This window comes from Aythya marila, assembly GCF_965140915.1.
Source record: "Aythya marila genome assembly, chromosome: 2".
Classification (NCBI taxonomy): domain Eukaryota; kingdom Metazoa; phylum Chordata; class Aves; order Anseriformes; family Anatidae; genus Aythya; species Aythya marila.
In genome coordinates, this window is record NC_139043.1 from 37,141,523 (window position 1) to 37,285,701 (window position 144,179).

Here is a 144,179-nt window from a genome sequence, read left to right on the forward strand (position 1 = left end):
CTCGCTGACCCACAGATGGAATTAGGGAGTGTAAGTGCCACGGACATCTGGTGCTATTAAAAATGTTCTGTGATTGTCCATGTGATAGAACTTCTCAAAACTAAGACAACAAAGACAACAATCCTTTGGACAGTACTGTACGGTATTCACTTACAATCTTTTTATAGGCTTATCCGCTCACCCAGTTATTACATGATTAACAGAAAGCTCACTACAAACGTTTTTTTCTTTAAATAAAGAAGCTCAACTACCAGAACAACACTAGTATTATTTCAAACCAACTGATTCTAATGAACGCTCTTGCTCTCTGAAACTAGAATATAAATAGAGTAAGTTATTCAGATTATTGCAGTATTTGTTGCTTTCAAATAGGCAGAATCTCGAGGCAAGACAGGAAGGACAATTCCTCTCAAAACAGAACCATGGCGTCAAAGAATCCATAAACGTTATCTCCTGCTCTGTTTTAGACATCTGACATACAGGTAAGAGCTTTGGGATCTTTAGCACCCATTATTCAGATGTTAACTGGAACAACTTAGAAGTTGTTCATTTTTAAATGATTACCTTTTTTTTTTTTTTTTTTTAAACCATTTTTAATTCTGTGGGTTGGTTGACAATTTAAGTCAGAATTTTAAGGTAGAAACTGTATGACCAGAAAAAAAAGAAGATCCAACTTTTAAAACATGCATATTTTTAAGCTCTGATTTTTCCAAATATATTTATATGATTGTTTTGGAGAGATTTGGTGCTGGAGAAGCAATAAGTAGTAGCAAGAAACATGAAGTAGGAGACAAGACTTTATACAATATTATAAGATAAAATATTTTTTGATTACATGCCTGGAAGAAAAATCAATAAATAAATTTGACTGGATTCTTCTTTGTAACAGCATCAAGCATTTACATGACCACAGTACACTCTAAAAGTAACAGCACAGCCTGGTGGGTTCTGTGCTAACTTGGCATTTTCTCCTGCAGAACATTTATCCTGAGAACTGAAAAGTCTATAAAGTTTCAAAGAAGTTAGAGAACACAAAAAGCTGATCCAAGCTTGTTGTTTTCATTCCTAAGTCCATTCATTTTTTTTTTTTTTTCCAGCATAAAAAGGGTTTCCTTTATTCTAATACTTTGCTTCAGTGGACCAGCGAAGCCTCCCTGCCCTTCTCTTGGTGAAAATCCAAGAGGTTGTTTGGATGAAGGTTGTAACAGTAATGATGCCTTATTAATCTGTAGAAGAACAACAACAAAAAAAGCAGGACTTATTTTGAAGGACACGGGATCCAGCATCATTTCCTGGAAGTAAACAGGCCTCTCCATTCAGGTATGAACACAAACAGAAAAACAGCCATTCTGACTACAGACAGCACTATTTGTTTTTCAGCAACAAGGCACCTTCTGTTTGTTGACTTCTCATTAATGAAGTAGCCTGAAACAAGGGAAACATGTTCTTTAAACAAACTTTGTTCCATTTCTGGAATAAGACCGTATTCTAGCAATAGTCCCAATTATCACTTACAAGGCACAGTTACTCAGTTACTGTCCTACCTATACCAGCAGCATGGAACAACCAAAGGCAAACTGAAATCCACAGGTTCACCGGATGAATTCTAATGAGATACATGCAGCTCTGAATCCCTACATGGAGTTAGTGGTTTGTAACACAAGTCTTTAACCCTAGAAAGTTCACAGAACTTCTTTTTAACCTAAAAATAAGGTAATTTAATGTGGCGGAAAAAGTTTTTTTCCTCAAGATGTGAGGAGCAATGAATTACAGGAGGCTCAATTTCTGATTGACATACAGGTGTTTAGCAGCATTATTTTCTCCATTTGTCTGTATTCCATATTTGAACCTAACTTTCAAGTCAACACCTTCCAAGTTTTTCCCCCTCAGTCATCCAGGCACACAGCAGACACGAATAGTTCTGTTTCTGTTCCCTTGCTAATATTTCAAGTAAGGTAGGAGCGTCCTTTCTATAAACTGTCCTATGGCAGCAGACAGCACACGCTGAGACAACGGGTCATCTTGAAGTCAAATAGAAGTCAAGCCCGGATAACAAAAGCCTATTAACATCATCACACAGTTTGTTTGGAACAACCAAAATTGGACAGCTTCATTAACAGAAATATTCGATAGTTACCTTTCAAATAACATGGATGCAACTTGGCATTCTGATTTTCCACAAGAATATGAGGAGAAATGGATCCATGCTGTTTCCACCTTGGTATTTAAATAGATGCAGTGAATCTCAAGGCAGGCTAACACGGATCTTCTGAGTATCTTGGCTGAGGCGTGTACATCACTCCCACGTAGCCCTGCACTTTGAGAGGTTCAGAGGGAAGAAAAGAGAAATCACGATCTCCCTGAAGTCATCTAATTCTGTTCAAAGACAAACATACTGGGTATATAAACAATGAACGCAGGCACAAACGGTGAAAAGTAATACATAAAAGGAAGCCTAGTGGAAAAAATTAATTTAACATTTACGATTACTTTAAATTCAAATGGCTCACCTTCACTTCAGAATTACAAAGCCTTTGTAAAGTAGATTGTACAAACTCTAACAGTTTAACAAAAGAGACTCTGCCATTAATGCTTAATAGATACAAATAAATTATTCATTAGTAGAACTCACATTTGGGTTTTATTATACTCCGCAAAATATACAGGAATCTTGAAGTACTGAAAGAGTGCAGGTAAATACAGTATTCAAGCAGTCACTATTTCTATGTACATGCTCATTAATTCTTCAAAAAAACCCACAAAATTATCAAATAGATCAAAATATTGTCCCATGTTTCCACACTATGTTCAGAAAACCAGCTGATAATTTACAATATCATAAAGATTTCCAGTTTCACAATACAAAAAGGATAAAAAGGAAATTGGAATCAGTTTGTAGTAATTTATTTGTACTTTACCAGGACATGCAAGTGTTTCTTGCATGTACATAAGCAATTTCACTTGAAAAGTAACAGTTATAGTTAAAGCAGAGCCCAATAAAGTAAATATTCATATTTAACAGATGAAACTTTAGCTTACTTATGTCAGTTCTTCATTTTTCAGGCAATTAAAAAAACACAGTAGTCTGTTATAAATTAAAAGAAAAAAAAAATCTTCGGGCAAGTCTGAACTACATTACAGGGACCTGTTTCCGCCGTTCACTTTCTAAATGGAGCACAACAAAGATACACAGCTCTTCCCACAGACCAGACATTGTACTTTTTGCTAATAGGGAAATATACTTTTAAATTCACCTTCCCCTCCCCCTCCCTCGTAACTCCAGGACTTTAAAAACAAAAAAGTGATAGGGACATACAGCTTGAATCTTACGTACAATTTTATGATATAAGGAAGTGGACAAATTGTTGAAAAGAACTCTCAGTCACAACAGGGTTGTCAAGACATTTCATTTCAATTTTTTATGCAGTTTCATAGTTTCCAAGTTGCTCACGTATTTTAAATTAAAAAAATCTCAATCCAAAACCCAAAAGTTAAAAAATCTAAAACTGTGCAACAATTACTGCTTCCCTCCCACATCTCCCACCCCTTCCCTTGTTTATTACACTGTACATTTTTCACCCTGACTTCACCTTGTTAGCTGGTTTAATTTTAGTATTATAAAAGTACGACAAGTTCATTTTCATTTCATCTAAAAGAAAAAGAAAACAAAACTTAAAAATACATCTCCTTTCTTTCATGGTACATTTAATAGTGTCGGAAGGCTTTTAGATGATAAAAAAAATAAATCAATACTTAAAACCAAATCTAAGCTTCTTTCCCAGAAGTGATTAAGGTTAAAACAACTTCTCAAAGAACCCATTCCAGTTTTCACAAAAAAGGTATTTAATTAAAAAAAATCTTTAAGTTATTTGGTCCTTTGGCAATTTGCAGCACAAACAATGCCTACTGTACCAAACTCATTTATTGCCTTCAAAATGGTTTTAGTTTTATTGACAATATTTAAATCTAGCATCCTTTGTGTTGTACAATAATGTCGATCATTTACATCAAGTAGGGTGCCTAGTCTGCAGAAATTACTCCTGGCACCAAAAACTGAATGGTAGAATAGTTAAATAAAACAGTTTTGACATTCTTTATTTTATTTTTTTTTTGCCATGGATTCCAAGTACTTATTCAAGAATTTATGCTTCTTCTGCAAAATATGCTCTTAAAAATCCTCCTAGAGTCTCACAGATTTTTTTTATATGCAACCACAATAAAAAACATCTTCTCAAAGGTCTGTCTTCTTTTTGTATTCAAATTCTGACAGCTTTTTTTTTTTTTTTTTTTTTTCAAAAGCCCAAGTCTGCTGACTTTCCAGCTTTAGGGTTCACTCTTCAGACCTACAAAATAAAGCGTTCAATAGGTCTCAGAATCAGAGTCATTGAGTTCGTCTTCTTCTGTATAGGGGTAGCCATCCTCCCTGCCAATATTGTTGAAAGTACAATAAGAGCTATGGTCACTCCTCATGACTGGCAAGGAATCGAAGGTGACAGTTTTTGAGGTGTTGGTGTAATGATTTATGGTATTGAATGTAAATGAAGGCAATGTGCTGCTTGATGAAACAGGCATCATCGTGGACAGGATGAGAGCTAGGCAATCAGCAACGTCCTTATTGGGTGCACAGGCCAAAGCTGGTGTGTAACCTGGAAGCCAAGGAAAAATACAACCATCAGTTAAAACAAAAAGACAATTTTTCCAAGATCATGTCATCTTTCAGCTCCGAAAATATTTTACATTGCTTAACTCTGCACTGTTTAAAATAAAACAAAATTAAACGCATTATCAGCTTGTATTTTTAAAAAATATTTTAGTTACAAAAACATCCCAGAGGTTAGTGGGCTGTTTTATTTTTAAAGATTGCTTCTTGCTAAGATCTTGAATATTCTTGTACCTTTAGGGAAAAAAAAAAATCACTATCATACAGCGTTCTAGCACAACATAAAATGGAGCTTGTGTGCTGAACGTGGCCTCAAGACCAGTGCTTTCCCTGCCCAAGTGCAGAGCTGCTCCTTCCCCTGGGATTTCAAAGTTTCCATGAAGGCGCCTACAGGAAAATCACATTTTTATTAATGTGGTTAGTGCAAAGAAAGTTCTTGAGATAAACTGAATGAAGTCTTACACTTGGGAAAGAGAAGAAAGTCATCTGAGACATGAGTCATCTGGTAGGCATTTACAAGAAAAACTTCTTCCAGAAAACAGGAGAAGACCTCAAATACAAACTGGCATATGAGCAAAGGAAAACTTGGATCACAGAATGGTTTGGGTTGGAAGGGCCCTTAAAGATCATCTGGTTCCAACCCCCCGCCATGGCAGGGACACCTCCCACCAGCCCAGGCTGCCCAAAGCCCCATCCAGCCTGGCCTTGGACACCTCCAGGGATGGGGCATCCACGGCTTCTCTAGGCAACCTGCGCCAGTGCCTCATCACCCTCACAGCGATGAATTTCCTCCTTATATTTAATCTAAACCTCCCCTCTTTTAGTTTAAAGCCATTACCCCTTGTCCTGTCACTACCCTCCCTGACAAAGAGTCCCTCCCCAGCTTTTCTGTAGGCCCCCTTTAGGTGTTGGAAGGCCGGTAGAAGGTCTCCCCAGAGCTGGTTCTTTTCTTTCTTGAAAAGAACTAGTCACATTTTTCTCTTCTCTTTTCTACTTTTTTACTTTTAAAGCACTGATAGGCCAATGAGCATGGCAATGAAGAATCCAGAAAATGGCATAAACCTCTTATAAGTCCTAATAAGACTAATGCACACTAATAAGACACAAAGAGTGCCAGAAAATCTAGCTAGCCTGTTAAGTTAAATAGTGAAAAACAAAAACAAAAAATCAAAACCTTGAAAAGTTGACTAAATGACCAAAAATAAAACTTTGGCTGGTAACAAATGAAAGAAAAAGGTAGTAATTTCTTTCAAGAGAGGTAAACTTGCATAAATAATGTAAAATTCAATATACTTTCTTCAGATGCAGTTGATGGCAAACTTTCGTCAAGACAATCTTGGAACCATGGGAAAAGAACTGAAATACTTCAGTGAGAACTGGTACAGAAATACGAATGAACCCTCAGCATGACTATGTCTGGGAAGCATAACGCACAGATAATTTGTTGTTTCAGTTCCAAGTAATCCTTTGAGAACTAGGAAGATGACATTTTTTCCAAAGACATTCGTTCTTAAACCTCTCACAAGCGTTCTCACCGCATTAAGAGATGCTCTGTAACAGAAGTGCTATGATTTAAAATATAGAGCTATTACAATGTGGAGAATTGGAGTAAAGCTAGTTTCCTTTTTAAAAGCTCTTTTTTTTTAGTCAAGTAATTTTCTGTAGCTCAGATACAGCAGCAGAGGGCTATTAAGTAGTTTCACACAAATAGATAGATACGCTAGTAAAGATGGATAAATTTTGCTTGTAAACTGAAAAGAACAAAAAACAACAGGAACAAGCAAGCAATAACAAAAAACACACCACACCTCAGTGCAGCCTTTATAGAAAGGGTCAGTCTCAAAGATTGCCCACTCCATACCAAGCTAAGATCCTGCTAGCTACATATTCTATACATCAAGACACACTGCCATGGAAAATAACTGAAACTTACCTCCAATTTTATCTAGTTCTACCTGAAACGTTAAGCTTGTGTGGCAGATCTTTTATCTGACCTATGTTAGAGAACATCAATACTGATGCACAACATCCCAGTGCCTATTTCTTTGCCTATTTCTTCAGTTAGTTTTGCTAAGCAGATAGCTTTCACCCTCCTGCCCTCAAAAAGGAAGGAATCATACTCTTTCCATCCTTTCTAATAATAACAATAATTAAAAAGCAACCTAAGTTTGTCCATATTTATGCATTATTAGTATCAAATAAATAATGTAGCCATATTTTTTCTTTTTGCTTTAGAAACACTTTAACTCCAGCAGTAGATGTGAAAATCCAAGACAAGCAGACCTAACACACAGCCTGGCTACCACCATCTTTTCCATTTAATATGAAAGGTATACTATAAAAATCAAGAAAACTTTTGCAACGGGTTTAGCAAACTGCTGATACACTAATACTTCTAAGAATTAAGAAATATGTACAATGACAGGTAAAATAGGTAAACTGATAAATCCCATAAATATTTCGCTTGTTCTCTCCCAGCTCAAAGTATTAATCACTCTGTCTACACTGAACTTTAAGCTGGCACATTCACCTGAGAGATGGAGAATTCATTAGCAATATACTCAAGGCCTCTTAAGATTTTATAAACAAAGGAATTGCTACTAGAAAGAAATGCTAGGAACCACAGAGGGGAACTAGGGTAGGTAGCACTCAGAGTAGTTTTAAGATTTAAAATATTAGCAGAATTAAAAGAAGTTTAACACGTTACAGTTGGATCCCCAAGCTGCCAGAGAAATGGGACTTCTGTGGCAAACAACTTATTTCTCTGTTATGTCAAAGGTCTGCTCTATCATTGAACTGACTGGCTACACATGAAAAGTCCACCAAAAAAAATAAATGTCTCCAATTAGCACACTTGTGATGAGAAGCAAAAACCAAAAACAGTGTTTTCCCATCTTTTCGCTTTAGGGCATTTAATTTAGCAGTTTCCCCTGTATACCCTATTTTAGGGGAGGAATGGTCTTCAAATCACTATAAGCAGTATAACTTGAGAAACACTGTAAAACGAAAATCACAGTAAACCTCAAGAAAGGAAAATCTTTTCAAAATGGAAATCTAATCAGAACTGTTAATCAGACACATCCTTTCTGGGAGGAAAACAAACATGCAAAAAAAAATCAGCTACTGCTTTCATTTTAAAGGCATATTGGAGCGTAGCATAAGAACAGGAGAATAATCTCTTAATAGCACAGTTTTGGAGGACCACAGATGTGAAAATATGCAAATAAGAAGTCAATAGATCCCCTTTTCTTTTGTCCTTATAAGCTACAGAATTTATTCTCTTTGATAAAGCAGTTACTTTTTCTTACTCCTATGTAACAAAAAACTTTAATGAGCCAGTAACTTGAGACCCAGTTACTGGGACCTGTAATTCATACTTGCTTTTAAAAACTAACACCAATACTAACACCTGACAAAATGGATGGCAATTCAATCCAGCTTAACAGCTGAAAGCTTTATTTCACTTTGAGTATTATGTTTTTCTGCTTCCAGTACACCGGAGCCAGTGTATTTATAGCATATACATTATCTGACCATAAATTTAAACCAAACCTTTCTATACCATGACCTGTATTGTTCTGAAAGCTTTCATTCTCCTTACACTTCTGCTGCTTTGCTGAAATGATCCATCACCAACACAACATTTTTTGTATGGAGGAACCTACTGCAAGTATTATATGACATTTCCAAGTGGTTGTTGCTTTTCAGTGAGCTGAGTTTAAAACCATGGTTCCTTATGGGGAAACAAAGTTAAATTTATTCTTACCATTTTCATCTACAGCAAGTACACTTGCTCCCTTTCCTAAAAGTTCTTGAACTACAACCGTTAGTCCATTTCGAGCAGCAACATGCAGAGGCCTGAGGAGGGAAGCAAACTCGTATATAAAACTTAGAACAAGATAATAAATAACAAAGGTAGGTTGCATCTAGTTAAATGATTATTGAAGTATTTTTATGTTATTTACACATTGTCCAAATACAGCATATACAATAATCGGGATCAGAAAAAAAGACTGCAAATCTCTTTTCTCACTGCAAATAAACTATAAAAAAATAATTGTGCACTTCTCTTTTTATGGAAACACACTGTGGGGAAGTAGCTGCTAGAAATGACGTGCCTATTTATGCACTTTATCACATTAAAAAGTTAGAAAAAAAATACACTTTGCTATTAATAAATCCCCCACTATTTTAACAGTGAGTGTCTCATCTGAGAGTTACTGTATGTCACTGGCAATAATCATTCAAATACAAACAGCAGCATGGTAGTCACATTTTATTGCATACAAATTCTTTTAAGGGATGCAGAGGCACTTAATCAATCTGCCTTTTAGAAACCGCTGTGTTCCATTGTGACTAGAGATGAAAAATTTATAATGCACAAAGCGAGAAGAAAAACAAATTACTTTTCAAAACCTCAGACTATTAACTATAACTCTGTTTTGTGGTGACTCGATCTATCGAGGAAAGCATAGCTTTACCTCAACTATTCTAATTACACCTTCCCCAAATGCAACAGTTTTTCAGAACTGATTCCCCCTGGCTTAAATAGATCCTGCCATCACTCAGCAGGAAACAGAATAATCAGCTTATTTCCACTCTGCTTTATATTGCTCTTCATTCGTTTTGAGGTTCTTAAAATTGTTTGAATTAACTGAAATCTATTTTGATTCAAAAACAAGTGCCTCACTTAGAGAATAGAAATGCAGAAGACACAAATAGGAGAAGCTGTATCTATGGTGCTTATGTTAAAGTATTAAAATTCAAGAACTACTGCACGCCACTGATACAATGAAAAATGTAAAAAATCATTTTCACATAGAGCCAGCAATTGCAATGCTCATCTTGCCACAAAGTAGGAAGGACACTGTTTATAATGAAAGCTGTTTAGACCATAGCCAGTTTAGGTACTGAAAAACATTTGCTAAACCAGTAACATTTTAAACAACTATTAAAATCTTGAAATTTACATAAACATTATATGGAGGTGTGAATATGTACCTATTTTTCCCCACAACATCTGTTGATCGGACTATATGAGCCAAGGCACGTGGGTGGAATTAGATGAGCCTGTGGTAGTATACTTTCCCACTTCTATTCCCATCTCAATTTAGCTTTTCCTTCTCTCTAGATATTCCTGTTCAAGCCAGGAATGGGGCAATCAATCCCCTTCCTGCTTTCTGCATATTTCTTGCTGCCTGAGGTGCACCACAGTGAGCAGCAAGAGCACAAGAAGGAAAGTCTTATTATCTTAACTCCTTAGGTTCAAGCTGATCTCTGAATAGTTGGTGAAACTGTAGGAGTTTGAACATGACAGATTGCAGAAGGGATGCAAGGCCAGAAAAATACTCTAGTTACTAAAAAGTTTCAGAAGTTTTCTTTCCCAAATGGCCTATATGATTGTATTATGAAAGCAGTCTAACAATTCATGTGCATAACTCAGCTACATATCAGGTGTCAGATATTAACTATAATACAGATCCAGTCTTAAAAAAGGAAAAAAATGCAGACGAGTCATTTTAATAGCCTGTCCTGAAATACATTACACAGTATTATGTATACATTTTTAAGCTTTCTCTATAATTGGACTAAATGGGCTTAATTCTACTTGATCGTAAGTCTTCAGAAAGCATTTCTGTAGATTTCTGTAGTATAGATAATACTATATAAATAGTATTATTTATATATATATATTCTAAATAGAAAATAAAGTCTTCCATCTCAGTAAAACATCTGTTACTAACAGAAAGCATGCGGAAGAATAAAAGCATACTTCAGCTAGTTTTTTTTGTTTGTTTGTTTTAAAATAACTAGCTTTGAAGAGCAAATCTTAATATGACTCTAGTAAGTTTAACTCAAGGGAATTTTAATTAAAATTTAGATAATTTGTAAAACAGCAATATTGGAATACAGGTAATGTCACTGGATTGCAGTAAATCCACACAGGATTCCCTGAATCACAGTAACTTAAGATTTACTCACTGTTGTTTTTACTCAGCTAAAATTTGAACTTTAAGTTTGAATGAGACACCTTTTCAATTTGAGTTGGCTCAACTCTTTGTATTAAGCAATTCAACCAAAATTAAACCAATTTGGGGAAAAAAAAAATTCCACTTTATGAGCAAGTTACTGGTTTTAACAGAAACACACCGAAAAGTAATCTGAAAAAACACTCACTGCTGATACATACGTTTGCAAGGCTGCGTTGGTGGCATTGATGAGGTTTCTATCTGTAATCTTCTCCAGTATTAACAAGGCACTAGTTTCATGACCCTTAATACAGAACAAACATTTGTCATATAACAAATACTCTTCAAAAATAGCTTTGAATGCCTTTTCAAAGTTATTATTTGCAAACACTTGATAACACAAAGCTCAGCGTTGATGAAGTGAGACTATGCACGCACCTTGCTGCAAGCCAAATGGAGTGCTGTGTTCTTAGAACTGTCTTGCAAAGTCAGATCAGCCTTAGCACTGCTAACCAGCACCTCTGGGGGAAATAAAGATTTGTATCAACTAAAAGCACATTCTGCAAAGTTTTAAGAACTTATACTTGTGCAAAATGAAAGTGTTATTTTGACAAAATATAACCACAATAACATAACTATTAGGCAACTTTATCTGCAGTAAGACTAACAAATGTAGCAGAAATGCATACAAATTTCCCTTTACCAACTGTATTTGTCTGCCCATTTTCTGCAGCCATCATTAAAGGTGTTTTCCCCGAAGCATCTACAGCATTTACTTGAGCGTTGTGACTGAGCAGAAGCTGTAGACACTCAACATGATCTGTAAAAGCTGCTGCATGAAGAGGAGTCCTGCAATAAATCAAAAGACAACCGGGTTATGTTCAGCTTGGCTTTCTAATTCATACAAAGAGCCATACTGACTGTGATTGTGCAGGTACAAAAATGGGGCAGTTGATCATTTAGTATCAGTATTGCTAGAGTTGTGACTGGTGCCTTTAGATAATAAACACCTTCGAGTTTCACACATGTCACTTTATTATCTATGTAGTTTAAAATAATAAGTTTATACTACAGATATTATTTGATTCAGAAAAAGAAATACACATTAAATACTACCCCCAAAGGAATGCAATTTTAAGCATTCCTGAACTTGTCTACACAACAAAAAGCCTATTTAAGTTTACTGAATCAGAACAGGATTTAAAAATATAATAATTCTAAAATTTCTAGCACAGAATAAAAAAATCTTCAAAGAATAAAAACAGGGGAAGAACTAATTAATCTAAGAGCAATTAAAAACAAAACAATGATAGAATTTAGCAGTCGATGCAACCATTATGTACATTTTTTCATTACACAGATGCATACTTACCTTCCTTTTGAATCTGTTGAATTTACAATACCAGCACCTAGTGTATCAATTAACATTTCTGCAGCACCTTCATTGTCATTTATCCTATAAAGAATTAAACAGACTGTTATTTACAGAATGATAAATCTTTTGTTAAATACTGTGATGAAATCTATAAAGAATAATTTTGCTCTTCCTTACACAGCACAATGCAACGGACTGAAAGAATTTCCCTCCATTTTCTGGAAAACTTCCTGTTCCAGGAGGAGCTCTACACAACTGTCATGACCTAAAGAAAATGTAAAGTTAGGTATTATAAAAAAGGGAAAATATCTATTTATTTATATTTATTTATTTATCTAAATTAGATTGAGCAATGTTTAATTTGAAAGCTTTAGACACAAAGGCTATATATTTGAGAGGCCTATGTTTAGAAACTAGAGCATTTTTAGAATCCAGAAAATCAAAGTGATTATTTAACACCATGAACTCTGTGAAATTTAAAGGGATCTCACGCTGTCTGAAGAACATGCAGAACATTCAATTTAGTTCTTTACATCTTCATCTATCAAACTCTTCTGTACATTCACCACTAAGTGTAAATGAAAGTGTCTCTACCATATGAGGTAGAGGCACTCTACCATTTTTTCCACTGTTTTGGTAAATCTGAAGAAAAACTAAGTCAACAGTCACAGCAACAGCTTAAAAATAACATGTTCAACCTATCATAGTATTATTCTCAAAATTCTACATAGGTAGATAAAAATTATAAACATTTGTTTGACCTTCGCTGCATATATGCAGTGAAGATTAGTTCACCAATCAGCATCATCTGAAGATTTGCATTTTCACAAGTTCTGTAAATTTTCATTCTGTAAATCGAGAATATTTCAATTCTGTTTTATTCAGACACTGTGGTCACTCTTGAAAATGGATCAAGCCATAAGACTTATATGTACACTTCATAATTCTATAATTGATGAATAACTTTCTTTCCAGGAAGATAAGAATAAAAGAACATCAGAACAGGTTACTTTGCAATATATATATATATATATATATACAAAACAAAACCAAAAAGCACCTGAGTACTTCTTCTCACCATTTTGATTACAATTTAACTTTGCTTAGTTAAGTTAAAAAGATGCTTTCTGTATTAGGATTTCAGACCTATTTGTATATACAACTTCCTTCTGTCACTTGTCTTCATTAATTACAGTTAATATGACTAACTGCATGACTAACTGCAGAATACAATAAAATATATACAAATGTATTAGCCAACATTAGCCAACATTAAAGTTGTCCTTAAATGACCAGTGCCTCCATGAATAAGTTAGCCAAGTTAGTAGATTGCAAATCTTTATTAATGAAATGATTTCCCAGTCCTGTCATAGGTACACCACTGTACCCAACAGCATTGTTTTGTTCCGTAACTTTTCCCTCAATCTGTTGGCTTCTTTTATTAATTTTGTGAGAATTCTGACATTTAACTTCATATTCCATATAAGATTTGAAGTGAAAACACTGTCAACACTTAATTCATTGAAGAGGAAGTTATAATTATGTGGCGATTATGCTGTTCTGGAACTAATATAAAAACAAAAATGACAAGTCAGTTCCCCCCGAGATGCTTCTAAAGCGAAGAAGATTGCTTTCATGTTTACCATTATAACAGGCCCAGTGCAGCGATGTGTAGCCGTGATTGTCTGCTATTGCAGGTACTGCATCCACAGATGTAGCTGACTGCAAGAGAGCTCCTAGAACACCTATATGTCCACATGCAGCTGACAAGTGTATAGGGGTCCGCCCCCTGCAGTCTCGTAATAAGGACTTAGCACCATGTTGAAGCAATGCTTCCACACATTCCTCGTGCCCAGTAACTGCCTGAGAGAGAGAGAGAGAGAGAGATGAAATAGCATATTTGCAAATATTCACATAGAGAGAGAGCTAAGCTGCATAACTACAGCAAACAACTACAGGTAATGTCTTAGATTTTTCAAGTAATAACAAAATAAGCGCAATTATTTTTATTTCTTGAAACAGCCATTCTGTTGGAAAAATGGCAATGTGTTATTATATTCACGACAGGATGATTTCTTGGAATAATACTGATTAAACTACAAATCTTCAGGGCTCATTCAGTTATCTTATATGGCACAAATTTAAAAAAAAAAACAAATCTGTTTAGCCTATAGCATACATCATAATTTTCTGATTTTCTTCCTCCCATTAATACAACCCACACCCCATGACAAAACTGTACTTTGATACCAGTCAACAATTTATAGCAGGATCAAGGGACTCAGGAAGCCCAACAGAATTTTTAGGGTATGTGGCAAAAAGCAACAGCTAGCCTTGAAAGCAACTAAAAAAGCAACTGAAAGCTAAGATTGGCATGATGAAAACAATGAGAAATTCATTAACGCTACAGACTAAATCTGTATTTGAAATTACTACGTATAATACTAGAAAGGACAGAAAAGGAATATTCTCTTACCCCTCTGTGCAATGCAGTCCTTCCCCACTTGTCTTTGGCATCTACATTTGCTCCTTTGTTAAGGAGTGAATAAACGCAGTCGGTGTGCCCATTGAGAACTGACAACATCAGAGGAGTCCTACACAGAGAGTGAAATGAAGTGAAATCTACATGGAAATTTAACAGGACTCAGCTGAAATATAACAACTTCTATCCTTCTAAAGAACACTTGTAAAATTTAGACCATCAGTAAGCTTCTCTAGCACTATACCTTCACTCCAAGAATGCCACTAGATTCAAGAAAATAAATTAATTTCCACTAATTCAGAATTCCTGCTTAAGTTACTAGGATAAGACTGAACAGGCTATTTTTCACTGCCAAAACTGTGTATAGCAAAATATGCACTCTCATTTGTCCTAGTTCACATATCATCTCCTTCAAAAGTAACACGTGAAAAATCACTGATGTAAAATACTATTTAGTTTACTGCATGTTATAAAATGCAGTAACTTCTGAAGAATAGAATGTATCTTTTAAACTTACTGTCCATTTCCGTCTTGAATGTCCACTGCATTCTGTGGCTCTGCATTTCCTATCAATAGTCGTAAACATTCTGAGTGACCATTTGTAGCTGTAAAATATCATTAAAGTAAGTTTAACATTAATTGCCTTTGAGTACGCAGCTCAAATAGAATTGTAACTTCTAAAGTTCTAAATACTAAAGCCCAGTAACTTCAGAACACAGTGTACAGCGTTATCATTGTTTTAACATAAATCAAAAGCAAAAATATGAACACTCAAAAATGATTTTAGAAATCATATTATTATTTCTAGATTATACAATATTACAGAGAATCGATTTCAACTGTCAATTCCTAGCAGGTATTTGTTTTTCACTTACCAATGAAGTTGCACACATTTAGCCATATGTATATGCTTACATGTATGCAATGTCCACAAGAAGGAATAATCAAATATAATCATTAGCACAACTTCTACCTGTGCCTTAAAACAAGCAAACACATACCTAGCCAATCATATGTGGGTTTTGTTAGCACGCATAGACATGTGCATAGTTATGAAATGTTAACTGAAATCACATTTAGAAAGAAGGGGAAGGAAACAGTGTGCAGAAGGATTAACCAAGTAGTTTAAAAAGAAAGAAAAAAAAGAAAGAAAAAGAAAGAAAGAAAGAAAGAAAGAAAGAAAGAAAGAAAGAAAGAAAGAAAGAAAGAAAGAAAGAAAGAAAGAAAGAAAGAAAGAAAGAAAGAAAGAAAGAAAGAAAGAAGGAAAGAAAGAAAGAAGGAAAGAAAGAAAGAAGGAAAGAAAGAAAGAAGGAAAGAAAGAAAGAAGGAAAGAAAGAAAACAAATGAGAAACCACATTTAAATGCAACTCATGAAAGACAAATGAATGCTTGTTGGAAGAGAAAGTATCTCTGGCACACAGCTGCTCTATTCAGTCCACGTAAGAACAGTGACAATTCGTGACTCTCCAGTTGACAGAAATGGTAACAGAAGTTAGGAGGAGCTAAGTAAAATAGCTTGTGCTCAAAGCTGAACAAATGAAGCAGTTAGAATAATGATGCTTTGCACATAATGCTCTTTTTACTGAGACATTTCTGTAACATCATAACTAAATGTCAATTTAAATAAGCCTATTTTCAAAGACAGGAAAAAATGAGAATAAGGCATGAATGCCAGACTTTGAGAAAGTAAATTTAAAGATGGTTTCTAGGAAAGGCAGTGAGAAAATACTGCAAAGGATTGCTGTTATTTGAAAACATGCAGCAAGGTGTGATTTAAAAACATGGAAAAGACAAAGCACAGTTTTCATGTCTCTTTGCAAACTGATAGAATTTTCCAAGACTCCAGTCATTTTTAGAAGCATTTTACTGCCAAGACAGGCAACACAGCTCACGTATCTAAATTTGGGCTGCGTGAAAGATGAGGAGTGAAACAAGAACACATCTTTGACACCTGTCAGTACAACTAGCCTTGCTAGTTGAATGGAAAAGGACAACGCCATGGGTTGGAACTAGATTTTTAAAGGTCCCTTCCAATCTAAACCATTGTCTGTACCTGTTTAGAGAGTGGAATGGAACAGCACTCCTCAAGTTGGAATGATTTATGGGGTGAATATGGGGTGAATCTATACCTTAAATTAACCATATAGGTCTGAGTCTGTACCTTAACTGTAACTTAAAAAAAGTCATTATCCATTCCTAAACACTATTTCTTAGAATATTAAAAATAAAGACTTCTAAATATGAAGATGATCCATTTCAGAAGCCCAAATTTTAGAGTTTATCAGTTAGCACATACCTGCAGCATGTATTGGGGTTCTCTTTACAACATAATCTTTCACTAAGATTGATGCTCCTTGATTAATGAGCACATCTACACATTCCACGTGTCCCTTGAAGGCAGCAAGATCCAATGGTGTCCTTCCATTGTTATTCCTCACATCAAGGTCCAGCAGCGACTGTACCAGCACCTCCAGAGCTTGATGGTGGCCATGGTAGGCCTAAGAGAATAAAAAAAATCTTCAGGTTTCCTGTCCTTCACATTTTCCCCACTTCTTACCAGGATTATATAAATGAAACTGTGAAGACAATATTTTTGTTTTAACATGTAGAAGAGCTCCTGATACAGCACGTAAGTAGTTACAAAATAGTAACAACTACTTTCAAAAATAATTTCAGCAGGAAGGTGGTGTTCTTTCATTTCATGCTTTCAATCAGCAACAAAGTACTTTCAGAAAATTGTCCCCGTCTCCTATTTGTACAGCCACCAGTATTTTGAATACTGCAGGTTTCATTGTTTATGCTAGTTACATTATTGCATGTGACAAGCACATGCAAATATAACTAATTCCTGTTATTTTTTTAAACAAAATACTAAAACAGAAAAAGTCTAAAATTTTGAAGATAAAAAATGCAATACAAATAGCTACAGTAACCATAGCTGGTAAAAGCAGAAGGTAATTAGCAAATGAAACATCAAGAGATCAGAATAGACATATAAGAATCAAAACCAAACCAAAACATAGACAATACTCTGCTGGTATGTGTCAAGACAGAGCATCAAAGATAGTAACAAAAATAAATATCTGCAGCTATGGTTTTATAGTTTCCATAATAAACTTTGAGTTTCTACTCAGGGATATGTAACCTCTGTCCCCAGACAAAACTCATTTCCAGCAATAGACTCTTTAACTCCATTCATTTAGCAGTATTAGATTACTTTTCCCTTTGTCATATATATAGCAATATATGTACTGCATGAGACTTGGGCTATTTTCAGAAAGTACGCTGAGAAAGGACGTATTTTCCATTGCTGGGAGTCCAGTGAAAAGATCAAAGCCACATATTGAGCTGATTACTCTGTTTTTCAATACACATTTCTATAGACAGTTTCACCAGTTTGCCTCTTCTTCTACTATTTTTGCAAGTTTCCTCAAAGTACTATAGACAAACATCTTTCATAATAAACGATGGTAAAAAATAATAATAATAATAATAAATCATTACTTATAGAAGTTTTCTAAAAGTTTCTTTAATATAAGTTATAACATAAATCTTAATTATGAGATTCCAAATGAAGGCTGTTCCATGTAGCAAGTTTCAAGTGAAATGCGAAAATCAACCTGTATAGCTCATTTAGGAATATCACATATTTATTTTTCAGGTTTAATTTATTATTACTGGGTTATTTAAGAACAAAATAAACAATAAACAAATAAACAAAAACCAGAACAAATCAAAATTATCCTGTCTGCAATTAGATGAGCTAACATCACTGAAGAATGAAATACTTACAGCTAAATGCAGTGGGCTTATAGGTGCTCTGTTGTCTGAATCATTCAGCATGTCAGTACCTGATGTTTCCATTAGCTTAAAAGAGAAAGCCTGAGTGAGTGAAAAAATCCCTCCCCCTTTAAAAACGTTCATCAGTAATTGCTATTATTTCCAGCATACACATATTGAAAAATAAAAAAGACCATTAGAAAGAAAAATATAGGACTACAGCTTCTTTAGGAATTCTATATATCAGTTTTGATCTTTTAAAGAGTTTGATTTGCAACTACTGCAATTGAATCTAAATTGCGATTGAAATTAAGTAATACATCTAGGCATTGAAGAAATGGTTGAATAAGTCTAAAAATAAGCACCAGTATTTTTAAAACGACATGCTCCCTTTTTCTGTATTGTATTTTAACAGTGAGAAATCATACACACTTACAACATCTAGAGGCGTTTCACTCGCAATCTGCAATTAAAAACATTCAGAAGTCATATTTTAATACACTTGGATAGGAAAGTATAATTTGTATTAAAATATTAAGTTGTACAACACAGAAAATATAAAATCATTTCGCATCAAATAACATATATGTTATGTTCTTTGATCCCATACAAAAGCAAAGGGATCCATCAAAAACTACCCTGAGGCCTTATTATTATCTACAATTCTATTGTATGGCCATTAATTACTGTAAGAACTCAGCATTACGTGAACTGTAAGACACCCTTACTTTACAGCTTTTCCCTACATTTTAATTTGCTCCTTCAGATGACATTTGTGAAATTTCTTAATATTCCTCAGTGGGATTCCTGTGGTTATTCTACTTCAGCCATCAAGAACACAATTAGCAGTGTATCCTAAATTAAAAACACAGCAAAACTAATATCCCATATCCTCAACCAGTGTTATCTCTTCATCTCGGAATTTATTATCTTTTTTAATTGGTATCTACAATCTCAGCTCCTCACCTTGCCTCTATTTCAAGAGTAACAAGAGCTTAAATATTTACTATCACAGGGGACAAAAAATACTATCAACCTAAGCTAAGAGGTGAAGAATGAAGAAGGAGAAATGCCCTGGCCTCTGCATCATGCTCTGTAAGAACAGCTGTTACAGCTTTCATCTGTAATGTTTTCTTACCAATTCAAGACATAAGCGATGACCATAAGCAGCAGAATAGTGAACTGCATTGTATCCTTGCTTGTCTCGGATCCCTGGATTGGCATCATTTCTTAGCAAGTATTCCAGGCACCTATTTAAATTGAAATATGCAACCATATATCTAAATGTTGAATTTCAAGTTTACAGTAAGTGATAAATCATTCCAATTAAACTGGAAAATAGAATGCAGCCAACAAGAACACTGATTTAATATACAATATTGACTAACAAACTCCTTAGTACACCAAGTGTTAAGGTCAATCACAACGCTTCCAAAATCTGGAAGAATCCTTCTCTGTGTGAATGCTGAATCCTCTAAATCCGCTGACTTGGCTAAAACTAATATTCCATGGCTATCTTCCTCCTAGCTAATAAGATTGTAGAGACCTTTGTTAATATAAATGATTATTATGTCTGTATTTTCCACGATATATCAGTATGCTTTTCTGTACTTAACACAGAAGGAAGAGAAAAAACAGACGAGTTCCTCAGGATACACAGTCCAATAGAATCACAGACTCTATTCCACTACCAGACACTAATTTATTGATTTATATATATATATACTTATATATAGTAAACACACTTAGTTGTTGACATACTCATATCCTAATCATTTCGTACTCTTGTTACATGATGCTGTAAGGCAGAACATGATCACCAGTTTCAGCTACAGACACTCAAGCCAGAAGGATGAAAAACAGGGTATTAATGTCAGCTCCCTCTCTTAAAGAACGATTACTATTTTTCTGGTTTTTAAGAGAGACTCCACAAGTGCACACTAAATGATTCCAACCAACAACCCTACTCATTCATAGTTTTATGTTGTCTACACTTTAACCAACGTTTTGCAGAGCTTAAAAACAATGAGAATGAGAACTCTGAAGCAACAAAATGAGGAAGGAAGTTGGCTTAAACTAAACTACTGTACACATCCAATCTCAGCTTCAAGAGCTTCAGGATAAGATAGAGACCAGTGAGAAAAAAAAAAAACAGTCCTAGAGTCTCATCACGTTATTTGGGAACTTGCTCATGAGAGGACAATAAGGGCTTCCAAACATCCATGTGGTGAGGTGTGCAACTAAGCAAGATCATCATTCTACAAAGCCTCTGGAAATTCAGAATTAACAAAGCAGGAAAGAAAGACGGATTACAGACTTCTTATTGACAGATGAAGATGATTCTCATGCTAAATCTGTCAAACATGTAGGATTGTAAAAGTCTCCCCATGTCCTACCTTAATCAGGACCTTCAGGATCTGGGAAGAGGCGCATACATCTTAATTATGTAACAGAACCAAGAACGAGCCAAATTCATGACCCTGCCTAATGTGAGAACAGACTGTCTGGTTCTTCACAAGAAGCAGCTGAACTTCAGATCACTGGACTTGATCTCCCACTTAGCGTCCAGCAAAGCTGAATTGATTAAAGCCACCTGCTGGTATACTGAAAGATTGGATGATTTGCTTCCAGCAGAGAAAGAGAGAATATATGATGTGCCATTTATCAACGTTGTACACTGTGATTGGAGTTTCTGTTGAGACCTGGGCACAGTATTTCTGAAGAGAAGACCAGAAAGCTCCACACGTATTCTATACAGCTCTGAGCTCCAGAATACTGGTAAGAAATGTCTGGCCCTTTCACCCTGAGATATCCATGATTTCCACAAGTGATCTCTGCCTGTGAGGGATTACCTGTTACCACACAGCAAATAGAAGAATGAAATGGGTAGATCATCTTGCCACTGAAAGGACCACCTAACCATTCAGAAGAGGACCACCAAGCAGCACAGGTACCACGTGTCCAGAGTGGAGTGAGATTTAAGTGTTTGAAGTAGTCTACCGTGAAGCTATTTACTGCTCCGTGACTAAAACAGAAGAAAAACATCACTGCGGTGGTAATTGTATATTTAAATGCTACAATCTCTCTTACAACTTGGAACACATCTTGCAATAGAATGGCTTCCAGAGACTGAATGAGAACTGAACAAAATCTCTGAAGTGAAAGTCTGAAGAGACCCAACCTCTGTACAGTTCCTTCATCAGCCAGATGTCCAGACAGGGAGGGTGACATTCCAGTCTTTCTAAAATGGTTTGTTAAAACATTTGGGTTAGGACTGTTGGTGCTGTGGTGAAATCTGGTCAGGAGAACCTTGCCTTGATAACAGTTGAGGAACACTCTTAAGTTAAGCTACATTGTACTCAACACATACGTTGTATGACAGATGGAAAGATGGATTCCGTAGATCAAGAAGCATGAAGACATGCCCTTGGAATGCAGAGATGTTTATAGCAAGTCACTATGATGAATCTGAACATGCTGGTGAAACCATTTGGTTTTCTGAAGTGTACAACAGGTCATCATCCTCTCTCCTTTTTTGGCGTTATGAAATACTTCTGCATCAGTTCAGTAAAAGAGATGTGAAGCTGAAAAAAATCTTGGCAGATCCAGCTTGGAATCTTTCTTCATTAGCACAGCTTATCTACAGGTTTCACAGATTACCGTTACCTGTAGTTCCAAATGGGTCAGTTAGATAGACTGACACTATGAGATTTCTATTTCCCATTTATCTCAAAGGAAATTGAGAGAAAGACAAAAAAAAAACACAAAACAAAACAAAAAACAACACACACACACAAAAAACCCCCAACATTTGTATGATAAAGCTAGGCTGTGCTGTTGTGAAAAACTTGCAGAAGAATACATCAGTTTTAGATTTGAGAGGCAGAAATCCTAATATGACCTCTGATCTATTCTTAAAAGAGGAAACTTGATCATTCAAACCTTGGAGAAACACAGGCAGAAATTCTACCAGAGGAGTCATCTCCTGAGGGATGACAGCATGACCCTGAAATATCAGAAATCTTTCTAAAGGAGCTTTCAAGGAAGGGCCTGGAGTCAACAGACGGAACAGTGCAAGTGCAAGATCAACATCAGAATGAGACCCAGTAGTGGCTGTGATGACATGGAAATTCATTTCAATGTAAGATTACTGTAATGGGTCCAAAGCCCAATAACTTCACAAGCAACAACAGCAGTTTGTTGAAGTGCAGACATGACATTTGCTTTTTCATTCTATTTGCTGACGGTCTTCTACTGTCACCTTGGAAAAGTAGAGGAGTATTCTCACTACACTAGACAGTGACCACCATTTCTTCCAAAAGAAATGCTGTCTGTGAATCTAAAAAGTCCTCACTGAAGACACGTGGCTGGAAAATCACCCTTCTTGTGTGAAAGCTGAGATCTTCACTGGAGATCAAGTCAAAGGCTGAAAGCAAAAATCCAGGTGGGTGAAAATGGAAGGGGTAAAAAGCTGAAAAAAGAAAAGCTATCAACAAAGAAAGTATCTAATTACATAGTACTCTGCCTCTCTACAAAGTTGAGAAGAGGAGGAGCAAAGCCAAGGTGTGCTCTCATTTAGTTAATGACAGTGTTTTGTTTTTTTAATTTAAATCCAAACTTGATTATTTTTTTGAAAATCCAAAGGCCAAGTCAATGTGGTCCATCACATCAGAATTACCGTCCGTACATTTTATTTGGCCAATCTAACTTTGTTCATTTTAATAAGTGATTTTATATTAACATTCATGGCTCAAAAATACATAGAACATAGACTTTACCTATCTAGATTTCAATATTTGTGTACTTTCTACATTTGTGTGTTCACAGGAATCTTAATCCACTGAATACTCTGCAGAAAGCAGTCTTCTGAAACTTCTCCAGCAGCATTCTTTACAACGCAAAACAAATGTTTTTTTTTTTTTTTTTTTTAACTCTTTCTTCTCATCCAGCAAGGAGATGAATTTTGTATTATCTGAATACTTAACTGTCCTCAAAAGGCCTCTAAAAAAGGAGATCTGGCAAAATTTCTGACAGCCCAAATAAGTTAAATTTATTTCCCATTTATTTAGCTGTGTACTCTCTATTAAATAATTATAATATAGAAAGATGACATTTCTTCTCCCCTAACACACTGCTTAGTTTATTTTAGTCTGTGATCATCTTTCCCTCTCCAATATTGTCAAAATAAGGCGTACTAGCATATTTTCCAGATCTGAAATATTTGTTAAAGGATACCAAAGAAATATTTGCAAACGGGCACAAACAGGAAAACAATTTTCAGCAAAAAACATCATTGTCCCTAAAATCAGCCTTTAAAGATATCTGAACAAAGACTACAAAAACGTACATAAATATCCTAGGAATTTCTATATAGATCATTTCCTGATATTTTTTCCCAGGCTTTATACTCCAACTTAGCAATCATTTTTAGCTTCTTTCCTGTTTTGAATATGAGCTGAGTAGTCCTGGTTTTCCAGCTGTTTCTAATCATCTTGCTGCATCAACATAAAAAGCTTCTCCTCGGGCCATTCTGCTTTGCAGCCTGTCTTGCAGAGAGCCAGCTGTTCATCAGAACAGTAATATTGTGAGGCTGCTAGAGACAATTCTTTGAGTTATCTTCTAAAGATCTGCTATATTGCCATCATCATTCATGCTTGTCCCTTTTATAAGGCAGATGGCAAAATGATGCCATCTGAAACACCATTATAGTTTGGAAGTTTTCGCAGCAAATGTGAAGCTAAAATTAATCCTAGCTCAAATTTTAAGAGGGTAGTTAAAGTACTGTTTCAACAAATTCCAGTAGGAATTGATCATATTTGTAAAAAATATCAATTTTGTTTATAAATTTGTGTCTACATTTATTTTAAACATTATTTAAATGGAAATATTCTTTATTTATCCTTCAGAACTCCATCTGCAAGTTACATACCACCTCATTCCAATGGCTACCCCATCTTTTTAAGAGTGCTGTATTAAAATACGATGATATGGCACTAAAAAGTACTCTTCTCCAGTGAAGGTGTCACTGTACCCATCTGAAATGTGATGCTGCACACCAGCCTGTTCTGATCCCTGTGAGTGTGTTCACATGCAGGAGGTACCTTCCTAAAGCCTGCTTGACACATACCATGACTGCAGTTTATCTGACCTCATCAATTTTGTACTACCTCCATAAGCTTTGAATGTGTGCACTGAAACAATTAAAAACTCTGCTAAACACAACCATTAGTTACAAAAGTAACACACACAAAAGGCATTTATGGATTTTTGAAGATTTCTGGATGCATTTGATAAATAAAAGCATAATTACTTCACAAAAGTCTACACCAAGGAGAGAGTTGTAATGCCAAAAATGAATAGTTTAATTAAATCCTGATGGATTTAATTAAATAAGTCTAGTTCATCTCTATCCAGGCCTACCGCAACGCACACACTACTTTTACAGCATGTTTCTGACTGACTACACTGATTTTAGGGCAACATTAAGAACCCTCCTCAAAACACACCATTCTTTGTCAAAATTTGATCTTAAAGTATCATTACCCTAATGCTTATGACCATCAGATAATTGCATGATAACCTCGCAGATGATGTTTATTCAACCACTACACAGCAGGTGGGATTAAAAACTCTGTTCACAAGTAGGGCACCTGCATTACAGGACATAACCAAAAAATTACTATACATTTTACTGTTTACAATGTACTTCATTTTTTCCTCAGAAATATTTTACACACAATGAAGAAGCCACTGCCAATTTTAATCTTTAAAAATATAAAACATGCATTCGGCAAAACCAAAGGCAAAACGTACACAAAATTCACAGCCCAAACATTTCTAAGGATACCATCTGTAGTACAAAGCATTGCACTTACTTTCCATCTGTGTCTGATGCAGCTGCATAGTGCAGAGGTGTACAACCCCTCTCATCAAGGTCATTCACACTAGCTCCAGATCCCACAAGGGCAAACAGGCACTGGTAATTACAATTGGCAGCAGCATAATGGAGTGGAGTTCTTTAGTACACATTTAAATAAAAAGTACAATGGTAAATAACAACAAAATAATACTAGAGAGACAGAAAATGCAAAATAAAATGAAACTTAAATACTCCTTTCCCTTTTTAGCAAGTATTTGTGGTGAAGAACACGTAAATATTATAAATTATTTCCTAGGGCCATTTAATAATGCAGAACACTATCTAGGTGATGTATCTATCAGCCAATACATATACATAACTCTGTCTTAAGAGAAGCTTTACATGAATTTTCTCGTGTAAACATATAGAGGAAAATAGTTTACATTAGACATTGGTTTTAGGTATATCGGTAATTTCAAGGAACATGAAAAAATATGGGCAAATCCAAGAAGTGCACAGCAACTAAACAAGGTCAAAATACAACAGCGAATAGATGTGTTCTGCAAAAAAGATCAGAATTTTCTCTAATACAGACATACAGTATTTTTTAAACTACAATAACATACCAGAGGTATTGTTAAAGAAAACTTTAAAAAATATACATAACTTCAATTCTCAAAATAAAGAAGTTTACACAAAATTTCAAAAGCACCACAATAGTGCAGAATTCAATTTTCTATGTTTAAAGATGGACAGCTACCATATATGACTCAGTTTTGAGGAGACAGACACTCTGAAGTGTTCTACCTCTCCCTTAAAATTATTTTTTTTTCTAAATTTTTAACTATTTTAATCTTTTTTCTCTCCCAAAATAATTGTTTTGCATAACACAAGTTAATACTAACTATTAACAAAACCTTCAATGAGAAAAGTTGCAACAGACAGTTCATCCTTTCTCAGGAAAGGATGGAAGAATTTAAAGCATAACACAACTTTACAGCCATAACGTTCCCCTCATGCCCTACTCCTGCCATTCAACAGGAGTGAATTATATTTTCCAGGATGTGATGTGAGATTTTGCACAAGTACTGATGGTGCCATCTGCACTTAAATAATACTATACTAAAAATAGAAATTAATGTCATTCCAAAAGAGTTCTGAGCACAAACAAGGAAAGGAACAGAAATTGATGGATATAATGAAAGGGAAAATGTGAAGCAGTTACGATAAAATGTATTTTTTCCACTAAAAAAAAGAATACAAACAAGCAAAAACCCACACAACTCAGAAACAGCAAGAAATTTATAGATTTGACTAATTTGTTATTTGGAAAACATCACTAATATCCTTGGATGTGAGAAACAAACTCATTAGAGCCGTGCTGTAAGCAGAAAAGGCTCATAAAAATTGCAGTTGAGTAAGTAAAACAGCCTTTAAAAACAAGGCTAAGCGAATACTTAAAAACAAAACAAAACAAAACAAAACAAACAAAAAAAAAATCTATCAAAAAAACCAAAACCAAAAACAAACAAACAAACAAAAATAAAAAAAAAGACAATAAAGAGGATACAACCATAACTTTTGGTAAGACGTGCTGAAGCATAGTTTATAGTGGACTTCATTTCTTAAAAACACAGAAACTGGAATGCACGGACTCGCCCATATAATGATATGCTACTTTTGTAATACTTTAACAACTCTTCAGAATATATAAATCTAGAATCTCTTACCTCCCAAATCTGTCCTTTTTGTTGAAGTCTGCACCAGTATTTAGCAGAAGATTTAGGCACTCCAAATTCCTGTTAAATTAATGCAATATTGCTTGTCATTGCAGATTATGGGTCCTTAATATCGGCCTTTACAAATGTCAGAACTGCTAAAAATACAACTTGTATGGTATTTTTCTTACAACTGAACTATATTAACATTTATTTTATATGACTTCTTATATGTAATATACATTTCACAACTGCAGAACCAAACCAGGAAAGAACACTAATTATTTCAAGTCCACATATAGAAACTGTACTGATATCAAATGGCATGCATACAGTGCATGAAAGTTAACCTAAATTAACAGAAGTCTCAATTCCTTAAAAAAAAAAAAAATACACCTGCACAGCACATCATTTTTGCTACCAGGATTGCAGCACAAAAGCAAATTTTTAATGTATATATTTTAAGGCCAAATATAAGTTGCAATGTAAATATTTTAAGTGCAATTAATTTTGAATACAATATGATCGTCATAACATATGTACAATGCTGCTTGCTTAAACAAAATCTTAATAACTTTTCTAAGTTGGAAATGAATGAGGGAATGAGTCACAAATCATGTGTTTTTATATGAAAAGATAGCACTTTAACCTTAATCATTTGTAACAAGAATGTACCTATCAAATATCTCTTGACTTAGAATGATTACTTAGCAGTATTACTTAAACAACATTGAAACAGAAAAATGAAAATATCATTATCATGGAGTTCTTGTGTCCCACAAAGTGTATCATGAGATTTATTACCCAATTCTTCCAGGCAATTTTGAGTAGCTGCTATAGATAACCTACAATACAATAACAATAATCAATATAGATCACAACTCAAGTGATGAACAAGTTGTTCTGACCACTTCATCCACCTAAACTCTGGAATTTAATTATGGTTTATAATTTAGCTTGATTGAGCTTTTGTTTATGGATATGGTAAACATTTATTTACCAAAGTTGCTGATCTCTACCTCAGTGATACAGCAGGGCACGACATCTTTGAAACTATATCATCACCCATGGGAAATTAAAACAAAATCCAGTTCATCCCCAAGCATAAACCTAAGGTAAAGCTGATGATACCTGGACACTGTACTCCAGTAATTACTTATAGAGCTGAATGTTTAATTTATTTATTTTTATTGCTTGTAGATAGAATCCATCTTGAAATTATTTTCATGTTTACATAATTCCAAGGGGAAAGCATAGGAGAAACACAGAGAGGAAAAAATAATAATAATAAAAAAAGAACATGAACAATCAGCAATTGAAAAAAAAAAAGGACACCAAAAATAAAAGCATGAATGCTTTTTACATACCCTCCAGCTGCAGCTGCGTGAAGACAAGTTCTGCCAAAGTCATCTGGTGTGTCTATGTCAAAACCTACCAATCAAATATTTGTAAAACCCATTATGCACTAGAAGCTTTCACAAAACTGTTCTCATCTACCCTTAAGAGAAATGCTTGCAAAGCAAACTTAATGGCTATTTGCATAGAGCGCTGAAGCACATAAACATAATTCAATTGAAACAAATCCTTGCTATTTGTAGTATTTTGAAAAATATGTTCATTTTTAACTGAAAAGGCTAAAGAAAAACACAATTAGCAGAGCTGAGGCAAGAAGCTATATTCTTTCTTATCTTACTTACCTCCTAATATTTCTGTATAATTTAGTACTGGACATAAAATCCATGAAGATAATAGGAAAATTTAAGAATAAGATAGAACTTCAAAGTGTTCTACAGAGAATCTTTAAAAATTATTTTTTACATAAAGAGATGTCAGCATTACTAAATCCAGAAGTTACTTCAATTTCATCCTTCATTTTAGCTCTCTAGTCCCAGGGGAAGAACTACACTAAGCTGGAGTGAAGGCTGTAAGCAGCAATTAGAGGAGCCCTGTAGAGAACCTTGTCGCTTTCTCCCCCAAAATATTTGGGCTATGAAAATTTGAGATCACAAATATTTACAGCCAAGTATTTGAGAGTATGCAGCTCCATAGTTAAAGTTACTGTATGAGCCTTAACTTTGCTCTGACATTCCTGCTAGAAAGACTGTCCTTTGCATTATATATGTCCTATTGCATTATTAAATAAGTAACTAAAAACTAATTAATAGTCTGATTAGTTAACCTTACCTTTGTTGGTAAGATAGGTATCTGAATAAAAAGCTGTATTTGTAGAAGGAAAGGTAAAATCTATTCAAATAAACTGGGCATCTCAGCTAAATTATAATATGTTCAGGACAATCCCTTCTCCCCTCTTCCAAAGGAGGATTCTAGCATTTGACAGCAATTAGCACACACTCATCATGCTTCTGCCCACAAACTCTTTGCTCCCTAATTCATTCTAAGCCTGTTGTGCTGTAAATGGTAAATTATAAAGGCAGTACCTGAATTAGAAGTCACAGAGTAGCATGATAAGCTTTTTAAAAACAAGGGCACAAATCATCTCCTCTGGGTAATTTTAGCTACAGAAAACACGCAAAACTGACTGCTATTACAACTTACCCCATAAAACTTGGCACAAGACCCATGCAGACAAAAGTAATAATAAATTAGAGCAACTATAACTTCTTTCATCTTAATGAGAAGTTGTACTGAATTTATGCTCCTTGAGAATTGTTTCAAGTAAATAAAACTTCCTTGACACAATTCCATGCCCTCACCTTCAATTTATTTTGAAGCAAGAAAGCATTTGACCAATTCTTCAGGTTTGGTAAGTAAGCAAGCAGAGGAAAGGAAAGAATGGTGTATAAGAAAACTAACAATGCAATAAAAGAGACACATGGCTTTAAAATTTCACCGTTTCTAAATATGAGAGAGAAAACACCGGTAATATCATAACACTGTCAGGTTGTCACGCACTGGAACAGGCACCCCAGGGAAGTAGGCACTGCACCAAGTCTGTTGGAGTTTAAGAAGTGTTTGGACTGTGCGCTTAGTCACATGGTCTTAATTTTTGGGTAGGCCTGCATGGTGCCAGGAGTTGGACTCGATGATCCTTATGGGTCCCTTCCAACTCGGGAGATTCTATGATTCTAACTAATTCATTGAACACAGATGACATCCACAGGTGGTGTCACAGGAGCTAAAACTTTAGTTTAAAAGTGTGAGACACCATATAAACAACCACAGCACTAAGATCCACTAGCACAAAAGGCTTACTTGAAGAGTTTGAAAAAACTTGTTATACCTTAAGGCATAAGTAAAATTTTGGAGGTTAAAAAGAAACTTCTCAAAAGAGGATTATGCTGTGTTTATCCTGCAGTGCTCTCCCTAAATTTCTTAAGATCATTCTTAAAATAAATACAGGAATAAACAAATTATTTTTACTATCATCATTATGGCACTTCCCACTTTTCAAATTTATGTATGAAAGCTTCCTCTGTGATTTGATTTCAACTCTTGAAATAAAGTGGTGAAACAGCCTGCAGGCTGAAACATAGGCAAAGTAGTAGAATTAAAATTATCTAAGATACCCTAACTGCAATTCTACACCTAATCATATATCATAACACGAAAATTACTATTTAAATCAGTTTTCAAAGCTGCATTTTTTTTTGTTTAAGAGAAGTACAATATTTTCTTAAGAGTCTTTTTATCTTTTTATGTAGCAGAACGTCTTCACCAGAACTCCAATGTCAGTACTTCTCCATGGGAAAGCTTTTTCCTCCTTTTTTCTTTTAAAAAGAATTGTTCAACAGCCATGAACAGTGAACAGCACATAGGATGTGTTGTTCAAGCGTACTGCTCTTCAAGGCTGTATGTCCACAAAGCATAGTTTTTACATGTGCTGTTACCTTTGCCTTCCATTTGAGTAAACACATGGTAAGTAAGTTAAGATAGCTTACTGACTTGAATCAAAAAGTAGTCCTCAATACCTTTGCACATCCCTAGGATGCTTGTCTAGCACCACTAACTACTTAAATGTTTGTCAGTACTGCAACAAAGCACTTTTTCCTCCCTCCCAAGGTCAAAAATTAATATTAATGACTTTAAAAGTCAGAGGTTCTTACTTCACATAAACAAGACCCTTCCTCACAAAACCAAAAAGGGTACACAGTCCACACACACCAATCCCCACACCAAGAGCGTGTACTAAAATGTTAGCAGTATCCAGTCTTTTCAGTTTGACTTTTATAAATGGTCAAGCAACTGATACTTTGCTCCAGGCTAGATTTTCATCTAAGTTTGCTCAGTTCATGTAAAAGTCACAGAAATCACTTGCAAGTCTTCTTCATGGATTTCTTTGCCATACTGAATCTTCAGTAAGGGAAATGAAGGATGCTGAAGTCATTAGAGCTTTTGTCCTTGAAGGCCTATTATGGCCTGGGCCAGCATTCTACCTCTTTGGGCAACTTGAAACATTTTAGAAGTTATAGAGACATTCTTTCAATTTGGATGATTTTTTGGGGGTAAAGAAATTACTTCTGTACAAGTTTGCATTCACTTTTTCTACGTACTGTCCATTAAAAGCAAAAAAAAAAACAAACCACCAGTGTCCCCAGCACTCTAAACAATCCTATCTATTACTAAGTTAAGATTTAATTAAAAGCTATTCTGTGGGATAAGAAATGAAGTACAAAGCAGCCATAAGATTTTAAAGAGTATCCTACCTGATGAGAGGAGCTTTCTGCAGCAGTCTGAAAATCCACTTAATGCTGCCAAATGGAGAGGAAACATCCCATGTATACCCCGCCTAAGATACACCATAATCAGGTATCACAGTTTCATTACAATTGAAATAAAACAAACACAACTGTGCCAAAGTGATCATGCATGGTTTGTTCACCAAACAATCTAATTATAACACTGAGCCAACACAAAACCTCACATATTAGACAATTTCTTACAATCTAGGCAGGATGCATTAATTCAGTGCAATAGTTAAAATTTTCAGAGTTTTTATTTCATATACATTGCTTTACAGAGAAAAACTGATTCTCTTTCTTTTTGTATCAATTGTGATGTACTGTGTAGCTACTTAAAAGCACAGTACAGGATAGTTCACAAAGTATTCCCTATTTCAAGTTAAATACAATATAAAAAAATCATACTACTCTTGTTAGTCTAATAAATATATTTCTACATTCTCTCAGCTTGCATTCATGTCAGTAAATGTTACCTACTTTGCAGTGTCAGCACCACTCGTAATCAGAGTGTTGATTAATAGCTCATGGCCATATCTAGCTGCTATGTGCAAAGGAGTATTTCCATTCTTATCTTCACAGTCTATTTCAGCTCCTGCAATAAAAAAGTAATTATTACCTAAGAATACAGAGGCATACAGATACTTCTGTTACAAAAAAACAGTACTGATGTATTTAACAGTACTGATAATTTAAGCAACATTAATTATTGTCCATGAGCGACTGTTCTGGATTTCAATTTTGTAATGCTTTCAGTGCTATTTAGTATTAACAATGAGCAAAACGTATTTTCTTATCTACCAATACAGGACAAACCTTCTGAAACTCTTTCAAACTTTATAGGCAGAGATACCAGACTCCACCATTAACTGAACTACTGCTGGACACTGGATATAAACAAAACCCAACAAACCTTCAATACATTGCTATCAATAGAAAAGAGGAAAATACTTGTAATATAGGAAAGCTGATGACAAAACTACTCCTACCCATTTTTTATTTTTTTTTTTTTACCGTTTTGAATGATGGTTTGAGATCTTGAAAATCTACCATGGATTGCTGTCATGTGCAAAGGTGTTTTCCCATCCTTACTCTGAAAAAGAAAAAAACAAGAACAGTGTTTACTTATAACCAGAGTAATCCATCAGAACTGACAAAGGAAAAGGACGTACTTCTCTCCCCTCTACTCTCTCCTTTAAATTCTTTCTGGTAAGCTTTTCAAAAGAGCTGCTCTTAATCACTCTTCCAGCTCTGGGTGACAACTCAAGGAAGCCTGTTCACTCACAATTATGCCTTTAGGATAATCACTCTCAAGAGGCTGATGACAGCACACAATGTCAGCAACAAGCCTATGCCCCTCACTCAAGTCTAAAATAACAAAACGCTTCTTTAAATGAAATTTGTTTTTTGAAAAGAAAACAACTTTGTTTTTCATTATTATGCATGTATTTACAATGGATGTTTACACATTGTATTAGAAGACAACACACTAAAAGCTCGCATGTTCCACTAATATTCCTGTAAAGCGATACTTGAAAGTAATTTATCATAAACCACCAGTAATCCTAGGGTAGAGCTATTCGAACATAATAGGCATTATACATTTGAAATGCATACCAAGCCTGCACTTAGTCATTCACCCTGTAAATACACCCTTCAAGTAGGCCAACGATAATGCATAAGAGACTTGCAATTTTTAAACAGCACAATCTAAACACACTTACAGAAACAGGTTTTTTCTGTGATCATTACTTTAGGATGACTTTTTTTTTCCTATACTTTATCATACATAATGGAAAGCTTTACTGCAGAAAAGAGTTCTTACTTTTGTCTGCAAGTGAAAGAGAGGAGGGGCAACATATGATATGAACGTATGTATTGAAATATCACTGATCACTGCTGTGCAAAAGTGTCTTCCTATCTTTACTCTTCCTTTGAAACCAAATGACAAAGCTTCTAAGGATGTGTTACTTAAAATCTGCTATGGATCCTTTCAGATGGACTTGAACATGGATTTTTTAGTAATATCACTGCAAAAAGCAGCACCTAGAACAATTCAATTATGGGAAACATCAAATTCTCAGACCTAGACTGAAAGAAAAATAAAACACTTTATGACAACAGCCACGGCGTCTCCAGATGTCTCAGCTACTTGACAGCAAATAACCCAAAAGGCACATCCACATATAAACAGTAACAGCAAAGAAACATGGAATAATTAATTGAAATCCACTAGAGGAACTGGACGATCATTTTTATTTCAAGAACTTCTGTCACTGAAGGCCTTAAAAAAAAGGCCAAATAAAAACAACATAAACAACAACTTCCCTAAGCAATCACTAACCTCTGATTTATTTATTTTTGCAAAGATAATTTTCTTTTAATGTCTACCTACCTCTATCCAAACATAAATGTAAGAAAAATGACTGTATAAAATAAGCTTAGTTTGAATGAGTGACTAAAAGCTTCTTTGGTAACTAACATTCCAAAACTGAAAGAAGAAAACTTTGAGAACATAAGGAAATAAATTAGTCAAGTCAACAAGAGACAGAACAATTTTAGGTGGTGCTAATACTGTAATTTTTACAGAAGGTGTTAAAACTGTTTCTCAAAGGAAGGCTAGTAAGAAGATGGAACAGAAAAAAAAAAACAAACAGCTCCAAGTCTCACTAACAAAGTACCTCACAGGGACATTAAATGTAATCTAATGTGACAGTATCAGAAACTAAGTAGTGTGGTGATCAAGCAAGTTGTCAAAAGACAACATAAGAACAGCAAAATAAGCAACAAAATAATTTTCCAGTTCAAATGAAAAAACACCGTATAATCAATAATGTATTTTTAGATTCACTCTGCTCCAATTTACTTTAAAATGTAACTCAGATTTGTAAGATGATGGATTTCATTATCCACAGTGTCTCTCTCCAGTCCAATAGTCTCAGACTTCTTTGCAACTCAGAAACAGTACAATATGCAATTGCCTATCAACATACAAACATAGAAAAGGTATAAAATTAAATTAAGGTGATGATTTCCGTGTTGAATATGAACTTCTAGGTATAAGATGGTATTTAGAATTCCCTTCTTGGACATTGCCACTGGGGAAGGATATACAGAATCAGAACAAGGAATCAAATTTCTTAGTTAATGAGATAGTAAGGCTCATTGCATTGGGTAAAATCTTTCTAACCATTTCCTTATATGCCAGGAGGTTGGGCTTCATAAGCAAGGAGGTTCTCTTCAAAACTTTTGCTTCAGTCTCCTTTTTTTCCTGCCCTCAAGGTCTTACATCTAAATATTAAGTTAAATATAGCTGCCTGATCTTACAAGATTGGATAGCACATGACTAAATAACTATGGGCTAATGATTACTTTTAATTCTATTCACTGAAACTCAGTTATGTGTGGGTAACAGGAAAGAAGTCGCTCTATCACTAGAGAAAACATGCACAAAATACTTAAGATCATAAAAAAATGCTAAGAGCAGTAATTTCTATTAGACTGAAACAGTGAACACACAGCACAAGGTATTCTGTGAAGTGAATACTCAGATATTAACTATACTTAGGCTACTGAGCTTTACTGAGGTCTCCAAATGAAATGTCCCTCTAGCAACAATTCCTACATTCTAGTATCAGAAATGGAAATAAAATACTTCTATTTAGGACACTGAATTTTCAAGCAGCCAGAAGTCCATAAAATAATGAATACCAGCCCATTTCTATGTGTTCTTCCTTGCATGGAAATCCCAAACAGTGAGGAAAGAGCGCTGCAACAATGAGCGGTCCCTAACAGGATTCACTCTTCTACAGGAGCATACGGGTACTGACAAAGCACAATAACAATTATGAAATGCCCTCCCTCTACAGAAGTGATAAAAAGCAATTATATGAACTACTGTATGAAATACTTTGAACATCATCCACAGTATCTGGAAACTGAACAAGTTTGCTTTCAATAAATACTTAGTAAAATCCTCTAAGAGCATCCCATTTTAAAACTGTACAAATGATTATTAGCCACAGAACAAATTCTGATTTAGTTTTCCTCTACTATTTTTTTAGGGATTATTCTTTTGATTAACTCCAAGATTGATCTTCACAGGCCTTTCCAGGGAAGCAGATGTTGACTTGGGAATTATTTTCTTTTGCCTCAGTACTTGCACTTCTCAGCTTTGCAATTCGTAAGTATTCATATACAAAGCAAGGCTGTTCCACCTTCAGGCCTAGATTCACAGACCAAAATCAGTCACATAGATAGAAATCCACAGAAATGTTATTAACAGAATTACAGTGGAGACACATGGTGGTGCACAAACATGGGACAAATTATATTTTTCAGCTATAACCACTTGAAACCTCCACACAACCCTACTTGTTTTATTTTGCACTTCGTAGTTTTGTTACTTAGTAAATCAACATGTTGTAAATACAGCCACATATATCTAAAGCTGGCGAGGGATTGGACACTTCTTCCAAGCACCGAGTATTAAGATGAAGGCAAATGGCCTCAAGTTGCATGAGGGGAGGTTTAGGTTGGATGTTAGGAGAAATTTCTTCTCAGAAAGAGTTGTGCAGCATTGGAATAGGCTGCCCAAGGAAGTGGTTGAGTCACCATCCCTGGAGGTCTTCAAGAAACCTGTAAATTTAGAACTTAGTGGTGGGTTAGTGGTAGACTTCAGTACTAGGTTTAAGGTTGGACTAGATGATCTTAAAGGTCTTTTCCAACCTGAATGATTCCATGATAGCAACTAACCCTTTCCAGTATAAAGGCCTTTTCTTCTGAAACACAAAACTTCAGAAGCCAAACCTATACCAGGCTCTTAGGAGACTTCAGCTGAAGTTCTCACCTCTCTGATACGCTTCAGGCCACAGTTTCCAGCCATCAGGTTTAAAAAAAAACATACATTCTCTTGTATCAGAGTATGCTTTTAAAAGAAAGCCTGGGTTCACCCATGTGAAAACTTCTGATCATCCATTTATTATTAATTAGAGGAACTATCAAATCTATGCTTTGGATCCAATAACTTGAAACTGAGTGGGAAGGAAGGCAACAATACATCTCTCTGATGCCAATACATCTTTTGTTACTTCCAAACAACAATTCACCCACACTGCAAGCTTCAAAGAATTAGGAGCGTTGCCAGTCAATTCGAAGATACTAGCTGTTCTTTGCACAGTTCCTGAGGTTATTTAGCGTTACAACTGACTGAATGTAGGCAATACCTACAGCGTATACCATAACAAAGATTCATATTTAAAGTTCAAGCATAAAGATTACTATAATCTTTAGCAGTGTTTAATTATCCTAACAGAATGTTGGAGATTTTTCATTTTCATTCCTAACCTATCATTAAGGTGTATTTGAAAATGAATAGCCAAAAAAAAAAAAAAAAACAAAACTTTGCTTACAGCACATTTTTCTGAAACGAACTCCTCCCAACTTTTTTCTTCTACATCAGATGTACAAAGCCATGAGCCCTTGCAAACCAGTGTATAGGGAAACAGTAATTCTTTACTTAGCAATATTGATCCTTCTTTTGTTTTCTTCCTGGTTGTGCATACAACATATGTACATAATCATTATTATATTTAACATTTTGGGATACTTTTCATGACAGAACACACATTATTAAGAAATGTGGTTTCAAGGATGGAGGACAGAAGACAGCTCTGTAACGCTAAACCCTCAGTCATATCCAGTCTGGGACATCAGTAGAGCAGAAAGCTGGCAACAAGAATAAATGAACTATAACCTGCAGATTTTATGACAAATTGGCTGTAAACCCTATAGCATAACTCTTTACATCTTCAAGGCACTTTAGTAACGCATTTTTCCACAACCAATTTTAAGCACATCTTCATTAAAGGAGCTCCACATTTAAATATATGTAAAAGCGAACTGTAACATACACCTAGGATTTTTGCAAATCAAATAAACTATTTAAATTACTCCCAAATTTTCAGTGGGCTATGTATTTTTAGTAATAGACACATAATTGTTTTTTAGAACTAGCTGAAAATTAGTGTGAAGTTCTAACATGAAAGTTAACCACACACAAAAAAAAGATTTTAAACAATTTTAAAACTGTTCCACTATTCACCTCTGACTCAAGTAGTACTGAAATTGATATAACTATTAACACACACAAAAAAAAGAAACAAGAGTATCGATACTTCTCTTCCTACCACAGGTGAGCAGTGGTACAGGCAATTAGATACACTGTACTTTTGGACTCTTCCTTCCACATACTTATTTCCCACTTCCCCCAGCCTGATACTGAATACTTCTGAACACAATTAAGCTTTTATTACTAAAGCCAAAATTAGATTCACACGAAAGAAAGGAGATCTCATCTTTCTCAAGGGTTTATTTTACCCTTCATACAACTGCTCCAGCCATTGGCCTGTTCAGACACGTTTCTCTGAAAAATCTTTGATTTCTTTTATGCTTTTTGTTTATAAGAAAATTATGCTCTTCTGCATTACGATTTGCTCTTACTCATATAGACAGACTCAGGAAAACAAGATTACAGGGATTTCTGACATTTAAACATAGTCAAGATTGACCAGATACTATTGTCATCTTTTCCTTCTGGGCTTCTTACTACATCCCATAGATTTAAGATTTAGACCAACTTCTTCGAAGCAATCTTATTTTTTCTATAATACTTTTCACAGAAGGACTCCAACAATTAGTAAGAACTTCTACACATTGCCCCAACAGCTTTGAGAAGTCACCTTTGATAAAGCTATACTGCATCTATAAGAGCAAATGGATGACTTTGGATTCACCTACCTTCATATTTACATCTGCTCCGTTGCAGACCAAAAGTTCTAGACACAATGCTCCATGTGTCGACGCAGCAGCAAAGTGCAAAGGTGTAAAACCTTTCTCATTCATTTGATTCACATTAGCACCGCAGTCTATGAGTTCATTCACTACAACATCTTGTCCGTTGTAGCAAGCCACATGGAGTGGAGTATTTCCATAGGCATTTGGTTCATTCATCTGTCAACAACAAGAACAAAAAAACAGTTAATAAGCAAAAACCTGTCTGACTGCAGTGTTTAATTACCACAAAGAAAATTTGGTGTCATGAGACAACTTCATTCTGTTTTTGAATTCTTCAAAGCCAGAAATTAAGAGCAAGGTCTGGACGTACTGCTTCGTCTGAGAAGGGGAAGGGTATAACTGTTTCTCAACAGAGCCAACCTCCTCCAATTGTGTCTATGCCAGTTTCCTGTATGCAGTATGCAACTGGATACACACAAAGCACGTCAGCAGTGACAATTTGTACAGACATTACAGACTAGCAGCTTAAGCACCTAAGGAATCTCTATCATTTCTCAACAGCACGTGCAGGTTTCTGTTAAAAACAGGTGTCAAAAGGACGGAGAATCTCCCCAAAATAAGTTTTAGGCATTTAAATCTAGAACTCCTAGATGCAGACACACACACACGCACGCAGGCTAACTTCTTAATGATATTCAGGACCTGAGGATAACAGGAACTTTGGTTATGAACTACTTCTAAAATGCAAACACACATGCTTCGCTAATGAACTATAATATAAATGCTACTGTTGAAGTATCCAAGACAGAAAACATCCGATCTGATCTCTAAACCAAACAAGACTGAAGTATGTACTTTTTGTAAGTCGGGGAAGGGAAGGGGGAGAAATCAAATTTGTTGTGCACGATGGGATACTGAATCCTGATCTACTTCTCAAGATAAAACTTGGGCAGCATTCTGCAATCTTGCAAAGGTAAAATATGATGCAAAATGTACCTTTCTTACATGGTTTCACAGTTTTCTGTTAACGTACTTCCTATATGCAGGTACTGTACTGCCTCTTAATTTATTTTGCATTTCTACATTAATATGGCCTTCCTTAATCTAGTATTAAAGTTTCTGACAATCCGTAACATTTCTCAAAGTATATGTGGTGTAAAAAATTCAGTAACATCTATATTTTACAAAGAACTGAGGCAAAAGAGTTCAATTTCCTGCAGTTCAAAAGGGATATGTGTGGCAAGGCTGGGAACGGAATTCCTATTTCCTGAGTTCCAGTCTAAGAGTCAGAAATACCAAATGAACAAAAATAGTATTAAACACAAATTTATTTTCAAACAACTCTGCAAAAACTGCAAAGCTCTAAAGCTGCCTGGAGAAATGAAATTTTGTAACAAAAAAAGCACAACTATAAAAAAAACAAAGCACGTGAAGATTGTCAAAAATACTTTCACTATTTTCACCATTTCATAAACACACACACAGTGGACTACAATACTAATAAGAGCATTTCAAACAGCAACGAAAGTATCACTTTTATTCTTCCTTACATCAACTCCAAGGTCTAGAAGGTATTTGACTACACTGATCATCCCACTAGATGCTGCAGCATGTAAGGGTGTATATGATTTCTTGTCTTTGCACGTTACTTCAGCTCCATGGGCCACAAGCAATTTCACAACTTCAATATGTCCTAAAAGAATAAAGACAACACACACAAAAAAAAGCTGTATTTTATATTCCTCAGAACAGATTTACAAATGGAATAATTGTACAATTATTGTAATACGAACTAAACTTTATTCATTTGGACCTAATCTGGAAAGTAAGGAGTTGTTCTCTAATTTTTTCATGAACTATAAAAGCCACATACATTATTTATCTCCAGAGGAGGGTATTTCAACATAACCCCCCCCGGTAATCACACTTTTGCAAGGCACAGTCGAGCTCTTTCCTTGACCACGTCTCCTGGCTCCAGTTTCAGTTTTCTTGCCACTGTGCCGCTGTGCTCCAAGAGAGAAGCTATGAAAAGGAGGTAGCCAAAAATCTGTCCTTCTCACTCAGTTAATTGAATTGCCAAACAAATCTATCATTGAAAACACAAAAACGTATGCCACGTAGACAATCATGACAAAGTCTGCAGAATAGAAGAGAGGACACTCAATGCAAATAGTCTGATAGATTTAGTGCTTTACCTGAACCATAAAGAAGTAGGATTTTTTGTTTTACCTTTCAAGTGAAACCCTTATCTCAGCTTTAAAAAAAAATGTGGGGGAGAGGGGAAGGAGAGGAACACTGAATACTTATGGTTATCCAGTCAGACATTTAAGTACCATGCATCAAATCCAGCCCTCAGTTTAAGTGCTTCATAAACAAAGGGGGGCTGCTTTTTCAACTATTAAACTAATGTGCACAAGTTTGGAAAGGAAATATCTACCCGAAGGAATACCAAGATGTTTTAATAAACTTTCAGTCACCACAGTACTGCATGGCCCCAAAATACACAAAGACCCTCACCTAGCTCTATAGATCAGAAGCACACTGAGCTAACCAGGGCAATGGGAGGTGCTGCAGCATTTCATTCTATGATTTCTGCATTACTTCAGTAGAAAAGACCGAGAAAGAGAAAGTTAAACATGATACTCATCGTATTACCCAAACATAGTGGAGACAAGAATGGAAACAAGCCCTGCATGACAGACAGCAGTACACAAGATATTGAAAGTGGTGAAAGAAAGAGAAATACTGAACAGAGCAGTGGCACAGAGCTTTAAAGTGAAGGGAAAAAAAAAAAAAAACAAAACAAAACAAAAATCCCTGACCTGCATTTAAACGCAAACAGCGATCAGTGGAAGACACACAGGAGAGCGAGACACTTCAAGTAGGAAGCGCTCAGGAGCCATTCCCACACGCTGAGAAGGCAGCGCTAACACTCACGATCCCAAGTCCATTTTGGTTGCAGCATTACAGCTGGACAGCAAAGGAGCCGTGTGAAAAGCAGGAAGGAAGGGAAACAATGGATGTAACCCTACACAGTTATTTATAGGAGAATGACGAAGAGCCTAATTTCTTTTTTACTCTACGGTCTATTTTATCCAGTGGAAAAGCTTTAAGGCTTTCTTCTAACAACTGGAGCAATGTAAAATGGCTGGAAATCGTGAGGGAGAGATATCAGGATTTCTTTTGCTTGTTTGAACTCCTCTAGGAGTTCTTTTTTCCTACTCTATTGTGTGCAAGTATTTCTAGGATGACAGACATCAGATAAATGACATTTTTCCCACTCTGTTTGTTAAGAGAATTTCCTGCTAATAGCCTATGAAATAGCACTCATTAAAAATGGAATAAATGTAGCTCATCTGAAAAATAGAGGATTTTTTTTTCCATCCTGGTGAGCACAAGCCAGAAAATGTCTATCTGATGTTTGTCAAATCCCTGCCATCTCATGCATTTACTTGCATTCAACAAAAATTTTGCAAACAGTCACCTTAAAGTGATTGAACAGCCTGTCAAAGAAATTTCTCTAAATAATTATGAAATACTAATACAAAATATTCCAAAGAATTTTGGATCAATAATGAAGGCTGTTCTCCAACTTCTCTGTTTAACTGGTATCAGTACTTGAAGTACAATTCCACGGGCTTTCAAAAAATAACTTCAGAGTATTAATGCTGTCACAGTCTCTTCAAAATTTACTAGCATCTTCAAATCTTTTCTTCTGAAGACATCTCAGCACCGTCCTATTGTTCTTTTCAGCATTTCGCAGCCTTATTTTTCATTCCTATCAGATTATTTCAGACCTATACTGGCAGGGACATAGGACTAATTTGAAATTGGCCCAAAACTACAGAAATCTGCAAAGACAATAGTTAATAATTCTGCTTTTGAATAAATCCAGGCATTTGTGAGATGATCACTTTTATGTGAAGCCTAAATCTGTATGTGAATGCTTCTTTTTTCATTTGTAAAAACTGGAATTTTTAGTCCTTGGACCAAAGCATATTTCATACAATGAACAATTCATTGTCAATCCCCCGAAGCTCAGCGTAAGGTTTTTCATCAAACGGTATTTAAATAGGGTAAGTTAACACACACATACATGCTGCTCTTTTGCTTTGCTCAGTAGCTGATTTTAAAACTTTATTTCCATGTTTAAGTTATTGCTTCCATTTCCTTTTTCATGGTGAGACTGGGAAAGCAGGTGTAAGATACTCGATGTCACTACTTTTTGAATAACAGATGAGAAATGTGTTTAATTAGCAACTTCAAATCTATTGTTAACAACTGTTCCTCTCCCCTCCCGTACACATTACAAAGCATTATGCGTATTTATGAGTGTCTAATTTCTAATGATGAACATGAATATCAAACTGCATATTCAGGGACATTTTGCCTAAGATCAGACTGCCAAGGCAGAATTACCCTAGCCATACAGATGCCTACATAATCTCCCAGTTTATGCCTTTGTTTTTTTTGTTTGTTATCAGATAGAATAAAAATTGTTCATTTTACTCAGAGAAGGGGTAGTAGAGGAATTAGTCTCCTTGTACATTAATTTAAATAGAAGACACTCCTTTGTAAACCACAGTTCAAGGTTTTCACTGAGATGTTAGTTTCAAGTGCTATTTTTATCTTAGACTAACTGAAAAACAAACAAACAAAAAACCCCACAATGTTCACATTAAATCACCTCTGAAAAAAAATGCTGTAAAGAATAGGACCGTGTTCTCCTGAATGTTCTTCTCTTTAAGTTTCATAAGATGGTAACATGTGCATATAAATACGTATTTTCTAGGGAAATCTAACATTTCATTATATTAAATACAAAGAAAAATACAAATCATCAAAACATAAAAGGAACAACAAATCACATATGATCACATTTTAGTTCTATATTTCATCTTCAAATTCCCATGTAGATTCACACAAGACTGATGCTACTGCTTTTACTTCTTTCCCTTGGCTGGATAAGGTTATGAAACAATAAGCTAAAATACTGAATAACAAGTAAGACGATGGAATCATCAACTGTTGTCTTCTTGAAACTGGTACTGAAACTTGGCTGTTCACTGTTCATATATGGCACATTGCACACGTCAAAGAAGAACTTTAGACTTTCTGAAAGTTAGAGGCATAAAATGAGCATGTGTTTTGAAGTGTTTTTTGGCTTCTGAACAGGCACAATACATTCTGCAATGACAAATACAATCAGCAGCTGCGTGTGAATTACTTTGAAGCAAGCTGGCATAACCACCCTCTGTTTGAGGTGCCTCTTGTAGTAATTGTTTGCTTTTAGTTCAGCACTGCTGCAAAGCATCACCTATGATTAGACTCCTGCTGAGTAAGGAACATAGTTTCCTATTTTTAGATAAAAATTGATTTTTCCTTTTCAAACAAATTCATTTTCCAACCACAAAAACATATTTACATGGCCATTAGAAGTATACTATTAATGTTTTTCTGGCAAATTCACAGATAACTTTAATGCTTATCATCTAAGTATTTTTCCCAGAAATATACAAATCCACTGAACATAAGGTTATTTATATTTTAACTATCACCATAGTAATCAACAGCAAATATGTACATACCCATATATGCTGCCCAGTGTATAGCTCTTCTGTCTTTCTTGTCAAATGCATTAATATTGGCTCCTCTAGACAACAGCAAGCTGACCATCTGGGACAAACAGAAAGAAAAGAAATCCTTTATTCACAGTGGAAAAGTCTACTTAAAACTTAGGCAAAGAAAATCATAGGAGAAGACAAAAATGTGTGTGTTTCAAAGAATTTCAATATGTGTGGTTTTGAATATTCCACATTCTTAAAAAATTGGTCATCCACCTTGGCAGCAATAACAAAGTGACTGTAAGGAACAGAAAATTCGACACCAACAAAAAAGATTTATGAATTAAATATGACAAACCTGTGGAATCTTTGAGATCTTCAGGCCAAAGGATGTACTAAAGGCAATCACCAAAAGCAAGCCTACTGCCAACTTCTCTCCAATTACCTACCACAATTACTGTAAAAATTTCTCAAGAATCACTTTTCAGGCTTTGAAAACTAGTAAGTTGGAGCTTGTTGCATGTACTTTCTCCCCTTTCAGTGGCAACAGATTCCATATATTCACTACCTACTGAACAGAAAATTATCTTTTTTTTTTTCCCATTCTAAATTTATCTACTACTTTAGACTCCAGTTAACTCAAGTAAACTTGCTTATGCCTTTAAAGAGGTGTGGTATAATAATATTCTAACTAAATGGTGTAACACAACCAATCTGTACACAGATCCATGCAAAAGACGAACTGAAATATGAAATAGGGGTTTGGCCTGTGTTTTTTGAAGGGATAGGGAGAAACACAACTTTTATTTGAGAAGATAAAAATTAGAATGTGTTGGACAGAACAATACATAGGAAACAAGCTAAGAAAAATAACTCATACCTCAACATGTCCGCTGAAGGCTGCATGATGCAATGCAGTTCTGCCTGCTCGATCAGACACATTTACATTACTTAGAAGAGGCACCAAAGCCTCAGCACATTTCACAGCTTTGTTTGCAGCTGCTATATGTAGGGGTGTCTGCCAGTTCTTATCACGAGCATTGACATCTGCTGAATGCTTTAACAACACCTGAACAGCATCCTGAAAACATTTAAAAACATGGAAATAAAAAACAAGCCACTTAGTAATGATTTTAAATGCTACATTTTAAATCTAAATATATATTTGCGTATGCATACACCATATATAAAGTCTAATGGAATAAAACCATCTGCAATTTGTTCTTTTGTAAGCATATTCTTGTGGTTTGGTACTTTATCATAAATCCACCCTTGTGAATCCTCTCAAGGACATGAGGAATATACTCCCTACAGGGTTCAACTGCATCAACCATTTCCAGGTCTTTTTTCCGATTCTGCAGACCAGCTGGCAAGTTATTTCATCATCACAACTAATTTACAAAGCTCAATAAATCTCCTCAGGAATTCCTCCACTGCCAAGGATTAGTAAGTTTCTACGAACTTGCAATGCACTTTCATCAATTCGCTAGGCAAAACTTTTGAACTGCCAAAATCTAGAAATGTCAGAGAGACAGATGAACTTATGACATGTACATTTAGAGAACCACAGATAAAACAGAGCAACATCACAAAGAGTTTCAGCATCTGCTGTTGCAAAACTCCTGAAAAAATTTTTCCAAATATTGCACTATATTCCATCTCACAAAGCCAGTATTCATTTCCTTTTGTTAAATGCAAAAGCTATGAAAATTTTATAAGGCAAGATAAACAAGTCCAATTAAAATACGTGCACAAAACTGAAAGATAGAAAAAAAATCACTTATTGGCATTAACATGACAATGAATACTGCATTTTGCATCAACTTTATGACGTTCCCACAATTCACTAATTGCTTTAAGTGACTTCCAACTCAAACACTGAGCACACAAATAAATGGCTGGCACTTTGAACTTAAAATAGATTATGAAAAGTAGTTAATAGAAACTTCAAATCACACTGTGGTACAACAGCTAGGTATTATCCTCAGCCATGAGCAGAATGCTAAATAATACTGGATTCTATTAAGTGCAATAAATTATGTCAAGAAACTGAAATTTCTTCTATTTTAATAAAAAAGAAAATAGGAACAAATATGAAAGTTAAAATACTGCATCACACACTTGTAATTTAAGTGATAAATGCAACAATTTTTATTTTCTAAGAAAAACTTAAGCAGATTTAATAATTGAAAAATCTAATCAATATTTTGAACTTTTGGCTTTTTTGAACCAAATCTTAAGAAAAAACATAATTGGAACAAAGAAACTTCAGAATAGCTATTAACTCTGCTGCAGAAGAAAGCACCATACTAAAACATATAAGTTGCATAAAAATATCCCATCTTCTACTTCTCTATAGGTACATATTAACATATTTCAAAAACTAGTGAATCTGTTCAGATTCCCCCAGCGAAGTAGGCTGAAGTATGTAGACTAGAGTATGCAAATATTAAGGTCTGGAGCCTGACAGTCTTGACATGGAGTTGCTTGAACTCATGCAGCTGACAGCAAAATCCATAACAGCAGCTATTTTGCATCATTCAGCGTCTTTATTTGACTGCAAGTGCCCTTGCTTCAAGGATAAGACCGCATGTTTTACTGAAATCACTATCAGGGTTTTTGTCATTACAGCTTTTTTCATTTAATGCCTTAAAACCACGTACGACTGTCAGCTGCAAACCAGTGCCTTGGCGTATCAACCACCTCTCCATTTGTGCGGTCTCCAATGATGTGCCATGTTTATAAATAGAAAATTCCGACAAGAGCCTACCCCTGCTATTAGGCTAAATGGTCTGATTGGTTTACTTGCGTTGTTTGCACCTTTGGTTAGTATTTTGTTTAAAATATTCCACATTAAAAAAAAAAAGGTCACATTTCTTGAAGTTATCATTTAGGTCCAGTTTGACTGCAGCCCTCCTCTCTACAAGCTTCACTGATTTCATGAGTTTTGTTGTCCCTCTGAGGGACGCAGTATTGGGTACTTCAGCTCCTTTGGGAGCTGACTGAAGCCTAAAAAAAACTCAAAAAGAACAAACTGCATTTGTGAATAAGGCTCCCTTGATTTTCAAACACGGTTTTGAGTAACACCATCTCCATATAACTTAGCTATTAATGATAGTGACAAAAGAATATAATTTACCCAGGGAATTCTAGAGCAAAAACTGAAACAAGGGCTGTTTAGATAGTTTGTGGATCGAATACTTGAAGCTCGGTGCTTGCCAGAACCAAACTATTCAATTCCATCTTCTCAAACAATCATGTGCACAGAATTTTAAAGAGCACACACCCCTCAAACCAAAACACCTTTTCTTATGAGACGTACTGAAGTGAGCATCAGCCTGACTCAAGATCTCAAAGGAGATAATTTTGCATAAACTCTTCCACATAACAAGCACAGCATTTCTCTGTTTTGATCTTCTACATACATTTAAATTTTTATAAGAACATCAACAACAGAGGAACAATAACAAATTCACTCTTAAATCACTACATTCTCATAACTGTGTTACTGGTAGACTTCAAAACCTTTATAAATATTTCATTTATATGTTTTAAAGTGATTTTCAATACTATCATTACTCATTAGGGTTGGGATTTGCTTTGTTTGTTTCTTTCTTAAGACATGAAAAAAAAGGCACATTGCACTGCAGATTCCATATTAAATCCTATTTCATCTCTAGTTCCCTTATGCTGAACCATTCTGGTTACCATAAAAAAAAAAAAAAGGTACAGCGGAGTTCAGAACATCGCATGCAGAATCTTCTCTGCTAGGGAGATGGCATTTAAGTAAAGAGCAAAGCTGAAATCTGCAAGTTTATTGTTTTCCTCCTTTCTTCCTACACAGACATATGATAAATATATATGTACTGTCAATATGTTAAACAAAGTGTTTCAAGTGTTCTGCAATTCCAACCGTTTGGAGGAGTTTTACTCTGTAAAAAGCTGAACAAAGAACAGAAGGTACTTTAAGATGTCTTATCTTAATACAAAGCAGTCAAAAAAAAAAGCATACCTCACTACAAGATGCCACAGCTCTGTGTAAAGGAGTCAACCATTTGCTGTCTTTGGCATTAACTCTAGCTCCTGTAACAAAAAAATAGGAAAACAACAGAAATTAACAATGTGTTTATTATAAAGAGTTAAATATTCTCATGTACAGGGAGAGAACTGTTGGAAAATGCTTATTCTAGGCTTACAGCACAACACCCAAAAAATAAGTCTTTACTCCAGCTGAAGTCCACTCTTTGAGGAAATCTTTTTAACATTCCATCTATAATACTCTTCCATCAAAATGTACTCATCTTTTTACACCAGGTAATTCTCTATAATCTTTCGTATTTCTAAAGGTACATAAAAGACTGTTGGGACAGAAAGACAGATTCCTCGCCTTCATTCAGCAACAAAAATCTCACACTTTCACAATGTTTCCCAATTCTCCTTTAAAAAAGAGAGAGGCTACAACTATTCCCTGACCCTCCAGTTTCCTTGCCATTGGATAGTCTACCGTCCAGGTATGGGATGATGTAGGACAGTAGGTAGGTGGAATAATGCTTCCTCTTCTACTGGGGGTTTGGGAATGCATCTTCTCCACTCCACCAGGGCCCCTAGCCCACTGCAGGACCGCCCTGCCTGAGCTAGACTGTAACAACCACACCTCTCTAATCCTAAAAGCATGCCCAAGAAAGAGCTGTCCTACACAGGAACAGAGGTTGCACAAACATCTGTAAGAGACAAATCTGGTTTGGGATTTTTTTTGTAATAATAAAAGGAAAGAAGGGTGGGGGACTTTTCCTGAAGGAAGCAGCTTAAGTACTTACTGCAAGAAGCTTAATCGTTTAATTTTTAAATGATGTGTGTATATGCATTTATATTTCTATGTGTACATATATATACACGTACCCAAAGCCTTATACATTTCTTAATACCTCGTGTGGAAATTTAGCCATCTGTAATTGAAAAAAGAAGACTTTACAGAGGCATGAGAATTTAAACTCAGTGTTTGCAAATATAATTTGGAAATATTCTTAAAAGTAATTCATAGAGTAATGGATGATACCCTACGGTAATATTAATGCTATCTGGTCAGAGATTATTAATTTCTCAAGCTAACCATATTAGTACTATTTCAGAACCAACTTTAATTTTTTCTATACAAGCAATAAATAAATAAATAAATAAATAAATAAGCATCAAACAAGCTACTGGTCAGGATACTGGTAAGGATACTCGGCTTAGAAACGGGATATTTTGGTCCAAGTCTGCCAGACCTGCACCAACAGTGAAATCCTTCCCAGTTATCTGAACAACCCGACCAAGGAACTTAACTGTCCATACAAACTGATGACTGCATGTACTACGCAACACAAAGATATGAAGTCAGTTCTGTAAGTTTGTTTTTTGTGGTCAATCCTTCCCCTTCTGACTTAAGAACACACCAAAGCAGGTGATTTTGGAACCAAACTCCCACTTTGACCCTAGGTCTTCCTCCAAGTACATGACAGAGCCTGAGGTCTCTAATTATTGGTTACAATTTCAAGGACTTTTTTCCTTCCTTGTCTAAATTTCAGAAGCTTTATAGGTCTCTCCAAGTTCTAAAGCTTTTGGAAAGTAAGTCTGAAGGAATGGAGAAGAAGTCTAACTCCACTCAAGAAAAATATATTCTAACAAAAGTTTAAGAGACTTAATCTTAGCATAAACATCTACTTTTGTCAACCATCAAAAGGACTTACTGTAGTGCATCATGTCACGTAGCATAATGCAATAGACTATCTCTAATTCTGCATAGAGCCCAAGTGAAAAATAATTTGATGGCTATAAATGTCAGCAGAATTTTCTTAGGATTTTTGGTAATCTTTCCCAAAAGACGACCTGAATAATCAGTAAATGAGAATATAATCAATGGATGACATATCAGACAGAAGTCTTTAATTCTTCTGACCGTCTTCCAGGTTATTTTTAGCCACTTCTTGGTTTTAGCACATCAGACAAAACAACGAGCCCAAATGATGCACCAAGCTCCACCTAACTTCACACCTACAGCCAACAACCAAGGAAGGAGGACTTTCAAAGTCTAATTGCTTTCTGCTTCTAACTTTAGGATACAAACGTCTTTGAAGTGTTTTAACGCAAAGTATGATACACAGTAAGAATGAAGGGAGTTACTAATCACCATTCTGATTTTCCTCTGGAAAATGCATTCTCAGGGTCTGAGGTCAAGTCAGATCCACCCAAGCGATCAAGCCTGAGCTAGGAGGAGCCCCACACCCAGCACGATCCCACTGCAAGGAAGTGGCACTTACTTAATTTCCATGAGAACGTGCTGAGGCTCCATGATGTGTTTATGGGCTCAGCCAAGTCGCTCACTGATATTTTTGGTAGGTTAACAGTCTAAAAAGCCCATCAGAAGAGGGCAGGAATAAATACAAAAAGATGCCATATAAAAGCTTTTATCAGTGGTAAGTTAACCAAACTAGCTAGGACTAAAGGAAGAGAATCCCAAAAGGTGGATTTGTTTCTGGTAGGAAAGAAAACCAGAGGTAGTTAAAGAAGCATCTAAGGAAATTTTAAGTGATGTTTAAAAGTGACATGGCCCCTCAGAAGAACAAAACACAAAACAGTAATGGCCCTGCCCCATAAGTGATCTTTCACCTAAAATAAGCCTAAACATAAGTCTAGGACATCCTATATTCATCAAAGAAATGTAATAACTCAACACTAAACCAAGTTATCTTTTCAAATGCATAAAAAATTGTAGATTCTCTGACAATGGAAGAACAAAGCTCACTTCTGACCAAAGACATGTCTCTTTGATGCACTCATCTAAGAAAAAGCAACCTAGTTTGCTTCTTCACAACAAAAAAACCCATCGGCTCCAAACCCATTGGATTGAAAGGCAAAGTTAAAATAATTAAAACAGGTGTACTATCAAAAAAAAACAACCATGTTTGTATGCACTATTAACGTAGGAATACTATGGGAATCAGGAGAGATGTAGCTCTTCCTACATTAAATAAAATAGGATTTAAAATCAACATCAAGAGATGTTCCCCCTTAAATTTCTCCAAGATGACATGCTGCCAAGAATGATTTACATTTCATAAAACAGCCTCTCCAAGCAACCTTGCATCTAGTCCCCTCTCTAGGCTGTTTTTACTTCTTCCAGCATGATTTTGAGAAAATGCTTCAGTTCCCCCTTCAGATGAGCATCTGAAAGAGATGAGACAGAAAGCTCCCTGAAACCTAAACGTACCCATACCCACAGGGACAAAGTTCGCATCCTTTATACTTTGAGGTAAAGCTCTACTGCAGATCACTGCAAATAAATGTTAGAAAATACATTACACCTTTACTCAATTGCCTTTTGTTAAAGATGATTTGAACGCGTGCATGCATATAAATTACTGGGCTGTGTTATCTCTGGGAAGCTCAACCTGCTGATATGCCCAGCAGGGCACTGCTCAGATTCTCTATACCTTCTCATGCACCTTGTGCAGCAGTTTGCAGCGTTCAAACAACCCAACATACTCTTCCATGTTGGTGGACTCGACTGACAGATTAAGCAAAAACTTCCCGTCATCAACAACTTTACCGGTACAGCCTAGAAAGTTTACAAATCCAGGCAAACTTGAAAGGAGTATTTCTGCTCTTCAAACTGCAGAGGGAAGTGTTACAAATTCTTCTTACCTCCCTGAATACTAAATCCCATTTTGCAAAGCTGCACTTACAAGACTGACAAGGACATTTTATCTATCTCATACAGTAGCTACTGCAAAGCCCACCTGTGCTTACTTTTAGCAAATCCATTTTCCAAGAGACATGTATTGAACTCAATACATGCATCAATTTATCAAATGATTTTTGAAAACTTTAATTTTATCAGGCCACATCCGTATGTCCCCCAATACCCAGACGTATGTTTCTGTGATGCAGTTGCTACTTCCCTGGTTTCAATACCCCTACACTTGAGCAGAAGCTACCATCTCAACCCTTCTCTTGAAGAGACAGGCAATGGACAGTTGACTGGACTGCACGGAACAGTCACACACCTCTCTCTTCATCCATAAAGTCCCATAAAACTGTATGCAGCTATGTTTTATCCACTTCACCTCTGTTCTCCCTCCATAAGAAATATTGCTAGCTTGCCATGACAATCCCTGCCTGTTACTCAACACCAGAATTCTTCCAATTTGCAGATATCCTTAGAAAAAGCACTACAGCATTTAGATATCACTAGCTGGAAATAGATTCAGAAAAGGAATACAATGGAACTGACATTTCTGTCTTTGCCCACAGTACTAACTTTAAGTATTGAATTGCCTTCCACCATTCTGCCAGTTTGTAGTCTGTATTTTTAGGCTGTCACGGACAATATTTCCCTTTATTATTGTACAAGATGTGCCAGCAATTGTACAACAACATAATATAAGCAAATAAAGCAAAACTGTTTCCACTTGCATGTAAAATAGACACCTACTGTTCAGTATTTGACACTATGAAAACATGTTTATTTAAGAGTAAAAGACGTAAATAAGATCTTTAGACTACATTTTAAAAAGCTAACAACAAACTTGTTTAACATCTAGAATATTGGAATACTTCTAGGAATCACTTTTGCAGAATTAGAAGTTCCCAGGTACAAATCACTAAGAATAACCAATAGTCCACATTGTGATTAGATTCAGTTTAACTATTTTCCTGAGGGCTTGTATTAGTTTTGGAAGTTTTTCCTTTTAGACTGATCCACTTTTTTATCTAGGACCATGGAAATACTTAAAAGCAGCAGGCAGAAATTGTCACAGTGGAATGAATGGATGAAAAAAACATTTCCTCTGCTAGAAAATTATGTGAACATTCAAGGGGAGATGCAGAAAAAACCTTGTAAAACAGAAGACAACTTCAGATGACGATTTGAACAATTAGTGAAATATAAACTAACTCCCTATTGAGAAACTGGAAACTTGGAAAATTATTGCTGCAAAAATCATGAGTAAGACTTTGAGAGACAGCTTCTACCTATGTAGAAGCTAAATGTGTAATAGGGGATCTATAATAGTATAAATCTATTGTACAGTATAATCTATAAAAATTGAGAGGGATAGGACTGGTATGTCTTTTGAGCAGCTGCACTGATTCTTCAACATCTACTTTTATTTTTATTGTTACAAAACAAACAAAAACATGGAGAAATACTGGAAGATAAGCACAATCAAGTCCAAGTTATCCTCCAGAATTTCTCTTGCCTAAACAGTTTTTGCCACCTCTCAGGCATTAAAGAGCAGCACAAGTTTCTCAGGCTCCCTGAGCTAATGAACATTTGTACTTTTTCGTAAGCTATGAGAGTTGGTCTCTCTCATAAAAAGTTAGGGCTGCTTCCTTCAGCTACCTTCTACACAGCAACTGCTGCCAGAGGACAGTGAGGACGGCTCTAAAGAGAAAATTGTTGCTCACATTGTTGAAGGAAGGAAGAGGAAGCGGCCAAAAGATACAGGCAGTGTAAAAGGAGTGCCTGTGAAACCACAGGCCTTTGTACATGGGCATGTTTGCAACCCAAACAAAGGAAGCTTCATTCCACTGATATTTTCTCAGCGACAGCCTTTCAACAGCTCAGCTGTTCGATTGCCATTGCACGCAAGTAGCACTTTTAATACTTGCGTGGCTTGAGAATGAGCTGAAAGAAACCAAGCTTGAGGAGAGCAATGTTGGAGGGTCTTTGCTATCCTACAAAGTCTATGTTGTTACAGTAACGCTAGTTTTCCAGCAGCAGGATGATTATTACATGGTACAGCTGACCCACAAGAAAGCACAACAAATACTCAGAGGTTTCCAAACCTTAATGAGATGTAGACCACACATTTGTGTATGCTGAGCTCCATGCAGTGAAAATTTGGGGTTAAACAAACAGAAATGTGTTATGTTAGTATTAAGTATCAGTGCAATCATAGTAACTAATCCTACTTGAAAGTAAACAACATAACTCATGTTTCTTTTCATGAAGCCTGCTGATTTCAGTGAAAGCAATAATAGCATGCATGTTATATTAAAGAAAACATGAAAAAAGTTACTAATCAAGGGAACACAATCTGGGATCATACTAATACTAATCCATCCTGCTCCTCACATCTCACCTGCCTGCAGGAACTACTCTGATAGCATTTAAAAAAGAGTTTGGGACAACTGAAAAAAAAATTTAAACAGAATAAGCCCCATCAGAACAGTCCCCTGCAGGACTTAGCTGAAAGAAGAGTTTGAGTCTTTATAAGGACTTCTTTGAAAGAACAAAATTTGGATCTTGACATGCAGTTACACAAGACTAAATTATGTTGCTTTCTATTTCTCAGTAGTTTGTCATCAAGTACACAATTAAACTCAGTGCAATTAAGCAAAGTAAACAGATATACTTTTGTATCAGGACATGAAGCTGCACATTAGTTACACTGTAGTAATACAACTTTGATGGATGTTACGGCTCTTTACAGCATAATATGAAAAAAATGCTTCTAAAATTTTAAGTGACTAATACATGATCTTCTGTTCCATCATTCTATAAACTATAAACAAGCATCTTTATGCCTCATATTTACTGCTCACCTCCTTATCTAACAAATTTAGGTAATGTTAATAACATATCTAGCTGCAAACTAAAGAAAAGAGATGATTTGAACATCCAGACTTCAAGAGAAGTCTGTTAAGAGAATTTGCTTGTAAAACATTCACATCTTTAGGGGACAAGTTTATTAGTAAATTCACTGAAGTGCTACCTCCAGATTAAAAAAAAAATAAATAAAATCAATCAAACAAAAAAATCTAAATGTCAAGCCCCAGACAGGAGCCACCAAATCAATTTTCTTTCCTGTTCACAAACTGTCACCTTCATGATCCTTGCCCAGCCAAAAACCTACAAGAGGAAAGATCACCGAGCAACCCTGAAGGCTGGTGGGAAAATAACTCACTCAAGAATTCAAAACCAAAATGAATATGCTTGTAAGACTGAAGGCTTACTTCCTAGAAGTCTGCAAATAGGCTCAATGAGTTCTGTCTTCAAAAACACAATGTGGGTTGCTTAAGTCTACAGTAAAGTGATACTAAGATATTGTAACAGCAATTTATGATCCAAAATACCTACTTGAAAGCAATGTGGACCCACTGAGAGAGATACAAAGTAAACTCCAATCAAATTTTAAAAATCTATGTCTAGGTAATGTACAATGCATGCTTTAACTAAGAATAGAGGATGAACGAGTCAGATAAGAGCCACTGAGTAGTGGAAAGATTAATATTGACTTCAGCAATTTTGATGATCAATTGGAAGGAAGAATGAAAAAGTTGAGGATAGCTTGCTTAGCAGTATAGCTTCAAAATGGTTCCTAAACATACCAGTAAAACTACATCAGAAGACGTTATGAGTTGCAAAGCCAAGCTCTTGCATGGTGAGAAATGCCTGGATGAAAGCAGCCCACAATGCTTAATTAATTCAACCCCCTGTGCAAATGTATTACAATGGGTCAATTATGAGCCACACAATGTTTACATCCAAATTTACTGCACAAAGGAGATTGCTATTCAGAGGTATTATTTAACTACCTCTTCTTTGTTCAAAAAGAGGCCTTGCAACATGGCAAACTTTCTTCAAACTTTGCTGTGGTAACAGATGTACTTTATTTGCTCCTTAACATTCATGTATTACAACAAAATGTAACCTAAATCTGTCCCCAAGGGCAGATTTGATCTCCAGCTGAATCACAACAGATTAATTTTCTGTATCTTTAGGAAATGGAAAGAATAAGATCTGTTAAGTGGTTCCAATTAAGTTCCAATTAGGAGATGGAAGTCAGAAGAAAAATCTTGGCTTGTGCACTGAGGGACCTAGACCCAATCTCTCAGAGAAGTAGCTGGTGCAGTTCTTCAGATCCAGCTGTAAGCACTCACACTCCACAAACTACAAGATCTCAAATCCCACATTCAGAAATGAAGAAGACTAAATTAGCGACTACTTTTTAAAAAGAGTCTGGTTTAAGACTTGCTTGCCTAAGATCCCAGATTGCAAATAGGAAATATATAGATCAAAGCCCAAGCACAGCGCCTTTCCTATTGAGCAGCCTTGACATGCAGACATCACTCTGTCATCCTGCAATTAATGCCCCTCTTCATTCACTTACTTACAAATGCAGCAACAACTGTTGTGTGTGTCTCCTTCACTGTACCACCCTGGCCCATTCCCAGAGCAGCCCCTCCTTGTGCAATTCATGAGGCAGTGCTTCTACAGAAAGCCCTAAACACATAATTCAAGTCCGCAGCATAACGCAGAAGCACAGCCAGGTGAGGCTGATATTACAGAGACATTCCACAGCGTTCAAAGCTTGTGACTCTACAGTTATTTAAGATGTTGCTTTGTAATATTTTGCTTTAAGTAAATCGTGATTTTTATTAACTACAGTTCATCTGAGACATATTAATGTCTCCCAGTCTTCCTGAACAATCTCCAGACACAGCAGCCCCCTGCATCCTCTCCTCCTTGCAACAGTTCAACTTGGGACTAGGCGCACAGTCCTAACTCTTAGTTCTTCACTTCCCTCCTTTGTTCTCCAATTTTTCTTACACTTATTCCCAGGCTATGTGCCCAAATAGCATGACTAACCTTTCTTCTACGACCAATTGGGGTCTTGCTGCATTAGTATCTGAATAAGGATGTCTCTCCTTTCATTAGCCCTTTGCCTGAGAGAAGGAGAGAGGGATTTTCTTTTCAGTCACAGTTCTGGGAACTGGACTCAGTTCACCCAAGCCAGTCGGAAGCTTCAGTCCCAGAAGCAGCTGACTACAACTTCACAGAGTTTGTAATTTGGCTTTTTTTTTCCCATTACTGTGAAAACCCAAACAAAAAGAAATCTTTGCCAAATCCCCGATCCCTTTTCAGAAGAAAAGGGTCACTCCATATTCTTAGGAGTCACCAGAACTTTTTTTTTCCCCTCTCCTCTGGACAGGGACAAACAGCATGCTTTTCTGACCCACCTTCTCAGCAACACAGTCGAAATTTTCTGGGCAATTTTTTTCTCACATGGTCTAAAAAAAATTCATTATGGAATATTTCCATGGTAAATACACATAGATGTACATAATGTACATATGATTATAATTAATTATAATCATATATATAATTACATGTAATATAAACTGAAAATATTATATTTTGGTAAATCATAAACAAATTAAATTATGCCTGGCAATTTCAATTAAAAATCTGGAAGTGACTTCTCTATCTTTACATTGACATTTCCTTAAAGGAAAATGTGCTGTTAAAGGTTGCACTGAGTGGGGGAAAATACCCACCTTTGCACAGGTATTGTGTACCTGTATTGTGTATTTTCATCCCACTATCTAACCTTAAAGCAGTTCCATATCATGAATTTAACCTCAAGTCATCTGATGGGTACGTTCATCCAAGATCAAAGATAATCAATTCAGTACCTCAATAATGAATTTCTGCTTTCAGGTTTTGGTTTGGTTTCTTGGTTCTCTCCCCACCCTCCTTTTTTTTTTTTTAAAGACTAAAATGAACTGTCTCAGAGAACTTGCACTTTGTCTTAGTACAAATAAATAGAAAATAAGACAAACAATTTTTAAAATCCCAGCTGATCCTATCTGCATTCTGTGCATGTAAGCCAACAGCAAAAGATCATTAAGAATAATAACATTGTCACCAACTTTGGATTCCATCTTTTGCATTCAACTTCAATGCATTTGGCCTTTCTGAAGGCCAATTTAAGACCAAAACAATGCTGCTAACATCTACCTATAACATATACATTATTACTTCTTTAAACTAGCATTGATCTACCTAAAGCTGATCAAGCTACAAATAAAAAGAGATAAAACTGAGATATCTTTCTACCAAAAATACTTTAAAGCACAACTACACGGTATTGTAACACTGATAAGAGTGGAAACCAAAATTTCAATACAAGTTTCTTTAGTTTCTAGCACATTAAATATCTCAATAAAAACTACATAAACTAAGATGTACATAAATATTTCTTTGGATGTGCATAGAGGTAATTTTTTTTTCCATTAACAGGAACGGAACATACCAGATAAAATAAGTAGTTCAATAATTTCTGCATCTCCCAGATAGGCAGCAGCATGTAAAGGGGTCCTTTTCTCATTATCCTGTGGTAAGAGGGGGGAAAAAAGGTTTTATTTAAAACAAAAAAGTATGTTTTAGCATTCTGCATGAGTAATGAAAAAAACACTGCATTAAAGTGCATCTTCCAAATACTGTACATTCTGTATTTTAGAAAACATAGTTACTCTAAAGATGTTAGCCACATTTGCTGAGACAAGCACACTCCTCCCTAAGGAGCTCTGTTTGTTACACCTACAGTCAACTAGCATGTTCTCCTGACAGACAGACTGACAGATACTCATTGCACCTGAAGATAAACCCATCAGTTCGAAGTCACCATTCACTTGTCTCCAGAAACATGAACTTGAGACTGTCCTACACAGTTTAGAAAAAAGATGCTTCAACTCCATGTGCAACAATTAGTGAGAAACACTTTCTTTGGACAGTTTAAGGTTAATTTCAGCAGTTATTCTCAAAATAGAAAAGAAACGGGAGTGAGCAGAGGCAGAAATACTGAAATTTCAGCTGATTTGTTTACTGCAGGTGAGCAAAGAGGAGATAGAGATGCAGATCATTTACTCAGCACTGCTGTTTAGTTCAGGCTGATCTCATGTCCTTCTGAAGGCACAAGTAAGCGAGAGAATTTAGGCATGCACAGTGTTTGTTGATGGAGATAACATTCACTTATGAAAGACTGGAACAAAATATTTCTCAAACCTTTCAGCATTGGTGTCAATTTCCCTTCACCAGCTTATAGTTAAAACAGAAAAATAAATCACTTTCAGGTCTTACTGAATGACAGAAATGAACAAGAATGATCTAATTTACTCTTTGGGGTAAGGCTGCTGAAAAACTAGAAAAGAAACCGATCACCACAAGCATCTTGGCTAAAGCCCTGTCTAGATTTCCAGATCTTTCTAGTAGAGCATCAAATACACTGTGAGGACAAGGGAGTCCCAAGATGACAAGCAGCAAGATGTTGCTATTAATTCAACTGTTGTTGACAACTATGGTAAATTTAATGCACATTTCAAATGATATTTTTGTGAAGAAACTTCCTCTCCCTTGCCAAAATCACCTTAATCACTGAATTCCTACTTGAGGGTTAACAGGACTAGCAGCATGCAAGAAGAAAATTCCTCCTAAACTATCTATTCACCATTTTGTCCTGCTCAAAAAAAGTCCAGATGACACATTCACCATATTATCAATGCTCCCTAACTACAATTTCTGAATTACACACAAGTAATTGAAAACAGAGCAGTACGCTCCTGACCCTGAGTGCAGAATCAATACTACTTATTTATCATTAACACCACGTCATGCCAGGATGTCTCAACTGCAGGTTACAAATTTATGACAAAAAAAAAAAAAAAAAAAAAAAAAGACATCTCTCATCTAGAGATTAAAAAAAAAAAGATTGAAAAGGGAAAAAATAACAAAACAGTAGCCAGCAATTAAAAGTAGTCTTTGTTCCTCCAACCTGCAGATGTTAAGCTAGCACAGCTATCCGATAATTTGCAACCTCATTTAAGCTGTTTGATAATGCTAAATTATCAAATTACCCACAGCTTAGGAAATATGGCCCACAGTTTAAGAAATGCAGACCTTTCAACCAAAAAATGAGTACAGTATTTTACTGTCTGCAACTTCATTGTAGAAATAGAGAAAATAACATGGGTCATGAATATATCCTTCTGTAGAGAAGGTATTCCATAGAGAAATATTCTTTCTGTCAAGAAAAGCCACATACACCTCACTTAAAAGGACAAAACTTATTATCAAAATTTTCACCATATTTGTGCGAGGTTCCCTCTTTTTTTGTTTTCAACATCTTAGTGACAGAAGTCATAAAAGTAACCAGTCTGACTTGCATAAAATGGGAAAGGAGATGTTTTTGTTTAGAGAAATGCCAACCATTAAATCCCAAATATACACCAATGATCTGAATTTCTGATAAATTCCAGCCACCTTGCCCTCAAATCCCACCTCTACTAATGGAAAGAGTTGAAAATTCTGAAGCTGCCAAGGCACAAACATGAAAACAGCTCAGATATGCTTTCACTCCAGCGCTCCCATGTTTCCGAGCTACGTGTTTCCAGCCATGCAAGTATTTGGGGTTTGCTGCTCTGTGGCAGCACTGTTTGAAAACACTCAAAACCCAACTCCCAGTTCTGCTGGGGTGCTCCCAGCTTGTCATCTCCTGGGCCAGCTCCAGCGCCTGGTATTGCAACTATCCCCAAACCCAGGCAGGGTCTGGGGCAACTGCAAGTATTCTGCGGGCTGAGCTTGCTTTGGCAGAAGCCCTGACTTTTTGTCCAGTTTCACATCTGTGACTTTTTCTCTCTCTTTTTTTTTTTAATTAACTTCTGTAAATAAAACTAATCAAGATTTTAGTTTTAAGAAGCAACTTTGTGAGCAGGCATTTGCAGCACTGACACATCATACTAATGTGAACAACAGCCCATAACTGCCCTACTGTTGCTTCTGTTTCAACCTAAAAGACACTAAAACAAAAATTTCAAGAAAGGAGTTTTGTACATAAAAGTTCCTGTTCTACAGTAGGAACTATAAATTTATATTTTAATTGGTTGTTGGTTGACACTTGCCTGAACATGAGCCAGTAGCATGCCCAGGTGGCCAAGAAGGCCAAAGGCCAACAGCATCCTGGCTTGTATCAGGAATAGGGTATCCAGCAGGACCAGGGAGGTGATTGTCTGCCTGTACGCAGCTTTGGTGAGGCTTCACCTCTAGTGCTGTGTTCAGTTTAGGGCCCCTCATTACAAGAAGGACATCGAGGCCCTGGAGTGTGTCCAGAGCAGGGCTACGAAGCTGGTGCAGGGCCTGGAGCACGAGGCCTGTGAGGAGCGGCTGAGGGAGCTGGGGGTGTTTGGTCTGGAGAAGAGGAGGCTCAGGGGAGACCTTATTGCTCTCTGCAGGTACCTGAAAGGAAGGGCTGGGGAGCTGGGGGTTGGCTTCTTCTTGCAGATAGCTAGTGACAGGACTAGAGGGAATGGCCTCAAGTTGTGCCAGGGGAGGTTCAGGTTGGCAATGAGGAGCCATTTCTGCTCAGAAAGAGCAGCCAGGCACTGGGACGGGTTGCCCAGGGAGGTGGTGGAGTCACTGTCCCTGGGGGTGTTCAAGGAGAGGCTGGATGTGGTGCCTGGGGACATGGGTTAGTGGGTGACAGTGGTGGCAGGGGGGTGGTTGGACCGGATGATCTTGGAGGCCTTTTCCAACCTTAATGGTTATGTGGTTCTATATTCCTTCCCTCCAAACTTTAATTACAGATATTGGTCAGTACTGTCAAACTAAAAAGCAGTAAAAAAAATCGCCTTAAGGAATCAACGTTCAGAATGATGATTCTATGTCACAAGACTCATTATCATATTTTAATGCACCTTTGGATTAAATTACATAAAAGCATATAATCATTCCATTTGTAGTACTTCCTTCTACGTCCCAAGGTTCTCACACATTTTATCAACACAGGAGTTTCTATATGGATTACAGCATGAGAAACTCCCAAAATGACCTCATTAAAACCAAATCTGGGATAAAATGACAAGATCTGCAGTGTTAAGAACTTCTTTATAACTCCCCTCGTCTTCAGCAAACCTGGAACAAGGGTAATGCCTCCTTTGTGTCATGTAAAATGTTAGACTTTGGCTGTTTCAATAGGTACTTAAGGGAGCAAAACAATGGACAAATCTAAAGGCTAAATTAAATAGGCAGCATTTAAATATATTTGTTAGTTGTTGCTGTTTTAAAGAAGTATCATTTGAGATACAATTTATCCCTGTGTGGGTTGTATCTCAGCAAATGACCAACAGGAACTCCCAATAACACAGGTACAAAATATCTGCAATTCTTTGATAGTGTCAAGTACCAGGGGGGTCTCTCCCAGTGCCAAGTCACCAGTGCTACACTCGAGATTCACTAGGACATCAGTTTTTATTTGCAAATTTTGGCAAATACACCTTTTAGATTATCATTTTATAAGGCAGAATAAGTCTATTCTAAATAATCTTTTGTTCCTCCACCCAAAAAAGAACACCCTATATTTGGCTCTTATGTTCAAACTTTCAACTACGCAGATTTTAGTTTAAGTGCATAAATTTGTAATTGGGGCCACTAAGTCTTTGGAAGTATGTCTGACAACAAAGTGCTACCTTAAAAACAAATAACTCACTAGAACTTGGAAATTAGTCAGCTGACAAATATTGTCAACTGAAAATAGAAGAAGAAGATAAAGTATTAGGTTTTCGAAACTTACAAATCTGTAACAAGTAACTTAATTTACATTCAGGGTAGGGAGAGGAATTTGTCTGCTATTTCTTTGGATTTTTTCAGTATTTCTTAACTCTGTTTTCAAAATACCATTCCTTAAATTATTCTGACATTGATATTGCAGTTAGAATACAAAAGTCGACATTGTCATAAAAAATAACTTTCTGACTGATTTTGGCCAACAGCATTTTTAGAAGCAGAACTGTATTTTCTCCTCATATTTCAAACTTAAAATGTAGCTTCAATACAGTGAGAATACTTAACAAGCTACAATAAAGGTCTGCCTTCTGCATGCTTAAAAGCAGGGCGAAAGCATACTGTTAGCCACAAGAATCATATGCATTACGTAGCTAACCTTAAAGTATTGTTTGAAGCCAGATGACAGATACCATCATAGTGTGAAAAGACTAGATTTGCCACTCAAACTCCATTAATTGTTTGAACAATTAGCTCATGGTACTATTTTCATAAACACTTGTATTACATTCAAAAGGTACATTTCTGAAAGCCCAATACTAATTTTGCTCTCCTCAGGCTTTATCATTTAGCAGTACATTTCAGGACATATCCTCTTTATGCCATCTCTTAGGACAGAGCAAATCTTGACTTCTAAGCAATCACAAAAATTGAAGAGGAATCTTTACCCTTCTGTTCATTACATTAGCAATAATCAGTTGCTCTAGAGACCTTATCTTGTAGGGGAAAATAAATGTCTTTAGTGCTAGCAAGGAGGATTGCGTCAGTTGTAAGCTGTCAAAACATGGTGTTCTTCCTAGTTAAGATCTTCAATACCAATTTAATAACGCATGCTCTTTGACTTGGTTCTAGATAACAATCAAAAACTGGCTCACCGTGGAGTAAACCACTAAAACATTTATCTTGTGTTTGCCACTGTTGCTTGGGGAGTCCCAAAAAAAATTAGATGGCGGTGGTAATTATACAGTAGGAAAAAAAAACAAATTAAGACAGAAGAGAGCTACAAAGCAACCTGGAAAAAGGTTACAAAACTACAATCTTAGGAAAGATCAGGAGTTTATAAAAACATGCAAGTTTCACCCTATGAACACATGTTCCTCAAGAGCATAAGCTCACAATGTTCTGAACAAGAAAAAATTACCTAAACAGATAATTTTTAATGGATTTACAGTGACACACAAAGTAATTGGCATGCACGTACTTTTAGACTGTTGGAAGAAAAAACTATTAGGTTCATAATTGCCAGGGAGGCATTAACTCTCCAAAATTTGTTTTCCTAACCAAAATCAGTAACTCAGCAACTGTTAATGGATAATCCAAAGAGCTGCTTGGGTTTTGTAGGTGGGCAAACTTCAGAAGCAGGATGAAGGTTTACCTTGCGCCTGGCCAAGTGGGTGAAAAAGGGACAAACCTACACTGAGCAGCATTAGAAGTTGTAGAAATTGACCCAATCTATTCTGATTCAGTCACTAATGGAAGTGATAACCTCTAAGAATTTTGGCTATAGAAATATTTTAGCTGCATCCACCACACTTCCTCCACGAGGAAAACAACATTTAGGTAGGTAGCTCTGGAAATGGCCTGACCCATGCCTGGGCAGCAGAGGCTGGTGGCAGCAGGTACCAGTACTTTCTTCAGGGAGGTCTCCTCATAGAGCACAGGCAGAGTTGGGCATTTCCAGAGTCCCAAAGGTGTGACACGAGGCTGGTGTGCCAGCGCCAGCAGGCCATGAGGAGGCTGCCGTGATGTGCACTCTGGTGGACATGCACTAGGCCTCGTCTCTCAGATCAGAGATGAGCACAACAGATGGACATTGGGCAGGAAACCTCCTTCCCTGAGACGCTAAAGTGCCTGATGTGTTGAGTTTCACAGAAAAAAGTATAAAGGCACCCTAAATTCACTACTTTTAGAGACTATAACAACAGTGACCAACTGCAACGCACTTCATATCAGAACGCACCTTTCTTTTCTGGCTACTGGAAAAGACCAGGCAATCACGTTTCTTCCCTAGCACAAAACCTGGAGTGTAACTGAAATCTTAAAGAAAAATTGTTGGTCAGACATTTGGGTTTTACCTTTATCTACAAGAACTACGCTGCCTTCTGCACCCCACTCCACATCACAAGGATACAAAGACAAATGGGAGATGGGGGAAAAGAATTCACGGTGCATGGCTCTGCTGTCCGGACATACTCTGCAATCCCAGATCAATCCTCATTTAACCTAATGCCCCCAGGCATTTTTTAATGAAAATTCTGGATCTGAATTTGAAGCACAAGTTGACAGAGCAGCACTAAAAATGCATGAAAAATAATTTACTTCCCATTCAGCTGAGGATTATTTTATTCCACTCAAATAACAAATCTAATCAAAAAAACCTATCCTCACCAAACCATTATACACAATTCATTCACAAAATCTGATAAACAAAAATGTGCATTCAAAGTTTGGTTCCTTTCCAAAGCATCTGCACAGTAAGAATAATCTGGTAGGAATCATTAAAACTAAGTTTGTGAAGAAAAAAACATTCAAGTACTCATATACGTTATACTGGAACATTCATTTATATTCAACCAGCTCTTATTAAAAATTCATTTTTATTTTTTTTAAAAAAAGCGTAAGATAGCTCAGATCCAGTGAGCTCTTAAGTTCAAAACAATATTGTTAAGTAACAGTATTTTGGACATCTTTTCAAAAAACTTACTCTTCAAATGTTACATGCTTTACATCAGAAGCATTAAATTGATCTGATGATACAAAACGGTTCAAATGTGACTGTACAGCAGTGAAATCAAAGGTAACACACATAAAAAAGTGAGTCACATCTTGCATAAATAACAGCTATTAAGATTCAACCTGATCTATGATTATGATAGCAGGACACCACGGCCAGCTAAACTCAGTCAGAAAACAAGAGTAAAAAATTCTTTTTTAAATAAACTCCAAAAAAAAAAAAAAAGTTTAATGTGGTTAAGACATTTAAAAACTGAGATTCAGCTTATGAACATGCCTTGTTTTCAAGGTCTTTTTGAAGTTTTTTAATTAATCTTCACAAAAAATGTTATTAAGAAAACAGCATAAACTTTGTGGAATACAGCATTTCTTTTTCACTTGGCTTATTCCTGTCTACCAATGACAAAAGGAAATTTAAAAAAAGAACAAAAAAATCTATTACTCCTAAAAGTCAAAAATTATCAATAGCAACACATGAGGACAGAAGGGCTTAGGAGTTTTCTGTTAAACATCTTTATTTATTAAAGTAAAAATACTGACTTATATTCAAGTATTTCAGGAGACACATTTTGAAAACAACAAACATCTCTGTATCTTTCCACTTATGAGCAATTCATCACAAAAATACCTCTCCATAATTTTTGTGTTTTGAAAACACTAAGTCAGTGTGCTTTTTGGAAATATGCAACTTCTCATATGCTTTCACCTGCATGTTCCATGCAGGTTTTGTAATGCTCCTGTCATTTCTGTAATTCTTGCTACTTAGGTTTTCAAACTCACTTGTGGCACAAGCACAGCTCATAGGAAAAGCTGAACCTATTATTCTACAATATTGTACACATAACTTCTTTTGCCCAAATTATAAAAGCTAGAATTTGTTGTGAGTGAAGTCAACCATCCATTTGGGTATCAAATAAAGAGCTTTGAGCAGGTTTTGTGAGCCCTTCACAAAACCTTTCACTTTGAGTTTATACCATCAAGAATTTGGTTCCGTTCAACACTAAAAACTGCCAGTAAATTCTTCCTCAATACATGGAATGAATAAAGAGCTATTCTCTCCCCTTTGCTAAGGTGAACTTGATCTTATGGTACAACTGAGACATTTGGGATTAAATCAGGAATTAAAACAGAGCAACTCTTAGGGCCAAGACTATTTCCTAAAATATTAGATTATGAAAAAATAAAAAAAAAATAATAAAACATTGAAATTAAAAAACACCCCCCCCCCAAAACACAAACTTTTAAAGCATTCAAAACTATCCTTTAAAAAAGTATATATATTTTTTTTAAATGAAAATCTCATGACAGAATATTTTTCCTTAGTTTTCCCCCTCCTAAATGCCAAATATATTATTTGTAAACATCTACATGGAATGTGTAGTGGAAAAAAACTACCAGCTTTTAATTGGACTGTAGTTGCTGGTAAGAAAAATACAATAAATAACTCAAACTGGTTTTGAAAAAAATAAAGCAGTATGTGAAAGAGAGGGAATTTCCTTCATGAGAGAACACAGTCTTTGTGAAGCACATTATGTAACAGAGCCTGTGCTCGTACAGCAGGCTGAGTAAGGGATAGTGAATGCCTCGTCTCACCCTGTAATCTATCTGTAATATTTGAGGACACAAATAAGAAAATATGCCAAGAGAGAAAACAGTACAATACAGTCTCTGTTTATGCTCCAGGGAAAGATCACACCACACTAGGTAAGGTATGCATATCTCCATCCCAGTTTAAATCCACCACATTATGTCCAGGCCAATGACACTTTTGTTCAGAAAAGCTGGGTTTTCTGCCTTTTTCATTGCAAAGGCCAACGTTAGCATGACAACCCTGTACATGCCTGATGGTCTTCACCTCTGACGGTACATGTCAGGTCTTTACCTCACTAACCTCATTGTCTTGGTGACAAAAAAAAAAAAAAAAGTGATTTTCAGGTTGCATGTTCACCATTAATACCTCTTCTCAGAGTAAGTTAGGCCAGGACAGGGCCAGGAGGGTGATCAGAAGGGCTTGCACACCTCTGCTATGAAGACAGGCTGAGGGAGTTGGGGTTGCTCAGCCTGGAGAAGAGCAGGCTCTGTGGAGACCTCACAGCAGCCTCCCAGTGCCTGAAGGGGCCTACAGGAAAGCTGGGGAGGGACTCTGTCAGGGGGTGTAGTGATAGGACAAGGGGTAACAGCTTTAAGATAAGAGAGGGTAGGTTTGCGTTAGACATGAGGAAGAAACTGTTCACGCTGAGGGCGGTGAGGCTGCGCAGAGAAGCTGTTGGTTGCCCATCCCTCGAAGGGGATGAAATTCATGATCAGGAAGGATTGTAATCAGATAGGGCTTTATTAAACACTGAAAAAAGAACAGACAGACCCCATATGTGAACTCAGGGCCTCATTGCAAAGGGAACATACAGTTCACTTGCCCTCCAACCTGACACCAGTGTGAGACTCCCCAGGCCTGGCTGCCTCCTGACAGCCCCACAGGAGCCCTCCTCTCCCCAGGCATTTCTGGGATAGGCCTCCCCGCTACGTGCAGCAAGAAAATGACACTTTCTCCTTCAAGTTTTTGACATACATCCAACCTTTGCTGGAGCAGATGTAAGGGACTGATTACTGATGGTTCATTAGATATTCCACCAATATGTGAGGCAGCTTTAACCACTTACAGGGCCGAGAAAATTGTTTTTGTTCAAAGGTACTCTGCATATATTTATATACAGAGTTTTCTCCTGGAAAGTTACTATAAATAATCAGTAAATTCAAGTCCTCTCTTGCTGTTACCAGCAGCGCATTCTTTAAGGACTGTGTCGATGTTGGATGTTAATACGCATTAAGTCCACAGAGTTTTTTTCTTCTCTTTGCTCTTTGAGCGGGGATGTTCTGTTCTCACATACCAGCCCTGTGCATGACAGGCACAGCGAGTTCCAGGAGTAACCCCAGTAAGCTGCAACTATTCAAGACCTTGCTGTAAGTTTGTTTTGTAAAAGCAGCAGGAAATGCAAAACTTCAAACACCCTCCGAAGGCTACAAACTTCAGTAAGGTTACACTCACTAAAAGTACTGTGACAAATCAAACATCATCTATAAAATCATTATCACTAACGAGAATCGCAGTAGAGATTCGAACACAGAATTCTTGAAACACATTTGAACTTGATCTAATTATTCATGGCTCTCTAAATCGATGCCAATTTCTCAATGTTAAAAGAATAACAATGACCAGAACAAAACTTGTCTGTCAAATCCCCAATTACTGTAAAACAAATAGAGTGCACGACCAATAGGGTAGCAGCAGTGCCATGTAGATATCGAAGCTTGTTTGCCCAGTTTAGCAAACATTACAACCACATTAGCATACTGCTAGGCAAGCTTACTAGACCTGATGAGAAGCAGAATATATTAGTGTGACTAGTACACCATACTAACATTAATTCTCTTATTAATTCTTACTAACTCTCTAAAGAATACTTATTTTTATTTATAAACATATTTTTAATTTAAGAAGTCCTAACCTATGCAGCAGTACCTTCTGAGAGCTACTGTCCACAGAACACACCGTGCCAAGCAGCGATCTGTTGGCGTTAGTCAGATCATCCTGTAACTCTGCTGGAGGTTTGTTTATATTCCTCCAATAAAAGTGATAATTCAATTCTTTTGAAAATCTCCTTTGCATAGACTAAAAACAGCGCTGCCAACATAAAGCAAAGGTTTATTTCTCTTTGGACTTGCGAGGTTCTGTCCTCAAGGGTTCTGATTCTGAAGGAAGATGCCTAATTAGGCAGGTTTGTATTATAAACATTGTAAATCCGTTTCTGCAGAAGAGGAACTCAACACCATGTGGACGCACTTTATATTGAGGCTGAAAAACATGATTCACTCTCTAAGCCACACTGAAAGGAAATAAGCGATCTGATTATTCATTACAGATGACAGGCCTGAAAAACATTCCACACTAACGAACAGGAAACCTACAACTGTAATAAAGTTAAGTAACAGTAAATAACTACTATATTGCAAAGTTAAATCTTTGAGCAGCTGGTGGATACTCTTAGCAGGATACAGACACAACTTGCCGCAAGTTTCCACAACACTCAGAAGAATGAGGTCTCTAACCCATGCTTCAGATCCATGAAACAAAGAGCTTCTTAGCAGTTCCTTTAAGAAGTAGAAGAAACTTTCCTATAGGGAAAGCTTCCCTGTAGCAAAGTTTCTTCTTATCCCCTTCAGACCCTTCACATGAATATTCTTGTTATGAAGAACTTAACTCTTTACTAAAATAACCCCCGAATATTCCCACATGGTAGTGCTAAACTCTATCTACTCCCTTAAAAAAAAAACAACTCACTGAACTCTGCCATGTTCAGTGGCAAGAAATGTCATAAGCTAGCTTTGTATCTTTTTAATTAGAAAATCTCACCCATTTACCTGTGCTCATAATGCCATTCTAAGAGACAAACCTGAGATGTTCTTGCAAGGGAACTACTTCAGGGCCACGTTACGTACTGATGCATGCCTGCCACCTCCGAGCAGGCAGAACCTGCTCCTGTCTGCAAAGGACAACAGACACTCTCAATAAAGAGGATTCTTCACAGAATTTTCCTACCATTTCTTTGTATGTAAGGAAATTTCAATTAAGTGAATGCTTCATAAAGCAGGAGTCTCATGACTCATCAGGCTGGTCACATAGGAAATGAGGGTTCCTGTTTGTGGTGGAAACATTAAGAAAGTTTATTGCAGAGAGTATCTAGCATCAGAAGGCAATATGGTACATTGAAATGCACTCTGGAGGGGAGTCCAAGCTAAAGTTTATGGAGAAACACATCTTGCTCTTGTTTTATGGCTGTATTTTATTGGAAGTCCAAGGGCAAACAAGATTGAGAAGATGAGTGCTACCATGAGTCTCTGAGATTATACATATGGTAGAAAGTAGTATAAGAAAAATATGTTTGCATATACCCCTTGCAAAGTAAAAACATCCCAAATTAAATACAGCCATCAACTGCTTAAAATGCCTCCAACTAATTGGAAAAGCTCTCTCAATTCTAATTAGAAATCTTTTCTGAAGACAATAGCTGTATCTTCTGTTAGTAAGATGGTTAACAAAAATCACTCAATGAACAGTTAGCCGTGGAAGTGTCTCAAGGCATACTCTATTTGTTTTATGATTTATTCCAATCCTGACTTCACCTGCTGCTCTCTGCAAGGTCTCAGTGGCCCACGTTTGCCCAATACAAGATTTTTCAGTTTCTCTACTACAGCATCTGATATTGGGCTCTGAATAGAGACAGTGAGGCAAGAATTGCTGCACTGAATCAAGCTCGATGTTTCTAAATAGCATGTTTTAATTGGAGGATTTTTCCTCATTAGTATTATTTTGTTTCAATTTTCATTATTAGTATTTGCTTACACAGAAACATTTCCTCTCTGACCTTCTACAGGGATTTCAAAGGCCTGCTCTCACTCTCAGTTCACTGTATGTTTAGTGCCACTAGAAAAACAACTTCTTGTTGTACACACATATTTTATATATAACTTGTATAACTTATATAGATGTATACATATACAAACACACATCTGTCTTTTCAATATACATTTCAATATACTTTTATTTGTATGAAAACTTGCATCCAGTCACTGCTAAACAATTCAAAGGATGAAAATTAATTAAAATAACTACTGCCAAACTCAGTTATAACTCATTATACATTCTCATCATATTGTTAAGCGATGAGAACTCAACAAATATCCATAATATCTGGGATTTTTCCATTCCATAACGAAAGAGCGAGTTCATACTCTGAACTATTAAGATAGGAACTCAAAAAAAAAAAAGAAGTGTTCTTCAAAACATGTTGTTTTTTTTTCCTCGATGCTTTGTTAATTCTTCCCTGACATTCAAGTCAGCAAACCAGAAGTCAGAGAGCTGCCTGCACAGTCTGTGCTGCCAGGGAATACAATGAGATGCTGCCTCACAGCACCAAATACGTTAGTGCAAGTTTTTGTTGCCAACCGCAGCTGCCAGCAAAAAAGCCCTTCATGCAAACAGTCTACATCGCGTGCATGAATTTGACAAAACAGTTCCAGCACTGCGTCTGATGCATGCTTGAGACAAATAGGCTGGTTGGTAAAGGCATGCTCTCTCATCTCTTCAAAAACACTGCTTGAAGAGTCAAAAATGGTACACCATTCCTGCTTAGCCTTTGCTACATTATGCTAGGCTTTACTATTTCTTCTCATCAGTTTAGATAGGAAGGCCCCATGGTGGCTTTATTCCGAGTGCCAGAAGCTTTTACCTTGTAACAACAGCAACTACAGGATGAATTGGCCTGAAAAAATGATTGAACTGCACGCATGCAAGCAACAAAACATCACAAATATGACAAAACTTTATTCTGATCAATGCCCAGAGGATCCCTGAACTGGAAAGGAGCAGGGATTGCACACACCTGTCTCCCTACTGCTTTTATCTGACTCATGCAAATTTCTGTGCAAAGCAGTCAGTGCTCCCCACTGCTTTCGGACCCATTTCCACAGCCTCCTGATGGCTTCCCAGACACCCCCAAGCAAGAAACACGGTATTGCAGAGGAACTGCCACTGTTTGCAGGGTGCCATGTGCTAGCCTGCTCTAATCAATGTCTTCCAGATGTCTAAATGGCAAATTCTTACCCTAATGGGACTTAGGTTACAAAAGGTACTGAGAACAAAAGGGATAACTGAAAGAATTTATGCAAAGCAATTAATGCCAAAAGAGATTAAGAGGTATAGAGGTGTCAAATTAAAATTTACAACTGTAGCTGCATGCATGCTTTTTTTTTAAACCAGAAAAAATCCGTTTATTATTCATTTACTTTGGTAAAATAAATGGCTACAGAAAGATAATGAACAGAAACATAAAAAACATTAAAAATTCCTAAAGATTACTTTTCCCTCGTTACATATTATGACATTTTGTTTATCTGATTTTAAGCAAGGCCTACGTAGGGTTCTATACATTTAGAGGTACTTCAAAATAATTGCTGAATTACAGTGTAAAGTAGTTTCGTTTCCCACAAAAATAATTTTTAGATCCAAAATCAGTACACAATTTATCTGCATGATCAGAACACCAAATTCCACTGAATTTCATAGTATGTTCCATGCTTCAGCTAGTCAATTCAGGCTTCCCTCTTCTACACCACACTGATAACCCCAGAGAAGAAATAGTTACTCCAGAATCTAGCCCATGAGATCAGTATAAAGATGAAAACGAGGAAACCATTACCTATTTTTTCTATTTAACCTCCTTTAGGACTTTGACCAACACCAGCATCATGTCAAAGTATTTTTTTTTTTTTTTAAATTGTGCTTTAATTTTCATTATTTATTCCAAAATTGCTCAGGTAACTGATATTTTCTGCAACCTCTAATTCTCCTGGTGCCCAATGCTGCGTGAGCAGTACTACCCTTGCAACCAGACTAACAAGCCAATTTTCTTTCTCCGTCAGCATATGCAATGACATGCAGGGTAAAATAAATTAAAAACCCAAACCAAAGAGGAAATCAAGGAAGTCGTCATATCTTACCCTAGGGGGAAACTCAGCAACATTTTCCTGAAATGCAAATAACACCAACGAGAAGTTATGCAAACCCACACTTGGCAGGGCTGGGAATGGAGCCCACACCTGTACCGCAGCTCTGTCCACGCAGCAGCCCTGCAGCTCTGAATAACAAAGGCAGATCCACTTAGCTCTCGCTTAGCACTTGGCTCTCCTCTTCCTACCTGGCACGGTGGTGGTGCTGCTGGATCAATTGCCTTGCCAGCCCCAGGAACAAAACTTGGGATTTATGGCCAATGCTTTATTGCTATGTAATACATGGGGGGAAAAACTGCTTAGTTGTATGTCTTTGTTGTTGTTGTTTTTTTTTCATTGTTGTTGTTGGCATTTTCCAAAATAGTAGCTTTAATTTATAATTTTTTTGGTTACTTGCTGTAGAAAAGTGCTGTTAAATTCAGAGCTGTGCTAGATGGCCAACCATGTAGAACAGAAAGCACCTGGATACCCCGATTGCTACAGTCAGCACAGGGGATTTCATTTTCCAGTCTTACATCTTCTGTTGGAGAAAAAACAACAGCTCACACAGAAATCAGCTTCATGGTTTAAATCTATTATAATCTCACAAAGCATATTGAGCAGCAAGACACAGGTGTTTCATGTTTAAGTCACTAATCACATGTGTCAATCACTATTTTAAATAGGAGCAGGGAGCACTCCTGAAAATTGAGAGACATCTGTGTGATTCTGGGATTCCTCCAAATGCAGCACTTGCTTGGCTTCAGCGTGAAAAGAGCAAGGGGCACACTGACACTGCTTCCAGAGAGGATCAGATGTTTATTCCCTCAGCTAAGATCAAGTGCAATCGGGTTATAAAGCCTGAATATAGGGTTACCTGAAGGATCCCTTTTCATAGTGGGAAATCCTATCCTGATAGGTCTAGGAGAAGGAGGAAGAACTGTTCTGATTTGGAACAATCATTTCAATAGGAAGATGTACAGCCTCTGAGAGTGAGCTGCTGTTCCCTTAACAAAATCATACTGGTAACAGATAGCTGAGATGAATTATTCCATTTTCATTATCCATGAACCTCATCATACATCATAAAAGGTTTGGGTTACAAATGAAGTGGTACAAGTTTACCGACAGTGATGGACTTCCAAATTAAAAAAAAAAAAAAAAGAAAAAAAAAAGGCAATTCCTGACTGATGAAAGGCAATGCTGAAATCGTTTAGTTAGCTAGAATTAACTGCTGAAAAGTGGACAAAATTCAAAGTACTCATGCTATTCTGATCAGCAAGAGCAGGAAATGTTGAAATGTTGATGCTCTCCATGAACTAATAAAGAGTTCTTACTGACACTAACCGGATCAGTTATCACACAACATTCTCCTTCCTGCCAAGTCTCAAAAGCTCAGGATGGCACAAGGGAGAAACAGTAATAAGTACAGATATATGTGTGTGTGTGTGTGCTCTTTCTCTCTCTCACAATATGGATAACAGAAACTCTATCAGGCTCGACATATGTGATGTGAGTGACTTAAGCCTGATTCATGAAACAAGCAGCCACAGCTTCTCCAGTGCTCTTGGGGAAGGGGAGGGAAAAGCAATCCCTTTTCCTCCATTTTTCCCATAATTGGAGCCTCAGAGATTGCACCTTCCAAAAATATCATTGATCAAACTTCCCACAGATCAGTTTTGTCTAAAAAAATTGTACACACCAAGAAGGCAAGCCTTTTTGAACCACAGTTTAAGCAGGTAAAGAACATGCTCAATTTGCTCTTTCTTCCCAAAACATTACAGCTGCAGGGTTGAATACAATACATACTTTCTAAATCTAGTCTCAGACTGACTCAAGAGAGCTGGTAACTGTGACACGAACAGAGAACAACCTTCTTCCTGAAAAAGCTGTCTTTTCTTCCTGCAAAAGGTTGCTATCAGTACATCATCTTAGCATTGGCACACGGGAACTCGTGCTATGAAAGGCCAACCGTCTCAGATTCTTCCTAAATATAACCCTATGGGACAAGGCATCAGCTGCGTTAGGAATAATGCTCTAAGACAGCCCAACCTGAGCCTGGTCTGTAGGCAACACCGTAGGAGCAAACCACAGCCTTGCTTTAGGAAGCCAAACACACAGACCCACCTAACAGAGCATTAAGCCAGTTGTCATTAATGTTAAAGATGATACATGGCAAAAGTAAAAAAGGAAAATGAAGCCCGAAGATAACAGAAAGGAAAAAAATATCTATTTTATCAAGGCACCAACACCTTTCCTAGATGAATGTCCCTGTCACAACAGAGCCCTCGAGCAGCTCTGTCTTCAGCTCGCTTCTGGGCACAATTTATTTGCTGAACTCGGTCTCCAGTTACATAACCCAAGCCACCGCTGCATGGAAGGGAGGAAGGAATCCTAGCTATTAGCAGACAAACTGCAAAGTAATTAGCTGGTATTGGGAGGGGAAAAGACTGCAGAGGCATTGGAGGGAACGGCTCTGGAATTCAAACAACTGTACCGAAGCACTTGGATAGCTAAGTGGAAAAAAATCCAACACATACCCGGGTTCTAAGAGAGCCCACAACAGTCTATCACGATCCTTCTCTTTATTAGGAAGCATACATAGCCACTTGGTTTTCTTTACTTTTTTCCCTTCCTTCTGTCCACACCAATTCGTAACACACAACTCAGGGGAAAAGTTTGGATCTAGACCACGCAGGAATACATTGCCTCCAGTCAAGTACGTACACCAAATGCAAAACCCAAGAAAAACACCACACATGCAAATGCACAAAGTCCACTGGGCAGTTTACTTCATTTCTACCGAATGACTGAGAGGTTTTTTATGCTCGGTCAGTCCTGACAAGGAGTGTTTTAAGAGATGTATGTGAATTTTGCAGTAAATACTGCAGTAGGACAAGGACTACTACCATGTTAGAAAGGAGCGGTCATGTGTGATAAGCATCTGCCTATGTTGAGGAAGGGGGCTGTGAAAAAAATAGCATATTTGTTCTGGATAGATGCTAAATGTTCCTTGGGTGGCACTAGTCTAAGATATGTACATGGTCTATAAGTATCCAGTTGGCCTATAAGGGGTCTATAAGTATCCATAGCAAAGAGTTGTCAAGAATTAGCACGCATACACATGTAAAAACAAAACAAACAGATTATTGAATATTCTATTTACAATATTTTTCCTCACTATAGCTACCTGGCAGTCTAAAGTAACCCTTATGACGAAGCATGAAACAATAACTTGCTTTCCTATTTAAGCACATCTACTTATTTTGCATTTATGGACAGACAATGCCTGTTTGACAAATGTTGAGACAGAACAAAAACTAAACAAAACCACTAGTGTGTGCATACTGAAATCTAGCAAAGGCTTCTGTAATAAATAATTAAAAAAGCAGAAAGATACAGCCCTTGCTTTGTTTACGGGCACTACATCTGTGAATGCTAAACCCGACTTGTACAAAGAGAAATATAAATGAAATAATACAGACTAATGGGTTTTTAAAAATGAACATGCCAACGACATGACCAGAGTCCATATGAATAGACAGGGAAGACATACATACAGAACAAGCGCTCTCATGACTGAACAGAAGATGATGGCATTTGATAAGATGTACTCCATCACAGAATTTTGATGAAGAACACGCAAAACTAATGAAAAAGGAGAAGGGGGAAAACAGAACCTTATCAAACAAAACTTCCACTTTGACAGCAAGTTTCTTTACAGGGCCCTACTCAAGCTCCACGAGACAATGGCAGGACTCCCAAACGCTGCAGCTGGCACTGGTCAGATACAAATTCCACAGAAGGCTTTGAAATGTCAAAATACACATGCCTAACTAAATATTTGCTTTTGGCTCTACATATGTTAAGGACAAAAGTTAAACAACGATCGCGGTCTCACACTGGCCACTAAGTAGCATCTCGATGTTAGCCTTAGCTTTTCCGTATCCCTCTTGTTCTGATGCAGTTGGAGGAGAAACAACTGCCCACATTGCTGTAGTGCTACACCTTAAATGGCTAATGTCAGTCTGCCTTAATAATCAAAACAATTCCTAATAGATATAAAAAGCTTATGCAACATTATCTTGCATAATGTCAGAGATGCATATGAGGATTTTAATAGAAAGTAAATACAGTAACCGCATGCTGTTCAGATCCTTGAATTTCACCCAAGTTGGAACAAACTCAATTTATCTTCAGTACAATTTTTAAAAGTCTGCAATGCCTGGGTTCACAGCACCACAAACAGGACACATAAGCAATATTTCTTATTTTACAGGTCAATACAATCACTAGGCTTCCCTCTCTAAAATCCATTCTTAAGCCTACCTTTGGAAGCTCCAAACTATTTTCTTTAATTGTCTAATATAAACTAGGCTCTATTTCATGTAAAAAGAATCAAACTCTACATCACCCGTAACTAGTCTTACTTTCTAAAAAGCCCTGATTAAACTGTATATACAAACTTCAGAACTACAAACTGCAGAACTAACATTTGAAAGAAATATAAAATTAAGTCTTTAGTAACAACATACGTCTAGAAAGCTATAGGAATACAAATTTCTCCACTCCTCTTTAAGGATTAAGTGCCTTAAGTGTACCTATAGGCCTTATTTTTGGCTATTACATAAAAGCTCTAGAATTTACAGCTCTTGAATTAGCAAAGTTTTAAAGTGATTAGTAGAGCAGAAAGCTGTATCAAAAACAAAATTAGACTGTAATCAAAGCTAATGGAGTTTGGTTTTACCTGAAAATTAACATCTTCTTTCTTAAATATTAGTGCTCGAACTTCATCAGGATCTCCATTAAATATAGCTTGAACCAATGGTGGCTGAAATGAAAAAATACATATGTTAAGAACATAACTCCATTCCAGTTTTTAGCAATACATGTATGGTGTTCTGATAGATACCACAAACACAAAATGAGGACAAAAATCAAACATTCCAGGCAGTGAAATCAAGAAACCAGAGGCAATATTTAGAATTGAAAGAATTGCAAACTTTAAAAAGCTCAGACACGCAAACACACTCTAAGTCACTGCAATAACCAATGAAACATATATATATATATAAAATATTTTTTTTTAAAAAAAAGACTAGCTTATAACAGTTGAAAATAGAACCCCTCATAATAAAATTGGGGCTGTTATTACATACCATGAATTCTACACAATATAAGTAAACAACCCTCTTTTTGCAATAGCAAGTGACTAAACTTACTAGAAATTTTTCACCTGTTTAGAAGGAGTGAGAAAGCAAAGTGCATCAGATAAGTATGGCAACAAATTCACACTCACACGCATCTATTACTAAATATAGCAGGACTTCTTAGTAAGTAAGGAAAGCTGCTGAGATATGCCAGCAAGATTTTAGTCAGTCACTTAACAAAATAATTTAAAGAAATAAAAGACCAGTCCCCACAGCACTGACCATTTTGCATAAGTGATAGCTTGAATCTAACAATTACATTTAGATTAAGGCTTATGCTATTTTTCTGTTTTAGCTTATAACTGCTGTTGCTCAATGTACATTGTACACTGTATCACTTCTCAAAATAAACACAGCATATAATTGCAATATAATCCTTACATCAGTTTCTAAAGTGGTAGGGCATAAATGTACCACAGAGGAATGAGGAGTGGAGCGAGGGAAACACATTCACCAAGCCCTCTAAAAATCCTCTGCTGCTCTGCAAGTGTCGAGATCTGTCATTGCTGCACCAGAAATAAAGTTACACACAAAAGAGTGAGCTCCTGCAAATATTCATTCTACAATGAAGGTTCAACTTTTTCCCTCTTTAGTGTAGTCAGCGTTGCTGCCTCATCTCGTTTCAACATCATGCAAGCTCGCATTAACCTTATGAAAGTTTCCCCTCGTGTTTGCAAGAGCATTATAAAAGAGAAATATGCCAAGAGACAACACGCCTTACCAGCACGTTTCCAGAGGGCGATGGACGCAAAGATATATTTTCCTGAGGCAATTTGGAAATAAACGTGGGAGCATCATCTTCCTCCTCCTCCAAAACAACAATACAGACCCGACTCATTCGATCCGTTTGGGGAAGCAAAAGCCAACAAAAAAACGCCAGCGACTGTGTTTCGGGGAGCAGGCTGCAGGTGTCACACCAGGGAGCGCATCGGAGGGGCTCTCACCTGCCTCACACACACTCACCGACTTGCTGGCGCACAGCCGATTAAAAAAGGACATGGCAATCCCCCCCCACGCTTCATTTTTTCAGGCTGAACCCCCCCCGAGCCGTTCGGGAAGTTCTCCTCCTCAATAAAACGCCGCGAAACATCGAAACCGCAACGGAGGGGCTGCGGAACAGCGGCTGCCAATACCCCTCGGTCCAGGCCGCTCGCGTCTGACAGCTCTGCCCCCGTGACAGCCCCGCTGTAGCCGCACGCCTCTACCCACACAGGGCTGGCATTGTCACGGGAGCCACGACCCCGCTGTGCCGAGCACCAGCGGGGAACAATCGCCCCGGCGGAGACGGCCGCGGCTACAGCCGGTCCTGCACCGCCAGGCCAGCAGCAGCGGGCTCTCCGCTGCCCCAAAACACAGGTGGGCTCTGACCCTGCTGCGCTTCTACGGCTCCATCCCTCGGCGGCGAAAAGAGCCCGTCCCAAAAGGGCATCTGCTTCCCAGCAGTTGCTCAGAAGGCGGAGAGAGGGGAATAATTCTTCCCCGTGCGATGGAAATATCTGCAATGTACGGCGAGGCTGCGGTACATTTACATGCGATGAGTCAGAGCCCGGGGACAATGCAACTCCTCGGATAATGTCGCCGGTTTAAGCCAGGCTCCCCAGATGACAGGAACACGAACAGTTTTTACTCCCTCAGCGCCACCAGCGATGAGGAGCGTCCGTCTTTCCTGCGCCAGGCAGCAGCCGTGGCTCCTCCATCAGGGCAGGCGTCAGGATGAGGAAGGAGGCTTCAGCACAACGACCCAGCCACCGCACGCAGGAGCTCAAACTGCTGCCCGAGACTCCTGCTGCAAAAAGCAGCTCAGCACTCAAGTGGGTCTTTTGCTCACCACGTGAACGCAGTTCCCGTGATAGTCTTCATTCAGATTGAACGGAGGAGAAAAAAAAAAAAGGAAAAAAAAAATCAGGCTCCGTGCATCTTCTCCGAGCCAACTTCTTTATTCGAACAGCTGTCGCTGTGCCAACCTGATTTTCCTCTTCGGTTAAAGGTTCTGCTTATCAGTTGTTGTTGTTTTTTTTTTTTTATTTTCCCCTGACGGGCTGAATTATATGACCAGCTTATACGAGCCTGCCCGTCCGAGCGGAGCGCGACGCGCAGCCACAGCGGCGGCGCTCCAACTGAGCACCGACTGCAGGCTCGCAGGCTGAAATGCCTCGTAATGCTCACATGTCACACTCACAGAGCCGAGCTGCTGCTCGCAGTGCAACTTCCTCTGGCACACCAAAAAAAAAAAAAAAAAAAGGAAAAAGGCGCCCTTTTTGGGGGCAGTCTTTGCAGTTACGCTTGTGCCAGCTCTGTGACTAACTGAGCCGAAAACGTAAAATTTCTGTAACTGAAGCAAGAGCGCCTGTTTAATGTTTTCCACTAAAAGCCACAGAGAAATCTGGTGTAAGTGCCCTGCTGACTAACAAGGATTTTGGCAGTAAACAATTCCAGCTTTTAACTGCTTTCATATGGCACCGGACAGAGCAGCACCACAGCCCTTGCTTAACTCCTTGAAGACGAGGAGCTCCCCCCAAAAATCCCTCTGAAGATGAAATGAAAATAAAACCACTCTTAACACAATCAGGTGACTGCTAAAAGCCAGCCCTTAATGACCAAACCCACGGCTTTCTGCAATGAGTACAGACAAACATGCCCTGTCCCTGAAAAATATACCCAAGGTATAATCAGAATATAATGAAGCCCTGCAAGTTGCTAAATAAATATTTCAGCCTGAATCTGCTGAAGCAGTGCTGGTTTGTGGGTGTATTATGTAAATGGCTGCTGCCAGAGTCGCTGGATAAGCTTCGGTGCTGGGGAACAGAGGAGGGCTTTGGTTGGTGCCGCGCTAGGTGGAGGCACTGACAGCATCTTTCCAGGGCTGCTCCAATCTCCATTTGTCAGCAGAGAGAACAAGTTGAACTTCACAGCTCCTCCAGAAGCCATTCCTTCTCATATCTTCCATATTAATCCAGGCAGAGAGAATGGCAGGTTGAAATGGTGCATTAAGTGGGTTGGGTATTAAGAGACGCGGTGAATTCCCATCTTTGGGGGCCACGGGAAGGAAGAGCTCATGTCACCACTCTTTTAAAATAATGCCTACAACAGCTTCGCTGCAACAGAATAAATTGCTTAGGACCAACCTGCTGACAGCTTCACACAGATGAAGGTTGTTATAGGTGCACAGGAGTTACCTGGTCTAGGGCTCCTTGAGCTCAGGACGGTTGGCGTGGCAGAATATAACTCACGTTTCTGATTCACTACGAAATTTCAGCTAAGATTCAAGTTTCCCAAATGTTCTCATTTACAGCATATGAATAACACTCAACTTTATAAATGTATTCTGTTCATTACACGGGGTCTGGTTATTTTGCAATTTCATACTTCTGGTTTTAATCACAAAAAGCAATGGTTGGTACACTGCACTGCTTTGTTGTAGCATTTCAAAAAAAAATTATTAAGAATAAATAGCACAGAGTCATATGAATACATATGAACATTCATGTTCTCCTTGGCCACAGCAAAAATCATTTAAATAAAAACTAGAATATCCTCAAGGCTCATCTATTGCAACACCCCGCCGTCTGCTAAGGAACACGGAGGAGAATAGCCTAGAGGATATTTTGCCTTTTGTGAAAAATGCCCTAGGGAACAGACACTGCAGTTTACTTGCGTAAGTAAAAATTCCTTTGGGAGAAAAAAATAAAAATCATACTTTAAGTCTACAAGCAAAGTACACTTACGAAATGCAAACTTGATTTTCATACTATATACGCAAGCATGCATTTGTTAGGTAATGGTATTCCTGCTACACCTCTACATTAAGTGAAAATGAACCCTTTCCCAGAGCTGAAAGGTTTGTGTAGCAAACAAAACCTGAGTTCCATGCTTCTCCCTTGGAATCACCACTACACAACTAGACAGGTTGCTAGATAGACGATAACACACAATTCAGTTTCATCTATCTGAAACTGGTCTGGTTTTGACCTTGGCAATTAACACTCCAAAGCGGACTTTAAAAATATTGGTTAGAAATTCAAGAGTTAACATAAAAAGTACTGGACTTTGCACTTACTGTATTATGAAAACTCAGAAGAGTCAAGAATGTTTTCATCTACTCTGGTAATTATTCCAGAAATCTTACCTGTAATTGAAATAAAACCAACTATTTGCCAAAGCAAGTTAATGTGTTATGTCTTGCACAACGCAACGCGTTTCTGAATGGTGACATTCCGACAGTCAAAGAGCTAAAAGCCAATGCATCACAGCTGGCACTAGGAAGAGAAGCAGCACAACCGAATCAATACTATATTGATCCTGATGGCATTATAAACCGTGGAAGTAAGCAGACAAAAAACCCACTCAACACTACAAATGTGTGTATGCAATTACTTTCATACCCAAAGGACAATTCACCTCTAGAAACATTTAACGTTTGCTTACAGTGAACCGGGGCTTGGAGGATGCTTAATAAAACCAATCCTCTCCCCTCCCACCCCCAGCAATTGGGAGCAATGCTTTCAGCTCATTGGAAACACCACCTCTACCCATCTCTTCCTCCAGGTTCAAAACATACCCAAGGTATCCTCTGGTTTGCAAAATACGAGTTTTTAATGCTGCCTAACAGCTAGTAACAGCTATTCTAAGAGTCAAAAGCTTGAGGTCACAATTCTACTGAAAGAAACCAAAGCAAAGTTTGAGGATTTCACCGGATTATATAGAAACTAATAATTTTCAGAGATTGAGAAAAGATAATAGTAACAGAATGAAGGCAGGGTGAATTCAAGAGGATTAATTTAAAACTCCTCTCCCTAAACTGACCTAGGAATCATAACAGAACCTCACAAAGGTATGAATAAAGAATAATGTATCTCTTAAAATATACTTCTCAGTTAATCCTAATAAAACTAAAGTTCAGTGGGTCATCAACATCCATCTTCTCCAAAGCCCTCGAAAGTTTCTAGATTAAATTTCGTATAAGAAAGCTTATTAAATGAGTAGAAGGAAAGAAGAGTTGAGTATAGACTAATCTTAAAAGAAAAAACACATTTCTACTGGGACTTGGGCGATTTGACAGCATCTGTGATATCTAGTTGTTTGCAACATAAAATCTCCATACTCAACTCTAAAATTTTAAGGAGTAAAATATATTAACTTCTGGCAAATTAGAAAAAATTGTCATGGTCAAATAATTTGTCTTTAAGAAAATCAAGTTCCAAGAGGCCTTCATGGGTGGATATAAAGAAAGCACGTCGCAAAAATGCAGCCTGCAGACTAAAAAATAGATGACAGCAGCCACATCTGCACCAGGCAGAAACAAAACATGAACTTGGAAGCAGCTAAAAATAGTAACCTTTTCTATAGATCTACCCTTTTCTCTAGGAATTGATGAGCAGAGGACTGTACAGCAGTGCTGTGGATGACACTGAAAACCTCAGTGAAGAACATTCAGTCTCAATAAACCCACCTAAACAGAGATTTCTACCAGCATTTATCAAGCTTTTTTTTTCCTCTGGGGTGAGATTAATCCAACTGGTTTCACTTTGTATTTTGTATAATTAATGATCTAGGAAAGGAAGGAAATTGTTCTGCCTGGTTCCAGTAAATATGAAAAATTTTAAACCAAATAAAATAAGGCTTTTATTTTATTTTTAAACAATCTGTATCAGCTCTGCAAGTCTAAGACATAAGCTACGGGTCTCCTCAGAAGACAAAGATCACTCATACTACTTGTACAGCTGTCCGTGCACAAGCATGGTGCACAAACAAAAGATAAGCAGTTTTTTGAATAATTTAACTACAGTATTTACTAAAGTGTTCCCCGCGTATAAGCAGAGATGAGTGTTCAGCATCACCATGAATATAAAGCTGCAATACTTCAAGCAGCCTTGTGAGTCACTCGTCTGAAACTCTGCTGTTTCCTCCCTGCTCCTGAGGGAATGAGGTGGAGTCAGGAAAGAGAATGGTCCAAGGCAATAATAAATTACCACCTTTCTTCTCAATCTTGTCCCATTTATTCCAGATCATATGCACAGCTGGGATGCAGAAAAGGAGACTAGTTTTAACCTCTAGACACCACATTTCTGCTTCCCAAGACAACTAATTTAGCTTTGCGTGCACCTCCCAGATGCTGTAGGCAGGTCTTCTTTCTCTCATGAAAGTACATAGCCTGAATCGATCTACAGAACTACTTTAATTCAGAGAAAACAGATGACTACATAAAAGTTTCTAGTTAATAATATCCAGTAACTGAATAGTCATTTAAAAAAAAGAAATCTGATAAAGAAAAAAAAATCTGGCATTCATTCTAAGTTCTCTCTTTTGGAACAGGATTTGTGAAAAACTACTCATGTAAAATGCATGTTTGTGCTTGAGATTTAAACTTAGTTTGTATGCTTAAGAAATGCAAACTTTGTAAAATACTTCCTAAATATCTGATCAGAGAGCAATAAAGTATCTTAAAAGTGTTAAAAATGTACTTACTGATTTTCTGTTTAAGATGTCTTATATATTTTATACATCTAAACAATATGCTGGTAGAGAAACTCTCAGCTGATCTATAGCACATTACAGACACCACAGTGATTGTAAAATTAAAAATTTTGTTACTGATACCCAAAATATGGAGTCTAGCTGCCTCAATCAGAAAAACAATGAGAAGTGAGCACAGACATTCCTAAAACAGATGGAGGGAAAAATAAAAAAAAAGGAAAAAAAGAAAACAGAGAAGCAAGGGAAATACAAGAGTCGTATTTCTTTAAAGACATCTGAAGAAACAGCATCTTCCCTCCTGATTTCTAGCTAGGATGCCACCCAAGATACTTCACTTTTTATTAAGGCCAGATTTTACTTCACTGGCAGGGCTATCTTTTTTTGTGCTCTTTAGAGCGTAGCATACAACCCTGTAACCAAAACCAGCCCGCTGTTCCTACATTAACCAGCAGTTCCCAAAATAAAAGGCCTCCACAGCCTGACTTGAGGCTCTCGAGGTACCTCACACAAACCTGTGGCTCCTACTGACCCAGGGGCTGGATCTGCCTTCAGAGCAGCAGCTCTGTGAGGGTGGCTCCAACACTCCGCAGCTGTCTGAAATAACCACCAGAGAAGTCTGACAGTGGAAATGTCTTTGTATAAAATTAATTAGGAGTCAAAACAACTGCTGTTTCAGGGAAGGTGGTCTGCAAAATGATGCGCCTGGGTGTATATGTTGCTGCGGACAGTTAGGCCTGTACCCATGAAGAAAGGCAAAGCCGTACTTTAGGCTGTGTGCTGCTGTGGGTTTGGGGAGGGGAGAGGGTGGTTTTAAAGCCCCTTTTCTTTTGGGGAGAAGGTAAGTGACAGCAGATGGCTTCTGACGGAAAGAGGAGAAGGCTCTCTAAAAAACATCAGCTCAGTCAAAGGGAGAAGTAGGCAAAACACCTCAGTGTTTGTTAAACCCACACAAAACCACAATTATTAGACATGGAAGCTCTTTTGGCAAGTATGACTGCCTTTCTAAAACGTTTTCGTAGCATGAAAAGCAAGGTCCCCAGACCAGTCACAGGTATTTTCACCTGTCAGCAGAGCAGGGAAGTCACTGGACAGTAGGGTTACTGCTGGCCCTTTCAGTTCCTTCCAATTCAGACCACGTCCACAGCCTGTTTTGCGTTCTGGCGCTGGAAACGGCATCAATTATATTTTACAATAATAACCAGAGTACACTGCCAGGAATAATTACTGAAGGCAGCAATTTCAGCTGCGCACACCAGCTCCAACAGCAGAGCGCAAGGAAACAAAACAGAAATCAAAGGCTGGGCCTCAGCAGCCCCTGTTTGCTCTCCCACACGTCGCCCATTCCCTCCCGGCAGAGCCCTGCCGGTTGCTGGGAGGTGACCCCGGGCAGGAACGCAACCAAAAACCCCAACCAGAGGCTTCACAACACAGCAACCCGCTGTCACAGCTGGCTCCGACAGCCCGATGCTGCAGGAAGGGATGCTATTGAATCCTCCCTAGGAGAAGAAATGGATAAAGGGAGTTTGTCCAGAGCAAACGAACGACCGCAGAATCCCGAAGCTTAAGGTTTGTATCACCGACCAGGCTGCCGTGAGAGCATTCGTGTCAATGTGCACACGCACTTATAAATAAACTAAAACATGATCCTACTAAATCATATTAGGGCAGCTGGTAAAACAACTAAGAGAATTCCCTTTGGGCGCATGCACAAGAATTAGTACATCCTCTTTGATCTCCTTCTCTCCCTCATCTACAGTCATGCTCTGAAGAGGAGCATAAGAAGAGATGATTTGATGTATTTCCCCTTTGAAAATTTGTTCCTGCAATACTACTGAAGCAGAAAAAAAAAAAAAAAAGAGAGAATCAAGCTCAATTTATTACAAAAACTCGAATGATGTCACAAGAGGTCAACATAACATTGCCTTATTTTTACCATACAATAGGTCTGCTTTCCTTTCTCCTGAGGCTTGCAAACACAGTACACAGTCTGGGCTTCAAGGGCAGGTGCAATGTACAAGATCACCACAGGCCTCTCCGAGGCTCCATCCTTGAATATCAGTAGATGTCCACAGGGTTTTCTCTAAGAAGTGTGGCACAGCGTGCTTTTCTTTTTTTAATCTTGCGTATTTCCCTCCCACATAAGATGACGAACACATCACATTTGGTCTGTAAGGCCAGCCAGCTTTCCTACTGAGACTCATTTAGCTGTATGTGCTAGAAAAGAGTAACCTTTATCCTCACCTTGCTTTTTTCTTAACCTTGTTTCTTTCAAAGGCTGGAAACACTCTTAAAGTAAAGGTAGCAGCATGGGAGCCACCCCAGTTCAGCACTGGACAGTGCTGGTGTTGAGATCCAAAGTTGTAACACCCACGCTGTAGCCAAGAAACCTGGAATAAACTTTATGATAATGTTCATAATAAAATAAACCCCTGCCGCATGGCAATCCAGCTGTGTTTCTGAAGAAGCAGATAATGGACAGGTGGATTTCTAGAAATGAGCTCCTCTGCTGCCTGTGACTAGTGGCCAGTTAAAGCAGAGGTTGTGACAGAATCAAAGAGGTGACATCTAAGAAATTTCACTGCAGCATGTTTGAGAGCTTGGCATAATAAACAAATAGGCTTCTCTTCTCCAACTCACATTAAAGTTTTTCTTTTCAATACTGATCTTTTTTTTTAATTTAATGCAGATTTGCTCATCTGTTCCTTTTCCCTTTGCTTCCCCCTGTAAAACTAATTGGCCAACTAAGTTTTCTCATCACCATTTCTGTTCATACACTAGAGTATCTGTTGCTTCTGACTGTCTTCCAATTCACACAGAGAGAACAGGGAGACCTAAATCTGACTGTGAGCATGTGAAATTATGGAAGAGATTTGGGTTTATTTTTTTTCATTTCTGCAGGCCAGAACAGTAGCAGGTAGCTGTACAAAAATATAACAGGTAGCAAATCCTGATGGTCTAGGATAACATCCAGAGGTCTGAGAAAGTGATTCTCATCCCTGAATTTTTGTCTCACGCCACTTACAGAATTCAGGCAAGAAAGTCAAATCCACCATGCCAGTCAGCAGAGGGCTTTCACAGTTTTATGTCACCAACCACATGAATCCCCGTGGTTAAGTTGTCATGGTGACACAATGTTTGCTTTCATACGTTTGTCCGAAATTCCTATGGATTTCCCACCAGGCCAAAACCAGCAGCAGCTGGGAGGACACCACTAACATTTAAGCAGTTGAGTCAGAAATGCATACTGCTTCCGTCCAGACTATTATCTGGGAAACACTAAAAAAAATGATTCATACCATTTTGAGTTGTGGAAGGGTGGAAACAAACATCACATTCAACTATTTAAAACTTTCAGTGATGACTCATGTTAGCTTCGGATGTTTCCAGAATCAGCTCCCTTTTCCAAGTAGCAAATTGCTGTTGACTACTCGAGAAAATAAGCTGTTGACTACTCAGGCAAACAAACAAGATGGATTCACTTTCCACAGAACTATTCAACTATCAAAGCGAGAATAAAAGGGGGAAGGGTATCCCCATCCCCCACAAGACACCACAAACAAAACAACACAAAACTCAAGAGGCTTGGTCAGTCAAGGATACCTCTGTAGGCCAAAGTCGGAAAGGCCACCACCTGACAATTGACAACAGTGCTTCTGTACTAGAAATAGGCCTTAAAATGTACATGTTTCACACCAAACAGCCACAAGGCCTCAGAACTTGTTAGGTATTGTCTGGTCCCAAAACTTTTTAAGTTAGATTTTAGCTGTATTTGCCAAAATAGTCTTGGAAATGTTATTACAGCAAGCCTGTTACCTGTCTTGTCTTAGTAGGGTTTTATCTTGGCCTATGTTTTGCTTGGACTTGCACGGTTGCATGGTTTCAGCAGCCAGTATGGCCAAAACATTAATCCAGTCCCGGGAACAAGAAGACATAGCCAGCTAAGAGTGAGGAATAGCTTGTGAAAAGCTAAGAAAATAGCACGGAAATACATCCGAGAAAGTGCTATACAGCACTCATTGGGCCTCCAGTGATTCAGTGACCATGAGGGGAAGTAGCATGGGTTGGACTGAGGAGAAAAAAAAAGAAACGAAAAATGGGTAGGAGCAACTATGTAATGTAGGCTGCTTTCTTCCCCACACAAGAAGGGCACCAGGAAGAGGATGCTTTGCATGAAAGCAATGCCCACCCAACACTTCCCAAGTCTGGCCATCTTTGGAAAGAAAAGTCAAAATTAGCTTCAAGGTCTGCCTATTGTTCACTCAGAAGCATAAACCTGATGTAAATAGAAGAATTAAGAAGCATTACCAAGAGGCAACATTTTATTTAGAATGACAGAGTGATGGAAGCAAACATTTCTCGGAAGACTGTATGGTTTCTAACATCCAAAGCATAGCAGCTCTTTGATTTTTTTTGTCAATGACAGCAGAATATACTCCTTCAAAACAACTGTTTTCTATTTTGGTCATTGCTGAAACTACCCTAATAGGAAGGTTTTGAAGTCAGTAATAGTGGGGAGAGGAAGAGACTGAGATACTACGTGGCTCCAAAATTCGTAAATTTAAGAAATTGTTGCCTTTAAAACCTCCTGTTCAGATTTTCCTACTCATTAGTCATGTGACAATACAGTCTTCCTCTGATCCAGACTCCCCCTCCCTGTCCCACCCATGGAAGAATACTGTTAGTGGATGGGTTTTCTGTTTCGTTTTTTTCAGGATGGGGTTTTGGAGGAGAGAATACTGAATACATGGATTAATTTTCTTTAAAAGGTTTTCTACAGTTCATTTCAAATCAGATTCTCTCTGCAGAAGAGTTAAGAGTTCAAACAAAATGATAGATATTTAACTAGTGTAATACTACAATGCATGTAACATTCGTACCAGTGCAATACTTTGAATATGCAAATTCCAGTAGATATGAATAGAGAGGCTGTGACCACAGAAACCACAGTCCAGCTCACTTGCTCACATCTGGAATGTTTGTTTTTTGTTTCCATACATACCAGGAACTCTAAATACTATATACAAATGAGAAAAATGAATTCTGGTTGCTATGGATATCAGGGCTTTTATTTTCTCTCTGTTCAGGATGCAAACACTGGGCATCACTGTATATGAATTCTTCAGATTCTCTTCACGACAGCGTGGATCAACAGCTGCCTCACGTACCATGGCTTGCTGTCTGTGGTATTTTTCCTAGAAATATTTAGGAATCCCTTACGCTTCCATCATGTCCAAGGAGCTCCTTTCTGGCAACTGGAACCATTCTGGAAAACACAGCTGGATAAAGTCCACATATTCACACACACACACACAAACACTACTACGGGATGAGAGCGCTTGTCTGAACCTTCGACAGCTGCCAAAATGGACAGCTTTTCCCAAAACTCAGCAAGGGTTTACAGCAAGGCTATACAGCAATAGCCAAAAAAACTTCTTACTCAGCTGCTTCAAACCTCGCAAAGTCTTCTCCACAATGCTCACTGGGGTTGTCGCTTCCAGGAGGGCTGCTAAACATCGCCCCATGATAGCAGCAGCAAAGTGACATTTATTCTTAGAAGTTACTTCTGTTGGCCTTTTTTAATTCAGTAACTTGGAAGGGAAGATAAAAAAAGAGCACTTTCCTTAAGCAGCCTAAGCATTCCAATACTGAATAAGTTTCATAAAATATAGCAAAATATTAATTTAGAACACTAATTAAATTTTTAACACCCCAGAAAGTTGTATTTTTTTTTTCCTATTTTTTAAAGTGAGTTTTGAGGAAGTGGCTGAGTCTGATTTTAACTGCTGGCCACCAGAGATATTCTTCACTCCCCTCTTCCCTGCATGATCCTTGCTCATTCACATCCCCTTCCTGTGCCAGCACAGGCATTCGTGTGATCTAAGCACCTCTGTTTTTATTTTCTTGGTGATAAATTAGTTGAGCCAGCTCATCATGGGATGACAGCTGACACAGAGAAGCAGTGGGAGCATTCAAACTGCTCAGTGTGATAGAAAGTGATTCAATTGCTTTGCAAAACCTCACCCATCAGCAGAGCTCCCTTCATCAACAGCAACCGATCAGAACTGCTTCAATCCTTGGATCTTCCTTCAAATACCACAGAGCAGCTTTCCTGAAACCTGAACTTTTCCGAATTTAGACATCTGTTACAACCACGTGTATCACTCTCAAAATTCTTTCCAATTATACGAAAGCCTAGGGGAAGAACTTGAGTTTTACTCTTATGCATCAGTATATAAACCACTGCTAATGTGTTTGTTTCTTTGAAAAGAAGATAGTTCGCATTGCAGAAATTTCACAATTATGCTAATCAGATTGCCTGCATAGTGCTAACAACATTTATAAAGCATACAGAAGAGCAGGCTACAGAATTTTAGTTCTTTTTCCAAAACACACACACACCAATTATGCATGCAGAATCCACAGCTGGTAGAATTAGTTTATGTACTTATTATATCAGACATTGGAAATGCAGAAAAAGGTAGTTACATTACAACTTTACACAATCATCCATACATGAATTAGAAGTTAAACTTGAGATCTTTTAAAATAGGAATGATTTGTTCCAAGATCTTGGTAACACTGGCTTCAATCAGTCATTTGTTCCATTAAGATGACACCAAGAGGAGAACTTGAGAAGTACATCTTGGCGTTCCAAAGAGCTAACAAAATGCTTTGTAAGGGAACACTTCTAATACAGAATCAGAAAGATTATGCCAAAACACAATGATACATAATACTTACGAATTCTGTATTATTTATTTAAACCATAAAGAACATAAGCTTCTATAACCTTGCCTCTAAAATCCATAGATTTAGCTATCTCAGAATCTACAGATAACCAAATTACATTCAGCAAACATGCATACATGAAAATGGAAAGTGTCTCTTCAAGTATTTGCAGAACTAAGGCTACAGAACGTCTAGTATCCAGTCATTTTCTACTACTTTTGACACGATAGCTCTCATTTTATAAAAGCACTATTTACATTTTATAAAAACCTGTTTTTTCAAAGAGTTTTATGAATGCATTAGCTACCTGTTTAGTAACAAAAAGTTAAGAATGTATTTTAGAATATTCCTAACTATTTACATCATATGTGCCAGGTTGTGCAAAGTCTTCCCCCAAAATCCTCTGCTACTGCAACCAGCCTCCTCAGACCGTGTGACAATCAACAGAAAACACTACTGAATTCATGAACTACATTTTTAAGCTACGCTAAAAAAAACACACATGATTAGAAATATGCAGCATTTCAGTCACATAGATAAACATATTTTGAGTCTTTACCAGCCACTGTCACCTTCTCTTCTGTGTGATTTCAGGCCCTGAAAAACAAAGGCCACTGACTCCCTTTTTTCAGAATGAAGTGTTCATTTCCCATGTTTCTTCTTGGAGGCACACTGACACCTCATGGACATTTTAAAAATGTTTTAGGGACTACTCTTTCTTATTTCTTCTTTTTTTTTTTCAGTGTTTTTAAAACCCAAGTAACTTTTTTTTTTTAATACTATGTTGACTTCTTAAGAAATGCACACAGCATTATTGACTTATTGCTAAGTTCCTCATAACATAAATACTTAGCATTCGTACTGGATGAGCATTGTGAGGATCCCACTAGCATGGGACATGAAGACAAGGTACCTCTCTCCAGCTCCAGCCTCTCCAAATTAAAATTGCAGAGAAGCAACCACAGCCCCTGTACCTCCCTGCAGAACAGCTGAGACTGAGAAGAAAAATAGGATGGATGTCATATGAAGGATGAGATTTGAAGCCCAAACTAGCTCTGAATAATTCTCTGTGGCTATGCAGAAGCACTTGACCCTTGGAAGTCCATGAAAGCCTCCACAGATACACAGGATTACCTACAAACATTAACAGATTTGTGTAGATTAAATCTTGTTCAGTTCATAGCAAGGTAGCAATAAGCCTTATTTAGCACTGTTGTACCATAGAAAACAAAAGTAAAAGGCAAGGTTCCCTCCAGATTCTCATTCTGGAGTAACAGCGTATTATCCTGCTATTTATTCCATTTATTCCTTCTGCCATTTATTCCTTCTTCGTTGAGGAAAAAAAAAAAAAAAAAGGAAAAAGTCTGTAGTAATTTATGTAAAAAAAAATCATACACAACATGTAAACTGGTAAATAAAATGATAATGTCTTCAACAGATTAAAAGGAGTAACATAAATATAATAGGCCTATAATGCTTATTTGCTATGGGCATTATGAGACTCCTCTAAATTACTGTAGAGCTAATTAAATTAATGATACCCAGGAAATACTAATATTCAGGAGGAAGAAAAAAAGTCAGAACTCTTTTGAAATATTTTGCCTTACCTAAATATGCAAGACAAAGCCACTTAAAGGATTTTATTAGTTCTTAAAAATGAAAAGAAACTCCATTATATCATTTCTTTAAAGTTGCTCCTTCAAATATTCTTGATCTTGTAAAAAAAAATAAAAAGAACACTTTCATTTTGTTTTCTAAAATACTTGAAGCATTCCTCCACACATTTAAATCCTCTCTGACAAAAGCTGGGATGCTTTGTCTTTTTTTTTTTTTTTTTTTAATAAAAAAGCTATTAAAAACAAATGTAAAATAAGTCTTTGCCTCGTATCTTTCCCATGCCTAAGGGAAGAGAAAAAGAGTGAATACTTGAGAATCTTTTACTTAATACAAGCTTTGCTTTACATTTCTTTTGAAGTGGAATTCCTGTAGCATTAAAATCAAATCAAGGAGGACAAAAGGATTCTCTTTTTACACTTTCCGTCCCAGAGGAACATCCTCTCAAGTCCTCATCCCTGAGGACTCCTGGCTTTTACAGAGCTGGAACAAGCAAACCGCCAGTCAGCATATTTTCCCGACACATTCCCAGCCAAAAAGCAGCAGCTGGTAAATTCCATTCATTGTGGAAAGAGTATATTTTTCTGTCATTACTATCACCATCTGGTCACCCAGGGAAATACTACACCCTCTCCTGGTTTATGAAAGATTAAAATTAGGTCACCTTGAAATATGCACTTCAGAAAGAATCTGATGCAACAGCCTATGAAAACAAAAGCTTATTTTGCTCCATAAATATATATCACAGTGCTGCTAGCAACATCTGCAGAAACAGTAGGCTACGTTAAACTAAATGGTAGACTCTAAACATCCGACCTTGTAACTCAGCCACACTGGTCAGACTCAGCTCTTCTGCATCAGGTGCCAGACTCGGTGAAAGACCACAGACAAATTTTTAGCCAAAAAGCAAACAAACAAAACAACAACAGCAACAAAACACACGCACAGCTATTACTATGATTAAGAGAAAAAATAATTATCTTCATCAGTTCAACACAGGCTTATAGCAGCACGCTGTTTTGTAGTTGGTACATTAACTTGAGGAACATCAAAGAAAGATGCACCCCTCTGGTACCCATTACTCACACGTAATAGATTTGTGGTTTGTGTTTTATTAAACAGCTGTCAAAATCTGCATAAATTTCCTCAAGTTAAGGTCTTATCTGTATACTACAAGTGTTTTCAGCTAGCTTGTAGCTGTCTTGCAACCTAGTTTTCTGAATAATTTACCCCAAAAGAACACCTTCCAGTCACAAACACCTCCCATAGCCTGTAAAAATGGACTAGCAAACTGCACCCAAAAACTAATGACTCGCCCTTCATCAACTGCAGTTTGTGGCAGTCCTTTAGCTAGCACTGAATTTTTAACTAAGGGCGCACATCACACTTATATTTGCATAAAAGCAAGACAAGGCACATCAGCAACCACGACTTTCAGTTTCCTAGCTAAATTTATATTAATCTTCACCTGTATGCTGCTCCATCCCCAAAGACAAAATTAGAACAAGGGAAATCACCTGTTCTCCCCACCACCTGGAAGTCAAGACATTTTCCCCTATTAGTTTTTGATGCACTTAAATTGTTCCAGTTTGATTCCTATCCAGGATAGGAAAAAAAAAAAAAAAAAGAAAAAAACACAAAAATGGAAACGATCAGACGAGAGGACAGGTCCGCAACCTGAAGCTTCATAAAGGCTCTGACTCCTGCCACATTTTGGGAGATACCTACCCCACAAAGCAGGTTTGCCTCTGGATTCATACCAACACGAGGTTAAGGAACTAAGGGAAGCTGCTTCAATGCCATAAAAATACAACTGGCACCAGCAGCACAAAACACAACTCACGTGATTCTTACACGTACCTAAGGAAATCCACTTGACTCTGCAGGGAAATACCCCCAATTGACTCCTTGAGGAAATGAGATAAAGCCAAGTTCCTTAGGGCACTACAGCAACAATACTACGGACAGTTTCACTCCCAGAAAACAGTGAAATACAGCCACCGTTCTCCCCATGAGAATTAACTTACAGCACACCCCCCAGAGAGGCATAAAATGTCGTAAAGTGGTTTCACAGCACACGTCGATGTGAGCAGGGAGCTCTGCAAATCTCAGCACGTGCCCTAGTAAGGGATGCCCTTTTGTAACCTACTTACACTTCTGTATCAGTAAACTGAAGCTTTTTTTTTTTTTTTTAATATATTTTAAAGAAAGGTATCAGTTTGTGTTTAAATATCAACAAAACCATTCATATTCAAGAACAAAATAATTTTTTTTAAAAAATACAAATCACTCAAGCCAGCTTTCAGCTTGAAATTGTCTCAACTGCATGGTAAGAACTCCACCTATACTCCAGTACCTCCCAGTACCTTGCTCTGAGATGTATCACAGCTTTGTTCTTCATCTTGAAAGTCACACGGTGAGGGGGTAGAAACGTATACAGAAAGCTGCGTTAGACAGCAAGCAAGGAAGGACTTAATGAATCAAGGCTTACATCCCCCACCTCTAAAGAAACAACTTCCAGCACTAGTATAATCCCTCCCTCACCCAGCAAGAGGAAGCTGTGGACTATGGGGAGGGTACTAACGTTATTAACTCTTACACCTGGCAGCAGCTCCTCTACTCAGAAATGTACCAACCCACAGGGAACTTCTGAGAGGCAAAGTGCTACCAGAACTGGCCTATAGCACTGTTACAGGTCCCACAGCCTGGTGCCTTCAAACGGGAAGAATACAAGCAACACACCTTTGGATGTGTTTTGCTGCTGTTGGCCTGAGTGCCACAACCTGCTCGATGGAGCCATGGGGAGCAGGGCAGGATCGTGCCGAGCGAGAACAGACTCCAGCTTTCTAACTTGGTGGTAGCAAGACAGAAACAGCCCTCTAGATGTTGGGGCATTCCGAGTGCAGGTTTCCTTTGATATAGAAGTAGTCCAATTAAAAATATAGAGAAATATCAGAACTGGTGAATGTTTAGTTAATTAAACGTTCACGTTACCTGCTCTACTCTTCCCTTTAGTTGAGGTGCATACCAGGCAGCCTGCTGATTAAAATTTGCTTCAGTCTTCCTTCAGCTGTAATGACTGAAATGTCAGTCTGAAATGACTAACATCTCAGGTAAATTTACTCCAAAAGTCAAGCACCAAAAACTTCAAGACTTCTCCAGAATCAGGAACAGCTTACATAAAACCTGCTCTTCCTCAGTCAGCAGGTATGGGGAAGACGACATTCACATCTTCTCTAGGCCCAGATGATTTTGGCCCCTGTGGGAGGTTTCTCTGCCCCCTCAAGGCACTGAAGTAATGAAGACCTACTTGTGTAGTTTTTTGTTTGTTTGTTTTTAAAAAAAAAAAGATCCCCACCAACAACCATTTGCTTTATCAGCTCAAGGACTAGAACAGTTTTTTCCCATGGCCTTGCACAGCCCCAGAAACTATCAAAATAAATACAGGCAACAAAAAAGGGCCATCACAAAACAGATGATCTCATACAGCTTGCTTCTTTTTATGCCATAAGATTTAAATTACGGGGCACAATTTCCTGACAAGTTTTATATTCTGTTTATTCATTTTATTTACGTGCCAAAACAACTAGTTACTGTAATTACCTTTCTCCAACCATGCATAAGATGGAAACACTGCGTACACGTTATGAAGGTAGCCTGTGTTGCAGTCATTACCCAGGTCTTTTGGTTTTCATCATTATTTCAACAGAGGTGTTCTGTTGTATCTAGGTTTAAATTAAAAAAAAAAAAAAAAAAAAAAAAAAAAAAAAAAAGCAAACAAAGAAACACCCAAATTAAATGTTCTTTAAATGTTCTCCCTTTGCAAGCAGAATTTGTGTTTATCCAAACTGAAAGGAACACGGGGAAACTTTTTTTATTATAAATCATGTTTACCCTTGACTTCTTCAGGCATTCCTATTTTCCTTATCGTATTAACAGAGATAAGCAGGACAACCTCAGAAAGCAGACAGCTATTTCGCCCTGGTCAGAACTGGAAGGTGTACTGCTATTTTCCATGAAGCTGGAATTTCACTGTCCTGTCACCTGGGCCAGTGGCTGAGTGGTTTATTCTAAATGCTGAGGGTTTAGTCACTGTGGTGCAAGATCTTAGCTCTCACTGCTACCTCAAACTAGATTTTATTGCATTAAAATTAGCTTAAATTACTAAATCAAGCCAGGAAATCGCAGAATGAAGTAACGTGCAACCTTGACATATTTATCTGAAGTGGAATAAAGGCACTGCTCAGTTACAACATGACCACACTATCTGTGAGTTAGTGATTAAAGAAAAAAAAAAAGAAGCATAGTCTTAAACTAAGAAGTCTATCCACAATTTCAGTTCCCATGGATCTCTAGGAAGAATAGGATGATTCAGAGAACTGGGGTTGGAAGGGACCTCTGGAGGCCATCTGGTCCAAGCCCCAAGCAGGGACACGCAGAGCTGCTTGCCCAGATTCCTTCACAGATCAATTCTGCGAGGTGGGCCGCAGTGAAATCCATGTCATCCAACAGACTGTGGGGTTCAATAGCCTATAGTGTCATTTCAATGAAATAACATACACAAGTGGAGATTATGAGAACAAGGAAATACAAAACAGACAACACACCCAGCATTTAATGAAATTATACAGAGATTTCACACAATGCAAAATGTCACATAACCAGATGCATTTACATAGCATGGGAAATATTAACAATGGAGTTGGAATGGGCAAAGAGAAAATTAGTTCCTAATTTATGTGAAAAGAAAAACAGTGGTTAAATCCTCTTTCACTAGGCTTAAATATAACCCAAGAGATAACGAGTTGGATATATTTTACAGGAACGACTACTGTGTCACCTCAGAAGTAAAGGCTTTAAGTATGTTAAAACCGTTGTTGTTGTTGTTTATTGTGGCAAACAATAACCATGCTTTCAGTAATTATTAATATTACTCCTCTCACTTGCAAAACAGGAGGCAGGTTGAGGTGATATTCCAGCACCACGTGGGAAAGAAGTGCAGTGTAGTCAGAAACACAGTGAGATCCTCTGTGCCAAAGAAGATCTCTGGAAGTTTCAATGCTTTTAAATATGCTGTTGTAATCTTCGCTGCTAATGGTTTTTATTGATTTTATTTATTATTTATTTTGGCGGGCCAAAACACAGGAATCGGTATTTTTCCCTCCTCCTGTCTGTGCTGTTTAAGAAGGAAGCCTAGCCACCACAGACTCCTCATTTCCACCCACGAGGAGAAAACAAACAAACCAACCACAAAGCAAAAAACCTCAGAAGATTCAGATTTCCCAGCCAAGAGCAAGGTAACAGCTGTGGCAGACAGGTACATAACCTCCCAAAATAGCATGGCAGACTGCAGCTTTAAGTGCTTCATTACAGCATTGCTTAGACAAGCTCTAATGGTAAAAGTAAAAAAAATAAGACAAAAACAATCTTCTGGCACCCTTCCAAGCTGGGCAGAGTAGCAAGCTGTGTTTTTAGCCCCAGTATAGCAAGGATAAAGAGGGACTGCCACTGCAGTTATGTGTCCCCAGGCCTCTCTCTGTGCTACCACTGCAGTTATCTGACTGCCCCACGAACTGACCTAGGCACGCAAACAGGTAGAAGGCCACGAGAGGTTTTTCCATCTCACCTCTCCAGACTGGCCTGCTGTGAGATTAGCTGGACACCGGTGTGCGAGAACAGCTGGGAAACTCCCAGGGGCAGGAACATGAAGGGAACCGACTACCTTTGACAGCAAGGGCTTGAAGCTTGATCAGCTTCACTGTCTTCTTGAACAGCACTTAGGGTAGTTTGCTGCTCTGTGCAGAAGCATCTTGGCTACTGGTCTCATCTACAGTTGAGATATTTAATCGTGTTCCCAAATAATACTAAAATAAAGGTTTACTTTGTTTATATTCTAGAAAGAAAGTATAGTTTCAGTACTCTTCTATTTTTAGAGACCTCACATCTGCAAGGGCCAGATGATAAATAGCATAATGTAATCAGTAACAATTAGGAGCAACATGTCATTTTTTCCATAATTTCTGTGCAACCCCATCAGTGCCCACTGCACACAGAAGGCAAGGCAGAGTGCCCAGCCCGGACACACGAGCCACACAGCCAGGAGGTCACGCTCAGCATCCTGTGCCCACCCTGCTTACTCTTCCTGCAACACTCTCCCCTTGCCCACATCCATACCTTTCATCTTACCAGCCAATTTTTGCTTATATTAGCACAAATAGGTAGAGACCTTAATGCAGAAGGCACTGGCACAGATTCAACAATGCCAACATCTGAAAAAAAAAAAATGGGAGTTACAGTACTTCTCTCTTCACTCACCTATGCAGACTTGAAGGGAGATAGATATTTGAAATTTTAACCAGAAAGTGTTCCGACTGCTTGGCCTGCTCGCAGCTACAAGGCAGTACTTCCAGTTGCTCAGATCCCTATGCAGCACCCCACTGCTCAGACTTGCTTTAAACACCTTTTTTCTTTGGTGCTGAAAAAAAGTCTTTGAGCTTAACATACGTGTTTGCAAAGCGAGTGAAGAAGATTTTTTCCATCTACTGATGATGTGAATAATTATAACTGTTTCTTCTTCAAATAATGTTACTTTGAGTACTGGTCAAAATATTAAACGTAGCCATTAACTTGGTCAGACTTTTTAAAAGAGATCCTGAACAGAAATATCAAACAGGATTCAAAACTCTGTATCTAATAAAAAATGCACATTCTCAAATCTGACAAATTTTGTCATCTGAACTGAGCATTTCTGTGCTTGGTCTTTAGGTTGGATTTGTACTTATGTGATGCAGTGAAGAGAACAATCCCCACTTCACCCCAGAACTTTTGACAATTATCTTTCATCTCTAAACCAAATAGCAAAGAAAATGCTTTGTTTTGATGATTCCTCCACCCTAGAAATTTCAGTCAGATTACCCAAGTAGTTATGTTACTCCAAATAGTATTTTCGAATATTATATGCAAAGGGACACCATAAAGTAATATTCGTCTTCAGTTTAAGAAACAAGATTTGAAATTACTCTAAAAAAGCAGCAATATCAAGCTTTGTCACTTGGTGGCAGCATACCAAAGAAAACTGTACCACTTGAGCCACAACACAGAATTTCTGGTCAGCACATAATGCATCTCTCAGAGGAGTGCCAGAATTCCTGGAAGGCTCTGGTTACTCCACAAAGTTAGGACAGTCACCTAACTTTTAAAGTTACTGACTTCACACTCGAGTAGACATTAAAGGCTCAGAATTAAGAGCTTTGCTTCAGTCCTTCTGACTTTTACAGGTTCACCTATCCCTGCCAAAATTGCCAAATTCTTGCTAACGAGGATTCCCAAGCTGGATTCCCATCAACCACAACACAGAAGCACTGCTGGAAAGCCAGAGAGCACTACTGCTGTCTGAAAAGGCCTACTACCAGCACACCAGAAACTCATTACACCAACTTAAATTTCCCATACTAGTATCTCTTCCATCCCTTGAACTATTACACGTGAAAGGCAACACCACACATAGCAAAGACCTATCAACCAGTGCTACTGCAGCTTATGACAATGAACTGAACCTGACAGTCTCTACCTATTTAAGAAGAACATTAAGGAAAGAAATTAGAAATCAGATTGAATAATTTAACAAAAGCACCAAAAAGTGTTTGAAACTCCCACTACTGAAGCAGGAAGATGAGATGAGAACTGCATCCTCTTATTAATGTAGCAAAAGCTCATTACCACATGGGTAACACTACCAGGATACCTGTGTTTTCTCATACACCTCTTGTACAGAGACATGTACAAACTCGCATGTTTTACACCTGTAACCACATTGTAAACAGCTTTATTTTGCAGTATTTGTACTCATGCCAAACTTACCTATGACTAACAGAAATTACGATACGCTATATCACATTCATACAAAATTTACAGTTCTTTAGGATTTATTTGCTGTGTATTAATTCTTGATTTGTAAGAATTTCAAGATTTTAATCACAAGTGAAGTCATTTCTTTACAGTGGCCCTGCCCAAAACAACTAATTAAGCTTTTGTACTACTGTATTATTGTACCCTGTGTAAGCTGGTGTTATTCAGATACTAAACCTCTGGAACAAAGAATTTAAGCTTTAAACAGCACACTATTTTTATTCACGCTTTAGGAAGATAGGGTAATTACTTTAGGCCAAACATTTGTAAATAACACTCCACAGGAATTACAGAAGAGGGATCATAATACTGAAAAACAGAAAATAACATCAAGTAGAGAAGATGAGCACTCCATCCTTACCCCCATACCCAAACAAAGCTTGTTGTCGTACAGCACACATACACAGCACAGTACAGCCCTTAAGGTGCTTCAGCTTTATTAAAACCACACTTAAACACCACTTTCAGGGGGATGCGTACACAGACACGCAAACACTCAGCCTAATCCTGAGCTGAGGGGAAAGGACAAAATGGCGACCCTGGGGCGAGGGGAGGCCGAGCCCCACCACACCACCATCACCACCATCGGCCTCAAGCAGACACCGCGGGTCGGAGCATGGCTTTGGGCTCCAAGTGGAGCAAACCAGGGCAGGCTGAAGGAAGAAAGCACTTCAGGACATGCCAGCCAGCCATTCTGCCCTGCCCTATCTTCTCACTTCACCTCTGCTGCCAGATTACCAAGGGTGCTGCACCTTCCATGTGCTGAACGCTTCCCAACAGCTAGCGCATGGAGAAGAGGCGAGAATGATCCTACTAAACAAAGAAAACTCCTCCCCAGCCCAAAGGGACAAGTTCTGGAGTCTCCTTCTCGCTCCCTGCTGCTAAACAGGAAAGAGGAGGATCTGGGACCCACCGCATCAGAAGGCCCAGCCACCTCTGAAGCTCTGCCAGGCTCAGCCCATCTGAGAAGCAAAATGTTTCCCCCATCACTCGAGTCCCGAGCTGCAAACACGCTGGCTTCCTAATACAGTGGGAACAAGAGGGCTGCCTGCACTTCTGATGTACTGAAGAAACAGCAGCGGCAGGGTTACGGCAACCCATGGTGTTTTCTAGATCCAAAAGGCCGAGCAATTTCCTTAGGTAACCTTCACTTTCCCTCTTTAAAGGTGGCCTTGGGAAAAATCAGAAGTCTGACAGCTTTAAAAATAAATTCAATTACAACTTAGAAGAAAAAAAAAAAAAAAAAAGAGCACATGCATAATATAAAGAGAAGGTCAACTAAAATCAGACTGAATTACAAGAAAACAATTCTAAGGAAGGTGTGGGGGGGGAGGGAAGTGTTATCTTTTTCACAGGACTCCGAAGCTGGAGGCACACGCCTGGTGTTAAGTACCTAGCCTGCTTAGGACAAGTGTAAATGAGTCATACCATCTGTACTCGCATGCAGAGGGTAGTCTGGCAAGATAGCAGGGAGAACACAAAGCAACGTGACGCTCTGTTCATCGTGTTATAGAGGCGTGTTAGCTGGGGAGCAGAGGCACAGTTACCAGTTAAAATAAAAACTATCCGCAGCAGCAGACACTGAAGGCCTTATTCTCTGAAATTCTGTTTGCAGGATTCTACCCCAGTAATCTAAAGGTACCTACAGAGCCGGGAATAAAGACACTGCAGAGGCTGATTAATGCTGCGCTTCATACAAATGCATCTATATACAGAATAATGTGAAAGACAATCAAGGTAGAAAGTAAATAGATGTGAGCAAGAACTTATTCCAGAACATCAATAATTCACAGAGAAGCTATTGAAGATAATTATTTATTACACAGGCAAGACAAAATGCATTGGCAAAAGGAATACAGAATAAACAGGGGCAAGTAGCTTTCTACATCAAGCGCAGAGCAGCAGTGAGTGTGGTAACCACGTCGGAAGAACCAGCAAGGACCTCGCAAAGACACACTGCAAGACCAACGCCAGTGAGGGGGGCGGAAATCTCATCCAAAAAGATGACTCACGGCAGTATCCGAGGAGAAGAAAATGATGAAGCAATCACCACGGACTGCAGCACCATGCCACAAGGGTGCCATTTCCAAAGCACAGGTGTGGGTGGGAAACAAAACTCATGGAAGTGATAACTAAAGTCTAAGGGCTTATAATGAAACAAAATCATAATACCAGAATAACGTACAAAGTTTGGATATTTGTTTTTCTCTTTACAAGTTCTGTAAGCCTAAAACACGTGGAAGGTAGAACTTACCAGCATTATTTTTGTTCTAATAAAAGCACAAAACTAAGCTTTATTTTGGATCTCGGGAGATGCAAGTCAACAGATCTGGCTGCCTAACACGCCACCTTTTCACATCCGATAAGAGTTTGTAATACAAAACGATAATAAAGAACATTTCAACCTAGGACAAACACAGGGCTTATTTCTGATGGTTACACTGAAACCAGGGAGGACATCAAGTTCTCCCAAAGATATTCCTGGATACCTCGGGCTGGGAGGGGGAAAAAAAGAGATCCCTGTGACGTTCCAAAATCATTGTGACAATTTGTTTATATTTATACCCACCTTTGAGAAGCATTAAATGTAAAAGTAATTTAAAAGTGTATCCATTGCTCCTTCTAGTTTTCATGCCTTCATATAACTAACAAAAATGTGTTTTTGTTTGTTTGTTTTTAAATCTTATAAGAAATCTGATTTATTATGGTTTATTTCCTTGATTCTCTAATTTTTTCTTGGTCAAAATCAGGCATGTTATTTCAGATCATTTTGCAGGTTATATTAATAGCATTTACAATTCCCATCAGGTTTAGCAGCCGCAGATATTCACTTGGATGTCTGCCCTCAGTAATCACAGTTCACAGGCAGGTAGATATAACTAAAATCATTAATACCGTGAGCCAAGCTGATGGAGGGAGAGGGGAGCAGCCAGATGGACACTATGTCACGCCATTTCCTCAGCGACTTTACCTGTTTACCAAGGACTGCTGCTCCAAAGAGCTACACAGACGACTAAAGCAGTAGCTCAAACTGTTTCATTATGAATCAGCAGAACTATCAGAGATCATGGCAAAGACCATACAATTTTTTAAATAAAAGTAGATTCAAAAATAGATTTAAGAGCACTCCTGCTGTTGAATCGAATCCTACTTAATGATTTGCTATTCAGGAAAAAGCATAGAGCTCGAACAGCTCCCTGGAAAAAGGAAAGAGATGAAATAACAAATCTGCAAGGCTGGAGAAAGACTGCACGTCTATGAAGCATCCCAAAAGATGTAAGTGAAAACACACGTTGATCCTCTGATGTTCACACCACTATTAAAAAATGAAAAATGATAAGGGCAGAAAAGGAGTAGGGTTCTCAAGAGATTGCAGAAACCCTTATCTACATGTTACCATGTCATTTCAGCATACACACATGCATCTCTTAAAACAGGAATTGTATACACAAAAAACCATGTCAACTTTCACATTTCTTGTGATACACCTGGGACGGACACAGCTTTAAAAAAAATAAGCAAATTAAACCTACTGCAGCTCAGAGACCATCTTGATGGTCTTCAATGTTGCTTTTAAAGTATTCCTTGGCCAGCACTTCCAAGAGAATTTCAATGGAAAAAATTGGGAAGAAATCAAAGCAAGCAGAAGATGAATTCTGATCTGACATTAATGTTAGAGGACAAATAACAAGACAGACAATAGCAGGGCTCCTAAAGCTCAGGGAACAAATCTTTATACAGTATTTCGCGCATCTTTTAGCAAGGTAATTATCTGGATAAAAATAAGGAAGCGTGCTATGAGTCACAGCAATTCAGACATAAATCAGCCCACCAAGAAAGTTCCTAACCAGGACGGATTGTTTAGGAGACAGCTACTTTTCAAAAACATTATACTTCAGCAAGACCAAAAGAGAGTAATGTTCCCTGATCCGAACAGATGCTTGTCACATTCAAAGAAGAGACAACTCAAGAAGTGGCCACACACATTAAAATCAAAGAAGGAAACAGCTTCAAAGACATTGAACTCCAGTTCTAAAGCTGATGAGCACTTCTGTCCATTGTAGGTTAACCCCAAAGGTTACCCCAAAGGTTTGGCTGCACAGAAATCTGAGTGCTTGAGATGCAAGTGGACAGAAGTTGAGGAAGAGTTAAAACTCCTTAGACTTAACACTGAGCACTGACTTTCTGGTACATAGCTGTCACACCCAGGGAAAACAACTGTTAAAAATGGTTGTTAGAGGGGAAAAAAGCATTCCATATTTAGGTACCTGCCAAGGAGCAGAGATTACACTTGATCAGTAGCATTTATCAGACAGCAGTGTGGCAGTTGCTGAGGGAACCTTGTACCAGCAAATTACCTCTCAATCTACAGATACAGCTTTTAAATTCGTTGTTTTTAATCATCAGAATTTAATTTCCACACATTTGAATTTTAGTAATTCCAGTCAACCCATTAAGGGGGTGGGAAAAACGGGAAGAGGAATTTAAGAGCATTTTAGAAACTACAGTGAACCTAGAGGTCCTTCAGATAGACGGATAAAACACAGACCCTACTCAAACAAGAAGCACACATTTGTGAGATGAAATCAAGTGACAGGCATAAAAAAGGATGCCCACTGGAAACATCCAGCTCATTCCCCAACAGGAACAAAACACCGTAAGCAAAAGCTTCCTTGGACTTGTCCATTACCTCACCTCCACCCTCAAAAGAAAAGTAATAAACCTCGAACGTGTATTTTTAGAGTCAATTTTAAAGCCAAAACAGAAGTGCATCCAAATGGCCTCACTTGGTCTTTAACGAGGAAGTGTTATAATGCGGTGTGTAACAACAGTGCATTAGAGTCAATGCGCTACTACCAGGGCCAGCAAGCCAAGGAGCTTCTGAATGTCTTCTGAATACCAAGTATTAACTGTATAGCTACTCCATTAACTGTAGCCATACAGGATTTTGATACAGCTCAGTGATCTGCAGCTTTTTTTTCCCCCAAATACAAGCTCTAAAAGAGAGCAGACCTGCAGACTCAGAGGCACGTTTTCAGCGTATGGCTGTAGCAGGATGAGGCCTTACCAGAGAGAGGCCCCTCTGAGTCAATGCCAGGTCAGATACCTGAGCAAAAAGCATGCTTGCATTATCTTTTTCAGCATGATTCAATGGGAAATGCAGAGGACACTTCCATACACTTCACAACTTTTTTCCTCAGGGGAGGAACACAACTGCTCGGACAGGAGGCACAGTCCGCCAGCCAAACGCCTCCCTTACCTGCACCCTGCCAAGTGCTTTAAGCTGAAGGCATGACTGGCACTTCCACGTGAATACAAGAGGAAAACAAGGTGACAAGCTGTCACCTGCCACATGCTTGTGCCACAGCTGACTCCACCACACGGGGACAGCCTGCAGAGGGAGGTAAACTGGGTGCCTCGGCCTGCCAGCCGCCGGTCATCTTCTTGGGCTGGTTGGAGACAGCACAGCTTTTAAGCATAGCAGGACGTGGTCATTACAGGAAAAAAAGAAGTGTTTTTGCAAAGCAAATCAAGAAATAATATATATCAAAAGAAAAAAAGAGTCACAATTTCCTAGATAACAGAATACTGAAAGGGATGTGAAGAAGTCAGGCCAATTGTTACTACAAAGCCCTCCTGCCTGGTGGACGTGCGACATTCCCAAGATAATTGATCCAAACTAACTAATGCCGTCAATCTACATCAGATTACTTAAACCCATAAAGACCATGTCATTTTTAGCTGCAGTGGCCTTATACTGACAAAGAAGAATTCACTTCCAAAGCACTGTGACCCCACAAAACCTAGGCACAACGTGCTTAAAAGAAAAGCAGCTGGATTTTTCCTTGACGGACAGGAACCCAAAGAGAATTGTGCCCCATGCAGATTCAAGGTTTTCACTTCTTTGGAGGTGAAGAGGATATGGGTAGGAGGGGGAGGACCGGTAGAGTAAGACCTTTCAAACACAGAGCCACCAGGTGATGTGCGCCGGGTAGGGTGTGCTCCAGAACACCCAACGCCAGAGACAAAAGCACCGTCCTACAAATTGAATATTCCAGCGCATGCACCACACCTCTCATGCACCGCAGCATTAAGCAACACTGAAGAAATTGCTCTGCCCTCGCTCCTAGAGAGCTTAAATCCATCTGTGGGGCAGAGACAAGAAGCTATGACTAAAGACTTGTGGAGGGAAGCACACCCCACCTCCCTGACTCGCCAGGCTCACCCCTCCAGTACTGAGGCTTCATCAGCACAGGACAGCTGACGGATTTCACCGGGTCTGCCCTTCATCTAAACACAGGCAGAAATGAGTTTAAAAGCCCTACTAAACCAAAGTAAATCATCTGGTTTTGTATTTATGCTTTTTAGATGTGTTTAAATAACACTGGGTACCGGTTAAGATGTGCTCATCACTGGGCTTTTATTACTTTTACTGTAATTCTTAATTTATGATTTCATCAGGGCATTTAATAAAAACAAAAAGCCAAAAAACACCTTCAGGTTGTTTCAGTTACCTGTGTCACTAATACAGAAAGCTTCCCAAAATGCTGAGCACAGTTATTGTACGAAGGGAATACTACAAACAGCTACTGACCTTGATCAACCACTTGTAGGTGGTCACCGAGACCATCAACAGTTTAGGATTCGCACAGCTCTGTCAGCCTGTGCTTCTTCCCAGGGGAAGCTCTTCATTTCCTCAACTTCTGGTTTTCGCCCCTGAACAAACTGAGTAAGAGCAGTAACTGTAAGGAAAGCCCCATTTGTCCCCAAAGAGGCTGCCGATGTCTGACGTTTCACACATTTGTTCCAAGTGCATAGCCCATGACTTCTGTGGGTGAAGCACTTCAAACCCAACCCTTTGGCAACAAATAAATACTACTTCAGTCTTATTTTTCATTTGTTTAAATACCACTAGATACCATTTTTAAATCTTAACAAGTTAGATTCCTGCATTTCCCTAAAGTAAGTTTTAAACTAAAAGTTTCCCTCTCCTGATTTCTACATCCTCGAGCAGAGCTTTCCCTTCAAGTTCCCACAAGCCAAGCCAATAAACCACACTGAAAACAGATTAACCTTTTGTCTAGTCTTATCACCACCAACCTTTGTACAACATAACACAAAAGCACAACAGAAAGTACTCTGTATCTGTTATAAGACACAGAACATTTAGTACAGATTAGCAAAAATTACCACAAATGACATTTCATTCGCAACATTGATCAGATCTGTTTTAAAACACGAAAAGCCACACAACACAGGAGTTCTCAAAACTTTGCTTACTTTAAATAACTTCCATTTACTTGAACATAGCAAATGATTTTTCAGACTCTGCTATCCTCCCCTATTTCCCTCTATCAAAGGGGGGATTTGGAATTGGATTCTTAGGTAAGCTCTTATATACCAAACTACTTTTCTTGTTAATGCTTTGCAAAAATACTTCTTTATTAAATGTCTGCCAATCTCTCTTTTTCCTCTTCATTTCCCCTGCAGCCCAGTGCTCCTTTGCTTATCTTTTACGGCACTGATGAGGGTTTTGACACCCATTAGGGGCAGCAGTGAGGGTGCCAGTGCTCTCCCCCATCATCTGCTCCAACACCCCCAGCACAGACAGCTGGCCTCCCCGTGAAGCAGCCCCTGAATGACAGCCTAGCATTTTTAGGCAAATAAAAAAATAAATTTTAAAAAATGCTCATGACAAGCAGTTTCAAGAACAAGCATGAAGCAGAGGCAGTAACCTGACATTCAATAAGTCTTCCTGGCTCCTAAAAAAAAAAAAAAAAAGCGAGGAAGTATAAGGGCACTGACATTTATCTTCCAGGTTCTTCGGTTTTTACCTCAAAAAATTTACAACAGCTACATGATAACAAGCATACAGGTGCTATATTGATAATGATTTTTAGCAGAGACTGTTAAGTGCAATGCCATTGTACCCTTATTTGCCAAGGTAATTATTCCCAGTGCATTCCAGTCAAGAGACACGTCCATTTTTTAACCACGTTTTGTAGTTGTATCATGGTTTATTCCACAAAATTAAACCAGACAAATTAAACAAATGCATGAATAGCAGCATCCATAACCCACTGAATTTAAAGCTTTGTATCAGGATCAAAATGGGAAACAGAACCAAGTGTGGAACAGTCCATCCAGGTAAGGTTTTCATTAATGGTGATTTAAAGTGCTCTCTTCCTTAGCTGCTGATAAAAATATTTGTGCAACCAATGCACTTCTGTTGTGGCACTTGCACAACCACATACTAGGTGATAACTGAAATATGAAACAATAAATTTAACTACCATTTTATACTCCCATTTCCTACGGAGCTCGGATTAAAATAGTTTTTCTCCCATTACAAAAGACTTCCATTTATTCTTAGCCTGACACGCAATTATTTTTGCTTTATTGATTACTTGCGGAGAAGTGACCGGTTACTATTTCAGCTTATCTTGACTTACTCCTTTTTTCTACCGGCGTATTTTCTTCTCAGATATTTCCCTGCCCCGAACGTGTATCTGTGCGGGGAGATACGGGGAGCACCAGTCACAACAGGCGTGACTCCGAGCTGTCACTGGACAGCGTCCAAGAACGGGAGCTGCACACACAGCAGCACACCAGGGAGTTAAAAACCTGCTGAAGGGCTTGCTGTCCATACACGCTCCTCTGAAGGAAAGGCCAAAAGCAGGCTGAGCTTGCTGTGGGTGTAGTTTTCAGGTAGCTAGATTACCTGAGCACAACCTGGGAACCTCCTGATGAGAGATGGGAGGAAAGGAAGTCTCCTCCGTGTCGCTTCCAGGGCTCTGGCTGTGAAAGCTGAGTAGCAGAGGACATGATCAGCCCGAGGGGGCAGAAAGCAAACACAAGGAAAAGCTGCGAGAGAACTGGCACGCAGTTGTCATACACGACATGGGAAAAAGCAGAGGGTCCCAGAAGGCAGCACATGTGGTAAACAAGGACGGTACAGCAGCACTCTGCTTGCCTCGGGGTTTTCACAGCGACTGCAAGAGGCCCCATGACATGCCATAAACCACCGCGGGCGTTCCTGGGACCCGAGCTTCTCTCCCCATCACAGAGGGATTCACAGCCACGCTCAGACCCCACAACAATCACGAACCAGACAAGAAAAATCAATCACATTGCCGAGTTTCAAAGCACAGTTTAATAAGTTTCAGGCGACCAGCATTCAAGTCACTGCCAGAAAGAGGAGTCCCAGGCAGGCTACGCCCAAACTCTTCTGCTCACCTCCCCTGCCAAAACCCAAAGGACATTCACAAAGGACACCTCTGATTACATTTCTGGCACAAAGGAAGACATTAGAGTGAGTTTATTTGGGGCAAAACCGTCCTTTCTAGCTCCTACTTAGGAAAACTTTCAAGGAACAACTTTGCAGTCATCCGCTAACCTCAACAGCCTCTCCCCTGCCTTTTCACCGCTTTGCAGAGGAAAAAAAGTGAGCAGCAACTGCTTAAACTCACATGCAAGCACCTATCAAACCATGGCCTCAGGCAAGAGATTAGCAGCCAGCGAGTCTCAATCCTTATTGTTGGAGATTTTGCAAATGGGAGAAAAGAAGAAAAAAGAAACACAACAGAAATCCAGGAGAAGCACATCATTAAAACTCCATCCTGGCTGATGAAATCCTTACCCTTCTGCCCACCTTTAAAGATTAGGGCCGTTCAGGCAATACATTCCACTTCTCCCTCCCACACACACAAAGTATCTGTGGCTCCTTCTCCTAGCTGTCAGCTGAAAATGCTGGCCTTCACTACAGCAGATAATATCCAAGTGGCATAATTAGCCCCGTTTTGGCTGTTCATTAACCTCTTAAAAGAACGGTATTATACAAAAACTATACCCTAATGCCTCTGAACCTCACTCGTTGCTGGTCATTTCCATTGTTCCTCACCTGGTGAGAAAAAACAAGCCTGGGCAAACATACAGCGTGGCAGCTGCCCCACAGCATCCCTCACCCAGAGCAAGGAGCTGGCATTGCCAGCAGGCACTGTGTGCTCGGCACAACAGCAGGCAATGAAATTTTGGGGACACTTCACTCCAACCATCCAGGGAGACAACTTTGCAGAAGGAAAGCGATCGCCCTGCTCCCCCAGGTCGAAGGTGGGATGATGAGACGGGAAAGCAGCGAGGCACCCTAAACGCTTGCAGGGATTTCTGTGGTCATTGTGATAGGAAGAGAGTAACACACAAACAAAGCTTAGCTTGAAATACAAATATACATATATGAAACATCTTTTTAACTATCAGACCTTCTGCAAAATTTTGTAGCCACTTGTGGGTGCAGAGTCAGGCCCCGTGGTTCTTCTGCTTTGATGCCAGCAGTTGTTCTTCAATTCTGTATGCAACACATGTAATGCTTCAGCGATTATTAAAACAGTTTTTAGCACCTATGCAACGTTGCATGAATTTTATTGAGCTTCTGGGGAGAACTCACAGCTTTGCTGAAATGCAAACTATGAAAAATAACAAACCACAACTGCCCAAAAAGTGATAAGCATTGTGACTCTTTCAACAGCCAATTCAGAGTATGCAAAGTCCAAACCCATTCAAAAAAAGAAGAAAAATAAAAAGATTGGGCTGCAGGCAGGCAAATAACTCTTCCAAAACAGTAAGTTTGATGTTCTTGACTCGAAACCATTTTCCACATCTCTTGTTGGAAAAAAAGTAGGAAGCCTTCTTCCTTATATTATTCACAGTGTTAGCTCAACATCAGATGCTGGGAGAGTCCCCTCTCTGTGGTGTAGAGAGGCACAACAAGTAGAAAAAGGAACCAATGTCACTGTAAATGGAGCTCCAGAGGACAGCTGGATAGCTGTTGGCTTTCAGATACCTGTAATAAAGCCCTGAAGTTCATCAGAAGAATAGCTTTGCTGTTCACCAACACGGACAATGCCAGGTCCTCACCCTTTTTCTCCGCTGCTTTACAAATCTCTTCTTCACCTTTCTTTCACTTTCATTATGAGGACATCGAAGAAACTCCTCTTTTACACTCTATTTCCTCTGGAGTAGGTTACCTTGACTATCGTGCCAACCCTGATTATAGCAGCTACCATTTGTTAAATGCCTTGTAAAAAGATGAATAGCCATACATGTCTATGCACAAGTCACAAAATGTTATTTAACCTTTTCCTGAAAAAATGTATTTTAATAGGCCTCTCAGTCTGTGACCTAGGAGATAACAGTCTGCAAAAGGCTGCGTGCTTGGGGATGGAAGGAAACAGGAAACATAACACCTTGGGGGTAGGAAGGCAAGAAATAAATAATAAGAAATGAGCTGGGTGGTTACTACAGGATCGGGAACGATGCAGGGCAGTTAGAGCACTTGCAACCTTGCAGGTGACAGAAGTGAGAAGAGAAACCATTCTCCTACAAGTCCTCCTTAATACTAAAATTATCTCCACAAATGAAGGAACACTACTGAGAAAAAACAAGAGACACAGCAGTGCTGTATAATAAAATACTGCCCCGGCATCTGAGACAGGATCAAAAGAAATGAAAGCTATCAGAAAGGACCAATACAGATTATAATCTGGCAAACAGACCGCACAGCAACACAATATTAAGCTTAATAACTCTTTTTATTGATCCTCCTGTTTTAGTGAGCAAGAACTGAATGATGTCTGCTGTTACAAAGGCACAGGAGGGGGGCAAGAAGTAGGAAATTGCACTAATATGCTATTGCAGTGTGAGGAGAGGTAGAAAAAAAGGAACAGACACCGTACAGAGATGTGAGGAAGGACAGAAACATCAAGTGCTCAGGATGGAGAGCGACAGAATTGCATGGACTGCCCTCCTGCTAACCACAGCAATGGACAGAGACAGTGACCTAGAGATGGGACAGGATAAACCAGAGCATCACTTACCCCAACATTACACAAAACTGAGTCTGCAGCAATGGGTTAAAAACATTACCTTAGGAATTCCTTACAGATGCTAGTATATGAATAACTACAGAACTTCCTGAAAGTGTGCTTTTTTCAACTGTCTAAGACTTAAATGTGTCTTCCAGCTACAAGCCAGGCAGGTCCTTGGGCTCCTGGGCTGCCCACCACTGGGTGACCAGGCTCCTGAATGGAAGGATCTATTTCCTCCCCGTTAGAGGTACTGCTATGTAGAGGGCACACAACAAAATCTTGAAACAAAGCACTGAGCCCTTTATGGCTGCTAGAGGTTCTCCAAGTTCTGCATTGGCCTCAGTGCTTGCACAACTGCCATCTAATTCCCATCTTGTTGCGCCGAGTAGAGTCCTTGCTTGGGCCCCTTTTCTTCATTCCACGGAGTGCCCTTCTATAGCTTTGCTTCAGCAGAGTCAAAACAACCAAAACAACCACGCAACCCCAGCCAGACCCTTGCTTTCCTCACCACGCCAAATGGAAATGCAGCTGGGGGTCCTCCAGCAAGTGAGTGAACCTCCAGCGTGACTGTGGGGCGATGCTGAATGCCTTACAAGTTCTCTGCTGCTGGAATTAGGAAGAGCATGAAGTGACGGCTCGTTGTTTCAAATAAAGAAACACTGAACATTTAGGATGGCTTCACAACAGCTCGAGGCACAGAAATGGACTGCACGACGCAAACAGGCACAGAGAGGTACAAAACCTCAATCTCTACCACCTTCTCCTAAGAAGAGCCAGGTTACAAGTAAGAGGCATCACTTTCCTACTCTGTGGTAGGAAAGCTTGTTTCCCCCACATAGTTCTGAAGTTTACCAACACAAGCAAAGGTTTCGTGTTGTTGCTGCCATTTGTTTCACCCCAAACCCATTTTAAAAATACACAGACCTTTGCTTTTACAACTCTCAAGTTCAAATACAGTTTCAGTAATTCAGGGAAAAAAAAAAAAAAAAGAATATTTATATGTTGAGGCTGCCCTGAATTGATGGGCTCACAACCAATGTTCTCCTTGCAGGGTGTCCTCCAGTCCATCCACATACGTACCAGCAGGTCATAGCTGCGCCTACCTGATGCAGAAATGATCAATGAAAAAAATCTAGAGATTATATCCAATCCGCAGTAAAGATCATCTCATTATGGTACAAGTAATTAGCTGCTTCATCTAACAAGTGGTTCCTCAATGCACGGGGATGCCACAGACCAACTGTTTTGCCCATCACTGCTGAGGTTTCCTCGATAACCCTCTGCACCTGCCCAGCTGGCTATAGCCACTGCATCTTCCCTCCTCTCTCCACCTAACACCTCATATCGAATATATCTTCAAATGCCAGCTTAAAATTTATCCTCCACCCCCAAAGAAGGAAAACAAACCCCCCGCAGATCAACATGGCAAGCACTCAGTGAGGGACTGCTCTGTTTATTATTATTTTTTTTTTTATTGAAGTATGTGAAGCATTTTGTGATTTGTATTCTGATCCACGGTACTTAAACACAAACATTATAAATAACTTTGAAACGGTTAGTCACTGTAACTACGGCAACAAGGCTCCCACTCCATTTCCAGAAATAGGAGTAGAGGTAAGAACAAAATACAAAGTTGGCAGGAGCCAGAAAACAAGCGATCAAATATTAGTTTGACCCCGGGAAGGCCCAGCTGACCAGAAGAAAAATAAATAAAAGGAAGACAGCAGCTGAGAAACAAAGTAGATGCCACAAGGTGAAGTGCAGGATATTAAGTGTATAGTACCGAAGGTGTTTAATTTCGGTCATCCACAACCCTTCTCAGTGAATGGAAGTGAGGACAGAAATTTGGGAATCTAGCAACCCACGTGAGACACCAGATTGATTGCTGCTTCCCAGTGTCAGCAGATGCTGGCTTCGAAGAGGAAGCATCAGCTTTTACACCAGTGCCAACGAAGTTGCTTCTTCACAGGCAAGTGGACATTTGCCTCATTTTCTCCCCTGATACTTGCCTCCAAGAAGCGGCCACAAACCCTCGCTGCGACCCACGTGAACGGCCCTTTATGCCCTCACAGGAGGCCACGGAGCCAACAGGATCTGCCACAAGGATCGGGCTGCAGAATCAAGGCTTGCTTTGTCTCTCCACAACCTCTTTTTTTTTTTTTTTTTTTTTTTTTTAAAAAAAAAGTTTGTTTTCCTCCTTTAGAAGAACTGCTTGTTCGCAAGTCAGGAGCTCCGCGGCTATCAGCGAGGAATCTGATCCCCCACGCCAACAGCCCGGGGATCCAGGCCCTCTCAGCGCAGCTAACAGGAGAGCTGGTAATTGCTTTGTACAGCAAGATAGTCCGGGTTCGGGTTACCTGGTGGAAAACTTGTAGTAAAGAACCGTATCTTTTAGGTGCACGTGCTCTCTTAACCTGGGAAGGAGAGAATTACCTGCACAGCTGTACCTCACCCTCCTGGTGTGGTTACCTCACACACAGCTCAGAGATTTCGGGCAGGTTTTAGGAAGAATTTACGAGGAAGCGTTGAGAAGCGCAGAGTGGTTCTCACCTTCAGCAAGACCCCCAAAAGGAATCATTCAAAGAACGCTCTCACCTAAGACTTGCATGGAAAAACATGAAGAGCTCTCTCATTAACCTACCTGCGGACAGCACTTACAGAGCGACCCCACGCCCACCACATCCCTCCCTCCCCGACCCCTTCTCATCGCTGCAGGAGACCGTCCCTCCTCCTGGCGTAACAAGGAGCTGCCTGGGACGTTTACCCTTGGCAGCAGCTCCAAGGGAGCCAAGCCTGACGCTGGCACCGATGAAAATAGCAACCACGGAGGCACTCAGGGCGCTCACTATGACACTGCAAACATTTGCTTGACTGCCAGCTGAACGAGGTCCATCCGAGCCCAGGGAAAGATATAGAGGGGCAATAAAGAAGTCAGCGCTCGCGCTGCTCAAGGACTTTCAAGATAAGTGGTCGCTCCAATATCCCCTCGCAGTGGTTGTTCACACTCCGGTCCCTTCCACTCGCATCTGGCTGATGGGAATAAATGCATCCCCTCGAGCACAGTCTAGTGGTCATACAGAAAGATCCCACAGAAGCTCCTTTCAAAAGCCCGTTCCCACAAGCCCTGTGATTTCTTCCTATCCCACACTTACAGCCCAGGAAAACAGGAAATGCAGAATCAAAACTGTGATGTACTGAAAGGCACAAAGAAATAAATCAAGCTTTACAGGCCATGCTGCACCCAAGGGACTTTGCCTCAAATAGATATATAGGTCCAAAATTAAAGACCAAATTCAGCCAGTTTTGATCAGGGCTTCGTGTATTTCAGCAGAACTACACTGATATGTAGGCTTATGCTGGCCTAAAAGTCAACTTGTAAGTGCTTATGCAGGTATGGTTTTTAACAGAAAAGCCAGGAAACCCTCAGCTGTCAGGCTACCGACATTTCACCTACCTGCTAAAGAAAAAATGGACTGTCATTCCTTATTGAGAGACTAATTTAAGGCTCTTTAAAGCAAAAATTTGCCTGTTTGGGGAAACCTTTACTATACCTGCAAACTGTGCCTGAATGACCCAAGCCACGCGACACTTTGCCTTTCAGAGCTGAGAAGTCCAGGAGACCAAGGCACGCCGTTAATAACCACCCAAAAGCAAGCTGCTTCTCTTTCTTTTCACCGCCTCTCCAAAAGGTCTGATAAAACATCAGCGAACCTTGACCTCGAACACCGCTTTCCAGGCAGTTTGCTACAGGAAAGCACCACGGATTTTCGGGACGGAGCTGAAACTTCCTTTTACAGCCTGCTTCCCCCTCCTTTGGTGTTGCAGCAGTTCAAGCAGCTCCTCATCTAGAAAAACCTGGCGCACAAGCAGCACGCTATGAAGATAGTACAAAGGCAAACAAACTGAAGGGGAAATACCTTAATCATAAGGCACACTTACTGCATTTTCCATCTCTGCCTTGAATGGCTTAACCTGAAATAACAGAATTTGCGGGTTTACTTCATCTGTTTCCAAGCACGCCTGACGTTGCACAGCAAACCAAGAACCATGAGAACAATCTGGAGCTTCCAACTTCTGTAGTGATTGCACTTTCTATCCCAGAGTCAAACGATTTGCTATCGAGCATTACAAGCACAAACTTTGCTCTGTGCGGTTCAGTTTAGCTTTGCATGCAATTTTTGCAACGACAGCTTGTAGTTTTTTTGATACCTAATATCATCTGAAAGCAAACAAGTCCCTTCTGAAAGCGTACACCCTGAATTATTTCAGAACTCAGCAAAACATTACTGCCTTGCAGGATGGCAAAGCAACAAAGCTCAGGCAGTAACACAAATCTGTTGAGCACGTCCCTGGTGGCTGCTTGCTGAGCCCAAGGAAGGGCCTGCTCTCCCCAGCACATGGTAAAGCTCCATTCTGAAAGTGAAATGTATCAAGCTGGCCTCCAGAGACAACCAAATATTTGAGTTTCACAAACACGTGAAGCACCTGTAGGATCAAAGTTTTGTTTATCAGCGTGCTACGTCAATCAAATCAACTGCAAGCAGCACTGGGATTTCACCCTAGGAGCCTCAAAGCAGAATTTCTGACCTCATCATAAACTCTCAGGCACCGCTTTTACACCACATTGCAATACGAGGGGTAGGGAAATATCAAGCTGCTTGCTTGCATGCCCTAGGTCTGCCTCTCCCCAGCAAAATCGCGATGCTTAAATTAGGAATACAGAGCCCTCCTTGATCAAGGGGCATCAACAACTTGACTTGGGGAGGGGAAAAAGTCTTGAGAATTACACAAAAGCAACGCCTGACGCAGCAGACCCTTTGTTGCAGATACCGATCTGCTAAGGCAGGGAATTCGCAAGTCACTCCCGTGCTTCCCGCTGGCAGGAAAGCGCCAGCACCTGGGCACCTTTGCACTGCCCCGTGAAACGCAGCCAGCGCCGAAGCAAAGGCTCGCTGCCCGGGCTCCCAGCACACGTGATTACCTCCTGCACTCCAGGCCAATGCACTGGCGTGGAGTATTTGGTCCAGGTAAACACGCAGCGTGCTCCACCAAACACCAAACTCGGCTCCTCCGCTTTTGTATCCTACCCAGGGCGGGTTTACCCCAGCGAGCCGGGGGCGTTGCGATCGCAGCGCAGCACCTGATCCTGAGGCCAAGGCACCTCGCACGAGAACACTGAGCTGAAGGAGCTCTCCGTGATTAGCAAAGCAGGGAAACTTCGTGTTAACGCGGTTCCTAATGGTTTTGGGGAATCCTGAAGAAAGCAGGATTTGACAGCGCTCGCAATCGAAGACCCCCGCCCACAAGGCAAAGGTAACGATGCTGCCAGCATCACCCCCCAGAAACGCTTCTCCAAAACCAGCGCTCTCCCCCTCCCCTTCCCACCTCCCTCAGCCCTTCAGGGGAGGGAACATTTCGGCTCCCAAGGTACCGATGAACCCCCGGAGACCCCCGCAAGCCCCACACCGGGGTGAGCCCGCTGCTGGCTGGGCTCTGCTGCCTATCCCCCAGCGGCTCCCTGCAGAGGGGCTCCAAACACGGGAGGGGCGCACCCAGCCCCCCCGGAGGGGCAGCACCAAACCCCACAGAGCCACCCCGTGTGGGTGCCTTTTGGGGACGAGGTTCCAAAACCCATTTTTTTTTGGGGGGTGTGGGGACGGCCCGGCGGGGAAGCGGGGCTGGAGGGGAGGGGAGGGGGGGGGGGGCGCCCCCTGCCCGCTCTGTGCCCGACCCCGGGGGGACCGGGAGGGTCCCGGGGGGGTACGGGGAGGGGGCTCCCGGCCCCGTCCGTGACCCGGCGGCGAACAAAGCCGGGTGTGTGCCGGGGAGCGGCGGCACATGGCGGCAGCAGCCATGCTGCCTCCCTCCCGCCCGGGAGGGAAGGGAGGAAGGGAAGGAAAGAAGGAAGGAACGACGGGCAGAAGGAATGAGGGAGGGGAGGCGGCGGAGCTACCCACCTGCTCGCGGAGCTTGAGGAACACCATGGCGATGGCGACCCCGCCGCACCGACCGCCGCCTGCCCGCCTGCCCGCCCGCCCGCAGCCGCCTCAGCGCCGCGCCCCGCCCAGCGCGACCCCACCCCCTCAGCGCCCGCCCGCCCGCCACTGCCGGGCTCCCGCCAGGAGCGGGGAGGGATAAGGGGGGGGGGGGGGGGGGGGAAGGAGGCCCCGCCCCCCCGCTCGCGGCAGCACTCGCCCGCCGGCTTCAAAGGAGCCCGCCCTCGGCCCGGCCGGCGCCACCAAGGGGGGCGCTGATTGGGCAAGAGGAGGCGGGGAGGAGTAAGGTCAGCGGTGATTGGAGGGGAGGGAGAGGCGGGAGGGAGGGTGGTGAGGGGAGGGTGGGCTGGGGGCGTGAGGGGCGCAGCCCCGCGCCCACCATTTTGGGGGGAGGATGGGATGGGGCGGGGCGGGGCCGGGGGCAGGGGGTGCGCTGGGGTCAGGCAGGCCCGGAGGGAGGGAGGGAAGCAGCAGGGAAACGGCCACAGGATCTGCCACAGCACCAAGCACTGGGCCAGCCGTCCCCTGCCAGCAGTGTCACCACTGAGCCGTGTCCCCAAGCACCACGTCCAACCTTTCCCTAAACACCCCCAGGGACGGGGACTCCACCACCTCCCCGGACAACCCGTCCCAGCGCCTGGCTGCTCCTTCTGAGGAGAAATTCCTCCCCATTTCCAACCTGAACCTCCCCTGGCACAACTCAAAGCCATTCCAGGGCAGCTCAGAGAGAGGCACGGCCAAATGACCAAAATGACGAGCTGCGGTGGCTACGTACAAATAACAAAGTACAAAAGAAAACCAATTCCAAAGGTTTTTTCCACTACATTTGAACCGTATATATTTGCAGAGGACCAGTGAGGGTGTCACCTGCTTAATTCTTGTATTTAATTTCAATAAATAATTTACAGGCTTGCAGGTAGGCCTCTGCACGTCAAGCACAAAGAGCATTGCCATAGACAGGGCTGCATAAAACCTCCAGCGAAAAGAATGAAAAGCGGCACCAGGGGCACTGAGAGGAGAAGTGCTGATCTTCCAGAAAACAACGCTGCAGCCAGCCAGCCCTGCCTGATAACTTGTGGTTTGGAAGGGTTGGTTTCTCCCGAAATGCGATTCTTCCCCTCCTTCCTCGCCCCCAAAGAAAAACAGACTGAAGAGAAAGGGGGTTTTTGGAACTGCGCGTTGCTAAAGACAACACTGATGGGAATATTTGTGGTTTCTTGACTTTCCTGTAGCTTCAGAATTACAGAACCACAACTTCTGAGCACTCCACGTGTAGTGAAATCTACTTGAAGACTTTAGTATTACCTAAAGAAGAAACAAAGAAAGTTTAATAAAGCAGCCACATGTATTCTGTGGAACACTTGTGTGTGTATTTTTGCCCTCACCCATGCTCTTGCTGTTGATTCCAGTAGGAGTCGGGAACATGAACATATTCTCTTGGTGACTGGCAACGTTGGAAGAACAGAAGGGTTTTCTGTAGGTGCTAGCAAAGACAGATCTTCCTTTATCTTTGAGTATGAGTAGCCTGATGGGGTGTGCTTGTTTATGTCATTTGATTTTAACCGGTTAAGATTGCAGTCCTATTTCACCAGGCAAAAGAAAAAAAAACAAAACAAACAAACAAACAAAAATTGTCACACTTTCTAAATCAAATTTGTTGACATCTAGATATGCCTAGAGATGCTGATTAGCATAAGTAAATGTTTTAGTTGATTCTAAATAGGCCTATATTTTAGTACTTGGGCAATTTTTTGTTTGTTTTTGAATAAAAGTGTACTGTGTACAACTATGTACAACTATGAAAGACGTAGATTTTGACAGTATGTAAAATGGTTGGGATGGCAAAGTGGTAAAGACGCTGGTGGCTGTGGAAATTAGAGATAATTTTATCAGTACAGTCAGTGAAGGAGAAAATGACATCAGAAAACATTGCCTGTCCCCATGTTTGACTGCGCTACTTTTCAAAGAGAAAGGAACGTCTGGGAGCTGATAAAGTTCCACTTCCTCCTGTGAAGCTTATCAGTTTACGGACTTGTTCAGGAGAAAAAAAAAAAAAAAAAACTACTTTCAGTTCACCTGGTAATTTCTACATGTAGGGAAGTCATCGTACATAAAAATGTGGCGCTTGTGCTTGCCAGGACCTCCTGCAGCTCAGAGCCAAGGCACTGTTTCAGCAGCGGGAGGTGCACCTTTATGTTGCCCGGGCTCTAGCTGGGGAGCCGGCCTGCTGGTTTTATCGTATGTACTTAAACATGCCAGGAGCAAACTGAACTCTGACCCCAGATCATTGCGGCTTTCTGTGAGTAATAAGATAATACAGTATGAAAAAATTAAGTGCTAAAACATGGAAGTTACAATACAGATCGTGGAGATACTTGCCTGGTTCAGGGCAAGCACGGTGGCTACTGAGGTCGCTTATATCCATAAAGGTGAATCACACAAAAGTGGAGGGGGCTTCCTGATATCAGTCAGTTGCATGTGAACACTTTTTTTTCACAGGTCACAATATGAATTATTGTCCCATTATTATTCTGTGTAAAGCAGTCCAAAGTGTTGTTACAACTTGAACAAAAATGCATAATATGATGTTATCACTAGCAATATTATCTGATCTGCCAGGGTGCCACAAAATACAGTGTTTCACTTAAGAAGAATAGAAATAATATAAATAAAAATTCAGAAGTTAAATGCAACACTGCTGTAAGGAACTGAGTGCTTCTTGTTCATTTATGTCAGGGTAACTTCACCTACATTATGTGTAAATGCCCTGGTTTCACCTATCACAGGGTCGGTAACTGCACAGGTGTCCCCTAGGAACATGAGCAGTGTTTCACAGAAGTCTGTTAGTACTGACACACAGACATGCTGAAAGCTGCGACGTTTCTGACAGGGTTCAGATCCCAAACCCACAGAAGTTGGAAATTCCTGCGCCGCCTTTTAAATCAGAAGGTTTGTAAATGATTAGCAATGCAGCACTCCTGAGGGCACACTTTCAGCAGGGCGCAATAGGCTTCAACTGCACGGCTCCCGTTAACGTTAATGTTAAATCGCCATGCTGTAACTTATCCCACGGTGTGTAACACTACCCAGTGTTTTAAAGATAGGACCATATGTGCTGCGCTGAAATACATAATGGGACCGACTTGAAGAGACCTCATACAGGAGATGTTTTGTAACTCACCCAAAACTCATTCATGATTTATTTAGTTTGTCAACAATGCCTGTATACAGAGCTCTTTTTAACCAAGGGTTTCAGCCCCAGCAAGGTTGGTCTTTATTATTTTTTTTCATTCTGCTGCATGGGTAAACAGGCACAGAGGTCGACAGACTTACACAAGGTCATGGAGTGAGTCAGTGCCACGGCTAGGAATAGAAGCCAGGAGCCCTGATTGTCACTACCCTCCTCCAACTGCTGTCCCATGCTCCTAAATCACAGCAGGGCTGGTTTTATTTTTTGCACATAATACGATGTGTCTGAAATCAATACAGTTTCGTAACTTCCTATGCAGGGATGCATTATCTTTATGAATCAGCATTACTAGGGCGCTAGTCTTCCGATGGAAACCAAGCTCATTTTGTAACAATATACGAAGAACATCATCATGAGGGGTTTTACACATGCTCTCACACGTTTTATCCATCAAAATCTAAACCAGACAAGGTTTTGTAATTCTGTTCCCAGAGATGAGGTTTTGAAGCACTGGCTGTTCACAGCTACAGATTGTAATGGAAAGATATTGAATATCGTAACGGCACCATCAATCAAGCAGCATTGATTGGCATTGCAGAAGCTCCATTATGCTTATGGATGCTCACTCGACCAATTTCACCTCAGGTGGGTGCAGGGCCAGGAGGAGAGGGAACCGGGGCGCCTCTCTTACTCAGAGAATGTGTTTAATAACCAGAGGAGGGCAGGGCACACACGAGTGGCCTTGGCAGGATCAACATACAGCCAGGGCTGGCCCAGCAGCTTTAAGCTCCTATCAGTCACCTGTGCTAAGGAAAATTCAAATAAAAAAGAGAGAAAACAGAACATAAAGAATATAGAGGGTGAAGCTACAGTGGCAAGACATTGCATCGTCACCTGCATGTTTTATGGGAAAAACGTGGGCTGTTTGACGGCCAGGCCTGATGTGCCCATATGCTGCCAAGTTACTCTTACTAGTAAAGAACAGGCTCAACAAAGGGATACAGCTGGCTTTTACAGGGGTAGCTATTTGGCTTGAACTAGCATACTACAAATCCTGTTTACATTTCTTGTTTAAATAGCAGGCAACTTCCCCCCCCCCCCCCCCCCCCCCATAAAATTAAGTTTATCTTCTTCAGCAGGATAAAGGGACTTAAAAAGGCAAGAGAAAGGTGTAAAGGACCCTAGGCCTGGGTCTAACTTTTACACAGAGATGAATTTTATCCCAAATCTCCTTAAGATTTCTTTGTTTAGAAAGTCTCAAAACTGCCCAGACGTTAATGAAAAGACTTTGTACACCATTAGGGATGGGATTACAAAAGACTAATTCTGATTAGTTGTGAAGCCAGAATGAATCAAATAACAAGTAAAGAAATAAATTGTACCTTTAAACTTAATTGAGACATGGAGATTAAAAAAAAAAAAAAAACGGTAACATATTTCCTACTACTTGTCATGTTTTGAGATGACTCCTTCAAACACTCTGAATATCAGCTCTCTAGACCCTCTTGTATCAACTTACCTTTAATTAGTGCTTGGAGAAGAGGAGAGGAGAGGAGAGGAGAGGAGAGGAGAGGAGAGGAGAGGAGAGGAGAGGAGAGGAGAGGAGAGGAGACATAAAATATTAAAGACAGACAAAACACATATTAAAAATATTTCAATAAATAACTCCAAATGTCCTTTTGCTGTGTCAGTGTACCTCAGAATGGCCAGTAATGGCAAACTGGAAATTCCAGTGGGCTGTGATCTTGCAAATTATTTTTTCAGGCTTGGCCAGTTCTTTGAAGAGTAACACCCAAAGTGAGGCACCCAGTAGGAAGAGTTTTGGACAGTCATCCTGGCTAGCCGAAAGCTTGTGCACCATAGAAGTCCTGATGGGAAGCTGCAAGTGCCTTGCTGCACAGGGATATTTAGTCAAATATGCATTTTACCAGTGCTCTAGCAAAGTATTAAAGGGAACTCTGTTGGAAATACTGATTTTCATGTAAGAAGCAAAATAGAGGTTCTGACTTCCGAACAAGAAGTTTCTGAACATCTGAACCCCCAGTTTTGATGATGGCTGACGTAATGCTAATATCCCAGCCAGGTGCTAATTTAGAGAAGACAATTTCTGTGTACATAAATTTCATTTCCCGATTAGCTATAGATTCGCTATTGACTATATCCTGTGTTTTTGCTTTCAGAGTGGTTTGGTTTCAATTGTGGGCAAAATGATTCCAGTGTATATTTTATATGTTTGGCTCTAAAGCACTTAAGTGGTCACCAGCAGGAGGGAAGTACGAAGAGTGAAGGAAAAGGCAATTTTTCAAAGAGCCAGAACCCCAGCTGAAATGAGCTAGTGTATACCTAAAATACAAGGTGAGCAGTCAGAAAGGAGGAGGGTTCTGGGTGCTGCTTTCACATGTTCCCCCTTGACAATCAATACTGCAGTAGTGGATGCCATGAAAATGGCGCCAGTGTCCCCTGTGGTAAAGGAGGGTGAAGACAAAGAGCATTTTGTCTTACCGATAGTTTGGTTGCTGCAGTAGTCAACTTTCTCAACCCTCATTGCCCTCGAGGCTGCAAATATCAAAATATGAACAAAAGTGCAAAAACTAGACACACGGATTCTCACCTACTGATTATTTTACCATTTCATGTAACTGGCCATTACACATATGAATGTGGTAATGCAGCTGCCTTGACACATATTGAGAACCTTAAGTAGAACTTCTGAGTTCATACAACACATACACAGGCCCCTTAACTGTCACAGCAGAGAGCTTTTCATTGTCCAAATATAGTGGAAGAATAGTCACTATACATCCATTGTGGAACAAGGATTCTATCATAGAGAATACCTGTCTTTAACATTTATTTTTTTCTTGAAGTACGATTTTTTGAATACTTTGATGGTGTCTGCGAGCCTACAGCCCCGCAGATATGTATGTAAACGCTTCTCAGATAAATACTTTTATCATCTAAAGGAATAAAGTGCTTGAGGCAGAAGACAGGAGTCTCTGGGAAATACACTACTGTGATGAATATATTTGTCAACTGAGTGCCATAGAGATGAATTTCAGGGAAGATGAAAAGGGTTTTCATGACAGCAAAAAATTTGTAACTCAAAGAAGAGAAAATGAAGCAAACAGTTTGCATTTATCTCTGCATCTTAATAGACAGCCCTATTCCTGTTTTCATGATGTTGTCTTCATTCTCATTCTAAAGGATTTCCATTTGTATAAAATATTAAAAAGAAATGGAGTCGTACAGGTAACGCTTAGTACTCCTGTCAGGCGCAGCAGTTGCAGAGCCAGGCTAATATGTAGATATTTTAGTCTGAAGACTTTCATTTGTACTGCTTTTAGTGCTGCTTTGGACCTGACAGTTGACATGCACAGAGAGAATGCATTAAAGCACCTAGAATTTTATTATTAATTATGATTTGATAAGTTGCCTCTCCCCACCCCTCCCTGGAACATATGCCTCGACAAATGAAGTCAGAAAGGCATTTCAGCTCTTTGATAGCTCGGCCTGCCACTACAGCACTGGAACCAGTGTTTGTTTTCTTTTAGTACGAGCAAAGACTGAGCCCTGAATGAGAGCAGGCTGCAGGCAGCATGCTTTCTAGCAAGGATCCTTACTGCTGAGCGTGTTCTACCTCTTTGCCTGCCAGAGTCTGAGTTTCTTAACTTGTAGATAGAGCACGCTGCACGGCCTGTATTTGCTCAAACTGGGAGGAAGGACTGGGCTGAAGACTGTCTACGAAACAGGCACAGAAAATGATATTTTCTACTCGCTGCTTCTGGGAATAGCACCATATACATACCATATACCAGACAAAGAGGCGTTTGCTACCTCAGAGAGTTTACACTATAAAAACAAGTTGTGTATTAACTGTGTGCCTGTTAACAAGAGAAATGAGAATCTGAAGACTTTTAATGAAGCTAGGGCAACTCTACAGATAAAAGCTCATATTGTACGTTTTGTGAAGAATATAAGAACTTTTTGCAACATAAAAGCATGATCTGTTTTGTACTGTGCAGTGCAACATGTTATACAGTTGCTTATGATTGCATTTAGACCAAGATATGCTTCTGGTCCAATGTTTCATTTAGTTTGTAGCATTTTTTTTTAATAGCAAGGTATCATACTTCCCTTGGAATATTGGAGAGAATAAGCTCCAGATCAGCTAGGACTGAGATGAATGTAATTAAAGCTGTTTTACTGAAGACATTAACACCAGATATTCCCTAAAGTACTGACTGTGGAGTTCTACATTGCCATGAGGTGATTTTGCTAAATTTAGATTTGTATATACACCAAAATAGCAAAATTAAATTAAAATACTGGAAGAGTTCCATGTAACATATTTGGTAATGGTTATATCCAGGCTACTGGTCTGTGCAATACCTTGCTGATTTAGAGAAAAACTTTGCATATGCACACAGGCACATTAGTAAGTGAAGCAGAACATGAACTTGTATTGAAAATGCTGCATGCACACTGGATACACACTTCAGGTTTTCCAGGTCTATAAAATATTCTAAAATGAATTAAATAGATTTTCAGGAATTATGTGATGTAATCATACTGGGGAATTTAAACTCCTTTGTATTATAGCAGCTAGTTATATGTTGAACATCCTGCAATATAGGAACCTTGGAAAAGAGTGGCCATAAGCCATGCCATGGATACAGTGCTCAGCAGCATCTTCTCATTTGAAATACGGCCCAGACACAGCCACCCACACGTAACTACGTGTTGTACCTGTCTAAATATATGCATTTCCTCATTGCTGTTATTTAGAACAGGCATGTGGCTCTGTGTGGAAATGTTCATTTTAGTGTTATTATACACATCAGTGCTACACCTAAGATTTGCTTCCAGGAGTTTCTTTTGTGTCTTTTTATAAGTAGCAAAGAAAAACTTCCTGAAGTAGGGAACCCATGTCAGTACCAGTCCCCGTACAGGCACAGAGGAAAGAGGCAGTTTTGGACCCAGCAATTACACCATTGCATGCTTTTGTCAGGAGGCAGCAGCACAGGCTGCAGAGACTGAGTCAGTACCAAGTGCTGCTTGTAGGTGTGCTAACTGACGGGGCTGTCTCAGGATTAGTTTTCAGCAGGCTCCTCAACACAGGCTGACTTCAAATCCAAATAAAATCCAGCTCAAAAGTCATTTTACTGGCTAATATCTTTGTTCCTCCCCACAGAAAAACCCAACGCAAACCCCTTCATCTGACATCTGGTGGAAACATTGACATCTTCAGAGCCGAGGACAACGTGCCACCATCCTCCCAGCATGGGAACAGCAGCATGCTCTGTACGGACTCGGACACTTCCTATCCAAAAGGGGCCACGGCTGCTTAGCCTGTTGTTAACAGGTACATGTATAATTATGGAAAAGGCAAAACTTTGCAAGGCAAAGTGATTTTGGCTGTGAAAGCTGTACTCATTCCCCTGAGGCTTTCTGACGGGCCAGCATGAGGCTGAGCTACGTGAGGACATACAGCGTGGAGGGGGAAGAAGAAAGCTGGCACTTCAGTTACACTTGTAAAAAGTTGCATATCTAAATCCAGGATATAGGTCTGCACGTATGTATTGGCAGGTCTGTGAGTGCTGAGCTGCAGCTTTTTCCCTGTACAATCAGCCTTGTGATTGCTCTTGGACCGTGAGCCATGCGGAGCTGGGACTGAATCCTGCCAGCCAATTTTCCAGCTCTGTCAGAGCGCTGCCACAGCACAATAAATAATACATAGGGATGTAGTCTGATCGACTGTGAAGCACAGAGGAGATGCACGCTGTCAGGAGAAACTTTTACTAGTTGACAGAAAGTTTTGAAATTCAGGAGGTTGGGGAAATCAGATCTGCAGGGCGGGGGAGCAGACGCGTCTCACAGGGCCTGCCCCAGCCTCCATGTGGCACCACCTCCAGATGCCTCCAGCTGCTGGTGTAGGCCTCAGTGGCAAGGTCCCTGTCACTTGGAGGCCGAGTGGCCATGCAGGGCTGCTGGTGAGGAGCACATACCATCAGCCTTAGGCTGTGGGCACCCACGACCACAGCCTGAGTGGCATTGACCAAGTTTTCTTCCCGTGTCATGTTCCTGACACACAAGTAGGCCCACTAGGTTGATGTGCTAGGTAGATGGGCCAATTACCAAGCTAAGGCTGGATATGTTTTCTAAACATATGCTTCTATACAATATTTGTATCTCTGTGAGTTGTGGGAAGAGCTACCGGTCCCATGGCCATCAAGAGGAATTTTGAATAAAAGGGAGCAGAATTTTACCCATTTTTTTCTGTGCTGTCTCCAAAGAAAGGACCACAGCCAAGCACTCCGCTCCTGCTGTGGGCTGGGTCTTTCAAATAGCACACAAATAGTGCGTGGGCTGAAGTCAGCATCATGCATAAGGAGTGTTTGCAAGCCGAGGAGAAGGACGGAATGTAAATCTGCAAGATAAGAGGCATGACAATTGGGAAGTCCCTAAACAGAAGTTCAACAATTGGTATTCAAAAGGACCTTCTGCCAGGGAGGAAAAACCCTGGACTGCATACAGGAGAACATGCCCTTTGGGTGAAATTGGGTATAAGTGGATTTAGACTGTCTTCTGGCTTTGGCCCTTGTTAAAGAGCACTTCTTTTACTCTCTGCCTTCTCCTGCAAGGGTCTATTACCCAGTTTAGTGCTCTTGAGCCTCCTCGATAAACACAAGATATTGCTGTAGAATTTCAGTCTCCTGCACACCTCACACACATAAAAGTGCCTGCTCCTGTCACGATGGCATGAAAATCTCCATTTATGAGTATATAAATGAAAGAACCTCGCTCACTTGTTTGAAGAGATGAGCCTAACACCGTATGCATTCAGTATCTAATGTATCCTTTGGGCGCTCACTTGCTCTGTGCATTGCCTGGCACTTAGGCGTGAACTAGAGCCCCTGGATCCTAGCAAAATGTTTTTTTTTTTTTTTTTTTTTTTTTTTTTTATGTATCTGGTAGACAGAAACTTCGCAATTTTTCTTCCTACTGAAACCATGTGAAAAAGTTGTGAGACAGCTGATGGTTGTTCATGTCAAAACAAACACTGTTGTGCAGAACACAATACATTTCCTTTGAAACATACAGGAAAGTGATATTAATTACCCCACCAATTCCGTAGGTATCTGGTTCCTTGGTTTTGATCTGGAGCTATTCTGCTTCTGTTCAACTCATTGATTCAAAACATCAGGGTTAAGAAAACTCTGGAGAGCAAACAAGGAAATCCTTGCTATCCCTTCTGTAATGTAAGCTTAGATTTTTCTTTCCTTTCTTCTAAAAAAAAAAGAAAAAAAAAAAAAAAAGAAGAAATGTAAATCTCTTTTATCAGTTTGATTAAGGAAGAGTGAAAGGACTCTGTGCATTCACATTGGCGTAACTACTGCTGTTTTTAAATGCTCTTATCTTATCTAATCATCCTCCCAAAATATATATTCACATTAATCAGTGTTTTACAGTACCCCAAAGCTTACTCTCTGTGAAGTATGAAAAGAAATATGGGACACTTTCTTTGCTGTCTCCCACGGGTGTCTAATAAAGTAAATCGAGAAACCAATTTTCTCCTCCATTAGGTGCCCCAAAGACAGTTTAAGAGGGTCTGTGGTCTTTTCTTAGATTATATTTACACTCAATGTCCCTTTTACAGTTGTATGGCTTTAAAAAATAATTTTTAAAAACTTAATTTGAAAACACGAATATATTCAAATGATTTAATTGCATGGTAAAGGTATGGGAAGGGATAAATTAACTTGGGGACAGCAAAGGACAAAGGAATAGCTGAAAGATCATTAGCTCTCCATCGCTATCATGTCTCCCTTAATTTGCAATATGCAAGTGGCAAATCTAGACATAATACTGCGACTGCTAAACCCTGTCACTTGGGGATAGATCCCCACAATTCTGGGCAACCTGAATGGCAGGGACCTCGTGTTGGAGACCTGTCCCAAGTCATGGTGGCCCTCCAGAATGTGCACCCGTTTTTCTACCGCTGGAAGCAAAAGCTAACACTTGGTTAATTTTTGTATTTGTAAATTTTCTGTACAGAGTCGGTGTCCCCAGCTGGGTGTGGGAGCTTGGCAGCTGTCAGGTCTCTCAGGTTAGATGCATGTACACATGCTGCAATGCCTGCAAAAACACACTTTTTCATAACTTCACTATTTCTTGATGCATAATACAGATATGTGTATGATGTTAAGTCTGCATAACACATATAATGTACAGATTAGAAATGAAAAAGAAAAGAAAAGCATTGAGACCTGCAAGGTTTATGTTACAGTGCAGAGGCTGGGTGGAGTACAAGGAGTTGCTGGGACATCCTTGAAACTCCAGTGACCTCCAGGTACCAGACGGGGCTCTCAGAGGCTGCTGCCATTGTCAGAAACTATTTGGCTCATCTAGTCTGTATCTGAGACCTGGGGACACTAAAGCATACGACTTAGTATCCAGCTCTCAGGTTTTGCTACCTGGCTGCTTGTCAGCATCTGGGCATTTGCTTCAAAAGGTAACACAAGAAGCTAAGGAAGCTGCTGCTAACAGACCCATACAGTTCAATGCTAGTGAAGTGCTACTACACCTGAGATTTTCAAGATCACATAGTAAGCGACTACATTTTGCATGCACGTAACAGAAGATGCTGAAGATCTGTTTCTAGGAAAAGAACAAACTTATTAGATGATCAAGGGAAGCTACACTAGAGAACTGATCAGGGAAAATCTCAAAGAACAGTGTAAATCCATTAAGCTGGTAATTGCCTGTACATGATAACCTTATTTTAGATACTACACTTTTCTTGTAGAAATACTAACACAGCACTATAAAATTTAGGGCTTCTTTTCATGTCTGCCACATCCCAGTGGGATCTCAGCCTGAAATACTGCTCCGAGGGATACAGCACATAATCAGTCCCTTTGAAACAGCGTCAGTAATGCTGAATCCATATAAGTGCGGATGCCAATTATGCTAATGGAACTGCAGTGGGATTGCATTTCTAGCCATCTCCTAACAGTGCTCTAAAAGTATTGTCACACTCAGCAACTAAATTTTTGTAGCATGTGACCACAGAGATGGCTGTCCTGAAACCTAATGTGTGCTGGAGGTGAGGCCAAATGTTCACAAAATCTAAGGCTGCTAAAGGAAGCAACAGGTAACTGAAGCAAATCTGGGAATTTTTTCCTATATTCACTTTTTCCGTTTTTTGTGGCATCTCCAGAAGATGCAAGGCTATTGCAGACAGTGTCTATGACTTCGTTGTTTCTTGCTCCTTGCTTCCTTCCAGGGCAATGCTCCATCCTGAGCACAAGGCAACCACTGTGTTTTAGATTTTGGCTGCTTTAGTCATGCTGTGGCACTGGGAAACCATAACGTGCTAGCAAAAGTTCAGGATGCCCCTGTGAAAAACAAAGGCACATATTTAACATCTTGTCTTCCTTTCCTCTTTGGGACTGAGAAAATCTTATTAAGAAATATGGCATTGCTTCCTTGGCTAGGTGTTGCTTTAGGCTCAGGCAGGACCAGCCACGTGAGGCTTCTCTTTTCCTCTCGTGCCCTCTCACACAGGGGCTCCTGCGGCAAGGATAACTCCTCACCCCAGGTGAAAGGTGGGGGTTGCAGTGGCTACAGATCAAAGTGCCCCCTTTCAATTCCCTTTGACTAGAAGCTGCACATACTTTCTGTAGGCATAGCTCCAAAATAAACGCCTCAATCAGGAGGCCAAGTAGCTTTAAAGACTTGAAATTCAACAGCGAGTAGTAGCATATGGGCTCAGTGCTTCACCTCATTTCATGATTTCAATTCAGATTTGCATATTAGATGGACGATGTAAATTCTTGCCTAAATGCTATGCACACAAGTGCCTGCTGAGAGTTTAGTTTCTCCATCAACCCTTCAGAAATGTCTTTACAGCCAGGAAATGTTATAATCATCCCTGCAGTACATCATGGGCCAAGGATAACAAAACAGCTGATGTGAACACTAGAAGGGCTACTATAAAATCCTGCCAAGGACACCTTTAGGGTGCAGTGTGAGTGATTAATATAGGCCATGAGGAGACACAGAGAGGGATATGGATTCATCAGGAGTAAAAGTTCTCACCCTTGTTTAGTCAGGAAAAGAGGAAATGGCAATGCAAGATTGATCAGTCCTCACATCATTCGATCATTATTTCTTGTGTCAGCATGTGGAGGGGTGGAAAGTCCTCCTTCACAAGTTTTTTCCACATTAAATTCTAGCAGCATCACTACAGTCGCAGGGTTTCAGCAGCCTTTCCTCAGCTCTTGCACACTCACCATTGCAGCAAATGGATTTGTCTTCAATTTATAGGCCACGACAACCGCAATCAACACTCTTTTCGTAAATCCAGCAGCAGTGTACAGGTGTTAATCTTTGGTTTTGTTTTAAAAACAATAAGGTGTTGTCATGCTTTCCCATCTTCTCAGCTGCTTTTGACGGGGAGTCTTGCAAACCACACTCATTCCGCGGTATGTGACGGATGCTTGGAATTAATGTGGTACTTAACGGCTGGCAGCCTTCCTGTGGGCAGACTTCATCCTCCGTCATGCCTGTAAATCCATGCTGATATTCCTCCCTTGTTTCACAGGGCACTGGTTCAAGAGCAGAAGCAGCCTCTAGAGGGGGTGGTCCCTGAGCTGACAGCCCCACGGCCACCTGCTCTGCCCCGCTCCGCACACTGTAGGGCTGTTCATGAAGCAGTTCCTAAATCTTTGCCATTTACAGCCTTGCATACCTCACAAGTGTCAAAATGAGGTGGAAGCATTCATCCTATCAGGTGCCCTGAGGTTTACTGTGTCTTTTCTTGAGTCAGAGCCCAGAGATGTGCCATGGTCATTAGGCTGCTCAGATGCTCCAAACGCAAAATACTTCCCAAAATAAGGCTTCCAAATACTGACATCACCACATAGAATTGACAAGGTTCAGAAAAACTAGCATTTATTTTTCTTAATTAAAAAATAAAAATAAAAATTGCTTAACCGGTTCTATATTATTATTTCTCTCTTATGTACAGCTCTATCCTAATCCCAAAAAGGATTTACTTAGAAAAAGGACCTGCCTTCTGTACCCCAGGTGGCATTGCCTTTGACTACAGAGCAAGGAGGCAAACAGCTGTCAGTGCCTGAGGGAGTGCTTGGAAGGAAATGCCTCATTTGGGAGAAGAGGAGCAAGGCCGTGACATCCCATCATAGCAAGGCAGACCCTTTCCTCTGCATTTCATTGTAGGCTTCAGCTTCCCTTCCTCATCCCCAGACCGGCACCAGATACAGTATGAGAAGTTGCACAAGCATGCGTGGGCTTGAGGCGTCCACCAAGCAGCCGAGCAGGTGAGAAGCATTAAAATGCTTCTGAAGATCATGCAGGTTCTATGTGCAATCCGAACTGTTGGTAGGAAATCATGAGATACATGTCCATACGTTGGATAAAATGCCCTCAGGAAACACTCATACACCATACCTGGAGTTGCAAAGATGCGTACAAAGAATGTAGAAACACACACGTGGGAGGAAGGAACAAAGGTATATAGAAAACTCAACAATTTTAAGTCATTTGCCAATACAATATGGTATTTGAAGACTGAGTATCGGCTTCGTCATTCCTTCCTTGCTACTCACTGCTGCCACCAGGTGTTACTACAAATGCTTGACGACAAAATCGTGCCCCTTGTGCTGCTGGGGCTGGCAAAGGACCTGAAGACTGGGAAGACACTGCCCAAGAGAAAAGCTGGGAAATGGGAAAGCCATTCATTAGAAGACTGGGCATTACTGGAAGAAGTACAGCAAACTTGAGAAGAGCCCCCTGTAAGCAATTGCATTGGATTTGGATTTGAGGAGTCATGCTATTTGATCGCAATAGAGGTTGTGGGTGTGCATTAGGAAGTGTTTGAATACCACAAGTATGCACACCGACATTCTCTCTCTCTCCATGCCTTCCTCTTTCACTCAGATCTTTTGCCATTCTTTTAGGGAATGACAGATACATTGGGCAGTCCTCAAGTAGTGACGGAAATGGACTTTTCAGTTCTTCTTGAGGTAGCTGCCTTGAAGTGGCCAGAAACATAATAACGAACAAATGCACTCAGGGAAGCAGTTTCTTCCTATTCTTGTGATCTGGTAGCGTGCCTGTTCCCTAAGGAACGAAAGCCAGTCTTCCAATTTTGGCTTATACCCACTGATTGTGGATATTTATATTGTCAGTATGCATGACTAATTAGGAGGTTTTTAACATTTGCTGTGTCTCCATGATATTAAACGGGGGTGATTTCCACCAGTGTCATTACACACAGTGTTAAAAACAATTTTGGTTCTGGACCCAGCAGGACAGCAAATTGGTATAAGCTAAACTTCCCCAAGCACTCCTTGATTCTCTGCTAAATTTATTTCCTTTTAAATAACTCTTCAAGAATGACATTTAAGGGACAATCTGTTGATAGCTAATCACAAGCTTACAGGATGTTGTTTCAATGGGCTATCTCGATAGGAGGGTAAAGGTTCATGCAACAGTTTGCTGGCTTATGGTTCTGCTCAGGGAAACACAGAGCATATGCATGGCTTAGCTGCTGTCTTTTCCCTCTGTCTTGCAAGGTCTGCAAGCACACGCCTAGGTATAGATGCAGTGTTACTAGTTCTCACTTTGTTTAATGTGTTACCAGCACGTACTTCTGGGCCAAGGAATGATTTCAGAGTATCAGCTTTCATTTAAGACACAAAAACAAGTTTAGTTTCCAGCTTTCGTAACAGAGATTCCAAAGAATTTTCTGCGGATAAATCCATCTCCAAGCCAAGAATAATGCAGAAGGTGCGCATTAAATCACAGGACACTTTAGCCACTCACTTTCTCTAAGGGAACGCTTATACCTCTGACACTGCTGAAAGTTTGTCTGAAGTGAGTGGTCCTCTACACACACATGCTTACAATCAAAGCTGTGCTTACAGACCCTGCTGAATCAGCTTTCTGGGAAATGATAGGGAAATAATGCCAGTCAGGGCCTTGACAAACAGGAGAGAAAATGACAAAGACACAGATATAAGAGCCCGATCTTTCTTTCCATAATATTTAGCCTATTTAGGAATTACACCTGCTTTTGCACATTCTTAATTCCAGTGCCTATAATGAGGATTTGGAGAAAACAAAGACAACGTCTTCACGGCATCTTCATAGTGGTGCAAGGCAAGGGAACAAGAGAGAACAGACATGGCTTGAAAGAGAAGATGCCCTGACTAGGTAACTGGAGACAACATGAGGGCAATTAAGCTTGTGACGACACTGCCCCAAAAGGTAAAAGTTGTACCTTGGAGGTTTCCAAAACATTACTGGGTAAAGTCCTGAGCACTATGGTGTGCTTCCATAGATGACCCTGCTTCGGGAGAAGGTTGGACAGGAGCCCTCCTGAGGTCCTTTGCTACTTAGGTTGCCCTATGATGCTGTGATGCTATGCACTAAAATGACAGCAATAGCAGACTTACTTTCTGTCATAATTAAATCCACTGTGGTTACAGAACCCAGTGGTTATGTAAAACTTTAGTAGTGTTGAAAATTAACCATTATATACCAATGTCAAAGCCAATATGTTAATCAACAGGGAGGGTAAAAGTAGCTGGTCTGTGTTTTCAGAGTCAGATTTCCAAGAAGCATTAAAAAATGCAGGACTCACAATGTATCCTGTGGGGCAGAAACACTTCTGTTTGTGGGAGGAGAGAACAGAAGTTCTGACTTGATTTGGTGTCCGTGTAATGCTAGTGTAGGCATCACCTGCGTGATCATTTTGTGTCCTACTGAGATGTTTCAAAAAATTTGGAAAGAACAAGGCCATTTCCACAACTGGACGTCGGTCTCTCCAGTGGAATGGAGTTGGTTCTTTGGAGCCCTAAAACTTTCCACTGCCAGCCTTCCAGATGACATACTTTTCATACGTGCCTCAGTTTTGGGCCTGATGTCAGACGGCAAGCAGTCTGTCCCAGACTGCCTCCTATACATGTAATTAATATTCCATTTTCTTCTGTTCTTTCTTCTATTTCCACCTCATCACAAAGTGGCTCTTTATAACTTACTTTCCTACTGCTTGCTGCCCAGCTGCTGTCTTTAGTGAAGCAGGAAGGGAAGTGAATGCACACACCAGGAGTGTCCTGTCATTAGAAAAATGAGATCGCCTTTGATTTCAGTTCTCAAGAATAGTGACAGTAAAGCACTAAGTCCAAACAATGGAATCACGACTTTTCTACAAGGATAAGAAGGAGGAGAATTAGGTCCTCAGTTTTGTGCTGTTCTCTCTGACTCTTGGTTAAGGTTGTACGTCATTACTATGATGCTGTGGTGACTTATATTCTCCTGTGTTTGGCAGAGGTAAATGCTCGTGGCTCCTCTAATTTACTTCAAAGCTGATGTGGGTGTCCTGAACGCCCTATAATTTTGAAACAACCAGTGTTGCTTTGTTGAAGCTGTCACTATTGCATCTGACAGCAAACAGAGAAAGAAAAAAGTATTTTGAAAGATGTGAAGGGATTCAAATAAGTTTAGAAAGATAAATAAAGGAAACATTTCTTTAACAGGGTAATCCATATGAGATTTTCTTACCAAGTACAAAAGGATCTACATCAGCTACCTCCAGGGCAAGTCTAAAAAATATTGCAAATGATTTAGGCAGTCATTAAATATGACCTTTGTTCTTGGCAGCAGCACAAGGAAAGCAAGAAATAATTAAGCAAGCGATTGTTGAAAGCACTACTGACCGATTTCAACACTGAGTTTGTTTTCTGCTGTGAGATGTTTTTGCCTCTCATTGTTTCATTTTCCCATGTTGAAAGGAAGACACAAATTTCATTTTAGCGTCTACAAATCTAGTTATGATAATTAGCATTATGCATTTAGAATTGGCATCAATTATTTTCATACATACTACAGAGTCTAGAACTACTGTTTATATTTTTGTGTTTCTGGGTTATGAATTTTTTAGCACTTTTCTGGAATCTGCTGAGTAAGGAACTGCGTATTGCTGAGTTCTGGAAAAATGGCAGCAACGGGCCAGATACTCCTTCAAGGCATAAGAAAAGAGCAAGAAAAGGCTTTCTGTTCTTTGTCCCTTCATCTCACTGAGCAGAACCAAAACAACATAACTTCTCTAAGAGTGGCATTGGACTTCAGTCCTGACTACCAACAGGTGCAAAGAAGTCTTTCCAAAATCCCTAAATATGTAGCTACCAAATGCCTCCCTTTTGTCATGAAATTAGGCAGCTCAGCACTTGGAAAATTATTGCAATCCAACCAAGCAATAAGTACCACTTCCAGCAAAGGAAGACTAAGATATTAGGAGAAAAAGGTTTAACAGTAAGGGCTAGTTGAGGACAGGACTAGGTGGCCTGGAGGGGCTGTGCACTTACTGCCAGAGTGGCCTTGACATCTGCCAGATGTGGGATCGGTCTGGTTGGCTCTGCCATGAAGCGAAAGGATGGACTAGATGAGCTCCTGGACTCTCACCTAGTCCTGCTTGCTGTGGCTCTGTGGTTCATGATGCTGGAAAGCCCTTCTGAAATTATTTCAACAACATTAGTTCCAATATCAGTCATTTTATTCACAGGATACATGAGTATGGATGGATAGAAGTTCTCTAGGACTGAGGAGTGGAGAATTGCATCTGTCATTTTAATGTTTCTGAGTAAAAACACTGTGCAGTGGTCTGACTCAAAAACATTTGTTAATTATCAAGAGCCAAGTTAGTAGAAAGCATCTGTTTTATTTTAATGTTTTGAAGGTTAGAGGCTAGATGATTCACAGTAGCTTCACTTCTGTGGTTTGAAGGGTTACCGTGAGGTTAGCTTATGCCAAAAAAAAAAAAAAAAAAAAAAAAAAAAGGCTTATTATTTTTTTCTTAATATAATATTAAGAGAACAATTTTTATAAACCTTTAATGAACTCTCCCCCATTATTTCTCAATGTGTAGCCCTATATAACATGTCGTTATGCTAGTCAAATTATAAAATTAAACCAATTAGAAACAAGTTAAATAATTGATGTAGTTTAATAGTCCATGTAACTAATGTCAGCAGTAAGCAAATAACTTTAATAGTAATAAATAGATCTAACACTGACATTGCATCGTGATGAGGCCAGTTTTTAGAAACAGATGCAGATTTGCTTAAAAAAAATAAATAGTTTAACCTTAGCAGTGAATAAAATTTCCAAGCCAGCTAAAGAAGATGGGCAGGAAGTTATATTCCCAGATGTCTATGTCATTTTGTAAAGTGGAACCAGTGCCTGGCACGCAAGGGAATACTGTACCAGCATCAAAGCATGAATACAAACCAGTAGCAGTTGAAAGGGAATGCAGAGGTATATGTGCACGTACTGATCTGGGGCTTTCTTTGGTCGTTCAGCTATATGAAGAGAAGAACTTGAAATGACATCTAGTCCTGGGGATAACTGCTCTACGTGTTGCTGATATTCCCCTGGATACCCAGCCTAACCTACTTCATTGGACCACTCACCTTTGTATATTCTCCTTGAGGGAAGTCTTCTGCCACCCTCACAGGATTTCAGTTTCATATGCCTCCACCTTCCTCAATATATGCCTGTTTAAATAAGAAAACTTTTGTGCATTTCCATCTAATCAAAAATAAAGATCTCTTATCTTCCTTCCTACAGAGCGCTTTAAATGCTACGTCCCAGCCCAGCCAAAACCTACTGACATAGTTTATGGGCCTCTCCCCTTCTCCTGGGGGAGACTTTCTCTGAAGATGCACTAAGGCCAGCTGGGTGCTCCCACGTTACTGTATGCCCTCCTGGAAGAGAACAGACACCAACAGTGGGCAAACGATGATGCAGAAAGAGCACTTGTCCATGTTCCCCAACGCTGCATAGCCCTGTACTCACACCTCCATGCCCAAGGCTTCCTTCACGGGTTGTCCTTCGCAGGAGGTCTGGCCCGCCACTTCTGTTCTGTGCCTTGGCCAGATCTCTATTTGGATACGGTCTATTCCTCCCTGCTTCTCCCCACCAAGGGGGCTGGAGTCATTATGTCCCGTCTTTCTGTATTTTTTTGATTCTGTGCCCTGCCAACACTCTTTCCTGCAAATGGTTGGTATTTGCAGATTGATTTTTCCTCAGCATATTGAAAGAGCTTCTAGCCTTGTGGAAGACATCAGCTCAGAACAGAAGAACATCTGATAAAATGCACTATTAAGTCCATTAAGCTTCCATCATGGTTTGTTCTCTGTCATTAATAAGGTTGTTATGGCATCTCATGTTTATCATCACACTCTAGAAAGACCTGTCTGGAAGCACTTAATGTTTTTACAGCTCATCTCTAAGATTTTTTTTTAAACCGTATTCATCAGCTATTCAATCCTAGTATTTGCTGCCCAGGGAAGTGGTGGAGTCACCATCCCTGGAAGTCTTTAAAAGACGTTTAGATGTAGAGCTTAGGGATATGGTTTAGTCGGGGCTGTTAGCATTAGGTCAGAGGTTGGACTCGATGATCTTGAGGTCTCTTCCAACCTAGAAATTCTGTGATTCTGTGATTTATTTTAGTGCAAGGAAAGGGTCCTCATCACAATTTCCCAAAGGATAAGTGTAAGAATAAAAGTTGGATGTCAATGAATATTCACCTCTGGCTACTAGGGAGCAAGCAGGATTTATTCTGTTATTAAGTTGGATTTTCTGATTCTTGAGTTAATGACAAGACTATCAGATCCTGTCGCTCACCAGAAGCTATAATTAGAGACAAAATCTAGGTGAGGCCATTTCTATTATTCCATATTGGTGTAAGGTAGTGTTTGTACTCTGAAATAATTCTCATTTCATTTCCATAGGATTTTAATATCTTTGCCTCAATGTAAAATGTATTATATCCATTCACTGAATACCTTAGTAATTATGTTCTTGTAGCTTAACACAGAATCATCCACTTAAAATAAAATAAAATTAAAAAAAAAAAAAAAAAAAAGCTAAAATAATGAATAAGAAATGATAATTCAAGTTACACGTTTTGTTTCTTACTACTTTGGCATCCTTCCTTCTACTCTCTTCAGTTTAAGTGACTTGACTTCCTAAGCCAAGTCTTTAGCTAAAGTAGTGCTCTAATTTTAGATTTATCATATGGCTTACCAGACATTTTCTTTGTGTGATCCTGCAGTGTGGTTTCCATACAGTCAGTCTTGTGTTGGGGGTCAGAAGAAGAAAGAACATTTAGACTCCTTTTCTAATTCATCGTGTGTACATTCACAAGGAATTTAGTTCCAAAAAAGCTCTAAATAATAAAATGTATGGCCTCACGACATGCTGCAAAGTGCTCATTATTTTGCTATCCTAATACACTCTGACTGCTTTTGCAAACAGATGCTCCAAATACTGGTCTTAATTAAATATCAAGGGCTGGATTCAAATGTTGGTCCATGCCAGCAGAAGATAGCACAAATCTTGGCACCAGGCCCCAGTCCAACAAAAGGATGGTTGTGAATGCTTGAAACACTTGCAGGCTCCCCTCTCTCATGGGCAGGCTTGCCAGACATCAGGATATGATGCAAGCAGCCTGGATTTTGGGGTGTTTCTCAGTTGTCAGGGTGGTAGTGCCATCCAGATTGACAGCATGACTTTGGACAGGGGACATTTTGCACTCCTGTTAGGCTGGAGAGAGCTGCTTGGTCATATTCATATTCAGAGAGAGAAAAAAAAAGAGAGAAAAAAAAAGAGAGAGAGAAAAAAAGAGAAACAAAAAGCAGCTGGAGGAAGAACTATGAACTGAGCTTTCATTTAATGCCGCTCTTTCTCATCACCTTATGGGAATTTTTGTGTTTAATAATGGATGTGCAATAATTTTTAGGTAATAATGGAGATGGTAAAATATTTATTTTGGGGATAGGGAATGGTTTTAATGCCCAGATTTTGGTGTTCAGTCTTGTCAATAAGAGGAGGAAGGAAATGTAAAGCACAGGTAGCAAAAGGACATTTCCTTTGAGCTGATGATTTTTAAACCACACTGACATTACACAGCACAACCTCTCTCGAGAAGACCAAGTAGCTTTGGAGAACACTGTGGCTGTGCAGCCTTACTGCTCTGGTGCCAGAGGTATCACAGATTTCCAAACAGCCCCACACTGTTAGCATTTACCTGCAGTGCTGGGGGTGAATAAAAAATCAGTTTAGTCAAAATTCCAGGACATGACAAGAAGGACAAGGACATAACACAGTTGGATCATCCGTTGTATTATAACCACAAATGTATACTAATTTGGCTGAAGCAGAGATAATAATAATAATAATAACTAAAATTATTATTATTGTTGTTGCTGTTGTTATTATTATTTTAGATCATTTCTTCTCGTGGGTTCACAGCTCTGTTGGAAAAAGATATCTTGGGCAGCTAGGCTAAACCCTTTACGCAAGATGCACACACAAAATGAGAACAGAAAAGGAGCAGGAAATGAAAATAAACAATGGAGAAAGAGGCAGAAACTTGATTTTGCTAGTTGTGTTGGTTCCCTTCTCTAGCTCACTGGTCAAGTTATTTCTTTGGATTACCTGGACACCTTGGGCTCAAAGTCATCGGTAGCCTGGGGCTCAGGAGCTAATAGACCCAGAAAACTTCCAAGGCTGCTCATTCCCCCAGCCAGTGTCAGACTCTTAACCCCTCCAAGGTCTATTACCTACGTTCCACCACACACATTTTAGTGAACTGATTAACATGAAATGCTTTTTTTTTAATTTAAAAGTCATAGTGTTCCCACTGTCCTTTGTGTAGTGTGAGGTAGGATTTTATTTAGTTTTAGCTTTGCTGTCTTCTATGCATAACTTTGTAGAGCAAACTGATGCAAGGTTTTGTTTGCTTTGTAGGCCTATATCCAAAGCTGGGGCCCCTCAGTCACCCACCCGCCTTTCCTTATCAGGTACAGACACAACTTCTAGGGCAGACACACCCACGTGGTGCTTCTTCTCCCCTCACCAGAGAGTCTTAGAGGAAAGCTCCCAGGAGGTGCCAGCTGGTTACAGCAGCCCAAGCAAGGCATTTGGGATGCTCAGAGAACATTTTACTTCTGTATCCCTCTTTCTGCTGTGCTGACAGGTTCTGGTACTGCCTCTCTGGTGACTGCTTCACTTCTGTATCTGTTCTTTTCCCGTATTTCCTCTTTTCCATTCAGGCATCCTCATTTCACAACTTTATTTCCATGTATCTGATTTTCTCCTAATTCAACCCTTCACAAAAGAGAGAGAAAGAACACCTGTGGAGCAACCATCCTATTTTTTGCCATCATCCCAGTGAACTTCATTGCTTATCCATTATACCCCTTTCCTCACCCCACTTACGTCTCACCTACCTCAATTTCAAGCAGTGTACAAAGCCCACAAATTTTCATTTACACAAGGATGCCTCACTCTTACTTGGTCCATAGCCAGCATTAGAATGAGCACATTTAACCCTGACACGTAGACTCCAACACAGCAGGACCAGCACCTCAGGGTTTCAAGATATTATAAAGAAAAAGAACCTGTGTTCTAATCCCAGTTTTACTTTATTAGCTCCTTAGTTTCAGGCACGGGGAAAAATCTTCAGGATGCAAGGCTGGGTATTTTCTTGCTGCAAAATTTGCACTGCTCCAGTCCCCTTGTGCAGGAGCGTTCACAAAAGGCTCACAGATCATTCCTGCTTAGAAAAGGCATCCCTGCCTTCTCCTCACCAGATCTGTTGTGAAGAAAACTAGAGGCATAGCACTGAGGCGGTCATCCCTTTTCTCCTGCATCTCAGGCATTTTTGAGCATTGTCCCAAGCAATTTTACCCAGGCCATCTGTTCTACTCTATGCCACTCCTCTTCAATGAAAGAGAACTGGAGGGCTTTGACTGGGAGACAAAGCAGAGTACAGTAATCCTCTTACAATATCCTCAATAACCTTCTTTGGGTACAGTTTGTTGCTTGGCATCCTAGTGGAGTTTCCCCCCGGGTGTGTATTCAGGGCCAGCACACTGTCCATGGCTAACTCCCAAGCAGCAAACTACACATGGTTAAGGAATGGAGGAGATCCGTGCTTGGAAGACTTTTGACAGCAAACATACAAAGAAATCTGCAGACCTGGTAGATGGTGTGGAGGGCAGAGCTACAAGGTGGGCTGGGTGCCTGTCTTGTCAGCATGCAGGGCTGCTACAGCTGGGCTTGGACCCCCTGGCTGAAAGGGCCTCCAGTACCCAGGGTGATGTATGTCCTCATCGGGGTGCAAACGCTAAGGCAAGCAATATGAAGAAGGAATCAAAGCATGGGCACACGAATTTACAAAAATCCCAGTGCGATTATGCAAAACGGAAGGCACAACTAGATATATGTGGTTTTTCATCAAGATAACTTTCACGTGATTACAAGCAACCAGTTAGAGATAAATCTGTCATTGCACAATCCATTTATCATAACTTTGTCCCATTTTGCCTGTGTGTGTGTGTGCATCTACCTGCAAAAGGGGAAAATTGTGTGAGGAAAAAAATCTATCAAAACTGACTATATTCCCTCTAAAAAAAATTCCCTTGAGAGAAAGAGAGATTGAGAATTGTGTTGATATGCAGCTTATTGCTACCACAGCCAGCTAAAAAATGGCATTCCTGCCAAGCATGACAATACCATCCCAGACAGCAAACTCCTCTTCATATCCAACTTCATGCTATCTTACCAGCAATAAATTGCATTCCTAATGGATCAATGAGGAGTTTTCAACATGCCGGAATCAGGGCTGGTTTTTACAAGTCTACCCAGTGGACAAGCAAAACCAAGACAATAAGCATGAGCTGCTTTGAAGAGTCAATTATGTAATGATGAATTTTAAAATTGTGAGGGGTTGTTGTGTGCACCTTGGCAAAAATAAAGCTGTTGCTTTGTACGCCAGTTATTTCTGACTGTACTTTTATCCTTCTACCCAATTGGTTTGCATGCCTGGCAGAGTGCAACTAATTGCCTTCTTGACTATAAACAATTTTTTTCTTCCTATGCAGAAGTGAAGAAAAATACTTACTATATCAACTTGGAGCCGCAAGAATAAACAACATGACTGGCATAAAGTTTAAAAAGAATTGTGACATTTTTGGCATCAAAGAACTAAGGCAATCGCAGAATCACAGCTCAGTGGAAATGACCTAAGAACTTTGGAAGGACTCATCACTTTCATCCTTGCAGTACATATCCAAAAATATTGAAAACCTGTTAAACAGACTCCTATTTATCTGCAAAAATGCATTACTCAAGTGGCAGCAGCAGTACTGACAGAGTGTTCAAGTGTTTTGTAGCACTGTCTGCAATTCTTTTTGGATGAGAAAAGTAAAATGTGATTCATTTAGTGCGCCCCATTCCCCAAATATATACTGTGCCATCCAGTTGTTTTTTACAATGCAATATATAGAAGACCTAATCCCAGTGAGGTAGTTTCAAGAATTTATCACTGGCAGCAGCAGAGATGGTATATTGTGGCAATTAGCCGTTTGTAAGAATAAGGTTTCTCTCCTTCAGAGTACCACGGTCATGACAATGCATCAACTATATGACGACATTACACACTTTTATAGGCACAATTAAAAGGACTGAATGAGTTTGCTGAGTGTATTCTCTGCATGGGGTAATGCTTAACTGTAATAATTGTATATTGAGGGAAGCATG

The 144,179-nt window shown here is 39.3% G+C and overlaps 1 protein-coding gene across 3 annotated transcripts; it reads right to left on the reverse strand.

The window, feature by feature from the left end:
• Positions 1-1,098: 1,098 nt before the first annotated feature.
• ANKRD28 (ankyrin repeat domain 28) lies at positions 1,099-118,371 on the reverse strand. 3 transcript variants are annotated; one of them, XM_082753979.1, is made up of 29 exons: positions 78,488-79,870; positions 77,304-77,387; positions 57,981-58,059; positions 47,912-47,982; positions 44,780-44,980; positions 43,924-44,011; positions 39,886-40,028; positions 38,339-38,551; positions 32,555-32,633; positions 32,021-32,135; positions 31,508-31,590; positions 28,211-28,274; positions 26,856-26,924; positions 25,142-25,282; positions 19,405-19,516; positions 18,703-18,729; positions 18,279-18,353; positions 16,783-16,984; positions 15,004-15,091; positions 14,481-14,598; positions 13,648-13,867; positions 12,182-12,269; positions 12,002-12,085; positions 11,333-11,478; positions 11,068-11,150; positions 10,851-10,933; positions 8,427-8,518; positions 2,138-4,646; positions 1,099-1,425 (listed from the first exon to the last, which is right to left on the reverse strand). In XM_082753979.1, exons 1-28 carry the CDS (start codon positions 78,602-78,604, stop codon positions 4,360-4,362), a joined length of 3,252 nt encoding a protein of 1,083 aa, XP_082610105.1. In that variant the 5' UTR covers positions 78,605-79,870; the 3' UTR covers positions 1,099-1,425; positions 2,138-4,359. The 3 variants fall into 3 exon arrangements, with proteins under 3 accessions (XP_082610105.1, XP_082610107.1, XP_082610106.1); XM_082753981.1 differs by lacking the exon at positions 78,488-79,870 and adding an exon at positions 118,313-118,371 and having other exon boundaries at positions 1,102-1,425; XM_082753980.1 differs by lacking the exon at positions 1,099-1,425 and having other exon boundaries at positions 1,886-4,646.
• Positions 118,372-144,179: the final 25,808 nt, after the last annotated feature.

Bases quoted from the DNA above. Each gene is read 5' to 3' on its own strand.
- ANKRD28 (XM_082753979.1), bottom strand. From the start codon at position 78,604: ATGAGTCGGGTCTGTATTGTTGTTTTGGAGGAGGAGGAAGATGATGCT. The intron at 25,283-26,855 runs GTAAGAGATTCT...TGTGTACTAAAG, and splicing joins AAAAAGGACAGATTTGGGAG to AACTCCACTCCATTATGCTG. The intron at 12,270-13,647 runs GTAAACATGAAA...CATTTTCTTTAG, and splicing joins GCACTGGGCCTGTTATAATG to GTCATGACAGTTGTGTAGAG.